This window comes from Halichoeres trimaculatus, unplaced genomic scaffold, assembly GCF_033239565.1.
Source record: "Halichoeres trimaculatus isolate MK-OKI-2021-1 unplaced genomic scaffold, fHalTri1.1 fHalTri1_scaffold_19, whole genome shotgun sequence".
NCBI classification, from domain to species: domain Eukaryota; kingdom Metazoa; phylum Chordata; class Actinopteri; order Labriformes; family Labridae; genus Halichoeres; species Halichoeres trimaculatus.
Genome location: NW_027437197.1, coordinates 14,019,726 through 14,156,199, shown reverse-complemented (window position 1 = coordinate 14,156,199; position 136,474 = coordinate 14,019,726). Strand labels below are relative to the sequence as shown.

General features: G+C 42.1%; 5 protein-coding genes across 9 annotated transcripts; 1 reads left to right on the top strand and 4 right to left on the bottom strand.

The window, feature by feature from the left end:
• Positions 1–9,986: 9,986 nt before the first annotated feature.
• mao (monoamine oxidase) lies at positions 9,987–35,733 on the bottom strand. Its single transcript, XM_074695225.1, has 15 exons — positions 35,613–35,733; positions 26,765–26,859; positions 26,303–26,440; positions 18,189–18,293; positions 18,012–18,103; positions 17,675–17,816; positions 16,362–16,511; positions 15,663–15,822; positions 15,479–15,575; positions 15,078–15,131; positions 14,941–14,998; positions 14,767–14,864; positions 14,441–14,552; positions 14,194–14,256; positions 9,987–14,095 (listed from the first exon to the last, which is right to left on the bottom strand). The coding sequence occupies exons 1-15, from the start codon at positions 35,662–35,664 to the stop codon at positions 13,940–13,942; spliced, it is 1,572 nt and encodes a 523-aa protein (XP_074551326.1). The 5' UTR covers positions 35,665–35,733; the 3' UTR covers positions 9,987–13,939.
• A 4,571-nt stretch (positions 35,734–40,304) lies between these two features.
• On the bottom strand, positions 40,305–60,196 carry ndp (norrin cystine knot growth factor NDP). 2 transcript variants are annotated; one of them, XM_074695139.1, is made up of 6 exons: positions 60,063–60,196; positions 59,878–59,944; positions 58,566–58,610; positions 58,339–58,411; positions 46,530–46,964; positions 40,305–41,467 (listed from the first exon to the last, which is right to left on the bottom strand). In XM_074695139.1, the coding sequence occupies exons 5-6, from the start codon at positions 46,728–46,730 to the stop codon at positions 41,243–41,245; spliced, it is 426 nt and encodes a 141-aa protein (XP_074551240.1). In that variant the 5' UTR covers positions 46,731–46,964; positions 58,339–58,411; positions 58,566–58,610; positions 59,878–59,944; positions 60,063–60,196; the 3' UTR covers positions 40,305–41,242. The 2 variants fall into 2 exon arrangements, with proteins under 2 accessions (XP_074551240.1, XP_074551239.1); XM_074695138.1 differs by lacking the exons at positions 58,339–58,411; positions 58,566–58,610; positions 59,878–59,944; positions 60,063–60,196 and adding an exon at positions 57,725–58,060.
• A 5,691-nt stretch (positions 60,197–65,887) lies between these two features.
• efhc2 (EF-hand domain (C-terminal) containing 2) lies at positions 65,888–73,156 on the bottom strand. Of its 3 annotated transcripts, none has more exons than XM_074695134.1 (15): positions 73,025–73,156; positions 72,510–72,698; positions 72,279–72,429; positions 71,906–72,129; positions 71,502–71,753; positions 70,661–70,768; positions 70,423–70,561; positions 69,564–69,729; positions 69,337–69,473; positions 68,740–68,936; positions 68,529–68,662; positions 68,211–68,408; positions 67,034–67,126; positions 66,826–66,925; positions 65,888–66,177 (listed from the first exon to the last, which is right to left on the bottom strand). In XM_074695134.1, the coding sequence occupies exons 1-15, from the start codon at positions 73,064–73,066 to the stop codon at positions 66,052–66,054; spliced, it is 2,256 nt and encodes a 751-aa protein (XP_074551235.1). In that variant the 5' UTR covers positions 73,067–73,156; the 3' UTR covers positions 65,888–66,051. The 3 variants fall into 3 exon arrangements, with proteins under 3 accessions (XP_074551235.1, XP_074551236.1, XP_074551237.1); XM_074695135.1 differs by having other exon boundaries at positions 69,564–69,726; XM_074695136.1 differs by lacking the exon at positions 68,211–68,408.
• Positions 73,157–73,726: 570 nt separating this feature from the next.
• Positions 73,727–76,637, bottom strand: fundc1 (FUN14 domain containing 1). The gene is made up of 5 exons (XM_074694862.1): positions 76,527–76,637; positions 75,642–75,801; positions 74,624–74,699; positions 74,381–74,509; positions 73,727–74,248 (listed from the first exon to the last, which is right to left on the bottom strand). The coding sequence occupies exons 1-5, from the start codon at positions 76,543–76,545 to the stop codon at positions 74,171–74,173; spliced, it is 462 nt and encodes a 153-aa protein (XP_074550963.1). The 5' UTR covers positions 76,546–76,637; the 3' UTR covers positions 73,727–74,170.
• Positions 76,638–77,651: 1,014 nt separating this feature from the next.
• kdm6a (lysine (K)-specific demethylase 6A) lies at positions 77,652–110,822 on the top strand. Of its 2 annotated transcripts, XM_074694253.1 has the most exons (30): positions 77,652–78,150; positions 78,292–78,355; positions 81,438–81,546; positions 81,931–81,980; positions 86,394–86,452; positions 89,109–89,229; positions 94,315–94,369; positions 94,756–94,790; positions 95,779–95,872; positions 98,746–98,872; positions 99,276–99,374; positions 99,668–99,887; positions 100,212–100,352; positions 101,083–101,175; positions 101,267–101,344; positions 102,072–102,179; positions 102,309–102,695; positions 102,792–103,663; positions 106,278–106,407; positions 106,504–106,609; positions 107,127–107,332; positions 107,824–107,876; positions 107,968–108,042; positions 108,140–108,288; positions 108,364–108,478; positions 108,651–108,838; positions 108,961–109,102; positions 109,329–109,455; positions 109,615–109,785; positions 109,889–110,822. In XM_074694253.1, the coding sequence occupies exons 1-30, from the start codon at positions 77,981–77,983 to the stop codon at positions 109,913–109,915; spliced, it is 4,371 nt and encodes a 1,456-aa protein (XP_074550354.1). In that variant the 5' UTR covers positions 77,652–77,980; the 3' UTR covers positions 109,916–110,822. The 2 variants fall into 2 exon arrangements, with proteins under 2 accessions (XP_074550354.1, XP_074550355.1); XM_074694254.1 differs by lacking the exons at positions 77,652–78,150; positions 78,292–78,355; positions 81,438–81,546; ... (1 more) ...; positions 86,394–86,452; positions 89,109–89,229 and adding an exon at positions 92,684–92,889.
• Positions 110,823–136,474: the final 25,652 nt, after the last annotated feature.

Here is a 136,474-nt window from a genome sequence, read left to right as displayed (position 1 = left end):
CCCCTGATTACATAACTTTAAACCTTAATTTAATGCCAAAAGATGAGTAAGATATAAATTCAGCACACAGAGACCTAAATAGTTTCTTTTCCAGACTGTAAACCAGTTGGTTTCTCCTGTGAAGTTTTAATATGAAGCTCTATGGGGGCTGATTCACTTTTGGAGACAGCCTCCAGTGGACACTCAAGGAACTGCAGTTATTTTCACTCTGCTGCTTGCATCAGAGTTATTGGAAGTCTCTCTCCTCCAGCACCTGACTGCTCACAGCAAAACTAAATCCGAGGATCAGGTCTGGAGAGAGACTCTTTGTTTTAAGAGCACCTGAACGCATCGTCTCATCTCACCTTCCTCGCCTCATCTCTGCACCCTCACCTCCTCTGCCCTCTCCTCTCTCCAGCTTCTCTGCTCTTTCTCTCTCGTCTCTTAGCTCTGACAGAGTGACTGATGTAGATCATTACCGGGGTCTGATGGGTCCCTATCAGATGAAATCCTCCTCAGTGCTCTGTCAGTGTCACTAATAAGACATTGAGAGGCTAATGGTCCAGCTCCTTCATTGGGTCTTTGTGAAACTTTAGAGTAAAAATAACCCGAAGACTGCATAATCCTGGTATTAATAACAATGTATTATGATGATTTCAGGACATGAATGTGTGTTAACTCTCTGAATTTACGTCTCACAGCAGACCACCTGCAGCAGGATTTCTTCAGACTCGTTTTCAGACCAGCAGTCATTCCACAAACATCAGCTCAGCTTGGTTTAAGATTAATGGTCGATTCTAGGGTTGTATCAGAGTCTGTTATCCTTCCTGTTCAGACACTCCTGCAGTGATCCCTCCATTAACTAGCCTGGATTGTTCTGCTTTTCTACTTTCAGCTCTCTGCATGGCACTATTTCAGCAAACTCCTTCAATAAAACAAAACGCTGTATGACTGGAGAGCTTTTTTGTCCTCCTTGGACCGAAGTGAAATGTCTAACAAGAGAGGATTCTGTAATCTATCGAGGATCTGGCAGTAAATCTCGCCCAGGTCCCACCAGCACAGAACAATAAGTTAGAAAGCCAATAGCAGCATGAGACAGGGGAGCTGTGAACACCTCGGGCTCAGATAGCTCCGTCCTCGCACGCTGATTCATCGAGGCTGTGCCGTTAAACTCAGGTGGGATGGAGAGAAGTGATGTCTGTGTTAACTTTAATATACTGCAAATTCAAAGTTCTTAAATAAAGACACTGATGATATATAATCAGGGATGACTTTATATTAAGACATCCTTCTTGGAGAAGACTCTGTAGTGGAAATCACTGCATGGGCTCAAAATACTCCATGGCTGCATCCACAAATGCATGTTTAACAAAGAAGAATCCAGATTTCAATATGATCCTGAAAGTGTGCCTACTTCTGTTTGGCCTCGGTGCAAACTATGAACCACAAAGCATGTTTTGAGATCAGCTAAGGAGACATATGTATGTGTGTACACAGTTTGAACCAACAGGAATTGGACTAAGTTGGAGAAATAAATAGTTTCCACTAAAAAACACATAGTTTTGGCCAGCTTGGTCACTTTTCTTCACCTCAGCGTCCAAGAAAAAGATTCTTACCCTCCCCAACCCTGTGAATGAGTCTGAAGTGGAACATTTAATGGTAGATTGCAGATGATTTTACAGCTGGAGGACAATGTGTGTGTGTGTGTTGAAGGGGTTATAGTCGTGGGTGGATGGTGGTAAGCAGTTGCCTAGGCCACAGCTCCAAGTCCCCAAGCCCCTACAACAATCCTGCCATCTGAATCCAATCCATCGTCTGACGGATTGGGAGGCAAATTGGCAGTGTCAGATTTCATATCGCAGCGAGCTGCAGCGAGGCCGGGAGCAGGGCTGCAGTCTAATAAAGAGAGGACAGAGTGTGTTAAGGTAGTGTGGAGTGGATGGGGGTGGGGGGAGCGGGGCATGTGTGTGCACTTGCATGCAGATGTTTCAACGCCCACCTGTAAAAAACCCCCAGCAAGCCCAGCACCATTAGGGCTGCCCGTCCAGCTGCTGCAGGCTGCAGTTATACAACCTTAGTGCATGCTGGGAAGCCGTCAGAGCCCGTAGCGTGGGATTGGAAAGTGGTCGCAGTGACTAAGCCTGGTGTGTCAATCTGGGATTGTACAAGCCTCTGGCTATCACAGCGCAGAGGGGGGTGATGAGAGCAGCATAAGTGCCATATGTCAACCAGCAGAACCAGCCCAGAGACAACATGAGTAACACCCGAGCAGGATTACTGTGACAGCACACATGCTGCATGTGCATGTTTGTGTGTGTGTGTGTGTGTGTGTGAAAGTGTGTGTGAAAACTGTTCACACACCAATTATAGAAACAAGGAGTGAGAATAAAAGGAAAGTGTTATTTCCTCAGTTCCCTACATTGATTTGGATAGTTGTTATCTGTCCTCTAGTGGCTGAATCAGTAACTGCAGGTGAAAGTTTCAGGCTGTGCTGTTGGGTTTTAAAAATTCAGCTGAATTTAACAATACTTTAACCCATTATTGGCAATGGAATAGTTAAATTATTTTACAACTGCTAAGCATTTTAATTACATGACGACTCTAACTCTAAAATCTGCTTGGTATAAAGATGGAGAGTGCAATTTCCTAACAGTTGACATCTCCTCTACCTGCATAATTATTGCACGTTTTTAATTTTAGCCCTTGCAGCTTGTTGAGGCTTTAAAGGTGCTCTAAGTAGTTTCTAAGGGATCTTATAAAAGTCTTCCTTCTTGGTATTTATTTGTTTTTTAATCTTTTCAAGGATTAGCACCTCAGTACGTCTCTGACCTTTTAAATATTTAAACTACCTCGCGGTCCCTGAGGTCTGCTGATCACTTTCACCTCGTGGTCCCAAAAAACCTGTTTAAAGACCCGAGGTGATCTAGCCTTTTACATGGTGGCTCCCAAATTGTGGAATGATCTGCCACTCAAAATAAAAACATCCCCCACCCTAACGACTTTTAAATTGCGTCTTAAAACTCACTTTTATTCCTTGGCTTTTAATTCAGCATGAGAGTTGTGTGATCCGTGTCTTTTTATGTATTTTATGCTCTTAACCCCTTTGTTTTTTTATGACTCTTATTTGTTTCTATGTGTATTATGCAGCACTTTGGTAAATTTAAATGTTTTTTTTTTTAATGTGCTGTATAAACAAAGTGGATTGGATTGGATTGGATAGGTATTTTCCCAATCATAATCCACACTTTAAAATGAGATTATCAGCGCCAACATACATCATTTTGAAATTGAATTGATTTATAGCAGGTCTAGGTGACTATGACAAAATCACGCCAGCTGATAAATTAGTAGTGAGAAAAAGGATCCGTGTTTTTATCTGATGAAAACAAGTCTGTGATTAATTTGACAGCCTTACTGTCAAAAAGGACAGGAGCAGAAGAAAGCTAAGCGGGAGAGTGATACAGCCTGAGCTAAAGGCTGAAAAGGCTAAGTTGTTTGTGATAATTTTCATTCCAACCCACATGCAGCAGATATTCTGCTCTGGTCTGTACAAACTTGAGAGTCTATCAGTAAAATAAAGAGCGATGTTAGCTCTGCTTGCTAGTTGACCACTAGTAGGACGTACCCATGATTCACTAACATTATGAACACGTCTCAGAGCACCAGGCTGTGAGTAGTGCTAAATGTAGCCAGCTTCTAAACTACGGTTTACACTGACAAAAAAGAGAAAAGAAAAGAAACAAAGAAAAGTAGAGTTAATTAAAGCTGCGAGCAGCGTTGAACGGGCCTTCGCCCTGTGTGCGCCAGTCGGAGTGTGTCGCAGCCGCCACATGTGCTTGCCCAATCCCTGCCAATAAGAGCATGTCCCAGCTGCCGCATGTCCAAGCTGCCGCATGAGCAGCGAATTGTGGCTCAGCCACCGCCACATTAGCTGCAAAATGTGGCTCAGCCGAGAGCCATAGGTTTAGGCACGTTCCAACGGAGCATCTTGTTAGTCGTACATTTAGATGCTGTGGAGTGATCCAGAGGCTTCATTGATGTCCAGTGAGTTTAGCTGTTTTATAAAGAACAAGCGTTGTGTAAAAAGATTCTTTCGATTTCACTAAGAAGCAGATACAGCTATAGCTGCGAAGCTTCTCCCATGTCATTAACACTGATAGCCTGCATGTGTTGAGAGGAGTTTGCCCTGTTCAAAGTCTTACACCTGCAACACAATGGGGTAAGGGTGTTTATGCAGTATAGCTGTTCTGGTAATTGAGAGAACACTTGTAAAACTCCTGGAAAAAACACCAGGATGCTACAACAGGGTCACAGATCATTTTGTTGTAAAGGAATGGAGGGTAGAATTTATGTTTAAATAAAGAAACAACTTTATGAAGTGCTATGTAGCACTAATGTAAGTGCAACCAGTGATGGAAATGCACTGAAGCTGTGACACAGAGCCTCTGTGTGCATGGGCTCACAAGGTGTATGAGGATCAAATCTTGGTACTGAATGGCAGTCAGTGTCCCTCTGGTGAGCACATGGAGGGGTATGCAGCCCTCTGACAAAAAATGTTAACCCACAGCATTTATGATTCACTGTCAAACAGGTTCTGCAAACAATGTTGCAGACAACAGAATGTCTCCACAGTGTTTCCATAACATTGCCTGCATGTCCCAGCTGCCGCATGAGCAACAAAATGTGGCTCAGCCAAAAGCCATAGGTCTAGGCATGAGAGTTGAGCCCAAAACTTATGATGCCCATAGCTTAAAGTAGCTGGACAGGCTGCAGATATGAGCCCCTGGGTGGCGCTATGGAGCATTAATATAAGTGCAACCAGTGATAGAAATGCACTGAGGCTTTGACACTGAACCTCTGTGTGCATTTTGGCCCTGATCCAACACTGTACTAGAGAACCATTAAGGTTTTAATGAAACAGTTAAAATGGTCAAGTTTGACCCTCATTTGTGGCCACACCCATTCACGTAGCAAAAATCCGTTTGGAACATATCAATGTCAGTGAATGTAGTATACACATGCCAAGTTTGGAGTTGATCTGATGAAAAACCAATGTATTGTTCCATTTCATCTGAGGCTAGAAATTGTCAAAATCCAATGTTTATGGCCAAATAGCGGACTTCCTGTTTGGAATTCACTATGGTCATTATATAGTTTTTTGTAGGCATTAGCATGATTATTATACCCACCAATTTTCAGGCCTGTAGCTCAATGTGGCCAGGGGGACAAAAATTTAGAGCCCCTTGGTGGCGCTATGGAGCATTAACTTTAATTTAAATAATGATAGAAATACAATCAGACTGTGACAGTGAACATGTGTGTGAATTTTTATCCTGTCCCAACATTGTTCAGAAGAGCTATTAAGATTTTTAAAAAGTTGCAAAATGGTCAAATTTGACGGTCATTTGTGGCCACGCCCACAAATATTATAACAATGTTTTAATACATTTTTATCTTTTATATGTGTTGTTCACACAGGCCAAGTTTGGCATTGATCGGATGAAAAACCAAGGAATTGTTCCATTTAGTCTGAGGCTAAAAATCGTCAAAATCCGATGTTTTTGGCCAAATTTCGAACTTCCTGTTCGGAATTGACTATGGTCATAATACAATTTTTTGAAGGTCTAGGCATGCTTGTTATGCCTACCAAATTTGAGGCCTGTAGCTCAAAGTAGTCGGGAAGCCAAAATTTTCAGCCCCTTGGTGGCGCTATGGAGCATTAATGTTAAGGCAACTAATGATAGAAATGGAATCAGGATCAGACAGTGAACACGTGTGTGAATTGTTGTCCTGATCAAACATTGTACAGGAAAGTTATTAAGATTTTCCTAAAGTGGCAAAATGGCCAACTTTGACGGACATTTGTGACCACGCCCAAAAATTTGAAAACAATCTTTTAATAACTTTTTGTCTTTAACATGTGTTGTTCACACAGGCCAAGTTTGGAGTTGATCTGAGAAAAAACCTAGGACTAGTTCGTTCAAATACGTACCCTATACATGTAATTTTTCCATTTTCAGGCCTTTGCCAGTAGGGGGCGCTGTACTTTTTTGAGAAAATAATTACATGGCTGTGTCCGTGACGCAACACTGAACATGTGTGTCCGTTTTGGTGTATATTGGAGAAAGTTGAGGAAATGCCGAACTTTGAGCCCATGTCGTAGCCACGCCCATCAAGATAAAAACAATCTTTTAATAACTTTTAATCCTCACTGTGGATTGTATACATATGCCAAGTTTGGAGTTGATAAGTCAAAAACCCTAGGACAAGTTCGTTCAAATACGTAGGCCAAAATCGCTAAATTTCGAAGTTTAGGTGCAAATAGCGAAGTTCGTGTTCAGAAATCACGCAACTCATAAGAGACTTTTTTGAACGTGTGGGCATGCTTGTGCTGTGTGCAAAATTTCAGGGCTGTAGCTCAATGTCGGCCTAGGGGCTGCAGTTTTAAGCCACTAGGGGGCGCTATGGAGCGTTCATTTTTGTGCAAGTTGCAGATTCATAAATTTTTTGGGGCATGTAATTTTTGGGTACACGTCTGTTCGCGTTTTCGCCAAGCGTCGGCGCGCAATTTGTGTTTAATGCGGCGGAAAGAAACATAAATAATAATCGCAAGGATTTCAATAGGGCTTACGCCCCTGGTTCCCAGGGCTCAGGCCCTAAATAGAAGATCTGATCTCATTTTCAGAACAAACACACACACCTTGTTAAGAGTCCCACAGCCTTTTTTAAGGTTTTGGCTTAATTAGTGTCTTTTGAAAGGTATTAAAGGGGTCAAGGGTGTTGTTTTGGCTCGGATGGTGGAGGAAGTGCCTTGTGTGCAGAGGTGATGGTGCTCGTCGAACAGGTAGTTCAGTGTTGTAGAGTCTCGACCTTTCTCTTTCTTGTGAAGGCAAAAAGCTTAAAAAATTATATATTTATATATATATATTTTTTTTACTTCCCAATTCTCTGATCTGCAAATAAAGAGTAAAAAGTAAAATATAGTTAATTATCATGAAAAAGGCTCTCCACATGGAGCACTTCACTCGATCTCAGAGCTTCAGACATCACTTCATTTTCAGCTTCCTGTCAGACAGAAATAAAACAGCCACTGGAGCACATTATCTCAATAAGACCATCTTTATGTTGCTCCTCTTTCATGATTCATATCGATTTTACAATTGTTGAATTTATGTGAACGACCCCGTGGTGAGGAGGAGCTCAGAGGAGAGATTAAATTAAATACAGATGAGATGAAAGAACATGGCAGCTCATCCCCGCAGAGCCCTGCAGAGGAGCTGGCATGGGGCCCTACACACACGCACGCACACACACTCGGACTGGAATGGTCTGATAGATAAAAGCTCCAGTGTGCAGACTTTGTGGTCTCATACGTGGAGTTAGATGTCCAGACTCTTCTGGCTCTTCTGGGCTCTTGCCAGACGTCTTTATGTTCCTCAGTTGATGCACACACGCACACACACTGAGAGGGCGCTGCAGGGCTGCTGTGAAAATTACACTAAATGTGAGTTTAATGTAAATCACTTAACCATCAGTATTCATAACCTTTGGCTGCCTCTTTCTGTTACGACCCATTTATGGCAATTTATCGCTCCAGATTCTCTTCCCCTGTGCTGTATATAGGATAAAACATCTCACTTAACACAGTGTGAGCTCAGATAAAGTAATTTCTTAGAAAAGGCCTCCATGCATTCTTGTGTGCTGTGTTTGATGCACAGGAGCACAGTCCCGTAAAGAGCTTTGTGGTCACTTCAGGATTAACCCTGCAGACTTTGACGACCCATGACATTCTTTTATGCAAGGGTGTAGAATTGCGTACAGTATGGACATGTCCACACCAATCTCAAAGGATGGTTGAAATGTCCTCACCAATATTAAGGTTGAAAAGGAAACAAATGCGCCTCATACGACACAAAAAGGGTTAAATCTTTTCCCACTTCGCCTCCCAAATAGATCTTTGAGATTGGTCTGGATGTTGGGCAAGACAAGAAAGGTGGGAAGCTTTTTCACCAAACAAAGTTTAAGGCACCAGCTAATAAATGCAAAACACAATTTCCGTTTCCTCACTCTCAATAGAATAGGTTAGAATAAGATAGAATAGAATAGAATAGAATAGAATAGAATAGAATAGAATAGAATAGAACTTCATTGTCATTGTAACAAGTACAACAAAATTGAAGTTACAGCAGCAATCAAGAAAACAAAAGTAAGAAAGTATCCACAGGGTTCAGGACTGAGCTTCTTCAGCAGTCTGTTCAGTCTCTGTCTCCTGGATCCTGTCTGCTCACAGCAGGAGAAGCTCTTCCAATGTGGCGTTGGTGTCTGATGTTAGCTTCGTTAGCCATGTCTGTGAATAGCGTGATGCTACTCTGCCTTCTGGTATTCCCTCTGTTGCTGGGTTAGCATGGCTAGCTCGTCAATCTTATTGGAGATAGATCTTAAGTTCCCAATAACGATGGATGGAAGGACAGGTCCATGTCATCACTTCTTAGCTCACACCTGAGAACCAGCACGTCGTCCTCACCTCCTTCTCCTCACCTTGTGGGAAATCATCAGGCCTTACACCTGTTAGCATTGGAATGCTTCAGGCTGCTAACAGCTGAGTTCACATGTAAACAATGCAGGCATGGTTACATGTAGGATCTCCAGACAAACACAGGAGAAAAAGTCGTAAAAATATCACTGAAGCCACAAAAAGTTTGGTGTCCATGACCAACAAATGAGCGATACAAAGTAATGATTCACTCCAAATACAAAGATGACGAAAAAGAGACGAAAAAAATTAGAAGAAACGGACAAAGAAGAGAGAGCTGCTGCAATAGGCAGCCATAGCCAACAGGGTGGCGCCTAGCAATAGCTACTGATTTGTTTCTTCCACTTTTCTCAGGTGACAGAAGAAGCAACAGAACTGTCCTGTTTGTCAGACAGCAGGTGATCTTGAATTAGGACATGGTGGTTTATTTCAAAATGGGAAAATGAAAAAAAAAACAAAAAAAAACAAAAAAAAAAACAAAAAAAAAAAACGAGGCACTCTTTGGTAGAGCTGTGAATTGTCTATACAAATACAAGAAGCAGGCAGATGTGTTTTGGGGCTGTTCTGGTGCTGGCTATGTCCCCACCAATGTTGAAATCAAACTTAAGCCACTGCTTTCATGCACTACTCAGAAGTAAAAGTTTGAAGTTTCCGGGACATTTTCATGACACCTTTCTCTCAGGATGAATCTTGGAAACTTCTGTTTGGGACTCTGTGACTTTACTCATGATTGTATTCCTGCAAAACATCATGAAACAGTCCCTGGTGTCCCTCTACGTCATTGCAATCATCTCACGTTGGTTGGGAGTTTAGTGTGCAGTCTGCTGGTTGTTGCTGTAGAGTTTCATGATAATTGTAATTACAAATATGGCAAAGATCCAGGGTGAAGGAAAGACAGGATGATGGAGAAGAGGACTGGGTGGTGTGAAGTGATGCAGAATGTGAGAACAAAAGGAGGAATGTTTGGAGAGGAGCTGCCCCCTGAAACTCAGCTGGAATCCTTCAAACGTGAGTGATTTCCAGAAACTCGTCTTTCCTGGAAACACCTCTGGATCCAAAAGTAAGGAGATGGAAAAAAACATGGTCGACTTGCTGTGACCTTTTCTGGCTGCAGATTCATAAAAGAGTGGAGAAGAAGTGGAGTTTGTGTCCATGTACAGATAATTTAGTTCTGTGTTTAAATCATGAGGCTGAAAATTGGCGAAGAGGATAGGTCTAAGTGGCATGGTGGTAGCAGGTAAAGCAAGCTAGTCATCTGTCTTCCTTGCATCACTTTTCCAGATCCTCCTCGAGGACCTCAGACTCCCTATATTTAACGTCACTGTTTTTTGAAGCTTATCAAACTACATCCTCTGCATAAAAGTGTATTCTGGGATCCCCAAAAGACACAATATCCTCCAAATAAATCTACACCATGTCCCAGAGCTGTACAGAATAACACACAGGAGCAGTTTATTACGAGTAAAAGATTTATTTCACATTTTATATTTTAAATATCACCAGCTTTGTTTGAGGAATCAAAGACATCAAAGAATCGGTCACAGGGAACAACACGCAGGCTCGGATACACAAAAGAGGGACCGGAACAGTCTCAGATCTGAAGATGAGTGAATAAATGGTTTCTCTTGCTGATTGTGAAGAAGGGCGGACTGAGTGTGCTGGCTTTGTTTGTTCACTGGAGTTAGAAAAACTGACCCTCCCAGAACTCTGAGAGTTGGTCAAACACAGAGTGACGATCAACAGAAAGAGGAAAACACACACAGAAGAGATGGAGAGACAAGCACTGCAAGCACAGCACAAAACACACACACACACAGGCACGCGCACACACACACACACACACACACAAACATACACACACACAGATAGTAGTGATAAGCACGTTGATCAGTCTAACAGTCTGAGCTCGATTATTCACAGCTGACATGGCATTTAAACACCTGCCTGCACCTGATTCAGGTTTACACCAAGAACGGTTTATTCAGATGATGTTCACCTGTGACGAGGCTGAGAGGGGCGTGAGGTCCAGAGCTGAAAGGGACCTCCAGCTTTTGGGGAGCTGCTTGATTGGAGGTTTCTGGAATGTGAGAATTTTGCTTCCAATATTTGTTATTTATGACTTTCAATGGAAGTTTTTGAATCTTAAAAAAAAAAAACAGCTTTAAAATTTCACTGATTAAGTGTTTAGAACAAAACAGTGATGTGTTTCTTCTGCCTCTGTGTCACTGTTGTAAAGTTAAACCAATCAGCTGATCCCAGCAGTCTGACCTCTGACCTCCGGTGCAGGCAGGGGGGGCAGTGAGTGTCAGAGAATCACACAGGCACTTGAGAGAAATGACGAAAACACCACGACTTCCATTAAGGCACGACAAATACCCATACACACACACACACACACACACACACACACACACACACACACACACACACACACACACACACACACACACACACACACACACACAGATCTTTGGGAGGAGGATTCCCTCAGTGAGCTGCACACACACTCATACCGAGTAACTCTCTGATTTTCTTCACCTCTGGGTTCAAACTTTTATTTCCATCTCGTTTCCAAGACTCCAAACAGAAAAAAAGGCATCAGGATGCTCCTTCAGTGTTTGCTCCACTGCACAAACTCAGCTGTTTTCATTCAACAAGATAAGCTTTTAAAATCTCTCTGCTGAAAGATTTGGGAAGATTATTTTCCTCTCTTTTTAATGAGTCAAGAAAAAATATTTACTTTCCCCGTACTGCAACAATTACAGATTTAATTGTCTTTATTCCCCGTAACTCAGCATAAGCAGGGGTTATAGATGATGACAGCAAACAGAAGTGCTAAAATATAACAAAACATGAACCTGATGTGCTTTTAGAATGTTAAAACAAACCAAAACGTCCTCACAGGAGCTTTACCCACCTCTTATTGAAAGTAAACACCAAAATTTATCTTCATTTTCTTGTTGTTGTGGTTTTAAATCTGATTTACCCAAAGATTAAGATTGCACTTCTTAAAAATGAGAATATTAAGTAGTCAGAGTCTTGACTACAATGCCCCTTTGCTCACTAGTTTGACCTCTATGTGCTCCTGTAGAAACATGATGGCAGCCTCCATGAAAGGCACCTGCTCCTCTGTTAGAATCTAATTAATTAAACAGGGAGATTTTTTAAAATTCAGGTGATAACTGATTTAACATTTTACGAATATTATTTTCTATTACAGTTTAATCTGTTTTGCTATATGTTGCTAAATTCTCTGCACTGTACCTTTAAATACAGTTATTTTGCAGTCTTGCATCAAACAGGTACAAAAAGCATGACCATCCTTGGTTTTGGTTAAAAATGGATCAAATAAAAATGCACTTAGAATCATGAACTGTTTCCATCTTACTCTGATCATCATAAAGCAACAGTTAAGTGTGATGAAAATACATTCAGGCTTTTCTGTGACATAAAAAATAACACACACACACACTTCCTTAAACATGTTAAGATTAAAAAGCTTCTAATTGTGTCAACAAATCTCAGCTCAAACAACGAGCTCCTCTTTCCTTTAAGGTGGAGGAGAAATATCTCTTCTGAACCCAGAAACGACTGTTTCCAGCTGACACTCGGCTGCTCGGGTGAGTAATATTTGGCACGAGGGCGGTGTTGAGGGATTAATTTAAAATAAACTACCGCAATGATTCGTATACATTGCCCACCTTGAGGCGAGTTTATGATTCATGGATTTATAAATAAAACTGAGTTGACTTCATGCGTTCGCACAAGTTGGAAATGTTTCCACTTAAATGAGAGATTTGAGAAAGTCCAGAGGCAGTGTGACTCTGGATTCATAATTATACAGAGAGAAAGCAGAGGAAGAAGAAGAGGTGTAGGAAGAGGGAGATTTCTGGTGGGTTCTAGATCAAATACAGATCATTTTTTTCTTTTCTTTTTTTTGTTTCTTAAATCTTTTATTTCCTGTTTGTTTCTTGTAAACTGAGGGACAATGGGAACAGGGATGGTGGTGGGGGGTGTAATACCAGCACTGCCCTACAGGGGGCACTAACTCATTACGGCATTTCAGGTCATCTTACCAGAACCCACTGTTTCATAAACCAGCGCTGTGATTTTGACCACTTAGAGAAGACTTTTCATGAGTAACTTCAGCTGCCAAATGACAAATAAAAAACGCAAAATTTGCACAAATAAAACTGAGAAAGTGGCTCACATTAGGGACTTGAACTTTGCACAAAGCTATCAGGTTGAGGTACCGAGTACAGCCTACGTGAACTTATCTTTTGCATTTCAGGTAAGTTTGAAGGAGTGCACTCACAAATGTTTGATGTTTGCATCAGAAGAGGACATTTTGTCAGGTTATTTAAGGGAAAAAAAAAAGAAGAAAATAGCAAGAAATTTTTGGAAGTTGATTCTTTCTTCACAGTCCCTCTTTGTCTCTTTGTGCAGTTTTTTTATATTCCTTTTTTACATCTTTTTACATCTTTCAAAAAAGAAAAATAACAGGGGAAGTAACTGAGTATCTAAGTTTTGCTGTGAGTTAATTTTTTTTTTTTAATAATAATATTTTAGTATTTTTATTTTATTTTTTTAACATTGGAGCCACTGAATCCAGCCTTAACCACACAGACACTTGATAAATAAAAAAGATGAGTCAATTGTTGGTTTGAGTTTTTAAGATTTGTTGACAAAAGGATGAAATGAAGCTTAAAATCCTAAAAGAAATCTAAAATCTTTGCTGCTGTTTCGTGATTTTGTGAAGGGTGATGACACAGCTCTGATTTTTTCCGATGTTTCACCGTGATTCATCAAACTGCTGCAGCTGCACAGCCAGAACAAATCAGCACCTAAAATCAGAGGTAATTAGACTCACTGCACTCACACACACACAAACACACAGACTCACAGATGCATGCTCACTGAAGCATGTGCACACACACACACTCACACACACATAGAAAGCACGACGAGTTATAAACTCACATATAATCAAGAACTTGAGTGTCATTGGCAATATCTGCAATATTAAGAGTTATAGATTTATATTTATAGATTTTCTCTGCTATAAGAATTCATTCTGTTTTTCCTCCTTCATTGGTTTCATAATCTGAATCTCAGATTAATGTAGATTAAAACTGTAGCTCCATCTTCGTCTCTCCTCCTGAACGTACATCTCTGAACCCTCAAACAGCCTGCGTCACTTCCTCTCTTTGTAAATCTCTTTCCCTCCCTTCCTGCACAGAGCGATGGTGCTTTAGTGTTGAGTGTGTGAGCTGAACAGTCTTTCTTACAGCTGGTTGTTTCTCAGTAAAACCTCCTATCACTCCAGTAGTTCCCTACTCAGGAGCTTCCACACTAAGAGGACACAGCATCTGTAGAGATGTTCCTCCAGGAGCAGAGGAGTGAGCAGACAGGTGAGGAGGTGTCGGTTTAACTCCGGGGGAGGAGCCCCTTCTTGTAGGCGAGTAGGCCGGCTACCGTGGCAGCGGACAGGACCGTGGAGACCCCAAGGAACTTGAAGAGACCTCCGACTGAAGGCAGGTTTCTCTCCCAGAAGGTGGTGTGGAAGGGGAGCCCTGGGACTTCCTGTCACCAGAGGAAAAGAACAAGAACAAGGCGTTTGAGCCACTGTCGTTTGACTTCTGAGTTTGATTTCATTTAAAATACTAAGCTTATTTTCTTACCACACTCTCAGGCTCTTTCTGCCAGATCTGACTTGGGGAGATTTTATTCATCGCGCACAAGATCTGCAACACAACATGAGGGTTCAGTTGATAAACTCCCTTTTATTTCATGTGATGTGCATTAGAAGAAAGAAAGTAGAAGATCTTCTTCTTCAAATGTGGATACAAAACTACTCTGAATTTGAAGGACATGCAAACTAATATGGACTGTGTTTATAATGTTTTTTAATCTGCATCTGCATCTGACCTCTCTGGCTGCTCTCTCTCCTGCCTGCACGGCTCCCTCCATGTACCCGCTCCACTCCGTCGCCGTCTCTGTTCCTGCAAAGAACAACTTGCCCACTGGCTCCCTTAGCACCCTGCACGCAGGACCAAAGAATAAAAGCTTTATTAGATTTTAACCTGACCTGCAGGTGAATGTGCTGTTAGACGTCTGCAGCACTGAGAATGATCTTGACATTTCTTCTGCATCATCGTGTTTCTACAGCCTTTAAACATCCATTCTCTGACTCTATTTCAAGAAAGCTAGATCCTTACCGAGCATTAAAAAGCATTATTTTTCATGTATCTCACCTGCCATACTGCGTGAGGATTCCTGGAGGGAAATATGCCGTGTAGCATCCTCCTGAATACTCCTCCTCACACCAGTTCTTCTCCTCATAATGCACCGGCTGAAACAGAAAACAGCTGTGTAAATAGCTGTGTATCTCAGCTGTATGTCTGTGTGTGAGTGTGTTACACACTCACATGCAGAGCCTCCTCGGTGCCCAGGACTCTGGAGTAGATTTCACAGATCCTCTTTTTCCTAAAGGAGACAGCAGAGTGTGTTAAAGCTGAGCTGCAGCAGAAAAAGAGATTTGATCGACTGTGTTTCATGCAGTTACCTCTCCTCTTTGCTCAGGCCCGACAGCTTCCTGCACTTACGGGAGAGGATGAACCTGCAGAGGGAGACGACAAACATCACCCAGGGAAGAATGTTGGACAATAAATGACAACATGCATATTTTGTGCACTTTCAGGTCTGTTTGCAGGAAAACTTGAATGCTGAAATCTTGTTGCTGTATTTCAGAGACAGACGGTCTCTTCAGCTCTGTGGCTTTGGTCCTTTCTTGTTGCAATATCTAATTCTTACTTTGCATGTCAATCTGACTTTTTTCGACCCCATCTCCAGTGTTTTCTTGTTTAGATCATGCAAAACAAGATCGTGCAAACAGTTTCATCTTCTTAGATCAGGATGTATTTGAAAAATGAAAGCTTTAGTTCTGCTTTCTGCAGTCATATTCACCCCATGATGGCAGGTACGCTCCCATCAGGCTTTGTGTCATCCAGCGTCAGACCGATAGGAGCTCCTTCCTCCTCGATCACCATGCTGCCGCAGTAACCTGAAGACAAACAGGTGTTCATTAAGGTTATATAACAGATCACTTATTTACAGATTTCAATTATATATCAGAGATTCTTTCTGTTACCTTTTTTCCTCCAGAAGTTTTCTCTGTAGTAAACCATGCACTTGATGACCGAGCCCATGGGGACACGGTGGATCAGCTGGTTCCTCAGGGGGGGCAGCTCAGGGTTAAAGTGGATCTTCAGGTTCAGACCCGGAGGGGTAGCCAGGATCACATATTTGGCCTTAAACAACAACCAAAACTGGTCAAAGAAAGCTGCATCTCACCACACAACCACAAGGTGGCAGCAGAGAACAATAATACCCACTGCAGAAGAGTTTCTGTGTGCATTGCAGGGGTTGTGCAAGATTCAGTTACACTTTATGAGCATAAAAACACAAATCTGTCTGCAATCATTTATACTGAAAGTCTGCTACAGTCCAAGAACATATTTAAGAATAATAACGAATAAATGCACAAAGCTTTAGAGGAATAGGGTTACATAAAGTGAGTGCATTATGCATGTAAAGTCTGTGCCTTGCAGACAAAGCCGTGAAAAAAAAAAACACTGCATGGCAGAAAGAATCTACCTTTTTTAAAAAAATACATGAAAGGTTAGGGAATCAGATCTTTGATAGTTTTACGTTTATAAGAAAAAACAGGGTGATATATGTTATTGTTATGTGATGGAGCAGAGGTATAAAGTGGCACATAAGAAGTGCATACACAGGTGTGTTTTCTTCCTGTGCTGGCACACTCATTCTGCCTCTTTGTTATTCTCACCATGTAGGTCTGCTTGTCCAGCGTCTCCACCACCACCATGTCCCCGCTCTGATCGATCCTGTAGACCGGAGACTGCAGCTTCACTCGATCTCCCAGCTCTTTGGCCATGGCCTCACTGATCTGACTGGAGCCGCCCACAAACTTCCGCTCCTGTAGGTGGACAGAGAGGAAAGAGTCAATCACAGAAAAAAAGGTGACAAGGGCTCTTTATGAGACTGTTTTCTGCTCTGCTTTTCAGGATGTTCTCAGTTAAATCTGGGGGAAATTGCTTCAATCTGGCCTGATCATACTCAGAGTCCAACTCCACCACACTAATAAAACCAGTGTTACACACCCAGGCTGATAAAATCTCCTGGTTTTACTGTTCAACCTCCATCTGACTTCTGTTTGCTTCTCTACTAATTTCTAACATCAGAAGTTAAAGGAAGAAATGTGTTTGTGAAGCTGCAGCTCCTGCCGAGGGGTGCAGAGCGAGAGGAAGTGCTGCCAAAGCTTGGATACACAAATTAAATAGTCAGTGACCTTTTCCATACGGTTAGTGTCAGCATCTCTCCCTTCTCGTCAATCAGAAACACATTGGGAGCGTCTCTCTGTGGCATTTGGACAAATTTGCCTGCAAGTGGACAGACATCAGGAGCTAAATCAAACCAGCCCTGATGGTAACTGGGTGAGCCTGTGTTTGTCTTTTTTGATTAAAAAACATTTATTTTCCAGAGGACACACGAGAGAAATACCACATGTGCATCCATGCTTCACTATTCCCTGTGACGATAAACTAGACTCACACCCCAGCAGCATGTCTGAAGCAGGAAGGTCACAAAAACAGGACAGAGTGTGTGTGTTTCCTTTCCCTTTCCTCAGCGGCCATGGCAACAGGAACACTCAGCTTTGGAAAGCCCTCCAAGAAAACAGCTTTTGTGTGGCTCATTATGATGCCGAGCTGACCGGCAGCAGACTGAAGGTAAACGTGTTAGGAGTGATTTCTGAGGGGTCTTTAATTGAGGCTTCTTGGAGAGCTCAGGTTTTGATTTTCTGCAGACAGACTCTCAGGAGGAGCTGGAACGGGATACTCAGGTTTTTGTTTGTGCTGCGAGTTCACTTAGGGACACTTAGGATGGAGGTTGGTTCATCTGATCCTCTAAAAGTGTGTCGAAGTTTAGAGCCTAAATAAAGATGCAGAATCAGAGAGTGTAAGAAGAGAGGTATAAAACCTCCAATGACTTAGGAAACAAAGATGCATCCTGCTAACTGAACTAGCACTCAGGATCCAGTTCAAGAAACCTGAGGTAGAAATCCAGAAGCTGCAGACATACCTGTCCTCCGTTGGAGGTGGAAAAGATCCTCATGGTTCCTCCGCACTGTTTGACGTACCAGAGGAACCAGAGAGCTGACACCTCGTGGGGTTCAGAGGTCACATTGACGTTGACAAACAGAGTGGCAAAGCGACGGACAGCGCTGGAATCAAGAAAGTGCACAAATAGTTAGACATGGTGACTCTGTATGCAGACGATACGCAGATTTATACATCTTTTAGATCAAGATGTCTCCTTAAGGATTCAACCTCAAATCATAACGTACATAGGCCCAAACAGTTTCCTTTCACTCTCCAAAGATAAGAGAAGGAATCAAAACCTCTCTTTTCTCTGTTACCTGGTCCAGCAGATTTTCTCCAAGAGCTGCAGCATCGTCATCTTATCCCACTCCTCAGCATGAGGAGCTCTCCAGGGAGCCTCTCGGGGAATCTGAAACATAAAAGTTTAGACTTTAAAATAACTGGTCACAAAGAAAGAGAAGGATAAAATGAAACAGGACTGATTCTTTCTCTACCTCCTGGCCCATCTCGTCCATTGTCCTGAACAGGTTGTTGAAGTCCAGCAAGACGAGAGGGTTCCACATGGGAGGGAAGGAGCCTTTGAACGGGTACGACTTCCCCTGTTGAAAAAAGCACATCATCACCATTACCATCTGATTCAGTGCCTTAAAAACACTAGAGTTCAAAGAAAAAAAAACAGAAAATTCATTTTGTCTCAAAGTCAAAAGCTTCAGACCTTGCAGGGACAGTCGGTGGAAAAAAGTGAAAATTTGCCCTCAGCTGACCTTTTTTCCAACCTGCAGTCTGCTGAGTCATATTGACTTTTGGTTTACTCTGAGTTTAGTTTGAAAGTGGAGTAACAGCCGTGTTTATTGACGTGTTATGAAACACTTTACGACTGATTTAAAGATCCAGAGTCATCATGGTGCGATAAGCTCGTCCACAATTCAAGGTCAGGAATAAAAACTCTCTGACAGCCGTGCGGATTAAAAGTTTGAAGCTTTCTCTCTGAGTGAACAAAGTGGGTTTATTTGTGTGTGTTGATGCAGAAATCTCAGCCGTTTGATTTGACGTGTAAATTTCTCCAGACTGATTCAATAGCTGCATCCACTGACAGATGAAGAAAACACGGACTATAAAAGTGGAGCGTCAAGCTGATTGCGGGTTTTCTGGCTTCAGATACACTTTAACTGCCTGGCTTAAAAAACATCCAAACTCTGATTTTATGTCTTCATAAACTTTACAAGGTTCCTCTGTTCACATTAAGTTTCACTAGACCATTATACAGACATACTTTTTTAACTTTAATTAGCCCTCTGTGCATGATAACCTTAAAACAGATTTGGTGGAAATTCAAAGAGGAGGTGGTTTCTAGTTCAAAAGGTTGAAGTGCAAAAAGCATGCTGGGAACAGGAAGAGAATATGCCACTATCAGCTGACGGTTCAGATAAGTACATCTACAGACAATCAAATGGTCATCATAGATAAAACGCTTTACTCTGATGACTCTCTACTTTTTTCATAAACCAGCTCCTATTTTTATGCTGTGTCTAATTTCACCAGTATCATACCTATCGTCATCTATGCTCGCTCTATGCTGTACTCTGGACTCTTTGTTGCTGCTCTCCCTGCTTTAGCGTTCCATGTATGGATATGTTATGAAAGAGAAAGAAGGTGTGCTCTTCCCACATCAGGTTTTAGTGTTCCACCACAGCTCGGGAAGAGCAGGCAGCTTCAAAAACAGAACCATACCCCCAAATATCAAATGCAGATAGGGATGGGTACCTTTCACATTTGAAATGATGTGGTACTGATGCCCAGTACCTGTCAATTGTTACCAGTACGCAATGGTACCAATCTAAACATGGTACCTTTTGATTTTTCATGAATTGGTACTTGGTACCTTTGACAGAATTCAGTCGGTAACTACAAAAATACCCCATTCGCTGCCCATCCCTTCATGCAAATGATTGATACTTTCGACAAGAGCAGTCTTGACCGAAAAGAAAGTCTCAATATGGAACTATAATCCCTAAAGGGGGGTTTTCTCAGGGCACTGTGAGCTGTTGGAGTGCTTTATTGCTTCCCTAACACAATCTTTCCCGAGATGAACGCTGAGTTATGAAGATGATACGTTTACGACAGCAATAAAATACTTCTGTGCAACTCTCTAGGAGTCACCACTTTTGTTGAACATCTTTGACCACAGACAGACAGACATCCTCCAGCAAAATCCCTGAAGTTGTAAGACTTGGTTGAAACTGCTGTTAAAAAGACACCTAAATCTCTTGTAACAGATTTCTTGCTGTTACAGGTCACCAGAAGATGGCAGTAGTGGTCAGTAATAGTATTTTAGTATCTGTTTTCATCAGAGCTGAGAGGCAGAAAAGGTCCTGTGTTTGTGATTGAGATCTCTCTGGAAGTCCTGCAGAGAGCCTAGCACACCAGAGGTCAGAGGGCTGAACACTGAGGTAAATCTGTGTATCATCTGCGTAACGGCAAATCAAAATACAGTGTTAACTGGAAACATCAACCAAGAGGAGCAGTTAAAGAGGAAATAAAGTGACACTAAATGTCAGAATTACTCAATCACTAAACTGACAGTAAGGGAGAATTCCTATTATTGCAGAGTTGATCACGTTTAACCCCAAACTCGACTCACACATACACACAGACAGATGATAGAGCGCCTCCCTAATGTACAGCATCAGGACCATCCGTTGCTGTGAAACAACAGGTCTGTCGTCATGGTGATGCTGCCCAAGTGAATACAGGGGGATAAAGAAGAGGAGGAGGAGGAAGCAGCATCTGTTTCCACATCAGTGAGCAATGATTCAGCTTCACTCAGACACAACTCAACGTGTCTGTAAGCATTTATTTCTGACTGGTGAGAGCAAGACCATCTTTCTAACAATCTCATTTCTTGATTCCAAGGATGTAAACCAAACTAAAGAAAGCATTCAAAGCATCAGAGTTCTTTTACAGCTCTTCAGTTCTTTCTTTATCAGAGGGTATCAATAAGACAGTAAAATATCATTACCCTAAAGATGCTTGCACAGGGATCCCCACTGTCTCTTGGTGCAAACAGTCAACACATCCACCCCGCTGCAGGCGTGATGGGACAATCCCGCACCTCCTCGATCTGAGATAAGGGTTCAGTATTTAATCAAAGTCTGTTTTTCCATCTCTGATAGTGATAGCTCATTAATAAATCCTGTGCTGAGAGCTGCAGCTGTCTGTTAGGCAGCAGTTTGCTGATAAGGGGAACCAGTGCCGGCCCTTTGGATTACAATCTGCCAAACAAAAGCTGATTAGCTACGCGGATTGCTTGAAAGCTAGCTCTAATTACACAACAGCTCGGCTCACAGGCTGCTTTACTTTTAGCTGCTGTCCTGTGTAGTAATGTAGACACTGCTGTAAAGTTTGATCAAAAGAGGATGCCTCCGATGTAAAATGTGTGCAGGGTTAGGGAAATGTTTCCTGCTGGTCTGCTGCATGGCGGTTAATCTGAAGATACTGAAACACACTGAAGTGAACTCTAGACATGAGTTGTATTCTGAGGAGATGCAAAGCTACAGGTTTGATTTAATCTGTAAGGCTGCAAACATTAAATGTTAAAATTAGAGGTTTAATTCGTCAAAAAGTAAAGGTGCATGAATTACTCAATTAAGACAACTTTTTACTACTGAGAGCCTCCTCTTTTTTAATCCTTCAAGTGTTACAGCACAAAACTAAAGCTACCTGTTGACTTTTAAAGCATACTGTTTCTCAAAAAGTCATGTTGACTGTACACCTTTAGTAACCACCTGTCCCTCCTATAAATGAGCCATAAAATGTAACGTTTTAATATAACTGCCGCAGATCATAACAGCAGCATATGTTGGTGATTTATGAGGCTGTATTTAGTTTGTAGTTTTTTATTAAGTTTGTGAAAGGATGAGAAGAAAGAACAGAGTGCTAGGCTGAAGGTTTCCATGTGATGAAGAGTGGTAAGAGTGTTGTGTGTGTGAGCAGAAACTTAAAGTCCATCTTGCCGCTCTTAGTACAGAAAATATAGGAGATTTTGTTTTGAAATATTAATGTAGATCAGATCTTCCTCTTTGAAACAATACTTTTCTTTATTCAAGACAACGTTGTACCCAAGCCGCAACCTCCGGTCAAAGAATATGCAACAGTGCAGAAGTGCTAAAATCTGCTATTTCTTGAGTGTCCACTTGAGGCTGGCTCTGGAAGTACCGGAAGTCACATACATACCAAGCCAAAAAAGATATTTTTTAAAGCAGAAATTAACCTATTTAAAGCCTGGTTCAAAAAACATCTTCTGTCTGAAGTAGTGCTGCACGATTATCGCAGTCGCAATCGCAATCCCAATGTCAGCACATGCAATAACGTAATCGCAAAAGAGGTGCAATTGTGCAATTATTTTAAAAAAGTGTAAAAAAATGAGCGTGTGTGTGTGAGTGTGTGTGTATGTGACTGAGTAAGAGAGCGAGCGTGAGATGACTAATCAGTCACTGTTTCAACTGGTCATGGTACGGCAGTTTAACCAGACACGATGGAGCACAAAGAAGTAAGTGAGGTGCTCAAGGCGAAAAGAAACTCTACCTCTGTTATTTGGTGTTATTTGGTTACCGGTTGAATGACACAGCAAAAAGATGTAATTTTCAAAACATGCAAAGCAAAAGTGGCATAAATGTGCTATTTTGGATACAAACAAAACAGTACTGTTGTGCTGTATATTGTTGTTTGTAAAAGGTAAGTTTGGATATTTTGAGAATTATTACACAATTAAAATTCTCAGTAATCCATCTCTGCTTTTCCATCATAACCAAGCAAGTCTGTAGACTCATGACACAACTTTTTTTATTAAATCGCAAGCACAATCGCAATCCCAATATTGTCCAACTAATCGCCAATCGCACCTTTTCCCCAAATTGTGCAGCATTAGTCTGAATTGTTAATTTACTATCAGCACACACTGTACGAGGGTGAATTTTGGCAGTTTAGAGGATATTAAGATTGCGAGCTCGCCTAATCAGAGGCACAGCTCAGGTCACGTGACTGACGGGCGCTCTATAGCTGTACACGAAGCCCTTGCCACTTCCAATATGGCCGTAATAGTCGATTTACTTCATTTTCCATTTCAGAAACAGACGAGTGACGTCAGGGAGTCTACGTCCATGTTTTATACAGTCTATGGTTTTACTTTATACATCGTGACGAGGTAATGTATTTATCAACAGTTATGTAGCACTGTTTATAAAAACATGACAAGCAAACTTTGTCAATTTGTAGTTGTTTAGAAGCCGGCTAAATATTTAGAGTTACACACAGCTCGGTGCTCTGAGACATGTCCGTAACTTGTAACATTTGTGAATCCTCCTTTTGTCCTTCCAGTGCTTATCTACCAAGCAGAGCTAACATAACCTCACTCTTTGTTTTACTGACAGACTCTCAAGTTTGATTAGACCACTGTAGAACAACTGCTGCATGTGGGTTGGAATGAATATTATCACTGACAGCTTGGCCCATGTTTTAGTCCCCAGATCATACTCCGTTTACTTCTGCCTCTCTGTCTTTTTCCTGTCTGACAGTAAAGCTCCAGTATCCCCCATTACTACAAAATTAATTAAAGAAATATTTTCAAGCAGAGAACATCACGGATCTCTCTTCTCACTGCCAAACTTTATCGGATTGTGATCAGGTATAAACCTAGAGGGGAGGCTTTTTGGAGATCACGAAGAAAGTCCCCACATTCCCTTTAAGTCTCAGAAGCAGCAGTCTCCAGTGCTTTGCCACAGCATTGCATCATTCAGTTGTCTTGTTATTCCCGAGTCGTCTCACCCTCAGCTGCGCTGCTGCCAGGTCCCTTTGTCTTTAATATTAATGCTGTTGTTGTCTCTCCTTCTGCTGATGAGGATCACATCACTTTATCATCCCTGACAGCTCCACTCTCACCTTGTAAAGTCTGATAAATTGAACAGTTGTTCCTTAATGCACCAAACGGTACACCAGCAGGGCTCACACCTAGCTCTGTACAGCTTCTTCCTCAATAAACACAGATTTTCAGGCTCTAATGGCATCAAACATTTAGTGGTGAGGCTTTAGAGAAACTTTAAGTAGGATGCAAATGTGAGAATCAGATATTTTGGCTGGATTAGGAGAAACGCTGACATGCACAGCAGAGAAAATATCAATTTCAGATAACTCTTTGGCTCTAAGTGTCTGTGCTAGAATAAAAATTCTGGCTGCATTTCTGTAGAGTCAGCTCTGGGACCAGTTACACCAGAAACAGAGCTGCTGTTATGAGCGCATGCACACACACACACAGAAACATAGTCAAAAACCCTGTCTGGCACTGATGGGGCTGAGCAGCTTTTGATGAGGCCCGCTGCCATGGAAACCAGCCAGGAAGCTACGAGATGCGCGTGTGTGTGTCTGTGCGTGACTCTGCACCGTGGAGTGGATCTTGCTGAGATAGTAGCTAAGGAGACAAACACACACACAAGCTCCCACTCTTCAGTATGTATGAGCTCACAGTTGCTCCTGTTCCTCCTTCAACAAACCAAAGATGTATTTTCTACGCAGCTGACATTTCACAGCGCTGCAGAAGTAGGTCGAGTCAATAGTGCATCAGTGCCAAGGACACGGTGGCGAGATGAGCGGCACGCTGACCACAGAGAAGTTCAGCACAGGATGTTCAAATGAGGGAAGAAATATTAAGAGAACCAGGAAGAAGAGCACATCCGGGTAGTGGTTCAGGATCAATAGCAGGTGTTTGAAAATTAAGAAATCTACTCCACAGGAAGCAGCTGTCAACATTGACTGTACACCTTTAATAACCACCTGCCCCTCCTATTAATGAGCCATAAAATGTAATGATTTAATATAACTGCCGCAGGTCGTAACAGCAGCATATGTTGGTGATTTATGAGGCTGTATTTAGATTGTAGATTTTTATTAAGTTTGTGAAACGATGAGAAGAAAGAACAGAGTGCTAGGCTGAAGGTTCCCATGTGATGAAGAGAAGGTGTGTTTGTGTGTGTGAGCAGAAACTCAAAGTCCTTCTCTTGAAGTAAGATTCAATGACTTGAAAGTATCTTTATCTGAGATAAGCTATCACATGCAGGACCCTTCAGGCCACATCAGGCTCTCCTGTGGTTTACAGCAGGGATAGCCTGAGCTGTGCATGTGGCAGTGAAGGTAAATCCAATCAGGTGGAGGAAACAAAACAGCGTTAAGAACAGCAGTGACCCGCGCTAAGCAGATACGCAGGAGAGTACAATAATAAGAAAGATCAGCCGTCCTTCTTTGTTTGCTTCTGTTTGTGCTTTCATCCACTCACAGAGAGACAAACCATGTTACAGGGAGCCTCAGGCTAAGATTAGCATCTCCAGTCGCTAATGCTGCAGAAGGAGAGAGGTGGCCTGCTGCTGCTGGGAGACATGCAGGGCGACACAGGAAGAGCACAGTGTTTGCTTTTCTACAGCAGAGTACATCCGGTTTTTCTGAAGGATGTAGAGGACGAAAATGAACACAGAAACTTCAGATAGTGAATAAACTTTTAACTGAACTTTCATGAGGTCATCTGTTTCAGCTTTTACTTCACAGCATGTGTGTAAGCTGTTTCTGACCAACTAGACTTTGGAGCAGTAAGTCACAGATTTAGCTGTCAGCAGATAACAGACACTTAATTAAGGATGGGAATCTAAAACTTTGTTCGTGTTGAGAATCAATGAGAAATGTTTCAATCCATCAATATCATTAGCCTTTGTGCGTAATGATTCCCTTATCAATTCCCTTATCGATTCAGGATTTTCAGCTTGAAGTTTTACTAAAGAACTGACTTCATACAGAAATATACATCACTCTCTCTCTCAGGAGATTCATATTCAGTACATCAAAATGGTATAAATCATTATATTTAACAAAATAACAAAATAGTGCAAGCTTAATGCTAACGTATACGGGAAACTGCATTGATATGCTAGCAGTTAGCATACATCAGTATAACTTTAGCTTCAGAATAGAATTTCAGGTTTCATCGCAGAAACACATCACATCAACTCTTTGTAAAAAATACTGAGAATTTCAAATGTCAAAAGCTAACAGGCAATTGAAAGACTCATGGCTGACTTCATAACTACGGAAAGCTTCCAAACAACTTAAACCATTGCCATTTCAAGACACTAGATGGCCTACTTGAATTATCAATATTTTACAAAACAGTACATCAACTTCACATTGTGTGCATTTTTTTACCTGTTTCTGTATAATTATGTCCAGAAATATCCAGACTCAGGGACCAGTTACATTTTATTAACTTACAGTATAAACTCAACTAAATGTTGACACAGAAAACCTGTAAAGCTACTTTTTGTACCAAGAAAATTCACAACAGGAATTGATAAGAGAATCAATAAAGAATCAGATCGATAAGCAGACACTTAATGGCTCCATCTGATGTCAGGAGATCACAAAAGAGGAGAATTTACAGACTGCAGATAACGGCTCTGACTAAAGATGTCCGAATAATCCTCAACCTGAACCAGAAAGCTTGTTGTCCTCCAAAAGCAGTTTGCAGATACTTCCAGGTGTTTGAAAGACCATCCACAGACCTGAGACCCACCTTAACATAGTGCACCAGGTTCTCCTCCTCATTGACTTTGTAGGTCTTGACGCCGTATTCTTTGGCCAATCTGAGGATGCGGTTCTGAGTTGGGCCGATGTAAGCTCCACCAAGATCGACCCACTTTGTCTCCTTATTCTGAAACAGGAACCAAAATCCAGATTAAGACATAAAATGCAAATGTAAATAAGATAAAATCAAGCATCAATGATAGAAAATCTCTTCCTTGGCAACTCAAAGAAGAGAGTGTCCAAAGAAGAGCAGCATTACATTACTGGAGAGAGGGGAAATTGAGAACTAATGTGCTGCCATGCTTGATTTATTACTTAAATTGCAGCGCATTCTCTTTGGATATCTTTGTTTGTAACCATAATTTATTTTTCTTTCTTTACCTGAATGCACATAAGTTCTATATGCACTTCAATATGAGAATAACAGAGTCAAACCCAGCTCCTGTCTTACCCGGACAGTGAAAGTTCGACCTCCGACCCGGTCCCTGGCCTCCAGCACCACAGGACTCAGTCCGTTGGCCTTCAGCAGCTTTGCTGCACATAGACCTGCAAACAGACGGCCAGACAGACAGAGGAGCAGAGGTGTGGTCAGATTTTACACATTTCTTTGACTAACACTAACTGTTTGTGATGATTGCCATGAGCAGAGGTATGATGATGCAGGTGAGGGGACCCTCTATTCTTTGGACAGGTTTCAGTGTGTCACACTGAAACTAGGGATACACCGATCCAATTTTTCTGGTCCTGATAAAGATACCTGGGCTTTGGGTATTGACTGATACCGATCCTGATCTGATAACAGTGATAAATAATAACCTGCATGCTCTACTGTGGGATAAGACTGGAAAAGTTAATATTTATTGAAGTGTTAAAATGTTTAACAGGAGTTTGGTTGAAAAAATGCTTCAGAATTTATGGTAAGACTATCTGATTGTAAAATTTTATACCTTGTAGACTAAATCATAGTTTAGCCCTAGCATTAATTTGGACCGATCCTATCCCACCAATACCTGATCCAGCTTTGAGGGGCTGGATCGGCACCAATACCTGATACCAGGATCGGATTGGTGCCGATCCCCAACTGAAATCAGTGTGTCACTGAGCAGTACTGAGGGCTTCAAACACCGTGCTTTTCTTTTCTCCCACAGATCTTTCTAGAAACAGGATCCAGCGAAGGATAATGTAACATTTGCCTTTTGAGTGTTTGAGTAGAGTTAATAAAAACAGACTTATAGGAAAAACAGAAGGGGCTGGGGGGTGGGGGTATGCATGCACTGCAGGGTGAGACTTCCTCATCATCCATCTGACCTCCTGATCATGTGATCATGTGAGGAAGCTCAGAGGTCAGAGTAGAGAGAAGAGCCTGACTTTCACTTCCACTGGCTGACCGACCCTGAGCTTTTCACACACACTGACCTCGGGCAATCCTCCCCATAACTGTGATTCAATAAGACGTAACGTAAATGCACTCAGGAGGAACAAATGTAGAGGATTAGAGAGGAGCGTATGGTTCAGCAGCTCTGCCCTCTGCCAGGGCTGCAGACCTCTAAGAGCACACAAGCCACACAGAGAGATAGAGATTCATCAAAGATAGACGGGACTTCATAACACTGAGCTCACATGGCCAAAAGTCTGTGGACAGCTGGATCACAACACAACTGTCACTTTAGGTGCATTTCCATACCTCAGGGATTTGATCAAATTAGACTGCAACATGTTTGCATAAAGATGTAATAGCTCTTCTGATTGGCTGCCAAGTTATGCAGGAAAAGGGTGAAGTAATTAACTGAATTAAGCGGTTACACCTCATTGATCAGAGTTTTTAAAGAAAAGACAAAAGCAAAAAGATCAGTCACTGTCTGATGATTGCTAAATGCTTCCTGATCAGCAGGACTCAGGTTGCATGTTTCTCGTCTTGAACCTATTCTATATGGTTTCAAATGGATCCAGTAAATCCTAACAAAGACAAAAGGAGAGTTTCATGCAGATAAATGAGCCCTCGAAACAGGACAAAGCATTTGTCATTGTTGCCACAGAGACAGAAACAATCTGCTGTGGAGTACTGAAAAGAACAAAACACCTGCACTGAAAGCAGGACGAGCAGCCCACAGAGCTGTGACAGCAGCAGGTACCACAGGTCTCCACCAGGTCTCCACCAGGTCTCCATCAGGTCTGATGAAAGCACGGTTTCTCTCACAATGTCCCCACATCTGTGCAAATGTTTTCTTGGCCTTCCTTCCAAATTCCCTTCATCCCTCTTCTTCCAGATCCCGCTAAGCTCTGCTGAAGCTGCTGAGGTTTATAGAAGTTTGCACATAGTTTGTCCTGCATTAGCCGACCCGCTGTACAAATACACCCAGCCAGACTCAGACTCTGAGGACGCATTAGCCCAGACTGGAGGAGGCTCACAAATCTTCCTCTGTTAAATTGATGCTATTACCTGCACTCAGCTCCAAAAGGTCAGTGTCTGTCTTCTCAAACAAAGAGTGTCTGTCTGCAGCTCCTGTTTACGCCCACAGCATCACTCGGGCTTTGATCACAGGGCTAGATTTCCTTAATACAGACATCATTTTATATAAAGGGCTGAACAAATATGACTAATGGATCAGCATAAAGTCATCATCACTTCAAAGCTGCTCTCTGTGCAAAGGAGACGAGGAATTAGCTGCACAGCTGGAAAAACCAACATGCTGAGACTGTTTCAGAACAAAGGGATGAACAGAAAGATTTAAGTCCAACTCATGCAGCTGTGAGAAAATGCATCCATGCTTGAGACAGGGAAGACTTTAAAGCATGATAAAAACAAAGTTAAGCATGGTGTTAAATGATATAGGATTGTTCTTTATGAATGCAACAGGCTGCAAAATAATCAACCAAAGAGAGGATCCCTGCAGAGACAGAGCACCTGCTGGGTTCTAAAGAGATATAACACTGCAAAAACTAAAAATAAACATATACACGCATAAACACACAGATTTCAGTTATTGTAGCAGATGAAGCATTTTTCTCTGTAAAAAATTTTTTCAGAGACCTTCACGGTTGCATTTCCCAGACACGTTCTGCAGCGTTTCAAACTTCAAGAATGCAGCAGGTTGACATGCAACACTACAGACTCAAGGTAACAGAAAAATAAAGGTCTGTATAACATTTCCTGTCCATCTCCGGGCTGTGAGAGTGTGCCCAAAGGGATTACATGATAAAAAAGGTCAGACCTACATAATCAAAGACACAGAGAGCAGATCTCCCCTCCTTCTCTCCTCCTCTCCTCCCTCTTGTGTTAATTCACCAAGAGACATGTCTGATATTCATCAAACACACAAATCCTCCCAGCTGGAGGAAAAGAGGGAGGAGAAATAAATGATGCTGCATAAATAAAGATGGGATGATTGGCTGATACAAAAGGGTGCAGGGTGCATGGAGGTGATTCTTAGCATCGGAAAAGCAGGAGTATTTCAGCTCTGCAAGAATTCAAGATGGAAGGAGGGCAGAACAAAGATGGCTCACTTGACGAGTCAAAAGTCATCTGCATTTTGTGTCAAGTAGGATAAAGATATCACTGATAGACTTTGATTTGAGTTCATATCTTTGAGCTACAGGTGCAGCTTTCACAGTGATGTCAGCAGACAGCTGGATCACGAGCTTGAACAGCACTATCATGGAATTTATTTTAGGTTTTACAAGATTTACATCTCAAAACAATCTCTTTATTTCTCTCATTCGTGTTTTAGAAAACCCTTACTTCAGCCTTGTCTGAAACACGCTGTCTCTTTGAGGCTCCCTGCTCTACAAACCCCCTTCTTTCTGATTGGGCAGCCCTCTGGAGGCCTGTCCAGGGCAGGTAAAGTGCAGACCTTGGTGTCTGAGGCCCACAGACAGAAAGATGTGAATCTGTAGAGGTTTGATAATCCACATGTTAAGTCTGAAGTTTCAGAGTTGTTGCTTTAAACCCTACAGCCCTCTTTCAGCTCTTCCTATCCCCCTCAGTAATTACATAACGACTGGAGACACTAAACATGCTGCAACATAATTCATAATACAAGGAAATAAAATTTATCTGCTCTTCTTCCCCCTTCATTCCCCACCCCTCTTCCTCTTCCTCCTCCCCCTGCAGCTCCTCCAGGCTCAGCCTGACCTAATTGTCCGCTCTCTGAGGTCTTAGAAATAAAGAATCAATAAATAAAAACAGCTGTGTGTTTGTTTAATGTTTCATTGGTTTCCAATTATCAGACTAATGTTATTTGCAAGCTGATGACCTGAAGGTATTTGATAGGATCGAGGTTCAAACACACACACACACACACACACACACACACACACACACACACACACACACACACACACACACACACACACACACAAACACAAACAGGGCTCTCCATCATCTGCCCTCTGTGCTGTAAACCAGAGAGGACAGACGTGGTTCACATGACAACAGTAATTGTAAAGATGGAGCCACTTGGCAGGAACAAACTCTATTTGTACACTCTGTGTGTACATATGTGTGTGTGTGTTCAGAAATCCCCCGCTGTTTCTGGACTGAGTCTCTGTTGTGCTTCAGTTTAATAAAACATGAAATTTACTGTCGTACAAATCTCCATCGCTCCAGATACAGGAGGAGGGTTTTTTATCTCAACACTCGGATATCAAATTTTACAGAATGTTCCTTTAATATCAAATTGCATCACTGATTATGGAGCAGCTGTGTCAGATTACATCCAGCTGTTTGAGGTTTGATGGAGTTTTTTTTTTAAAGCTTCATGACTTCTCTGAGACAAAACTGGACTTCTGTGCAGACAGACGAGTACGAGGAATATTTCACAAACACAAATGTTTCTCTGCTCGTCTGTCGTCTCAGAGGACTCAGCTTGATGTCCGGCTGCTAAACGCCGTCTGGTGTGACATTTTATCCTCTGAAATGTTCTCATCACAGGAACACAAACAAAAAATCCAATACCAGCTGAGTGAGGAGTGCAGCTCTTGAGTCAGGCTCTGAAAGGCGACAAATCGATCCACAGCTGCAATCACATTTTCCCCCCCGCCTTGTGTCCTCACGCAGAGACATGATGGGATGTTTAAGGGCGTCAGAAATATATTAAGGAAGGACTCCAGGATGATGGGACAAAGATGAAGGATGATGTAATGAACATCCTCACTTTATGATCCAACTTCATGCAAACACTGTCAAATAGCTCACAGAGAGATGCAACACAGTAAACATGAGGCATTTTCTGCAAAGCACCTGCCTCACACACCTCACTTCAAATATCACAGGTAAAGTAATGAGCTTTCCATCATGCATTAATTCATTAGCTGAGTGTATTTTTCCATAATCAGTGCCATCATGAGCTGAGATTACAGCTGCACACTTCTCATGACTTGATGCAGCACACGTGTTTGCACAGCTGAAACAGAGAGGAAGAGTTTTGTAGGATTGCAGCAACATCGAGCTCTCAGAGAGGGTTCATTTCAGAGCACTCAGATCAAGAGGAGAGTCCAGCTTCTCCTGGAAGACTGACAACAGATTGTGCAACAGGTGGACCTTACAGAAACAGAACAGAGGGCGTAAAGCATGCATGCAACCACTGTAAACAAAGCGCTCAAAACTCAAAAAAGGTATGTCTGAACTCAAGTTCAGGTCAGGATTATGGTCAGTTTATGACGCATGAACTGAAGAGATGCTCCAACATTCTTGAGCAACATTTTGGATTCTTTTCCTCTGACCCTCCTCCTCTGAGTTGTTTTGCAATGCAACTTTTCCAGAAACACAAGCCAGTTCCCTTCAATGTTAGCACAGAGGCATTTGACTCCAATAAATCATCTTATTGCCATTAAGACCCTCTCAAATCTGCAGCTGGAAGAAGCAATCTGTCTGCTGCAGCTAAAAGCCTGAGAGCCGAAAAATGAGACCCATGTTACGATAAATCTGAGCTCGACTGAAGAGAGCAGCAGTGTGGAGTGGCGCTTTGTGTTTCTGTAACATGATTTCAAAGTGTTTGTGCAAAAGAATAAACAACTGCAAGGTTTACACAGACCAGCCAACGTGTCCTCACAAGATCCCTGTCCTGAAAACACAAGTCCGTCTAAACCAGACACACTCAAACACTCCCAAACATCCCTCACACAGCTCGTCTCCCCCTCACCTCAGGGTGGCATTTACCGAACAAACAGTGAAAGGGCAGAGCAGCAGTGGGAGGTGTCCGGTCTCCTTTAATTATTGTTATGTATGTGTCCACATGGTTTGGTATTTACAGACTCATTATGAACATCAACATCTCTCCCTGGAATCAAATCAACCTGATGCTTGTTTCAAAAACTGCTCACTTATTTCTATTTTTTAGCATTTTTCATGCATTTGCAGAGACACGTTGCATGTAATGCTTCAAAATCACACTTTAAGCTCTTCTTGAGCATGTTTGCTCTGTCTCTGCTGCAGAAAAATTAACTTTTAATGTACTTTTCTACAAGCATTCTTACATTTGCACAAGATCAAAACACAAGCTATCCAACAACCCTTAAATACAGATATCAACAATTGAGAAATCTGGATGTATGTTGGTCTCCTCCATCTCTGGACTACTCCTGAGATGGAAACCTTCGACTTTTACAGCCCTAGAAATGTCAAAAAAGGTTCACTCTAGACCTACTTTTTGTGCATTTTTTATGCCTTTGCAGAGAAATGTGAGGACTCTTGCATGCAACGCTGCAAAAACAAACTTTAATCTCTTCCCCTGCATGTTTAAAGTGAATGCGTGCCATTCGTTTCTGCAAAACTTGATGAGAAAAAAGGGTTTAAACAAATCTCTCAGAATCTGTGCAAAAGAAGAAGCGTGCAGAGCTTACAGGCCTGCAGCCCAGCTCTTAAAATCCTCCTCTGTGCAGTTCATTGAGAGCGAATACAGCAGTCTGGATTGTGTCTGTGTGTTTCAGAGCTTCAGCCACCTCTACTTCCTTATTTACTCTCCCTATAAACACCAGTTTCCCTTTCTCTCATCCTGAATCCTTAAGGTTTGCGTCTCTGCTTCTGTCCTCCTTCCTCTCTCTGCCGGTTTGATTTCCCACATTCACAGCTGCTCCACAAAACAGGAAGAAGTGCTCCCCCTCCTCCTCCTCCTCCTCCCTGCCAGTTTGATAACAGGCTGTCACAAGTGTTTAATGTTTCCTCGAAAAGTGCTCCGCTGAGGGCCGCGGTGCTGCCGGTGGGCGGCAGGAAAATGACAATCACATTTGCAGGCAAACAGAGAAACACACGTGTGAGGAGGGGAGAGGAGGCTGAGGGAGAGGCTTCATCTGGCCTTTGATTGGACACTGATTGTTATATGTGGAGCTTATTGTGGGCCGGTAAAGGGCAGCGGTTCAAACAGATGGGGCAATTAAAGAAGCCATAAGAGGAGAGAGACACAGCCAGTGGGGGGCGATGTGCAGGATTTATTAGATTTACTCAGAGAGATGTGAAGTGACACCACCTGAGCTGCTGTATACTCTGATGGATGCGCAGTCAGGTGGAGGATTGACCTGTCAGACAGATGACACTCCAAACAGTCTGCAGACCGTGCTGGGCAGTCTTTAAGACATGACCTCATTCCTCCAGACATGTGCAACAAACTGCAGAACCTTGAGTCCACTTCAGACTGGTGCAACAATCCCACAGAGCCCAAATTAAGAGTGCAAGCCTGGTTCAAAGCAGTTTGTGACTCACACGCTTATTAAGAGGGGTGTGTTTTATGATGCCTGTGCTAAGATTAAATTAAGATTATAAAAAGGGTGAGACTTTGGAATATATTTGCATAACTAGTTGGATGACTGAGGTGGGGGACTGTGCAGGATGAGAAACCAGCCTTCACCTCTAACTCCGTGCCTCCTGACTACTTTGTTAGATTTGTGAAGTTGAAACACAATTTGGAGCTCAGAAAGCTGATTCCTGTAAAAAAAAAAAAAAAAAAAAAAAAAAAAAGCTGCCTTTTAATACCTGTCAATTGTTAGAGCACTACTAAAAGCTTTTGCATGGGATGAAAAAGCGTGAAACAGGAGTTTGATTTCTACCTTAACCTTTTCCATTTAAAGAAGTGCATCTAGCATGAAACATGTTAAAAAAAAACACCACAACACACATTATTTTTGCCTACTTTTGGTACAATTTGAACTGAATGTAACACAGATATTCCATTACTGAGCAAGTTCCTGCAAAATTGTACAATATCTCTTAAAAAAAAAAAAGTTAAGCCTCTTGCTCATCTTTATCATCTTCACTGAGATGAGAAAGTAGCACAAGAAAAATGCACAAATTAAGCTTTGATCTGAGGTTCTTTAAAAACTTTTTTGATCTCCAGTTTGAAATTTAGCAATATGATTGAAAGACACAATTATTAGACTCCTTACATTTGGGTTTGCACCTTCCTGGTGTAGATCTTGGATTATGAAGTGACATGTAACACCCCAATTCTGCTCTAGTGCTTTTACTTTGCTCACAATGTGACAATATCAACAACTTTCACACTTAAAGGCTTTTATAAATGCAAAAGTTAAGCACAAAAGGCTGCTGTAGCATTTAAGTCTATCATGTATCATAAAATACCAAGACTTGTTTGTATCTAAAAGCTGTCAAAAGAGTCCGATTCAGAGTCTGCAGCCCATCCTTCAGAGGAACAACCTCTTTCCAGGAACTACCCCCCTCATCCTCCAGAGTCCAGATAAAGTGTTGCTCGATCAGATTCTGCTTCCCATGAGAGAGAAAGTCTCCTTCCTTTTCTCACATGCTCCCTTGTTGTTATCTTATCGTTAGATGAATGTAAACCTTTCCATAATTAGCTTCTTGGCATGCAAACAAGCAACCTTTGCATCCTGCAGACAGCTGGACAGTGGAGTCCAAACCCACAGCGTGACATTCACTCTGATTCACACACACACATGGACAAACTGAAAGCACCTGAAATAAGCATGATCTCTGAGACACCCCCTCCCTTTCTCTTATGTAAGCCTGCCTGTGCTACGGCTGATTAGCTCTTGTTTAACCGGGGGGACAGCGGTGCACGCGGGGGAGAGGAAGAGGAGGGTCGGAGCAGAAGGAGAGGAAGAGGAGGAAGAGTCGGATTCAGAGGAATAAAAGTGTGTTTGATGGATCAGCTGACTGGAGATCAGCTGCAGCTCTTCAACAACACGAGCAGCTTCCGCGCAACAGTTGTCTGCCCACCTCACACACACGCGCATACACTCACAAGCATTACAGCCCTGCGCCATCATCCCTGCTCCACACACACTTTTGTGCGGCCAACACACCCCACAGAGACGCGGAAAGTTTGTACCTGATATCCCTCCGCCAACCACTATCACATCGTAGGTGTTGGGTGCAGTCATGGTGCAGTCTGCTCGGTCCACCGCTGAACGCAGAGCGCACGGAGGGGCGCATCTGTATTAAAAGCTCCGGGCAGGCCCCCTCCCTCCTGACTCCGCCCACTGAGGGAGCAGGAGCACTGGGAGGGTTAACGCGCGTGCACACACACACACACACACACACACACACACACACACACACACACACACACACACACACACACACACACACACACACACACACACACACACACACACACACACAAATTCTGACCCCCTCTACAGACAGAATAAAACTCGGACTTTGATTTTCCGCTCTTATCAAACAGCAGCTTTTATTGCCTGTGTTTTGACTTAAGTCAGCTTCTGTTAATCATTTATTCATGGTAGTACCATGGTTTTATTTTCAGGTGAAACTCTGAGGATACAAATGTTTTTGTTGAACACCTTCATTAAGAAGCTGATCTTTATTTTTCTGCTCCAGAAAGACTTAATTCTGTATTGAAGCGATTATAGTGAAAGAAACATCACTTTAATCAGAATTTATGCTCCAATTTAAGGAAAGAGTTTTGACATCTTATGGTGAAAAGTTTTATCTCTTGTCTTTACTATGTTTCATAATTAAAGTTAGAGACTGCAGAGAACCAGTGATGCTGCAGCAGTACTTTAAATACTGCATGCTGTTTGTGTGCTTCGGTTTCTGTTGCCCTCTTGTGGTCAGATTGTAGAAGACAGAGGCTGACGGCTCAGCAGAGGGGCAGAAGGAGAGGATCTGTAGAGGCAGAAGAGAGCCAAGGAATAAAAATGTCATGTAAAGGAATAAAAACAAAATGTGGAAAATTGAGAGAGAAAAATTTGAATATCAAGAATTTTCATCAACTTTTGTATTCTATTAAATTTTGCACAACTTTACTGGTCTCCTGACCTTTTTGTTTTTTTTCCTCACGACATTCAAAATCTAGTTTGTCTTTTTCACATATTTGTAATTTGCAACTAAACCTCTGGACAGCAAGACACATTGAAAGATAAGATACTGACACTCAAAGAAACAACAAAGCAACCAGAAAAGATGCAACACCCTAAAAAAGATACTATAAAGTAAAAAACACAGGTTTGATAATAATATCTACAAATGCAGAATGTGCAGATAAATGCTAAAATGCATAGACTAGATGAGCATAACTCATAACATTAAACTAGTTTCTAATGAAATTGATGAAAATATAATGTGTGTTATGCCTGTGAATGTTGTGTACTGTGTTTCCCCCTATAATTTCACCTATTATTCATATTTTTTTTTGACACATTTTTTTGTCATTGAATGCTGTTGCAGCTCAGTTTGCTGCAGACATTATTTTGGAAGCTCTCCAGAGCCAAAGCTTTCATACAGATTCATTTGCATTGCCTAAAATTTCAATTAAACCCAGAATAAGAAACTCCATCCAGTGTCCAATGAAAGTCTGTAACATTATCTGTTTGTAAAATGTGGATGAGTTTTTTTTTCCTTTCACAGACAAAGTGCTGCAGTGTGGGAGAAGAAGAAATGCAAACTTACAGGTGTGTTATCTCAACATGAGAGACCCCAAGCAGGTTAATCTGACCACCATTTAGTTTAATCCTAATCCTTGTTTGATCTAATTTATGTTATAAGCTACTAAAGTCCGGCACTGGAACATCCCCGACCTCCTGGAGCTGCAGAGCAGAGAGGAGGAGATGCAGGGAAGTGCAAGGGTTTATACACAGTGGTTATAAAAACAGGTTTTTAGATGCTTTTAATGATCTCTGGGTCCTTGTGTCTGAGTCCCCTCTTTACATATTATAACCCTGATGTGGCCCTGTCCACCTTGACGCTATAGCTTCCTAAATAAACTTTGAAAACCGTATGAGAGTTTGAGTGCTCTGATTTCACTTTGTAGGCAGAAAGTGTACCAAAGTGTCTCTCCAGCAGGGGGCAGCAGCAGCCTGAGTCTCCAAGAAGGGGTGAAACTTCAGGGAGTTTTTAGTTTTCTTAAAAATTAAAGCAGGACTATGAAAGTCTAAATTTAATGTAAATAACATGATGGGAAACATTTGATTTAGCTGCAGCTTAAAGATATGTGTTAGAATTTTAGATTTACAGAATTAATTTAAGTTGAAAGCAGTGGTTTGCAGGGTTTTAAAGGTGACTTATTGAATATGAGCTCCAAAAAGAAGTGTGTGTTTTCCAGTATTTTGTGAGCTTGTTTAGTGCAAAGTCTCTCACACACTCCTCTGCCTCTGTGTTTTAAACTCTCTCTCAGACAAGGGGACGACAAGCAGAGGGCCAGAGATGAGTCTCAGGAGACCAGACATGTCATCCGAAGCACGCTGTGAAGCCACAGAGAAATGTTTACAACATGATGGAGGACGAAGGAGAGATACAAACACTGCGAGGATATTTTAATGAGTTTTAATGAAGCAGTTTGCTGAATAAGAAGTATTTTAATGTCATGTGCTGGGGTCTGTGCTTGTGTGCTGTAAAAACTGAAATCTAAGTAAGTGTTATTAGCTTACTTTCAGTAAAATATGAGCCTAATTCTACTGACAAGCTTGGAAACATGTCTTATTCAAAGATATTTGTGTACAAAATTAGGTCCAAATTGCTTTTAACAAATAAAAAATGCCAATGGGGTAAAACAAATGTGCTCATCAAGTTTCGGGAAATTAGAATAATGTCTTAGAATAAGTGTTTCTCCTATCTTTAGCAGATTTTTTTTTCTTGTTACCAGCAGTTCAGAGCTCATTTGTTCAGAGTCTGTGAATATCTCAAAATAAGACATTTTTTCTGGAAAGGTCAGGTGAATGTAGCTTATATCACATCTAAAATAACATTTTTTTTTCTTTTTTCTTTCTTTCTTTCTTTCTTTCTTTTTTTTCCCTTTTTTTCCAGAAAATCAGACATTGACACTTGATAAGATTTTAGTTTTTTGCAGTGTGCCAGGATGATAGTTTCTGTAATCTATGATTTCAGTTCCCTTTTAGAGGCATACAGAGTTCACTCTATATCAGAAATCACCTACTGTCAGGATCCTCAAATATTTCCTCATATTTTGATTCATTATCAGACATTTTCATTTATTTGATATTCATTTATCAGATGTTTTCTCTTTTTCTTGATCTTATATTTGCATATAGTTTGGTTGAAGCTGTAAATATTTTGATTACTTAAAAAACTGAAGTCTGATGAAGTGTTTGCGGCTAATTTTTGGTAAAATTTGTCTTACCAGACTCAATATACATTAAAGGTCGAGGGAAATTGAATATATTGATATATAAATACACAAAAATAAAGCCTGACGTTTTGTAAATAAACAAATAAATACATAAATAAATAATACTAATCTGTCAGTGGGGTAAGAAAAAGTTCCCTGTAAAGTTTCTTAATACAAGAATTATTTTTGAATGCTTGAGACACTTTTCTTGAAGTATTAACATTTTTCGGGATTTAGGCTATAGGCTATCTGTCTTTTGATATCTTGAAATGAGACGTTTTTCTGGGCTTTTTATGTTAATGTTGCTCACATTAAGTCTAAAAAACAATTTTATTTATTATCTTATTAGATTTCCGGTGTTTTTTCTTGCAATTAAATAAATGCTTCATGATTCCCATCTTATCGATTCTCGTTCTCTAACCTCGGATGTTTTCATTTTTCTGTCACGTGTGTCGCTCCAACCACGTTCGCACCGGGCAGTCACATGACACAGGCAGCATTTCCTGCCGGAATTACCCCCCAGGTTGATGCAGCTCATCCCAAAGCTTGAGGAAGTTTTCAGGAGTCTTACACAAGTGTGAGTAAAGCTTCATTTGTGTTTTATCTCACGCATCCTGTCGTTAAATGAGTCCAGATTGACGTTTGTCCTTCAAATTCTTCTCTCAAGAGCCTCCTGGGTGCCTCCTCAGCTTATTCTCTATAAATCCTGAATAATAGCCTACTCCCTTCCAAACTTTCTGATTCCTTCTCTTTCCCATCAGCCCCCAACTTGCGTTGAGTTTCCTTATTCTTGATTACCTGAAATCTTCTAAAAGTATGAAAATATGTGTTTAGCTCTCACATCATCGACTCATTAATATTCTTCAGCTTCTTTGAAGCCAACCAGCTCATTAATCAAAGCCCCGTTCATATTTTCACAGCAAAGTGCGTGCTGACAGCTCGAACACAAACCAAGGTGGAGTCTAGAAAAATGTGGCGGCTGTCCACGTTTCACGTCTGGCGCTTTGATGGAATGTTAAACACACAGATGTGACTTAGCTCCGCAGTCAGACGTCTTTTGGCTCTGATTCTTTTGAAACACTAGGATGGTTATGATTAAAACGGAGATGAATTAATGTGATATAAGTATGCTGGTGTGAAGAGGGCCATAAAACACAGCGTGAGGCTCCCACACACCTGAACGACCAGCAACACGGAAACTGAACATCATAAAGATGTTTGAGAGTCTAAAGGCTCGATGGGGTCTCCTTCAAAAAAGCTCCACACTTTATTTCAGCTGTCTCCAAATAATCCTCCTTCTCTCTCTGTGTGTGAGCATGTGTGAGTGTAAGTGTGTGTGTGCTGATGAAGGAGACACACAGTGAAAGGAGACAGCTCAGAGACGCAGATTAATCTCCAGAGTCGCAGGAAAAATGTTTTTATTAAATTCACGTGTGAGGCAGCGGCTGGGCTGTCAGAGTTTGTCAGGATTGAACCATCCGCAGAGGTGTAGATTTTACTGCTTCACACACACCAAAGACAACTGCTGTTTGACTCTATAAATATGTGAGTGTGCGTGTTTTCAAAAACAAAGCTGTCAGATTACATACTTCAATGATCGTCTCAGGCAGATTCAGGTTTATTCTCTTTAACCAAAGGAACCACAGTGGGAAGATTTACAGGTGAGTTGTTCATTCCTTTATTCAGATAAACGACACAAACACAGACTGAATGAGGGAGTTATATTTTGCAGATATTATCCAGAGTGTGTGCAAACTGTTTGCAGGACTTTCAGACCGATGCAGAGTGCGTTGAAACATTGAACATGTCATCAGGACAGGCGGAAGCGGCAGAAGCTACGGTTTCACAGGGATTCACAGAGATTCACAGAGATAACACAGAAAACAATCACCGTTGGCCTCCAAACAGTCTTAAACCTCGGTCTCCTTTACAACCTCGTCTCATTCCTCCTCCGTCAGCCTCGCTCATGTTTTACACGCTGGGATCAGAGTCTGCAGGTAGCGTGTAAAACGTTATTAGGTGAGTAAACGTGGTGTGGATCCTCATTGTGTCCTTCTTCGTTGTAGGACGCTCTGAGGTGGTTTTTATGAAGCTGTAGCAGAAAGTGCTCACAGATACTTGTAAGGACCTCTGCGGTTTGTGAGCATGTGTGTTATGAGTTACAGAGGCCTGTAATGAGTGTCTCGGCTATGAGGGCCCCTGGGAGCAGCAGTTTGTGGTGTCTGGCCTGGTACTGAGAGTAGAAGGAGGGAGGGAGGGAGAAAGCTCCAAACTGTCTCTTCAGGAAAACAACAAGCAGGGCCCGGCTCGAGGCCAGAGGGATCTGCTTCTTTAGAGTCTCGAGGGAGAGGGAGGAGGAAGCTGCGTCCTGCTCAGCTGCACTCCTCACAGTTGCAGGCCAGGATGTATCTGTATGTGGCGGTGATGCGCATCCCGCTGGCGCAGCGCAGCCTCACCGCCTTCAGCTTGGAGGTGTGCGGCCGGCAGCAGGAGCAGGTGCTCTTGAAGGGCTGTTTGAGCACTGAGCTGAAGGAGATGAGGGGGTCGGAGCGCGTGGTGTGGCTGCAGTGACCCTCACAGCGAGCCAGGAGAACCATCTGAAACACAGAGAGGAAAATACAGAGTCACTCTTCCTTGAATCCTTTATTCGTATTTTTTTGTTCTGTTTTGGATCTGTTATGACCTTTACTGTTCAGGAAACAAGCCACAGTTTGATACACACACACACATACACACGTCCTGTGGCCTGATTAGTGTTGTGGTGTCCGGCTGACATTCCTCCGTGTGTCACCACATTCCTGTCGCTCCCTAAACAGACTCCTGTGTCATGTCCTCCTGTCAGCTGCTGTGTGTCGCCACCCGTGTTCCCACTTTGACAGAAGCCTGTCTGGGGCCACCACAGGGTGACACACACACACACACACACACGCATAAGCACACACACATGCACAGTGGAGTGTTGTCGCCACTTTAAGACCATTTGTCTTTGTACCGGCTGAAGATCAGGCTGTCAAATGATGACAGTCCCTCCTCTGACGCCTCTTCCTTTTCTCATTCATGATCAGGCGATCATAAAAAGTCATATCTATCACTTTATTCATTTTTAACCACCCTCTGAAAAGGGGAACACTTTCAGGCTGAAATAACAGTATCAAACAGTCTCTGTTCCTTGCAGAAGTTTCTCCCAAGGTTCCAAACAAACAAAGAGGCGATAGTTATTAAGTCTTGTAGAGCAGGAAGTTGATTTTGCAGAAACTTGAATTCACTCAAAGAAAGCCACCTTATTCTCCAGACAATTGTACGAGTCCCTGGGGAGTAGCAAGTCATTTGGTCCAAGTCTCAAGTTTTTCTGTTGTGAGCAAGTCAAGTCAGGTGGAGTCACAAATTTTATCAAGTCGAGTCAGGTCAAGTCACAAGGTTGTCGAGCCGAGTCACAGGTTTTATCTCAGGTTTATATGTTGAAGAGAGAAACCCTATCTCCCTAAAGTAAATGTCAAAAAATACCATGCAGATTAGTCCACAACTCTGCATGGATTAAACCATAATTTTTAATATTATAATGTAGGGATGCACGATATTGGATTTTTGCTGATATCCAATATGCCGATATATCGAAACCTCTTTTGGCCGATACCGATACCGATAATCACAAGTTTGTTTGTTTTTTTCACTGTAAAGAAAGCTAAGTCTATCCTGTAGTGGAATTTATATGTTACTCTTATTGTGACAGTCTTATTAGTCTAAGAAACACACATAAAACAAGACAAGAAACAGTTTTTACCATAAATAAGAAATGTATTGTTTTTTCAAACTCAAGACATTCAGTATTGAAATCCAGAAAAAAAATTCTTTGGATCATATGAACTTTAAATGTACAATGCATTTTTAAACATAACCAAGTTGCATTTGATTATTTTAGAGCTACTGTAACAACCTGGTGACAGACACAGAGCTCTGCAGTGCAAATAAATGAAGTGCTTCATTTTATTTAAGGAGCTTATTTTTCAGATGGTAAATAATAATAATCCTAACTGAATAGCACCTTATTGGCTGTGCCTATCAGCAGAAATTTTCATATCTGCCGATACCGATAAACGTGTTTTTAAGCTTTTATCAGCCGATACCGATATTGTGCCGATAATATTGTGCATCCCTAATAGATATTATTTATTTAGTCACATCAGCTACAGTAGCCTATATCAATGTTTGCAACAGTGGTGACTGAAATTGTTCGTCCTATTATGAGCAACAATGTTCAAAACAGTATCAACAAACATATGCACACACTCCTAATAGTGCACTATTAGACTATAAGCTAACATGTTAGCTTGTCTCACTTCCTTGGCTTCGTGTGCTGTCTTTGAATGGCAGATAAAGTTGGACGCTGTTTCCTCTTTGTTGTTTGTTTTAGCGTTGCGTATCTTGCATTGCGCGTCCCTCCTTTTTCCATTCGAGTGGAAGTACTTAAACGCAAACTGCTCAACTTTTGGAGCAGCAGAACTGGCTACAGGCTTGGGGGCAGTCGCCATTATTAGCTAACAACCGCACTGTGTTGTGTTGTGTGAGCCCATTGGTTGCTTGTGCGCTTGTGATATCACTACACGCCTGTCTCCAATCAAATCAATCAATAAAAGCATGAACCTATAGCATGGTGAAAATGCTACAAGTTTTCTGACTCTGCTTGTCTCAAGTTGAGTTTGTAGTTATTGTCTTTCAAGTCAAGTCGAGTCTCAAGTTTTTTACCCTCAAGTCGAGTTGAGTTGCAAGTCGTCAAATTTGCAACTTGAGGCAAGCCTCTATGACTCAAATCCAATTGTCTGTTATTCACTCTGACAAAGGTTTCTTCAAATCTCCACCACAACCAGAAATTCTTAAAAGAAGCTCTCAAACTTGCCAATGGAGAGCAGAGTCTGATCCAGGTGGACTCTGTGCTGAGTGAAACACAGAGAGGAGTAGAAACAGGCGCTCAGCTGGGAGTCCTTTTAGCTCTCAGTGAACTGTAGCAGAGAAGCAGACTCATGCTGAGAGTGTGTTCAGCCCTGAGCTGTGCAGAGCCCAGCAGAGCTGTGGTTTGGCCACCTGCTCGCTGCACTCAGAGTCAGAAAAGTAAAAAAAGACCAAAGAAGTGATCAGACACGCGAGCGGAACAACTGCAGGCTGCTCAACAAAAGAGGAGAGGGAGAGCTGACGGCCCTCTGCTCAGTAACAGTCACATGTTCGCTGTGATTAACACACACACAATCTGTGTGTGCACAAACTTTTCTGACACTTTAAAGAGGAGAAACGGGAGGATTCAGGGCAGCTCCTTTCTCTCTCTGCAGCTCATCTGACTCTGGAGCCGCAGCAAGGCGTCCGCCTCGGCCAAATCTGAGTCCCAGCTGAGGTGCAGAGTATGTCTGCAGCGTGGCCCCTGTCCAACACACACACACACTCACATACACACACACTCCAAAACAAACCAAGCGTGACTCGTCTAAATGACTGGGAGATGGAGATAAAGTGAGGTAAAGAGGAAAGGAGACGTTGGATTGGCTGAGCAGACGAGACTTTTAGGGAAATAGGGAAACACGAGTAGAGAAAGTGAAAAAGTGGGAGAGATAAACGACTTCTCGATTCTTGTCTGAGGGTTTTTTTTTTTCATCTGGGTGTGTTTGGTGGTTTGCTTTGGAAGAAATCATTTCCCTCATGTTTGAAAGACTTGAGTTCATTTGTCAGGTAGAGCGGCTCTGTTACCTTCAACAGCTCGTGGCCAGAACTGAGCGGGCGACCACAGAGAGGCAGGTTGGCTTACAGCGGGTTTTCATTCGTGAGTTAATGACAGGAAGAAAGAACCAGCTCCAAACTCCAGGTTCATCGAATCCAGAGCCTCTGAGATTTTTTGCACCAAAAAGCAATGCTACGAAAAAATGCATGTATTTTTCTTCAGATTTTCAGTTTCAGCATTATAGGCTCTGTAGACAGAGATGAGTCATAGTTTTGAGGCATTTCGGAGCAAATTCAGGAACTCATTTCTCAAAGGACCCCACCACCACCACCATCCCCCAGCAGTGTCTGTTTGTTTGAAGGAGAAAGATAAGATCTATACTACTTTTTAATGTCTGTACATTTAGTAATAAGAGGAGGGGTACGCTCAAGTCTTTCCCACTTAACTTAAGCTCATATTCCAGGAAGTCTGTGTTTAAAACTTGATGTGTCATGATATGAGCAGTTTATAAGGTACGTACTGATATTGAAATGATTTGAGTCAATACAACATTTAAATGAAAAAGAAAGATCTGCTTTCATTTTTACCTCTGCCAAGGAGGTTATGTTTTTGGAAGAGTTAGTCGGTTTGTTTGTCTGTGAACAACACAACTCAAAAACTAACCAATGCATCTTGATGAAATTTTCAGAAAATGTTCAAAATGAGATCAGAAAGAAGTGATTTAATTTTGGAGGTGATCTGGATCACTGTCTGAATCCAGGATTTTTTTTAAAGGATTCTTTATCATTGTGAGATAGGGCCGTTTTCATCATATGTGTATATAACTCCACCATAAATGGTCGGATTGCTTTGCAAAACAATACAAGACAAGGTCACCATAATTTCTGACACATGTAAAAGTATGATCCAGATCCTGGCAATATTCTGGATACTGAGATCCAGAATATGAAATATGTACTGGATCATCATAATGTTCAACAGTCTGGTAACAAATTATGGTACAAACCTGCAACTAACACCAAATTGTAGCAGACAGTCTGCTGAAAGGGAGTATAACATTAAAGTAGGACTTCAGTGTTGCGACACAACCACAGCATGCTTGGCGTAGGTCTGCACCCTTGAGTGATTTTCTAGTTGATAAATGAGATCTGGAGTTAAACTGTTTTTAGAGATTATCAATACTCTATAAGATCAATGCTCCAGGAAGTATTCTTCTGATTCAAGCTGCCCTGTCTGCAAATTTGACACCTAAATGTGCACCTTAATGCTTCAAAATGCTAAATTTGTTACTAGCACATCATCCGCTAAGTTCAACCTGGAAAGAAACCTGCAGCAACTTTTAATATCCTTATAAAAAAAATGAAACTGAACAGCAGACATCAGATCCATTAAGGTCAAAAATAATCTCTGCAGCTGTTGGACGTCAGAGGTGTTGTAAGAATGCCGATAATGCTTTTAGTACAGGCAAATCTGACATGATCAGAGAGCACATATCAAAAACAACAACTCAGGTATCTTAAACTAATGTCAAAGCAACATCAAGTGCAGGCTGCTGGCTGCTCATGCTGTTTTTTTCTCTTTCTTGTTCCAAACTGATTAAGTCGGAGCTGGCAGGTTAAAAGAAAAGTTTTGACACATTTTTTGTCCACATTTGGGAAACTCATCACAAAAGAATCTGGATCCTGAAAATGTTTGACATCTTCATGAGAAAAATCTCCAAAATGATTCAATGGTTATCAAAACGTTTGCAATTGATCTGCTTTTAATTGACTATTAGTTAATCTTTGATGGACTATTTGTTGAACTTTGATGGACTCAGATTCAGAAACAGAGAAATGATGATGATGAGAGGGATGAAAGGTGAAGACATTAAGGAACATTTTCAATATTTGAGAGGAGAAAAAGCTCTTGTGCAGAAACTCAAACAGAGCTCAGATATTTTAGCCGTGTCTCACCTTAGAGTTGCATTTATAGATGGGGTGTGTGATGGTCTCCACAAAGTGATGCCTCATGCAGCGCTCAGGATCAGAGTCCCCCAGGTGTGGGTGTGCATTATCGCTCGCCTTGTTGCTGCTGGCAGACTGGACCAGGCCCAGCAGGGGGCAGCATATCAGAACCAGCAGGAGGCCCGACGAGGGCCTGACAGAGAGCGACATGATGGGGACGGCCCGAGGCTCTGTCTCCCTCAGGAGAGTCCGAAACTTCCCCTCGCCTCTGTCTGTCCTCTTATTTTACCTCCTCCTTCAAGGTTTCTCTCTGAAATCTTCCCAAAGCTTTCACTTCTTCTTCTTTATTTGTTTCTGTCTCGTATTTCCAGCTGGAGGTCGTGGAGTTGTAGGGAGACAGGTTGTAGGAGGGTGTCTTCGTCGAGTCGCTCCATCCCCCACAGTCTGTAAGAAAAGGCAAACAGGAAAGCCTGAGTGGGAAAATGAAGTGATAAAGACCAGAAAAGAAACAATATTGTGTGTGTGGGCAGTGTGTTTTGTGTGTTAGTGATTATTCCACCCAACAGGAAGATCACACACGTCCCTGCAGACAGATTCTCGCAGACCAGTCTGCCAGTGTTCATGATCTGCTGTTTGATGTGTCCGTGTGTTTCTTCAAACCTGGCTGCCTACATCGTCTCCTTTATCCCTCAGTCGCCCCTGCACAGCTACCCACACACAACACACACACACACACACACACACACACACACACACACACACACACACACACACACACACACACACACACACACACACACACACACACACACACATACACACAACTCCCTGTGCTTTTATTACAGAGCAGAAACCTAAGCCATGCACAAACAGCCTGCAGCCGGGCCCTCTCCTCTCTGCAGGAACGACTTTTTCATTAAAACAAATCGCTCTCCCCACAAACCCCCTCATGAGTCTCAACCTTCTGCCAGTCCTGCTGCACACGCTCACATGTTTTCATCTTTCCTTCTCTTTTTCCAGCTCCGTAGCTTTATTGTCCTCCTGATAATTAGCTGCGTGTGAAGCAGGAGTGCATTGAGGCTGGGCAGGTTGGAGAACAGGCAATGTGTTGTGAATTAGAGACTGTGTTTAAGTGCGGATTGGGAGAAGGTAACGATCAGAGTTAAAGTTCAGGAGTTGTTTTTACATATAAAAACTGATGGAATTTATGCACTAAATCCACTTTGTGTTCAAGTGTTTGAAAATGCTCAGACTTTGTTAAGAACTTGAAGTTAAATCAGCGAAGGCTTGTTTAAAATGTTTTATCACCAGTCTCATGAAGCTACCTGGGGAGTGAAGGAGTGAATGCACAAGACTGACTTTGGCAGAAGCTGCTCCATTCAGCAGGAGAGTTTAGTAAAGTTGAAACAGAAATATTCTAGCATCCAACCTCATCCCTGCATGCCTCAGAAAGCAACAAGTCCAGAGAAACCCTCTCCATGCTTCTTCTGGATAAAACCTCCACCCTGAGTCCAGACTGTTCTTTTTCTGACTCAGGGAATCGTTTAACCTTTACATTCCTCCTGAGAGAAACCGAAGTATCATTTGACCTGTTCAAATAAATACTCCCTGAGATGTTTGGTTGGCCCATCGAGCATGTGCGGCAGGGTTTACATAGACCACGATTTAGTGTTCTCAGGACTGCAGGTGGTCTCATACAGCAAGGATACATCAGCACCCCCAGCACTGCCAGCTGTGGAAGAACCAGTGAATTAATGCAGACAAGTTCTACATCAGCTTTACTGATAGAGGCGTCCTGTGTGCAACACACTCAGACCAGGTGCTGCAGCAAGTATGCAAAGATATGACTCATGCAATAATCCCAAAATGTTCAAGTCAACCTCTTTAAGCGACTTCAAAGCAGGAACCAAAAAGAGCCCCCTGTATCTGCCCTCATGGAGTGTGTTGCTGCTTAATTAAACACACCCGCAGAACAACCTGCACCGCTTTGATGGAATAAGGCAAATGGGCTCCAGGTTTTCTGCACATTACTTAAGTATGTGGTACACAGTCATCATTTGGAATATGCCCCAAGTAAGGACATCATGAACTAGAATAACCAAAACAACATTTTAGAAGTTTAAAACGAGTGTCTTGTCTATAATCTGGCAGAGGTATCCCATCCACCACCAGACCCAAGAGACGTGTTAGAGTCCAAATAAGAAACTTCATCACAACTAAGATGGTCTTCATCAATGAAAAATGTGTTGTCCCTGAATTCGAGGAACTCCTGTGGTGCTGCATGTTCTAAATCAGAAGAACAGACATCCACATGGGAAAAGACACATGCAGCATCATCTGCTGTTGCAGATGTGCAAAAGCTGCAGTTCCTAAAGTGTCCACTTGAGGCTGTGTGCACAAACCAAGAATTTCTCATCAGAATTGAATTTCACCAAAATGCTTAAACTAAACCTGATAAGGTAAGTTTTTCATCCAGCTCTTATGGTTCAGTCCTCTATGATTGCACTCTTTAGTTTCCCCCGTGTCTCTGTCACACATGTTCATCAACCCTCTTTGCAACCATTCACCTCATACAGTGTTTTTGGATTTGTTTATTTATTTATTAATTTTATTTTTTTGGAATACATTTCTTTATATAAAATTTGAATCCCAGCTGTGACGAGACATACTAGCCAAAGAGGGAGGAAACACAGAGACTAAATACACACCGAGGCTTAAATAACACAGGTAAAACTAAAGAGTGCAATCAAAAAGGAGGGAAACGCACAGAAGAAACTAAACACAGATACAACAGGAAACAGAAGAAAACACAGAAACAAGCAACAAAACACAAACTACATTTGAGGAAAAGGAAATCAATGTCAGTTTACAGAACAAGAAGGGCAACACATGATGGCTAAGTGGATGATTAATGAACACTGTATGAAAACAGATGAATACGTAACCCTGCAAATGGTGACAGAAGAAAAACATCTCCACTATTTTCCCATAAATCACTAAACTTCCCCCAAAATGTGTTTCTGTAGCTCTTGGTGATTCCAATGGAGCAAAACAAACAACACATCGGCAGAGGTGATCCACCTTTAAACACAAGGACGAGCCAAATGTTGTCACTCTGGTCTGCAGCCAGCTCCGTCCTCTGATGAACGATTATCTCAGCTGGCTAGACGATCCCACAGAATAACCTCCTAATGTTGAGCAGAGAGATGATTCTCTATTGATTATCGTCTGCTTGTTATGCAGCCGACGAAGGCAGTCAGACTTTAACATCATTCTCATGCAAACAAGGACATTCCTCACTACAAGGTGACTACACATCTTAATCACGCCTCTCTGATGACTCATGCTCCAGCTTTGAATGCCAGTATCAATACATCGCAGCGATTGGCAGCTGGCTCAGATACCGGGGGCTTTTGGGATATTAAAAGGAGATGTTATCTGAGTGAGTGAGTTCATTACAGCTCTGAGTGTTTCACTGAGTGTGTGGTGCCTCGCTGCTTCTCCTGCACAGGAGGTTGAAAGGTTCAGATGGGAGGAGGGCAACAGTACCCTCATCTCATCCGAGCTGAACGATGCACAAACTCAAACAGACAGACAAGAACAGGCTACATCTTTCCTGGAACCTGTCCCATTGTCCAATCAAACTTCTGAAACCACTACAAAAACAATCCATGACTGAGCTCCATATTCAGTATCCTCTCCAAACTTCCTCCTTGTTTCTGCCTCCCTGACTTCGTCCTTCATCCTTGACTCGGATTAATTATTTGTTTCTTTCTGTTCCACTTCCTCTGTTTGATCTTCAGCGGTTCTCTTCGCAAGGAACATTGGATCAAAACTCTGCGTCACCTTGAGGGCTTTCTGATTTCAAACTGAAGAATAGATGAGGTTTGTTGGCAGCTGAGCTCTACAAAGCAAGAGTCAATCACTAAGAATTACTCATGAGGAGAATTTTCAGTAAACAGCTTCTCTTGTTGACGATCGTTGAATGAGCACTGCCAGGCCCAGCTCGGTCCAACGCGACTCCGACCAGACGGTCAGACTTTCCATTTGGCGAGGCGGTTCGAATTCCTGGAAGGCAAGGCCACCCTGTCCCCCGTTTCTCATTTATCTTAATCTGATCTGACATGTTGAGATAAGTTTTAGTTTGAGGTATGTGACCAGGTATGAATTGAATGAGATTGTGGCAACCGTACAAGAGTCCATGCTGTACGTTTGGTCGTCCTGAATTGACCATCCTGATGTCCATAACTGAATCATTAGAGCTCGTGTAAAGAGATGTTGCAGTGTGGTTAATTAAAAAAAAAAAAGATATTAGGATAAGCTGTCTTGTCTGAGAGTCTGGGGGTATCCATAAATGTGTCACGCAAGATGTTACACAAGATATTTCTTGTTTTTTTTGAGCATGTAGAGGTTGGACGCAGTAAAAAAAAAGCTCCTGCGGAAAGTTAAAAAGTCAATCCAAGAACTCAATATCTCAATATTTATCTAAACTCATATGGAGAAACTTATTTATAGAGACTTAATGTAAACAAATTGTATTCTGTTAGACTATAAATAGCACTAGCTGAACCCAGATGCTGCAAAAGCGTAGAATGTGAGCCAGGAATATCTGTTTTCTTTCCATCAAAACTCATATTGGCTGCTATGCTTACAAACTTGATTATGATGTAAACTGGATTCATATTCTGTTACTGTATTTCCAAATTAGGTAGAAATATAATGCAGCTGATATTCTGGATGAGAATACAACCTGTGAAACACAAAAAACAAACACACAAAGTAACTGAGGTGCCTGATGATGGAGGAAGCAATGTTTACGCGATCAGCTGGTTGGATAGCCGTGCTAAAGTCTTCTTGAACGGACAAACAGTTGATGCTAAATTTAAACTGAACCAAGCAGTGTTACATTAATTCCTTTCCTGCTTTGAAAGAATAAAAAAGTCCTAACAGCTCCTTTTGGCAGCTAGCTGAGTTCGTCAATTTGCTCCGCTTCTCCTCCTAATTTGGCAGAACGACTCAGAAATCTGAAGCATTCAGACTTCTCCTCTTAAAGTGATCAATGTGGAATTCCCGGTACTCAAAAACTAATTAGAGAGCCAAAGCTGGAGGCCCACAGGTGGATGAAATTATGGAAACATGTGCATTACATGTAACTACACATAATATTAGTGTGGACCAATCTCTACATCTGCATTCACCGCTTCATAAAACTTGTATCAAATGTCAGAGAGAAAATCACATTTTGTGGATTCAGCACCGCCAAGAGGTAGATCGTTCAAGAAGAAGTCTGCAGATACTCTGGAGCCAAACCTCAAAACCACAAAATAATCCCTCCTCACATACCCCCATCCCTCCGGCCTGAGGCTTTAGGACTTATGAGGAGATATGAGGTAGATATTCTGAGCTTCAAGAGACCAGATATTAAGATGTCTCTAAGAGGCGGTGGGAGAGAAGCCTCCAACAAGAACACACACGGGTGGAGTATGAGGGAGGTTTGATCCCGGAACACTGGGGATATGAGTGAAAAAACTCAAACAAATAAGGAAAAAAAGACCTAAGGGTAAGATAAAGAAGAGAAGCAATGACCTAAAATGTGTTTTAAAAGTGTCACCATGAATGCTCCTCACTGTTTCAGCCATATGGTGTGCAGAAAACTATTTCACGGTTCACGAAACCGCTTCAGTTCTGAGCAGCGGTTGGCGTTCAAAAATATCAGCTCTCCACTTTACTTCAGGGTTTTTGTTTTTACACAAGACACACACATGCACCACATGAAACTGTGTGAAAACAGTATGAAATCAGTTGCTGCAATTACAAACCACACACATCAGTGACTCCTCTTAACAAGAAAGAAGTAGACATGTCTGAAATCTGATTTAAGATGATTGGATCGACTTCTTTGAGTCAAATCAGTGAAATCCTTAAAGCAGGAGCCAAATCAAAAAGTTTATGTTTGTCATTAATAATAATTTGTAGGAATACATGTTTCTTATGTGATGACAGGGAAAGGTAATTTAAAACAGTTTTTATTTTTTTACATCCTTTTCTGTAGTTTTATTTTGAAATACCATGGGTAGTGTGTGCATGTGTGGACAATACAAGCAGAACCTTGATCAGAGTGGAGCGACACCATTCTCTGACCTCTGAGTTCAACAAGTAAACAGTTAAGGGACTGGAGCTGCTGTGGATTTAATCCTTTTGTTGATTGGTGGATGTCAATCTGGAGGACCTGAGCGTCAACACTCAATTTAATCAATAATACAACATTGTTTCTTTAAATCAACTCCATAAAAAAGGTGAATTATTCCAAGTAAGCAAAGTTTACTCGTATCTGATACTACGCGTCAAATCAAACTAATCTGCAGAGATGTTTCAACACATTTCACCTCTACCTGTTGACACTGTGGCAAAACATGTTCAGTCAAGCATTCTAAATCTAAAGAATACAAAATCGTGATAAAACTTGAGAGAAATTTGCTGAATATGGAAGTTTAGATTAACAGAGGAAGAGATTTGCAGATTTGGGAGTTTTAAAGTCTGAATTCTGGTTTCCCTGATCTTCAGAGGGACCCTCAGTTTTATCACCCGGGCCGATCAGTCAGCAGCTGAGTACACAGTTGTTGTTCAGGGAACGAGTTTGTCTAAGTGAAAACGACCTGTTAAATAGACTCCGCCGCCGCCACCACAAACTGAGAACAGGTGCATCAAAGAGCGGGGAGGGGGGACAGGTAGAGAGGGGGAATGTTTTCAGCCATCGTGAATGTCTGTGACGCCGCCTCACTGCTTCTCTCCAACTACATCATCATAACTGCACCCTCCTCCTCCTCCTCCTGCTCCCTCCATTGTTTCACCAGCTTTTAATAAACTAAAGGGCAGATTCCTGACTGCAGAGAGAGAGAGGGGACCCACAGACCTGTCCTCCACACACACACACACACACACACACACATCCACAGATTGGCATGCAGAGTGCCAAGCTCTTCCACTGTCTACTGACGCCAGCTCCTGAAACACACACACAAACTTCCTCACCCACACACACAGCTACCCTCCCCACACGCCAGCCTCCTAAAAGCTAAGCCCCTCACTAAATATATCTCCCCACAGTAAAGATAAGACAAACAGAGTGGATTTGAGAGCAGTGTTCGTCCAATCACAGGCAGCTGTGTGAGCTGGAGCTAAGCTTGTGTTAGCTTTACAGTTTGCAGAAACAATGGAGACGAAACGGGAAGACAGAGGGCAGAAATGTATAAATACACATATTTTTATATTTCTCACTATGGGTGGGGCTGTTCTGATGTTTGCTTTAAAAACAGGGTCAGGTCATGAAACAAGCACCCCAAATCCTGAGTCTGCCTTGATGGTGAAAACACAGAAACGTTTGAGAAGCTGCGGGCGAAAACCAAAGCATGAAACCAAATCAATCCTACTGAAGATGACTCGTAGGCCAGTTTGTTTTATCACACTGGTTCAGGTTATTCTGCGCAGCTCAGATCTGTCACATGTTCGTCTGGCAGGCCAGCGTTTAGGATCTCCTCGATGGCCCTGCAGTTTCGTGCGGAGCATCCATTTGTCAGAAGCACATTCCTTCGGCAGTGAGACATCGTGAACTGCCTATCTGAGCTTCAACACTGTCCAAATAAATACACTCACAAAGGGGCCCTGTGTGTGTGTGTGCGCGTGTGTGTATGTGTGTGAATATGAAACACAAAACCAACCGAGCGCCGCTCTGCCAGAGCATTGCTGTCTCTCTACACCTGGCTGAATGTGCGATCTTTCAAACACACCTCCCACTCCTCCTCCTCAGAATGTATAAACGGGATTTTTTGGTCTGTGCAGACGAAAGCACGGACGATATTTTCACCCAACAAACTGCTTCACGTCTGGTGTCGAGACTTGAAGAAAGAGGGCTCAATATCTTCCTTCCTCTTTTCTCATCATTTGTCAGACTGTCGCCCTCAGACACAGCCATTCTTTGCTGAAGTGGATTAGTTGACATGAGACGGTAGAAATAAAAGCCTCAGCTGTGTTACAGGTTAGGTTAAACAGTTAAAGCGTATGTCCTGTGTATAGACGCCACAGACCTCATCACATCGGTCTTTGGTTTGACTCTTGGCCTCGGCCTTTTTCCTGGACACCCTTCTCTGCTTTCCCCTCGTCACATTTCCCGCCTCTCTGTAGCTTTTTCATCTTAAAAAGGGTCAAAAGCCTAAAATATTAATCTTACAAAACCTGGACCTTACCACTGTGGTGTCATTTTCTGTTTTTGAAACAGGTAGTGCCCATAAATGGACAAGATACTGGAACTCTCAAGTAATGGTCTTATAAGTAATAACATGACAATTTGACATTTTTGGACATGTGCATCCGTTTCTTTCACTCTTTAAAATTTGATTGCAATAATTGATATTTAATTAAGCATTTTAGGATGAGCTGCATAAATGGCGAAAAGTCACATTTTCCTCCAGACGCTTGGCTAAATTTATGCAACAAGTCGGGGTGAGCTCACGGGTGAACACAGCTGATAAAAGTCAATAATTCAGAGTAGAGGCACTTTCACGTACATATATGAATTTCAAGCTAAAGACAAAGCTTCTCTCTTTTTTGCTCCCCTTAAATATTTTTTTACTCTCTCGTTGATGCTGCAGCACTGTAAAAAAGATAAAAACTCTCATTATGCATGCCGTCTTTGATGTCTTGCAAACTTTACAGGGTGGCTACCACAGCGTCCTTGTTAAAATATGACAGCAAAATATTAAAAGCTAGCTATTCTGATGTTTCTGGGAAGTATCAGGAGGGTATTCATAACATGCTCAATTATTTTCAGGTATAAAAGATAAAAGCTGTCTGTATTACTTTCATTATTTTTGTAAATCAGCAGTTTCCAATCCTTCTGTTGCCCCCTGTGTTTCATCTTTGCCTCTAAAACACTCAATCTAATCTTTGCGATGTGACGAGTTGATTTCCACTAGGTGGGATCTTCAAAATTTGTCATAAAGAGTCTGGATGTTGATGTCACGAAATTTAAGGAGTTAGAGTAAAATTTCTTTAAAATAAAGATTCTAGGAAAGGAAGATACCTGAAAACTTTCCTTAAGTACCCTAACACAGCACTTGTACGTGTTCACTTCCCACCTCTGCCTCTCACACGTCTCAGTTTCATTCCGTTTCCTCTATCCTCCACGTCCTCTCTGGCACTCTCTGTTCCTGCCTCTTTCTCAGATGTTCTTCCTCCCACTCAAACTTCTTCTTCTCCTCCTCTTCCCCTGTCTTATTATCCTCACTCACTTCATTTTTCATTTAAACACCTTCTCTGTGTCTCGTTCTCACACATGCACTGCCTCTCCTCCTCAGCTCTATAGAAGTGGTAGCTGGTCTCCGCTTCCTCCTCTCCTTCCTACCTACCACAGAGTCTATTATATCTGTCATCATCTCCTTCCAGTGTAAGCTAGGAGCCTCAGGGTCCAGCAGAGTGGGCCAAGTCAATCACACACTCAGACATGAACACACGCACCTGTAAAACACATATCCATACAATATGTGAGGTTATTCACACTGCGATTAACCTCATGCTCCAGCTCACACACATACACACACGTACACACTATGAGCTGTGTGAGTTCTCCGTCCTCCCTCGCTGTCAGTGCCTGATTAGCAAATCCAGCAGCGCCAACACAAACATGTTTCCTCCTATTACACATCTTGTCACGGTGCTTCCTAATCACAACCACTCGCTGGTTCTGGACACTCAGAGTACCTGCAGCAGAGGAGGAATGAGCACCTGAGATTTGAAGCCAGTTTGATTTTGACTTTGGCTCCTTCTGAAGTCACTTACATGAGCTTTAACTTCTCTGTATTTCTCTGAATGTGTGTGCTACAGTAAAACACACTGAATTATTATGGCTTTGCATCACGCATTGACTGTTTCACTCTGTGAATTTACACAAACTGTCATAGAAAGATCTCACACATTCCTGCACAGACAGTATGAAAATCTTCACTACAATCTTAAATAAAAATACATATTTCATTTATTTTAAGTCAGCTTCTTTTAGTCATGTGGACTACGGGCAAATTGTACTGCTAAAGTCTGCTTCTTCTGTTGTTTTTTAATATTTTATGGAAAAAGATGATTTTTTTGAATTGCTGTTGTCACACTAACTAGGTTTTCCTTCTGTCTAAATTCTTGCTTGTGTTGTATGTTGCTTTGGACAAAAGCGTCTGCTAAATGAAATGGTAGAACTGTAGAACCTAAATAACTGCAGATCTATACAGGGTAGCTTCATAATTAAGTCACATTTTCAAGCTTGTTGTCCTTGTTTGCTTCATTTAATCCAGATTAGCCATGCCACTCCTTTTTCTGCAAGTTATTCACAGTTTTGTCATTTTTTTTTGACCGCAGACTTTTTGATTTCTCATAGCTTGATCCTATTGCAAAATCTACAGATGACAAATCCTTATTTTATGCATAAAGACTGGTAGATTTAGCAAGATGCACATGAGCAACTGCCGTCCCTTGCAAAGTAAAATTCCAGCTCTTTTTTTTTTTTTTTTTAAGTGTAACAGCTTTCTTTGGTTAAAACTCAGCCCCTTTAACTTGTGTTTAGCAGAGCGGGCGTGCAGAAGTTGCAATCCTCACCGACTCCTGGTCTCGACATGATTTGAAGTATACCCACACGGTCTCTCTCTTTCAAGCTGCTTTATTCGAGTAAAAGCATAAAGTGCTGAAAGAATAATTCAAAAACATAACTTATCCTTCACCTGTCTCTGCATGGATTCTCTCTGTAATATTTTCAGACATTTGAAGTATCAATATTCTCATGTTAAGAGCACAAACAAGAACTTTTAATGGGCGTATTGGAGCATGATTTGGATTTTGTTTGAAGCAACAACTCTAAGCAAATTCAGAACATTCTTTCTCCATTTATCCTTCATTTGAGTCTGATGTTCATTTTTCTGGATACTGTTCCTACAAACTGTTTGGCACAATAACACCAAACTATGTTCCTACATGCACAATCCTTTACTGCTGTGAATTCTGTTCCTATTTCAGCTTCTCTTATATCAAAGCAAACATGTACAAGTTTTAACTGAATCCAGCATCTTTTACTGTATGTAAAGATCTAACTGTAGGTATTTTGTATCCATAAGGGATGAAGAAAGCAGGAGAGTCCTTTGTGTAGGTGGAGGTGAGCTTGCTCTTACCTTCAGCAGCAGGCGGACAGCAGATGTATCCAGAGAGAGTCTGAGATCCACACGCAACCCTGGATTTGTTGTCCAACTATTGTTTCCCACAGAGCTCCTCTCTCCTCCTGCTCCTACCTCTCCTCCTCTTTCTCTCTCACACACTGATTCTCTGAGCGCTCTTCTCTCCTCCCTCTGTCTCTCTCCTCTCTCCCTCCCTCTTCTCAGTCCCACTCTCACACTTTTCCTCTGACAGGGGAGAGACGGAGCCCGAGCAGGCTGGATGCTCTGCCTGTGAGGACGCTCGTCACATGTGGATCGTGACACAGCAGTCATATATCACACGCCCTTCCTCTTTCTCTTCTCTCTGTGTGACACACACACTCACCAGCTGACGCACTGACACGCTCCACAGCAGCAAATGGGAATTCCAGCCTCGGACAGCTCTGCTCGGCCCATCAGGAGCGAGCTGACCAAAAGCTGCAGCAGCTTTTACGAGGTCAGGGTTATAAAAGTGTTAGCAGATTTAGTTTATTTTAAAACAACTGGCCCCCCTGGCCTTCTTCACGCACTTACTCCTGCAGCGAGAGTAAGGGGGGAGGAAGAGGAGTTAAACTAGAGGTTGAATAACTCACCTCAGCAGTCGGCTATTAATGGGGACATCTGTGTTGGACGCAGAGTTAATGTTGGGGCTGGGGGATCCTCCACCTGCAAGGAGACAGAGACAGAATGTTTAAATGAGGTTTAAAGCAGGACAAACATTTTCATCTTCACTTTTCATGCAAATATTTAAAATCATAACCAAAAGAAGAGATCATTTCTGATAAGTACAGAAAACTGTGCAGAAAAAGCAAAAAATTACCACATTTTCAGTCCATGAATTCGTCCTTTTCATTCACTTTCTTGTCTTTGTGAAAAAAGAAAGCAAAAGCAGCAGAGTAAACATGTCACACAAATACAGACACTGTAAAGAGATAACAGACTCCGATGCATCACTGTGAATCTGAGATAAAAGCCATCATACCTTCTCCAAAGCTCCCAACACAACGTCTACAAACCATTGCATCGTATTACATCAGTCACTCTGCTGCTCCTGGAGTTATTTTTGGAATGTGAAAGGATCAGTGTGAGGGGAACACACCTGTGTTTGTTAACCTTGGCTTTATCTTTGCATATTTTGGGGACTTAATGACAAATACAGCAGGACGCTGCAGCCAGCAGTGGTGAAACAGGCAGAAATGGCTGTAGTATGACAACGTGATCAAAGTGCGTTCCTGTTTTTTCCTCAGGTTATCGTTCCGAGTGTCTGACAACATCACTGAAAGGATCCTTGCAGAGGTCACGCTTTTATGGAAAAGGATTTTAAACCAGAAACAGCTGTTACATCTCTCACAGCAAGGACACAGGAGTTGCTGTAGGAGAGTTTGTTTGCATCATTCTGGGACTTCTGCATCTTAAATGTGTAGCTCAGAAGTGTTTGCATCTGTACAGCATGCAGCAGTTGCAGATGTAGAGCAGCAACTCTTACTGCAGCAGCATCAGCACATGGTAATTTAAAAACATGTTGTACTTGAGAGTCATTTAGACCTCAAAACATACAAAAAAAGTTTCTGGTTCAGAGAAAAAAACAGGATTTTCCCCTGATTGTAGCAGCATGATATCAAAACTTGACACTGATTGTGATAATGTCATCCTTCTTTTGGATGTGCAAAGAATCAAGAGACAAATAAGTCACATCGTTTTGTGTCTAAGGACGAGGATGCATTCTTTCAACATGTTTCACTCAGACAGAGCGGAGGGGGATCGGGGTTTAGGTTCAACATGACAAACAAATGTATTTCTCATTGATGGATGGAATAAGAGCAGAGCGGTCAGACTGTGTGGGAATAACAGAGAGCCTCATGCCAAAGTAGGTGAAAAAGAATAACATGATCTGTGTGAGCATATGTTCACATGCTCACACACACACACAGATACATGTCCTGGTATGCAGAGTCCAAACTCTCAGGGGAAATAAGGAGAGCGAGCAGCACCACACTAAGTAGGGCTTAGTGGGTCAAAAGTTTAAGAAGCACAATTACCTGAAAGACCTCGACTGACCCCCAAATTTCTCACCTTCTGTTCCCTCACACACACACCCACACCCATATACACACACAGACACACACACACACCTTCGACAGAGGCGATTTACAGCCGGCAGCAGGAGAGGGTGAAAACGAATCCAGCACCAACAGGCTCCTGCAGAGACAGAGAGCGAGAGACTTCACATGAGCACAGTTTGTATTTTGATTACACTTTCAGGCGCTGTAAACGATCCCCGCTGCGAACAGTGTCGAGTTAAATGCTCATAACTCACCTGGACACGATGTGACCGCCTCTCCTCTGGCTCCGCTCAGCTCCAGTCCACATGAGAGGTGGTGACAGGCAGTGAATGGCTTCAGATAATGTATCATAATATCACATTAAGAGAATGTTCGCTGCAGCCAAATGTGAATCCCATATGCAGGGAGGGGAAGGAGGGGTGAGGAGAGGGGAGAACAGGGGAGAAGAGGGGATTCAGTGAGATGACAAACTGCTGTTAAAGCAGCTTTCTGACATCCTGTAAAAACTTTTGACTCTGCGCAGCATCGGTGGCTAAAAGAAGGGAAACAGAGGAAAGTGATGTTGTTGTAACGTGACAGCTGTCGACGGGGCTAGGCTGATTTTCAAGGTTAACTCTTCCTCCGTTTGTCAAAATATTAACCTGCACATTGATTTTAAAGCTGTGTTACAGCCTGGTTAGCATTTTGGATCCTTTAAAGCTCTAAAGCTGCAGCTCAGGTTGCATCCAAGTCAGCTGAAATAACACTAAGACAGGCACTAATACATGGGAAATAATACTTTTAAAAGGCAAAATACTACACCAGATAAATTTGTCTTTAAAAGAAGAATTATCTTTTTAGTTGAAGTACAAATTGCCTGTGATTGCATTAACATCACAGACTTGGACAAGTCTTAAAAAGAGGCTACACACCCCGTAAGAGGGAAAACAATTTGAGCATATTAACTAAATGTATGTGAAATAAAATTGGCTGGCTTTAAAAAAGGAAAATTAATCTCAAGTTAAAACATCCTTCTGACAAATTAAGTGCTAAGAGTCAGTTCTCCAAAAAAATAAAAAGGACTTTAATAAAATAAGTAAAGTTATCCCCCAATGGACCAAGAACAAGTCCAAGATATATTTTTCTAGAGTAACCAAATCCAGCGCCAGGAAACCCCGAGAAATCTATAAGCTAATGTGGCCGGACTGAAACGAGTGCAGAATAATCATTAGGTAGGTGATTTGCTTTAATGTGCAACAACTGCTGTTACAGTCATTTGAAAGGAGGAGGATTAGCTGCAAGTAGAGCAAGAAACTGTAACACGGGGACTCTTAAAAACAAGCACAAGCATAAAAACATGCAGCCAGCTAACAAGTTATAGGCATTATGAAAAATTAATGACTGCAAACGCTATCCTCAGATTTTTAACACAGGTGACATAACTTTATACAATCCAGTACAGCCAGACATAACATGAGGGATCATTTGAGTTGAGATGCAAATTAGAATCCTGACAGGGTGAGCAGGACTCAACGAGGCCAAGGGGAAAAGTGACAGATTGATTTGATGTTACGTTGTCTCCTGTTTTGAGGTTTGGTCTTGTCAGAATCAAGAATTTAACACAGCAAGCCTTCAATAAACTATATTACTCACTGTAGAAGCAGAGTCATCCTTGAATTCATCACAGAGATGTTTAGTAACACTGACTAAATGTCCCTGGAATAAAAAAAAGATGAATTTGCTTAAAGAAATAATAAATCTCAGACAAATTGTTTCTCAGCCAAACTTATGTACGACTCAAATCCCTCCTGAAGAGATGTGAGTCCAAATGAGTCATGGTTTGTTCCCTCTGATATGAAGGATGGCTTCACTAAATTTGTGAAGAGGTGAAAAGGATAAAGTGCTTGGATTAGAAAAACTGACACTGAAAATATATTTTGTGCTCCTTCCATGAATCTAACAGCTCTATAACCCTGATATAACTTCATGTTTTGCTCTTTTAGGTGTACTTACATACTTTACAGAATGTGACGTGGCCAATTGTTCCTCCCTGGATCAGGTCCCGCCTCGGCTGCAGGCGGTCCGACACTCCGTCCCCACCAGCTCCCCAAACAGGGATGTGACCGGACCCGACGTGACGTGAGTCATCTCCTCCATCTTTGGCAAACAGGATTAGCAGGGCAGGGTCACTTCACAGCTAGCTCACACCTGGCTCACACACTCCGGCCTGTGGGCGAGACGTCCGAACACACGCCACATTTATCTTTAGCCCTGACTGACATCAAAAGACTTAAAAGCTGTCTCCTGTAACCCAGAAAGAAGTCTATTTCAGTAAGTATTGTCTGTGAGCAACGTGAAGCCATGCTTCTCATTCATCTGGTTCAGTCTTCAATTGGAGGATTGATTTCCAGCCTTTTGCTAAGCTACATGAAAAAAATAGAAGGGGGCTATAATTTTGGGAGATTTATGCGGACCGGTGCTCAACAGAAAACCTGACGTGTCTGCCTTAGAAATGGTCTCCTCTGAGAGAAGGGAAAAGTCCCATAGTTGTAATTTACAGTCGGTGTAGAATAACTTTCTCTTTTCTTGAGCAGGTAAAGTAATGTCACAACCACTGCCAAAGACAACCAATGTTTGATGAGCATACCAGGTCTGGTTTCAGAGTTCAGGGGAGACACAGTCAGCCAGTACAAGTCCTCAGAATCACGGAATAATATCGAGTAAAACAACAATATCAAAGAGCCACTGCACCTCTCAGATGGTGCTGAGGACCACAGTGAAGCTAATGATTTTAACACAAACACACAGAGTCCTGTGCACGGTGTTGTTAGTGCAATCAGATCAGCTGGGAAAGAGAGGGATGAAATAGAGAACGTGAAAAATTCAGAGACAGAGATATTGGACAATGAGAGAGAGGCTAAGTGTTTCCCCATGTGCACCTGAGGCGGTGCCTGACCCTGTATGATGAAGCAGTGTCTAAGCCTCAGCCCCCCCTCATCGTGCCAATGCCCATAGGCACTGAAGAATCACTGGAATGAGGGAGAGCAGCCAAAAACAGTCTGCTAAACTCCCTCCTCTTTATAGAAGTGTCGTTACAGAAGGTCCCCAATTTGGCTCAGGCTGAGAACACTTAGCGGGGAGATCAATCTTTTTTTACGGCCCTTCTGGGACGCGGACAAGGTCCAACCAAGTCTGAAGTCTTCGTGTTAAAGAGCCAAGAACAGGTATGGAAGGAGACAGACTTCAGCAGTTTGTTTGGACAGTGAATACCTTTTTTAACAATTCTTTCTTGAGGGGCAAAATTGTAACCCAGAAACTGAAAACACCTCCAAAGATGGAAAAGTGATGCCAACAAGTGTGTGCAGAAATCACAGCTCTGCAGTAGAGCTTTCTGTTTGCTGCTGTTTATCATATGTTCACATGCCGAGATGTAAACATTTGTAAACCTTGCTCACCTGATGAGGCAAAATTGGCCTTCAAGATCAAGTAGCTTCTTTGATGCAGGGTAAGATCCTCTATTAATCAGGTTTTTACCATGCAAAATGTCTATTAGTATTGTTTGATGCACAACAGCAACCTTTCCTTTCTTCGTCTTTCAGCAGATGCATTTATTGTGCAGGCTCTTGTGCCAACACTGAGCAGGTTGCTGTTATATATTCATGCTGATGTATTTGGTGTGATGCAATAATCCGTTACAATCAGCAAATGCTGGTAATGATAAATGAAATACCTAGCGTTACTACTAAAAAAATTATGTTGGAATCAAATGATGCAGTTAGATATTTCAAGGATTTGTACACTATGAGGAGAATAACTAGAAGCTTATTCAGAGTGAACTTTAGGGCCAAAAGTTGGAGCTTTGGGGGAACCATTCTCTGGACACAGGTGCTCTTTGATTTGTGTGTCTGTACGCTTCCAGGTTTGAGGATTTGTTGTCAAGAGAAAAGAAAGGGAAGCCGCTAGTCAACAAAACTACCCCCCCCCCCCCCTGTTCTCAGATATCTGTTTAGACTTCATAGATTTGCCATGACTGCATCAGACTCACATTAAGCCCAGCACGCAGGTTCAGCAAAGTACACACAGACACAAGCTTGAATGTGAACACTGAGATCCTCCTAACCCCAGAGACGTTCCTGACCTTCCTGTGTATCAGCTTTTACTGTGCGGTGGTCTGTGAGCGGAGCAGCAGTAAAATGGAGCGATGGCAAAACAAGGGGAGCAGATTCCTTACAACAAGCCTCCATGTTCTGCTTCTGCCGAGAGAAATGAAACGAGAAAACATGCAACGAGGAGAAACGTCATCATGATAGTTAGAGTAAGTCTGCGTTTGATGCAAAGTTTGATCCATGTTTTTGGGCCAACTCTTTAATCTGTTACTCAGATGATTTAATCCATGTACCAGGATGTTTCATCTTTTGGTTGAGGCACTACAGGAGAGAAATGATGGGGCATGAGAAGGAGGATAAGGAGCAGTTGACAGGGAGCGAGGAGATGTCCATCTTTGTCCTGCCTCTCCGTCCTTTTCTGCCCCAGTTCCTGAAAAGACAGAAAAAGCCTCTCAGGAAGCTCCTCGCCACCAGTGACCGCAGTGACGTCACCCTTTGTGCTTGCAGTGAGAAACTATTGGAGCTAATATTTTAGTATGTGTGAAAGCAGACAGAGTGGACCTGATAATGCCGGCCGTGACGTAATGCACTGTTTCTGTGCTCAGTGTGAAGGTTGTGTGTGTATGAGTGTGAGTGAGTGTATGTTAGTTACACAGAGGAGACCGTGTGGTTGATTACCTAATGTTTGACTTATCCCCTTACCAGAATTTGCAACACAGGCTCTGATTACAGTGGGGCAGCAACCTGTACAACCTGTGCCTTTTTATAGTCAAACACTGCCGCACTCAGACACACGCACGCACACACACACACATGCACGCACACACACGCATAATAAGGATGTGTTTCTTAGTAAATTAGACCTCTGAGAGTTTACTTCTCATAGCTCTCCAAGCATTTAATCCGCTTAATCAGAGATTAATCAGAGATTAATCAGAGATTAATATGATCTACAACAATAAACCACAGATTCAACAAAAACTTCAGGACCACCAAACTTCCTGACAGAACTCTGGATTTCAATGGGCTGTGGTGGTTTTTTAGAGAGTGACGTAACAGTTGTTTTAAATTGAAGTATTAAATAATAACTTCCAATAACAACCTGAGCTTGTCAAATGCAAAAACAAGAACTTGAAGTGAACAAACTTTGTACACATTTGCCAAAGACAACATTTAAGATATAACAGCTTGTTAAGCAGAGATCTGGTTGATTAGAGCTTTCTGATTCAATCAAATCTGCAGATTGTTCTAATAAAATCAGATAAAATTAAGTAATCCAATCTTAGAATTTACTAGATGAAAACTTAAGTGTTCAAAACTTTCAAGAGGGATTGTGATTACTTTAATCACCAAAACAATCCAGATTACCTCTACACACACACACACACACACACACACACACACACACACACACACACACACACACATATATATATATATATTATATATATATATATATATATATATATATATATATATATATATATATATATATATATATATATATATATATATATATATATATATATATATATATATATATATATATATTCGAAGGACTGAATCCTTTTTTCCACAATATTTGGCTCTTTGATTCATAAATCATAGCAGAAATTATTACCCTCAAACACTGCAATGTTCAAACTCACAAATGGTGCTATTTCAAAATGTGTGTGTGTGTGCACATCAAAAATATGGTTCTGTTTCAACACCAGAGCCTCAAAGGGGTTCACACCAACTTAGGTAAATACACAAACACACACACACACACACACACACACACACACACACACACACACACACACACACACACACACACACACACACACAACACACACACACACACACACACACACACACAAACACACACACACACACACACACACACACATCAAAAAACATCTGTATTCAGAACTTTCCCACCCTACAACATCAGTTTTCCACTTTCAGTGGACTGTTCAAGCCTCAGTCTGAACAGACCATTACTGCCAAAATATTCCTGTTCAAGTAAACAAACTTTCAAATGATGCACACATGTCTCCTTCTGTAGTTCTACAAACCCCCACACTCAACAAAAACACAGATGCTAGTGAGCTGATGTATCATGTTCTTTATTGAGGAAGCGTGTGAGGTAAATGTGTCACCTCCCTCTGGTTGTCTAAGAGACAGCGGTTGTTGGATCAGCACTGATGGGGGGAGCGCCGAAGACGTCCTGCAGAAGTGAGGAGTAGTTGACGTTTTTCAGAGGAGCTTCTGCTTCGTTGGGCGGCATGTTTAAGACAAACTAGAAATGACAGAAGCACAGTGCTTAAGAAAACCTTAAATGATTTCCTCTTTTCACTGAGATAAGAGTATCTAAGCAGAGACTGAGCGGCTCACTTTGAAGCAGAAAGCCATGACAGCGTGAGGAAAATAAGCACTGTGTCAGATACACACACCCAAACACGCACACACACACATGCTCTCACTCTCTCTTTGTTGTCCTGCCATGTTGTATATCTCTGCTGTTCACCTGTTTCAGTTTAGACTGGGTTGTAGCAGAGCGTGCTTAAATCAGGCTAACAGGGGAAAGATACAAATACATGAGGAAGACAGAAAGACAAACAAAGCAGCTGCTTCCTCCCATTGACTACCTCTGACTGTGTCTGTGTGTGTCTGTGTGTGTGTGTCTGTGTTTTCGTGCCATATTGGTGCACATTTAATCGTCCTCTTCCCATTTTACTTGATTTGGTTTTTGGCTCCTGTCTCCTCTGAGTCATAGATTTCGGTAAAATGTGGATTGATTTTATATTTTAACTATTTGAAAATCTGTGCACACACAGACACAGTGAAGTCACAGTACTTTTCTGATTAACCCTCAGCTAATAAATTTTCATCTCTCCTCTTTCCTGCAGCTTTCACTCTTTGTGCTCCGGTTGTGCCTCTTTCTTACTTTCAAACTGTCTTCAGGCTTTATTGGAGGAGCCGGATTCTCGAACCAGTTAATACCTGCCAGGAAGGCGTTGTAGTCGATGTTATCCCCATCTGAAAACCTAAAGCACAAACACAACTAACAGGTAGAGAAACATTTCTGGGTGGAAACAGGGAGGTTATTAAAAGGATTCACTCTACTGGAACCTTAGATCTGGTGCATCTCTTACCTGCTGAGCAGATCTTCCAGCAGCTTTTCAGGAAAAGGGAGCTGAAAGGCCTTACAGATGGTCCTCATCTCTTTGGAGGGGAGATGACCTTCTCTGAAGACATCAGAGAAGCAAAGACATGGGCATAAAATGTAAGAACAAATGCTCAGAGGCATTAGAAGTCAAGCTGGGATTGTTGATAGACATTCAGGCTACCTGCCCGTGCTTAATGGGTTATTTGAAATCAACACAAAGGAAAATAAACATACTCCCAAAGCTGAGCTCACATCTAAATGAAAGCAGGCATGATTTTTTTTGTTTTGTTAAACTTGCATGGAATCATTTGTGTTTATTAATGATGGTTAAACTCCAACTACAAAAAAATCCTCAGTCCAGACACATCTGGTTCATAACATCAACCAGAAGAGTGCATGGACGAATTAATGCCCACTTCCTTCTCTGTGAACTGTGTCTGGATGAACTGTCCTGCAGCTCCCAGCTCCTCGAAGGCTGATCAGAGACCTGTTTTAAAACCTGTTAGCTTGGATCAGTACCAGAACTTCTAATGTGGACAGCAACAAATCATCACTCTGATTCAGCCCAAAATGAACAGCTTGGTAAAAAGATCAAATTCATTGCAAGACAAAAGTCAACTTTGAAAAGTTGTTCATCTACATCAAACAGTTCATACACTATTTCCAGGAGCTGAAGTTGTATGTTTGTGATTGTGTAGTGTGTGCATGTGTGTGTTGGTGTATGTGTGTTAATGTGTGAAACAGATGATGCCACAGTTGTTTTCCACGCTGATGTCAGACAGTCCAGAGGCCCATTCTTGTCATGCTGTCTTCATTACATGGCTGCTGATGAGTAGTCTCAGGCTAACAGCGAGTGTTAACATGTACACACTCGAGCAGAGAGATATAGACCCATGTGTGTGTGTCCTGTAGCCTGCAGAGCCAAATGCCATTCACGTCTTTAGGGTCCATCTGCTTCCAATGCTGCACTCTCACACTGCTGGAACTAATCTGCTCAGAGATATGGGGCCACCGGCTGCACGATTGATGTCTTGTTGTGACGCAGTGCCTGTGTGTGTGAGCGCGTGTGTTTCTGTCGCAACACTGTTTGGTCCAGAGTTAACATCTTTGTCTGTTTTTGCATGTTTTGTGTGTGTGTGTGTGTGTGTGTGTGTGAAGCCTACTTGTGTTTGTCCTGGTGTGTAAAGGCTCTGGCCATGGCAGGAAGATCATCAAAGGGCTTCTTCCTGAGAAAGTCCTGAGCTATGGCCAGCATCAGACCCACGTCTACCTCAGACTGCTGGACGGGCTCTGAGAAGTGTCGGCCCAGAACCAGGACTTCATGCTCTGATAGACTGCAGTCTAGACCACTCAGCAGGGTGCTGTAGTGTTAATAGGCATGTGATACACACACATGATCCGATATGTCTATAATTTATATCTTCAGTGACTTAATTTTGAGACTTTTGCACACTTTTCTCACTTTTGCTGCATTACTGTACCTGAATGATTCGTAGGGGATGAAGCCAGTGTTGCTGGGGTCACTGAGAGTGAGAAACTTCCAGATCTCGCTCTGTTTTTCCTCAGGAATTGATCGTAGCTGACTGATGATGTTTCCTACATTGGCTTTGGGGAACTGTCGACAAAAACACACAATTTTTAATCACTTTCTTCACTGCTGCACTGCTATCTCTCCTTCATTTCTCTCCTCACCTCCTCTGCATGTCTCTCCATGTAGTTGTAGGTGTATTCATCAGCATCCAGAAGCTGGAAGTTCCTGTTGTTGATGCAGAGGGTGGCCCCAACGTACAGATCTTGGGCAGTGAAGTACTCTGATTTCTCAGCCTTAAACACCTCCTGTCCTGGCTTCTTTACGCGGCCACGCTCCAGAAACTTACCGCCAAACCCACCTGAGAGTGAAAGTGTCTCATCATTAAACTTAGTTTGGCTTGTTCAAGTTTTTGTTCAAATCTTTTTATGCATGAATGTGGATGGCTGCTCCTGCTGCTCTGTTCTGTGTTCTTTAAATGGCTGGAGGGATCCTTTTATCAGACCCATGCTGTGAAACTATAATCTTTGGACATATGATTCAGTTTGAAATGTAGTAAACATGTCCAACAACAATTTACATGGATGGAAATTTCATCATCCATGACAAAAGTGGGCTTATTTGCTCACTGCCATCTGTTTCATCAGTTTTCAAAAGAGTCTGGAGACAGGAAATGTGAGGTTAATGTTTACTATAAGAGTCGTATATTTGTATCTTGAGTGTTGGAGTGGTTATGGCCGAACTTTGTTTTTCTTTTTTACCTGAGATGGGGCGCTCAAACACAGTGATGGAGTCATCGCTGAGGTAGAAAGAGATGAGGAATGTCCTGTCTCTGTCAACTGGATCGCTGGTCACCATCTTGGCTCGGAAACTCAGCACATGGCCATCAAAGCCACATCTGGGGGGAGGGACAGATACACATTTATACACACACACACTCAAAGATCAGTGTGTAATCTGAGTGGACTGTGTCTACAACCCATCTAACCTGTCTTTCTCCATTAATTTGCGGAAATCTTTCTGGGGGGGTTTAGGCACCAGGTTCAGGCAGAAGCCCAGAGAATCTTCCTCTGAGCCAAAGCCATTATAGGGAGGCACCATCCTGGGAGGCTTCGGGGCTGGGGGAGCTTGGAGGTGCACTGGAGTGAAGTCTTCTGAGGAGGGAAAAGAAGGAGAGGAAGCACACATTTGAAATGAAGGAGAGCTGGAATGATCAGAGGGCAGCAGATAATCCATCCATGCAGGATTCTGAGACCCTGGTCTGACTGTGACCCAAAGCTGACCTAAGGGTCAGACAGGACCCTTCATCACAGCTGTCCGTCACTGCGGGCCCTGCCTGGTTTACTACTGTGACTAATGCAGCCAGACCTAGAACTGACCCAGGGTGACAGACTTGTCCAGGACCAGCTTTGGTTTCTCCTGCTGAGGAGCGGTGTGCCTCTTGAGGTCCCTGGTGCCTCTAACTTTAGAGGAGAAATATTAGTGCTAGAGGGGCAGAGTAACTGATGTCAGATGAGTGGAGCTCTGCTCTGTAAGTGGTTCTTACATCCATACGCCAAGGGCTGACCACAAAAAACGAAAGTGTTATGTAATCTAAAGAAACCTTTTTCACATTTAAAATGATACAAACATTTGAGTTTTACAAGTTATTCACCCTGAGAGCAAACATATCATATGTACCATTCCTGTTAGGAACAAGTTCTGCATAAAGGTAGAATCTCTTGAAGGTGTTTACTGCCCCCATGTGCTCATATGAATGTACTGCAGTAAAAAGCACTGGGTAGAATATCTCTACGCCATTAAAAAGAAGTCAGTGTAACAGTAAATATATTGTTTCAGTGCAATACCTATGCCATATTTGGAGCGATAGTATTCTTTGGTGAAGCTATCACAGTCAGTTAAAAGCACTCTGCGGCCCCACACGTTCACCTCCGCTCCAACAGCCAGATCACAGTCTTTATAAAAGTCCTCCTGGACCGATCCGGTCTGCAAGACATAGAGGAGACAGAAAGGAGTGCAGTGGTTGTTAAGCTTCAGAAATGTGTTCAGGCTCTTAAACATCCAGCTCTATAAGGCAGGACATACTTTGAGGCTGTCCAGTATGAAGCGTGACCCTTGACTTGTGGAAGAAAGCACGTTGAGCACGGTGCGGTCTGTCACCTGTCCAGGCTGCTTCACTCGGGCGACTCCATCCTGCAGAGAAACCACACACCAGTAAATAACACAGGGAACTGAGGGGTGTAATGAGCGAGAACATTGAGGCAAACAGCTGGACAGAGAGATAACGTGGCCAAAAGGGTAGACACAGTGAGACAGAGACTAACCAAAAAGTGAAAGAGAAGAGAGGTGATAGATGTGGTGATTTCTAATGGATGGCTGATTATGGTCAACCTTTAGGACTGACATTTAGTAAAAGCATCAGAGCAAACTAGATTACTAGACTACACACACACACACACACACACACACACACACACACACACACACACACACACACACACACACACACACACACACACACACACACACACACACACACACACACACACACGGCCAGGCTGTCTTTCAGCATGAATTAGGCTTCAGTCAGTAAGTGGAGGAGAAAGCCAAAATGCTTGAGGGGGACAGGATGCTGCAGCAGGTCTGTCAGGCTGAATGAGGTCTGGGGGAGAGGAGGGATGCTGGGAGGAGGATGAAAAGTCATCCAACCAGAAAGAGAGGAACTGTCTATCCTTTTGGTTTACAACAACCATTATTATATGTAAAACACTGTATTAAATAAGGAAATTAAAACAACGGATTCATCTTCTAGCTTTTTAAACAAACTGATTGGTGTTCCGCAGGGGTTCTATGGCTTTATTTCATACCAGTATTAAGTGTTTCCACTGTTATTATTATAGTTTTTCATAATTTTTTAGTTTCTTACTTTGGGTAGTTTGCAGCGGCGTAGGAATTTGGGCACAGTAGTTCTCCCGGGTTTTCGAGAGATCACCTCCCGGATTTCGATGGTGTCGTCAGCTAGGTAGTAGTGCAGAACGAGCTCCCGGGGATCCCCGAATGTGCTCTTCGAGTCGTCCCATAGACAGAAGAAGCGCAGCACTTTGCGGTCATGATCCAGGAACTGCTTCAGTGTGTCATGCCTCTCATACGGTCTGAGAGGAGTCATACTCTTTTCAATCTGGATGAGGGGAAGAATTGAGTACAACCAAATAACATCATCACACATAGTTATGAGACATCACCAGAGCCAGAGAAAATGAAGTATATCATTGAAATCGTATGGGCAAATAAATGGTGAAAACAAAAACACAAGGGGTAACTGATTTTCACCTGCTCCCGCAGATTGCTATAGGGGTCCTCAGGCACAGTGGTGCTGTCATTTACATGAACCCCCAGTTTGGTGAGAAAGTTTCTTGTAAAAGAGTCACAGTCGGTCAGGATGAAAATGCGCGAGTGCAGCACCATCTGTTGGTTGACGTTGAAATGGAAAATGTTGTAGAACTGGTCATCATCAGGGGGAGGCAGGGGTATACGCTGGCGGCGAATAAAAGTTCCTGTCATGAGAAAAAAACAGCACCTACGGTCAGGTACAGATGTTAAGCTGCTCGTCACATCTTTCAACAACATAAGTTGTTGTATCACAAGACCAGAATGCAAAAGAAGAACAAGAAAAAATAGTTTAGTAAGTTTACATCACAGAGACCTTGAGGGATGCCACTGTTCTTGTGCTCCGGCTCCACCACCTGTATGGTATCATCCTCCATGTAGAAGTAGATTTTACACTTCCTGATACGGTGTGTCTCAGTTTGAGATTCAGTCACGGCTTCCTGGAAGTAGGCTTCAAAACACAGAGCCTGTAGGAGCAAAGGGCACGATGGAGATGAGGTTTGGCTTTTCGATACCTGTGTCATGGATCAATCTTAAGACCGTTTACCTGCTTGTCAAAAGCCAACCACGCAGGTAAATCACTGCCCTGCCCTCTGGGATACACAGAAAACGTTGGTTTGTTTTTCTGGCCATATAACGGCTCTCCTCCGATACCTGGCTTCTCTGATCCCACCAGCATGGGGACTCCATCAAAAGTATCCCAGTGTTGAGATTTATGAAACCTTTCCTTTCCCAGCTGAGGCACACAAGAGAGAATCTGTTATACTAGCTTTACACGCCTCTGATTGAAGTTTAACAAAATCCTGTTGTTGAAGCACAGAGTTTGACATTCAAAAACTGTGTATTCTAAATTACACGTCACTAAACAAAATCATTTGTAACTTTGAATATCCCTCCGGAGATTGATCACGTAAATTATATTGTGTTCATTGGAAAGAAATAATGGTAACCGTAATCTCATGTTACATGTGCAGGCAATTAGCTTCTTTCCACTTCGAACGTATCTAATGTAATCAACAGTTATCACATTTAACGTAAATTAAACACATAAGGGACTTATACCTGTCTGCTGGGAGAATTCCCGGGTAAAAAAGGTAAAGCCATATCTTAAATATCTAAAACTTGTTGGTTATTTTCTCTACAAAACTCCACAGGGCCCACCGGTCCGTGTTTGGTTACCATGGAAGCGGTACGTGAGTGGGCGGGCCCTAACAACTGACCTAATGGACGTACGGGACGTACGTATGTCTGGTCTTCCATCGATTTTTTTTACACTGGAAAAAGCTTGTTCAATTATAAAGTAACAATAATATAATTATTTTACTTTATTTTGATTTTTCTTTAAACCCTTTTCGTTTTGACAGTTTTTCTCTGACAAATACTTTACATTTGCATACTTGGGTTTTTATTCATAAAGATTATCAAGGTTATCATTGTGTCGTTCATTAGGAATTTCATGGGAACTGATTTTTATCCTTGGAATTTTTTTTTTAATCACATCAGTAAGTAAAAAAAATAAATTCTGGATGATGAATGCTTGATTTTGGTTGGGTTTTAAACTCAATTGAAGGCTTATCTTTTAAATCCAGGGGTATCAAAAATGATGTTTGAAGAAAGCCCGTAAATAAGATGTGGTGTTTTAAAAAAAGATAAGTTAAGGAATTTAAATATCAGAATTGTTTCATAACAATAGTGTAATAGAGAAATAAGAAACACATACACTTTTTTTCTTGTTTTTATTGGTTTGTCAAACGTACAGAGTAGATAGCCTTCAGTATCTAAAGCATCCGTTCAATGATAGTACCAACACACAAAAAAAGAGAGATGTAAGGGACGCTGATATACCCATACCCCATGTAGTTAGAGTGCTTGAAAGAAAGGCATAAAAATCTTCCCGCATCAAAGCTCTGGAGATGATCGAATCAGACATCTGGAATTGAGAAAAAACAACAACACTGGGACTACTGGGCTCCAACAGGCACTACCTGCCATGTGGAGGTAAATTTGAATCCACTTGTATTCCATTTGACTTATAAGTGCACATGCGCGCAGTATTAGTGCAAATTCTTTTGACCAGGTTCAAAAATCAAATAAGTAAAAAATAAATAAATTGCTTGCTGTTAAAAACACTACCAGCAATGATTTTTAAATGTCCCGATAGGTTTTCATTACATCCCAGAAATACAAACTCTTCTTATTTGGCAGATCCTAAGAGGCCAGGCCGAGCAGGAACCCTCCGATGAAACCACTTGTGACAACAATGTTTTTCTTCACAAACTCTGTGGTCTGAAGGGGGAGAAGAATTCAATATGTGGATCATTTACGGTATTCAGTGGAGCCAGTTCTCAATTCACAAAAAGATAAGTCAAGAAATACATTCTAAACAATACTCTAAAAGCAGGCAGGCAGTATCCTTACCTTTTCCATTAATGTGTTTAACTCTGGGCCTGCATTATCAGTGCCTTTCTTTAGCTGCGTTTTTGCTTTGTTGACGTCCTTCTCTACTCGCTTCCAGTCCACTTGGATGTACCCGCTGTTGTTAGCAATCTAGAAAGAGAGATGGGCAAATTCCTCAGATGAGAGGTTAATTCATGAATATTTTGCTATTCAGATTTGCGTTTTAGGTTCAGGAAACACTTGTGTTGTGTGATGCATCAGTACCTGTAACAACAGCAGACCTCCTCCCACTGATGTTGCAGCGACTTTCCCCACCTTCTGAAACAAGTATCCTGCACACCTAAAATTGATCAATTAAGAACATGAGGATGAATCCAAAATAAAAAAAGACACCTTCACACATTTCCCTTAGACTAGGATTTATTTAGAGCATGGCAAGACAATGTAACAGTAAAAATATTTTATTATCTTTTTTTATATAATTAATAGCGAAGCTGTTGCATTAATTTAGAAATCACATGGCAAATGGTGCAATCCTGCTGATGCAACATAATCACCAAATGGGCTCAAGTTTCAATTAGTCGGGGGGCTAAGGGGTGACTTTATACAACACAAAAGCTGACTTTCATTGCATTTTTCCATTGACAATGTCAGATTCTGCTGGAATTTAAAACGTATAAACTAGGTGACATTTTTTTACAATAAACCAAGGGTTGACATTTGATCATTTGTGGTTCTCTTGTCCTAATTATAGGATTTACATTTGAATATGTTGACATCTTGATCTCTTTTTGGAGGAGTCTAACGACAGTCTTGAGTAGATCAAGTGACCAAACTGGATTCAGCATGAAAGCTACAAAGTCAACCTTACCAAGAAGTTTGCTTCCTATACCTGAGCATTCTGTTTATAAAGAAGGAGTGACTTGCAAAGTCAGTAAAGCAAACCAAATAGCTTGCAATGAGACCAAACGTCTACAATTACATCATTTAAAAGCAGGGAATAAACAAGTTTCTTTCATTACTGATGGGAAATTAGATTTATAGAAGTTCAATTTAAGTATTGATATCAGAGGTATATATTCACCAAGTTATTTTAATTAGGCAAAATAGACATAAAGACAGCGTTTTTTTCAATCACATAGAGGGTTTAAGGACGTATGTGCACCAGATTGGCTAGATTAGGTAACATTGGGAATAATCCTTGTTCCTACGTGTGTTACACATTTGTTTGAATAAGGGGCACCCGAAGGCATCACAATGCATTTATATCAGGTGTATTTACCATCCACTCACTCCCCCTATGGCTATCTGCGAGGCCACAGAGTACTTCTCTGCTACAGGTCCAGACTTTTTCCCAAACAGTCGGTTCCACCATCTCTGTCGTTTGGCATATTCTGTCAGATCCACCACCTTGTCATAAATCTCCTCCTCCAGCTCTTTGGCTGCATGGAATAAAAAAAACAGACAATACAGGGTAACACCAGACACAAAATTTGAAAGCAGCAACGCAATAGCCCCGATTCAGTAAAAACTGTAACATAACCTTATACAGTCTACGGGGATAACACCACAGACTTCGTAAATGATGTCACATCGGAGAGCTCTGAGGTTTGCTATTTATCCTGCAATAACGTGATGTGGAAAGTACTCCACGTGAAATGGGTCTAAATCTGACAAGCGTGATGTCATATTAAGAAGAAACAAAGAAGACTGGCGTTCTCTGTGGCATGATGGACAAAACTTTCTTGTGGTTCAGGCCATCACAAAAACAACTGTCATTTGATGTATTGCTCAAAATAAATAGGTCACCACACACAGACAGAAGAATATATCAATTGATATGAAATCTAACAAGTCACACTAACAACCAAAATACTGGTTATAATAACAAAACCCGAAAGTTTAAAGAACGCCCTCCGGATTCTGGAAAGCGAATTATTCGGGGTGTACCTGAATGCAGCATTAGCATCACAAGTGAAGCTAAACGACAGTGGAAAAGTTAGCGCCTGAGCCCATCAGGGATTAAACCAAGAGAGAAATGAGTTCCGCGGACGAAACAGCGAAAAGTTTTTGTTAACAGTATACTACTAGTGTTTAGTTATGCTACGATAAGTCCGTGTCCCTGATTAAATCGAGGTACGTTTTCTTAGTAGGCCTGTCTGCTTACCCTTGTCGCGATTCGCCATTTTGGAGTGTCTGTCCTCAGCTGCCTGCACGTCTGGCGTCAATACGTAATTTGACGTTCGTATGAAAATTTAGACACACGGGGGCAGATCTTTCTGTGGAGCACTATCATTGAAAACATTAAGAAAATTATCTTAAGGTTACAACGCACGAACGAACAAAACCGTAGTAACGAATCAGTATAAAGTTTATTGTCTGTATGATTTTAAGTTTAACACGGATGTTAGGGGGTATTTTGTGCTGCATTTGTATGCGTGATGGAAACGGGCTTCCATTAAAAAGGCCCAACAGAGAACTTGCCAACTGTTTATCATGAGAAATATATGACATTTCAGGAGGCAGTGATGTAAAATATCTCTCCTGACAAGACGGTATTTCCAAATTTTGGACTCTGTCTGCAGTGTTTCTGGTGGGCTGAATCAAAGGCCTAGTAAACCTACAATTAGAGGAACCTGAAAAAATGCAATGTAACCAAACAAAGTTAGGTTTATACACATTCTTATTATATTTTATTTCTTCCCCTATCCCTTTTCTACCTTCATAGCACATTCTATATTTGTGGTGTTTCTATTGTATATTTATCTGACTTTATCTATCTTTTTACCTTTAACTGTATTGCATTGTGCAGAAAGTATTTCACTGCACAGTGAAACAAATTAATACATGGAATCTTTAGACTTGAAATTAAATGTCATCTATGATGAAAATTAACATTAAAATCCCTAGGTTGCAACTAAAATCAATATCTATATCTATCTATCTATCTATCTATCTATCTATCTATCTATCTATCTATCTATCTATCTATCTATCTATCTATCTATCTATTTCAAAACTACTGTAATTTGCAACGTTGCAACAAACATCCTTGACAGCCGCCCCCATAGACAAACTTGACAGCCGTTTTGACCAATATGCTGACTCAAAAGTCGGTTACGTAATCATAATATTCCGTGAGTAACCAATCACATTTATAGAGGAGGGTCTTCGAAGCCTGACTTGTGTGTGTGCGCGCGCGTGTACGTCCGCGTGTTCGCAACACATCAACTGGAGACACTCACGTGACCCTAAATAAGCGCAGCCGATTGGTCAAGTTGAGCGGAGGGCGTGTCGACGGTGGCGGCGTGCGTTTGCCTATGTGACACAATTACAACAACTTTGAGCCGATGGTTGGGGAAGTTTGCTATATTACCAAGTAACACCCCTTCCTTAAACCCAACATTACATCAACTTCATGTATAAATTGCCACTGGAATACACGCTGTGTTTCGATGTACAATGAAGAGTGTGGAAGGTAACTTGAGGGGATCATTTCCTTGAGGATTTGGCAAGAATTACGCTACGCCCCGTTTTAGTCCTGGATAGCTGTGCAACATTTTCGTTGTTTTTGCATTCTGCCGGAGTTGCTCGGTTCCGTCGATCTTCCCGTTCCTTTCCATGAAATCGTGCGGAGTGTCGCTCACAGCCGCTGCCTCTGCTGCTGCCCGGAGTCTCGGCGTTGCTGGTAATGACGAGGAGAAAATGGCGTCGGGAGCAGCGACTGAAATCGAAGAGGACTTTCCGAAGCTAACAGCGCAAGAAAAAGAAAGCCTGGTCGGAATTGACAGGTTAGACCGTCCGTTGTGATACACAGGCATATATGCTCATCAATACTTCGTTTATTTCTATTCTCAGAGTTTAAAACAACAAATATGTTCGCATGTGAGTAACACGGAACCGCCTGTGTGTTGTCTGTCCTCTACTTGCAGTTCACTGTTTGGATTTCATAGGCTTCAAGAAGATGGCGCCAGAACGAAGGCCTTGCTGTTAAAGGTATGTCACAGAATAGGATCACAGCCGCTTCAGTGGGTTATCTCCCCTGATTAGTGCATATCCCACCTGAAATAAGTAGTGCAGACCTCACAACACCTCTCTTACACAAGCCTCAGTTTCCCCAACTTTGAAGCTGAATCAGCTTGAAGGACCCCTGTGTTGTAGACGTTATTATTGCATGCAACGTTTGCACTGCCCTGCAGAATAAAACGTGTCAGTAGCTTTCTGCCATGGTTAACAACACTGAAACAGGCCCAAACTCACAGCTTCAGCGATGTGCAAAGAAACGAATCACATCCTAGCTAAATTCACCAGCTGTTCAAAGAAAATGCACAATGCTGCGTGCATTATTGGTTATATTGCTTCATATTTTAAAACAAAACCTGACCGCTACTGGCTTAATGGTCCTTGAGGAGGGACAGGCACATGTTTAGGAGATACATTCGTCTTACAGCTGCTGCTACTTCGCATTTACTGTGTACATGGTAACGATAGTACACACGTTAACACTACGCTACACGACTGCTTTGTGATTGACAAAGTATAATGATACAGCCCATGAGATGATAACTGTACACGTATCTTAAGCATAACGACAAGGAGAATTTAGTTTGCAGAAGTGTTGTTGTGCCGTCTAGTTCTTCCTGACGAACTGCTGCTAGAGTTTGGATTGTGCGTCAGCTCACTCTGTTAGCATGTTAGCGGCTAATTGTCCAGCGGTTTTCTTCCTCCTCTGCTTGCACACAAAGCTGAAACAATTTCCCTTGGTAGACATTATCGAGGTAGTTAAAGGCATACAATGAGCTAAGGGTTGCTGAATAATGCTTGTTTAACTTGGAACAACATGGAGGGGCAAATAGAAAATATCTTAACAGCAAACATTTGTTAGCTCACTAGTAGCAGGTGCTAAGCTAATGACCATTCGCGAAAACCCCTCATCACGACCAGTAATGCGATGGCCCAGGACGAGTCAGCCCAAAGAGTCGGCTGCCTAAAAAGAAAGACTATGACCGGCTTTTGTCCCCGGTAAAATATGTTTTAAAAGCAAGCATTAAATAAAGCTTATACATTATACAACACATAGAAACGTACAAACTACATGACCAACAACAAAGTGAGGTGCTTGCTTGCTAGACATGTGAGTAGCCTTTCTCTCAATAACCTTTGTGATCATGAAAATCACAAAAATACACAACTTTGACAATGTAAATCGTGTAATTTATCCAACATTACTTTGTTAATCAGACAAAATTATAATTTGGAGGCTTGGTATTTAGAATCATCTTTAATGTTTGTTAAATTCTACTCCATATGGTATAGACATGCATGTAAACGGTAAAGCATTCACTGAATACTCTTCATACACATTTTCATATAAATATCAAAACACATAAAGCATGCACATCACACATATGCTCTCACGTATATTAATCCCCTTGCCCATGCACATATAGACACACACACACACACACACACACACACACACACACACACACACACACACACACACACACACACACACACACCCTTAATGCTTAGATATGGACTTATGGAAGAGGTTTTCATTCTGCTTTTAAAAATGTTCAGCTTCCTGGGCCCCCCTCTCAGGTCCTCTTGCGTGGGTAGTCTGTCTACTTGGGGGCATTAATGCTGAGAGCAGCATCCCCTGCTTTGAGTTTGTTTGTGGGATGGTCTGAAGACTGGACACATTGGTAGTATGTAGCTGATAAGCATTTTTATACACTGAGTAACTTTTAGGACTTTTAGTGTTTTGAGCACAGGTATGAGAATTTTAAATTAGTTTTATTTGGACTGGAAACCAGTTGAAGGGATGTAGGAACTGGTGAGATGTGAACATAAGTTTTAGTGAGTATAAGAACTGTTGCTGCTGCGTTCTTAGATTGTTGAGTGGTTGAATATTGTTGAAGCTCGTGGATACTGCTGTCCAGTCCTCTCGACATCTTATCAGCCTCAACAGGCTCATCAAATAAACAACCTGACTAGGGGATCTAAATTTGTGATTTTGTATGTTACTGTAAATATGATTTTTTTTAGTAGATGAAATCTGTATTGTCAATAATCTTACATTTTCTATCTGGACTCCACTGTTTTTTTTTTTAAATGTGGGGCAGGGAGATGCTTATTAACCACAAGGCCCTGTTTAACCTGACACAGAGTCAGCACAACTGAAAATAATAAAACGTTGACCAGTTCTTGCACCAGTCCAGCACAGTTTTGCTGTCGGATTATGTGTGTGTAAGTGTATTGTTTAGTTTGCTGACTCACACTCTCTGTAGGGTGCTCTGGGAGACCTTAGCTAACCTCTGTGGCTCACATTATGAGTAGGAGAACAGCATGGCATTAGGCAAGCTCCTCTTAAATGTGTGTCACCCCATATCTTGTTTATTTTAGCAGTATGACAAGGAGATAGTAAGTGGATCCAGATGCTTTAATTAATGTAAATCTTGGGGTGAACTTGTAGAATTTGTAAATGTTAAACAAAGAACTCACAAAGAAATACAAAATATTTGCTTGTATCTTTTCCATTTCTCTTAACCAGTCATTTTTTTTTAAATCAGTGTTGGAAATATGTGTCATGGTGTGAATGCCGCATAGAAAAGCAATCTGCATGCAAGTTTATTCAAAGTTACAATGAGGAAGAAAAGAATCATTCCCTGTAAGCTAGTTTCCAAATTCTTGTGTAGCATTGCTAAGTCAAGCTAAGCATTGCAATGTGTCTGGTTCCAAGCCATGCCATCCAACACACACACATGGTCATCTCACTAATTATTTCTGTTGTTTCTATTGTGCTCTATCAGGAGTAATTTGTTTATCCGTTGTTTAAACAATGGCTTAAAAGGTCTATATATGGGCATCCAGCTGTTCCTATGCAAAACATCCTGAACGGCTGCAGAAAAACATTTCTGTTGAAGGCTAATAGTTACATGTGCATGATTCTGAGATCCTTCAAATTCTAAGCGTAAAGATTAGCATTTGTGTGCACATCTTGCAATTTGTTTAGGCTTTGTTTTCTTCATTACTGCTATGAAGAACCCTTTAACGCTACCGCTCTCCTGTGCAGGCTGTTAGCTGCTACGATGCTCTCATCCTGAAAGCGGAGGGCAAAGTGGACCCTGACATTTTCTGCCAGCTGGGACACTTCAACCTTGTGCTGGAAGAATATCCAAAAGGTGAGAAACTGCTAGTGTATGTGTTCAACCTGCAGCACATCAATATATATGGTCACAAATATTTTTATATATAACTTATTAGTTCTAATCACAAGATATATCTTCCAAAGTCAGCCAGCTTCAAACCTCAAGTTGAGGAGCATTTCTCAGTTGTGAGGTCAAATCTAAAGCTTTTGTTGGTTTGATTTCCAACACTAGTTTTTCAAACCCTGGCCTGCATATATCAGAACTGACAAAGGATCAAATGTTTACACATTTTGTGCTTTCTTGATTGAAATTGTCAAAATGTTGCTGCAATGAATTTATGAAGTGTTATCCAGACGCTGATTATTTTCTGTCTCTCCTTCTTTCTCACATTCCTTCATTCATTTCACCATTTCTCAGCATTATCTGCATACCAGAGGTACTTCAGTTTACAGTCAGACTACTGGAAGGTGAGTCTATTGTTGGTCTGTTTACTGAATATTTTACAGCTGCCACCCAGAAATCAGGGGTGTTTGTGAGTTAATAATTGAAATGACCACTGCAAGAAAGAGTTCTGTCAAGGCTTAAAAAAATTAGCATTATCATCATCATTCCTCTATCTGCCCTGAACCAGGGACCCATTTATGTCATATCCAGTAAATGTAAATACATCCTGTTGACACCTCGTAAGCTGTGTATCTGGGATGTAATAATGTGGTTTAATTTTATGTCCAATGTGCCAGAAAATGAAAACACATGGTTGTTGTAACATTTCGTCAGTGTTCTTGGAAAGCTGACTCTGTGGAATCTGTTGTGAAATGTGGACTGAATGAAAAGAGTGCTTCACACGCAGCATTACAGAGATGACGTGTGTTGTATCCCACAAACCCTACAGATACCATCTCATGACAATAAAGTCTATTTGAGTGATGGACTGTATTTTTGAGCTTCTTTCCTGGTTGTAGTAAGGGGATAATCAGATAAACACATCTGGCTGTGACTGTGATGATTTTACTTTAATGACAAACTTCAGCTCCAGGCCAGAGAGGAGTAGAGGTGGAGAATATATATAGAATATACTCGATGTGCATGGTTGTTGCATGTGAGATGTATAAAACTACTACATCATAACCATCGAGTACAAGTAGTCACATAAATGTTTTCACTAGTCTGAACTTATTTCTCTTTAGAGTTTTGCTCCTGTAGCCCTGTTTCCACCAAGCGGTTCGGTTTGTGCCGGCATGGCACGGCATGCATTTTATGACATTTCCACTGACTAATCCCGGCACAGATCCCCATATAACTGAAATGAGCCAGCCACACTTTTTGGGGTATCAAAGCTTGATTGCACTTTGTACACATGCCAATAACAAAGAAGGTCAGTTGCTGGATGTCTTCCATTATTACTCTCTGTTTGCTGCGTAGCGTTATTTTTATTCTTTCATTTTATTAGCGGGGTGCACTGTGTCGCGCTGCTATGACATCACTCTTTTACAATCTGATGCAGCTCTTTGCTTACACACCACCTACCAAGAGGGGACAAGGTTGGCTGTGGAAACACAAACAGAACCAGGCTTAACCAAGCCAACTCTTACCAAACCGTACTGATCTAAACCGGACTGTTTGGTGGAAAGGGGGCTTTTCACTCTCTGCTGCTCTGCTGGTGCTACTCTCACAGCAAGCACTGCACTCCCCCACCCATCCAGAAATACTCTCCGGCACATGCGTGTTTTTGTATCAAGAGAGGAGGGGGAAAAAGTTGCTTGCACGTCTCATCAGTTGCGGGTTGTGGGTTCTTGGGGCTTGTTTTCTAAAGTGTTGGTCCTTAATTGGGCTTGCTTTGCTGCCTGTATAATCCCTGCCTAATTCTCTCCTAGCTCTCTACAACGAGAAATGAACATGACATGTTCTTGAGTTTCACTTTTGTTTCTCTGCGCACTCTGCCCCTCCCCTGCTTGCCATTCAGTCATGACACTCGGCTATGCTCTGCTTTATGCATAGAGTTATTGGTGTTATTTTACAGCTGAATATCAAAATACTACAAGCTGCGATGTTATCAGAAAAAAAATAAGACAGAAGTCACTGAAGTCTTTTTAGCATGACCAACATTCAGGTAGCTGATTTATGGAAATGAAAGTTAATCATGCCAAATATAAAACAAAATCCTCTCCAACTTAAGTTCAGGTTAGGGCTGCACGGTATTGGAAAAAACTGACATTGCAATGTTTTGAGGGGTTGTGATATATTGCGATATATATTGCGATATTTAAAAAAAAGAATAATTTTCACTAGATGACTTGAATAGCTCTGTTTGGGAAGAATTTGGTTGACTCACAATGACACCATTGTATTCCTATAATACCGTTAAATCCAGGCTAAGGGGGTTTATCTGTGTGGGATGATGATGATTGAATGATGAAGATTGCTGTATATGAAAGGGATCCAGGAGGCCATGTCTCTGTACAAAATAGAATTTTGAGGTTTCAATTTCGGTTGCTTTTTTTTCCGTTTCTCCAATAAATGGGGAAAATGCAATAGTCCCATCACATGCGCGATGTGACTATTGCGCATGGGCATATTGTGATGGCGATGTTCAAACGATATATTGTGCAGGCCTAGTTCAGGTTATTTTCTATATATTTATAATATAATATAACATAATGTAATATAATATAATATAACATAATATATTGAGCCAGTGGTAAAAATCTAAATTAATTATTTAACTGGAACTGAAAATATGTAACTACGTAAAATTTGGTTTAAAATTGAAAGTTCACTTAACCTAATTTGGAATTCCCTCTTTTTGCATGCACATTTAAAAAATCCAAGTGAAGGGTCTGTTTAAATCAATATACTGGTTCATTTTATGCATCAAAGGGTTAAATTAATCATTTATATAGTGATTTAGAGAAGAAATCAAGAGTAAAGAGTATAAATTGTTTATTGGGATTTAGCCTAAAATTATCGAGCTATTGTTTTTTTGGCCATATCTTGCTGCCCTAAAGTGGAGTTTGAAATGAGGAGAACAAGAAACAGGTTCATTAGCTGCACTTTTCTTCAGATTGCTGTTAAGAAATTAATGAAGTGGTAAATTTGAGTTGGATGTAGCTGATGGGTTCTGGAATTGCTATTCAGCATATGTGTGCTGAAAAAACTACTCCAACTATATACAGAAATGCTTCAGGCACTAGAAGTCTTGTACTTGGCAGATCCTGCAGCTTTAAGAGAAGAGGCTTCTTTTTTTATGGTAACCAATGGCACAATTCACAACCTCATTCTGCCTGATGTGCATAAACCAACAGGGCTGTAAAGAGTGAACACTGCTGCATATGTTATATCCATAGCATCATACTATGTCACTGAAGCAGCTGTGGTCCAAGCAGTCACCATGTCCTCAGTCTCAGCTGTAACCAGCAGAGCCAGACAGCTGCAGCTGTGACCACAGCCAGTGGCGCTAAACTGCCAGAGCTCAGCCTTTTCAGAAGACGAGTGAATAATAAGTGTTTAATGTCGAGTGTCTCATCATCTCCTCTCTGTGTTATCTGACAGTGTTTCCATGAACGGGTGCTGATCCAGAACTGGACATCTCTGATGTTCTGTTTTTGTGGATTAGCTTCAGAAATCAAAATAGATATTATTAAAAGAGACAAAAGTTTTGCACCCTTTAACCACCCTTTAGACAGTCTACAGTTTGGCCTGTCGTCAGGATGTGAATTGTGTAATCAGCTGTGATCTGATGGCGTCCAACTCTCTGTGAGGATGAGGAGGTTGGTCGGTTTTGATGTTTCAGTGTTTGGAGTGGCCATTAACCAGAGGTGTTGAGAGCCCAACACTAATCAGATCTGACAGCTCTGGGCTCCTGAGGATTAGACGTCTCCTCAGCGGACGGAGGGGCTGAGGTCTTAACCTCTGCTGTATTGCAGTCTGGGGCAGCAGTGATGCAACGAGGCAGTTTGGCATCAGAAGTAGGAATAGACCAATTATCAACTGGGCCGATTATCGGGGCCGATATTTGGCATTTTGAGGCATATCTGCATCGGCCTTTTTTTAATCCAAGGGCTGATAAGAAACATATTTAAAACTGCATTATTGCGGCTCTGATGCAACCTCTCTGCTGTCTGCAGTCTCTACTCAGTCCCCAGCACTGTCCCACCCACAGTACTATCTGATTGGTTACAAGCAGAGCCATGGCCTTGGACAGCCAATTAGGAGTGCAGTTATTACAGTTGTTCCAGTTGCATTGAAACTTTGGAAAACTTTATTTACTGTAGAAAACTTTAGCTATTCATTTTTTAATGTTTTCATTTAACTTTATAAAACATGCTTCTGAGCCTGAGAGCTGTTTAATAAATAAATGCTTGAAGCCATTTGAATGCAGTTAAGTGTTGAAGTTTGTATTGTTCAAAATTTTGACACCAATATTGTTGCTTTGAATGCAAATTAATATCGGCTTCAAATCTGGATATCAGCCTCCTTGACAACAAATAACCGGTATCCGCCCTGGAAAATCCATATCGGTCTATCGCTAATCAGAAGGGACATTATGGACCTGAGTAATAAACTTGTGTGGCTGGAGGTGAATTTTTGGAACTATAAACATCTGAATGGATTTAAACATTCACGTTCTAACTGAAAATATTACTTAATGCTCAGTGAGTCAACCTGATATTCTGGGCCTCTTGTTCCTTTACCCCTGTTTCCACCAAACAGGCTCATGTCTTGTTTTTTGTGCTCAAATTGTTGCTCCCACTGCCTGCTTCTTATTCCTTGACCTGTATAAAAACTGTAACTTTTAAGATTATACTTTAAAGCCGTGAAGAAAGTCTTTAAATGCTTTTATCCCTCTGATTATAACAACTCCCAACTTTTCTCATTTCCAGAATGCTGCCTTTTTATATGGCCTTGGGATGGTTTACTTCCATTACAACGCATTTCATTGGTAAGTGCCAGCTCACTATACTTTTTAAGTCTTTAAGGGCTGTTAGGAAGTTTAGGTAAATGATCCAGAATCTGGAATAAATAGCAGTGAGGAAGCTTAGTTGGTTTGCTCTCTAATTGAGCTGTTTTACTCCCCCGTGTCCCTCACTGCTGCCCCTCCACCTCGGCCATGACCTTGTTGCACTGCCAAGTTTCTGTGTCCCCATTTCTAAGGCCTGGGAATGAATTCATGGGTGGGGGGGGCAAGGGGCAAGCTTGGCTCTCCAGGATGGATTACGTCACCTTGAGCTCAAGGCCTGAGGAATGCTGAGCTGTCAAAGCAAAGGCACTCTTGGCCGAAATATCTAGCTTGCACCTGCACGATTGAAGCATTGAAAACTACTTGTTTCTTTTCATCATCATAGAATCCATCAAGAATAGTCATCACCGTAAAAGAGAAAAATGTTTTACAAATTTTAACATCAAGTTTGAAAGTGTTGCACAAACTGCCCCATTTTCCAGACTTAATGTGCAGCCTTTTGCCGTCAGATGCCGTTTCATAAGAAGCGAGTATCTTTTGCTCATCGGTTGGCTGCAGACAGCCTTACGCTGTGTGTCACAACCGATTCTGCTCCCAAAGCATTTGCTGGGGATTCTGCCAGTGAGGGAGGGAGGGAGGAGGGACCAGATAAGCGAGGAGGAAGAGGCAGGGAGACAGGGAGGAGGGAACAGGGGGGCACTGAGTTCAGTGTGTGTGCGTTTGTGTGTGTGGGGCACCCAGTCGGCAGTGAGCTCAGAGCTCTGCTGTTTCAAACAGGAGAGGGGCTTCGTGCTGACAGGCCGTTGCCATTGTTGTCAATGCCACACAGTGAGTGGGTTCAATTGGAAACTGGTGTTTGTTTCTGCTTTTGATGTGCTCTTGTCTGTGTAGACTTCAGTTATTTTTAAACTGTTAAGAGATTATTGTTATCATCGCTAGCATGGCAGCAGTTTTTAAGTGTTTTGTGCCACATGCTCCTTTGTTTAATTACCTGATAAAGTTACAGACGCTGAAATGAGGTTCAAACCAACAACTCATCTACAGCCTTGGCTTTAATGTTATTACGTTTCGAGGTTTTTTAATCTACCAGATAAGGAAAATCTCGGCAGGCTAGTAATACAGACACTGACTATTGCTAGTTACATGATTGGCCAAGGAGTGCAACTATTCGCCAATGTTATCAACAAAACCAGTGACACAATAAAAGTAAAATTTGGAGAATAACATGTTCAAATATTTTCTTTGTTAGGCAGCTGCTCTGCAACCAAAGCATGCTGGATACATCACTTTTGGCCACAGTTGCAGTTGTTAGAGTTCTCTTTGGTGATAGAGGTTTAAATGATAGCCCACCTAGACCACAATGAGAGCACTTCCTTCCTCTAAGATTCAAACTTTCCCACAGTTATCAGAGCTAACTGCAAGGGAAGCACTTCTTGGCTTCATATTCAGAAGACAAAGTGGCAGCTGTCCTCTAGAGATACTCAGTCACAACGTGAATAAATGTCCAAACCTCTACATAATTACATGTAGAAATCCCTGAATCTGTCTGTAAACTGATCAGTATTCTCCATTCTAGAAAATAGCACAAGGTCTGCATGAGACCTGCTTCATAAAAGGATATCCAAACTGGTTCATGACACCCAGGTAGCTCCACCTCTGACAAGCCTCCAGGGAGCTGGCCAATCAGAGAGGAGGGAGTTTGTGGAGCAGGGAGCCTTAAAGAGACAGAAACTAAAAACAAAGCATTTCAGATAAAGATGCTGAAATAAGGGTTTTCTAAAACATCAGGATGAGAAAATAGAGATTGATTTTAAGCTGTAAATCATGTACCAAAGCGACAGAATAAAGATTAAAAGAAAAACAATATCTCTTCTTTACATGTAGCCTTATAGCTGCAGACTGTAAATGAGTGACAGCTGGTCGTTAAAGAACAGGATGTCAATTCTTCCTGTTAAACTTTTAAGCACATGATAGCATTGTAATAAGCTCCTCATCTTAAAAGCCCTGTAAAGAGACCTCAGGGATCTTGAGCTATGAATTAGTGATCCATCCAGACAGGCAAGCTTAAACTAGCCACAGCAGTGTGTTGTTGAATAAAATTGCAATCTGGACAACATATTAAGCTGAAAGAAGTGGTCCATCACACAATGGGACCAGGCTTCTTTTTGCCAAGCCTGCTGACCTCACCTACTTGATTTGCATATTGAGACTCACCCATGGTTTACACATAATTTAAATCATGAAAGCTTCATCATACAGCTGTTAATGCAAGCGCCCCATGATGAGATTTTCCGATCCAAGTAAGTCTCCAGATTGAGATTACATCTTGATTCCGGGTCTGAACAGGCTCAGAGACACCTGTGCTGAAATATCCCAAGTGAAAATGCTACTTCATCCGTAGATCTAAGAATGTGCAGTCTCATAAAAGGAAACTGCTCACTCATGGCTTTCTTCAGATTGAACAGCTTGACTTGAGTAGTATGTAAAGCAGGTGTTGCAAATAAAAGCTCACATGATGTAAGTTTTTCATAAGCTGTGTAAGACTGGAGAGGGATTTGTTTACACAAGGATGTCCCGATAAAGGGGGCAACAGTATCCTGAATTTCTAATAAAAATGTTCTGTTTGTGTCTCTTTCAGGGCAATCAAGGCATTCCAGGAGGTGCTTTACATCGACCCCAGTTTTTCAAGAGCTAAAGAGATTCACCTGAGACTGGGACTCATGTTCAAAGTCAACACAGACTACGAGTCAAGCTTAAAGGTAAACCTGGTGGATGGACTTGACTTGAACAAGCAGTGATATTTGGTCTATTGGTGAATTTTAGTTCCAGTTAGAATGAGATAACACTTAACAGGAGAGCCAGGGTATTATAATTTTAGGGGCCGTTTACACTACAACAGGTTTAGGGTGAAACACAAATGTGTTGTGTTTACATGGAAACAAAGTTTTATTAGCTGACCTTAAACGCAAATTTTTGAAAACGACCTCCAGAGTGGAATTTTTCTGAAATGCTGTCGACACCGTTGCTGTGTAAACAGTAAGGCGGCTTTTTCAGTGGAAACACTGACATGACTCCGCTTTGCGCAAGTGCATACAACAGTACAACAGTACTGTTGTTATGATCATCGCAGACTACCATGTTGTACTTGTGTTGCTGAATCTGCTGACCGTCTTTCAACAAAATGTGCATCTGTTGCTCCACTTCTGCTCTTAGCATTCACCAATACACCAGATGATCGGTTCAACTCTGCTTCAGTGGAGATTTACCAAGAGTGGCTTCTGGGCAGGACAGTTATGGCGCCAACTATAGGCTTGGCATGCTTCAACAGCGTTTTCAGTCCCTCAGCATTTCTGTGTGAACGCAGATTTTTTTATCGCTGTGTTTTAGGGTTTTCGGATAAAACGTTGTGTGAGCTCATCAAAATCAGAAGTAAGGCTGCTAATGGAGTAATAATTACGCCCGGTCCGTCCATCCAGTGGGTGATGGCAACATGGACCCTGTGGAATCATTTTTCATTCACACTGCTCCGTATTGTACTCCTGATGTGCAGTCAGAGTAGACGTGCCCTCCCTCGCCCCCAGATTAACAAAGGCTGCTGGATCATCTGTCCCGTCTGTCGGTACTAAAGCCCGTCTCCTGTCTGACACCTGCGAGCCTACATGTCCAGACTGTAACGAGGGGCTTTCTGACTGGAGCCTATGGATCTGTTGTTGTCTGGCAGTCCTGGTTCCCTTCAGGGCCAGACTGAGACCTGATCCTAGGCTTTGTCTTACTCCAGACATTATGTCACTGGAGTTCTTAGAATTTATTTCAATGCATAGTCATTCTTCACAGCATTGCTTTGCATTGAAACACAGAGGCTTAATGTAGGAAGTACAGGATCCTGATGATTTTCTGTTTCATTAAAGGAGTTTGTCCTCGTTATTTAATAATGTGCTTTAAATCTGCACTGTTTCAATGAGCTGTTTAACAGATGTGATATTTATCACATCTTCATTATGTTGAGAATTTTCCCAAATTAAATCTTCTGCACTGAAACATTTTAATTTGGTATCATCTGGGGAATGATGCCCTTTTGTATTCATCTTGATGTCTTGATTCTCGAGCTGCTGGATTCTGCAGCTCAGCAGGCTGCACGTGCTGCACGTCCTCTTTCTGTCTTGGCTACACCCCTCCCTCTTCAGCCTGGCTCTCTGCCAGAATATCACACACACAAACACACACATCTCACACACATGGCTGCCCCAGTTATCTTCAGGGAGGGGCCGCTGAACGTCTGAAGGAGCAGCAGAGATTGAATAAAGGTAGGAGAGTGAAAGATGAGAGAGGGGATACACAGGAAATGGTCAGAAAAGACTGCAGATGATGATGATGATGATGATGATGATGATGATGATGATGATGATGATGAGTGTGGGGAGGAAGAGGATGTGGGGATTTAAATGAAGGATGCAGGCTTTATGGAGCCTCCTTTTTATTCTCTCAAAGCAGATGGAGAAAGAGATTGAAGTAAAGGAGAGATAACTGCACAGTTTCCTGATTAGGGTACAGACGTTTTAAGATCAACTCAATCATTTAGCCGCAATGAGCCGGACTCCCACACTAACTTCATTCTGGTAATAGCGTCTTTTTTTTTGCAAATGAGAGGAGCAGAAATATGGATTTCAATAAGACTGGGTGATAAAGGATCTCCATGAGAATTGTTAGTCATTTAACAATTACAAGGACAAAATTTTGAGGTTTTATCTGTCCATGTTGGGTGAATATATCCAGTTAGTAGGGCTGAACAATTTATCATTTTCAGATGGAAATCGCAATTTTAGACAATGCAATTTTGAGATCGCCAAAGCAGCAATTTTTTGCAGCGCTCCTGACTGACTCAGGATCTGTTGTGTCAAGTAGTATACACATACACAATCATTCCTCGAATGATTCGAGGTACTCGATTCCAAAAAATACTAGAGTAATTTTCTCCGCCCCGAGGAATCGTTTAATTTTAAAAAAGATCAAAGAGTGGTACTTCAAATAGAGCTGAGGCCATATAAAGAGAGTTTTCAGCCCCCTCAAGCTACCTCTTATACAAAATAGCAACGAGCAACAAGTCTAGCTTCTTTTCTGGAATCTGGAGACTAATGGGTCATTCTACGAAACGGGGGCCATTTGGGTCCGCAACATATGATGAGATGTACAAGGCACAAAAAATGTGTCAAAGTGTGTTTACAAATTTTGGAGCTACCAAAGCAAGTGCTCTTATTGACATGCTGTATCAGAAAATTCTATTTCTTTAAGAGAAAAATTTTCATTTGAAAAATAACAGCTCTTTAACTAAACAAAAATGTATTTCATCTGAATACTCGATTAATCGATGGGATTTTCAGTAGAATACTCGAATACTAAAATATTCGATAGCTCCAGCCCTAATCTATATGTTAAAAGTGCTGGTAAGCAGGTCAACAACACAAAGCCTTTTTTCAGGAGTAGAAATTGATGAAAACAGATTATTTATCATCACTATTGATGATTGAAAAACCGTGAATTGCAATATCTACCAGAAAATATAGATCTTTTCCTAAAATCGTTCAGCCCTACATGTGAATATCCCAAAGTTCGATTTGAAGAAAATCGTGACCAGAAATGAAATCACAATATCTGCCAGAAAAATTGCAATTCAATATTTTCTTAAAATCGTTTAGCCCTACCAGTTAGTCTTAATTTTTGTCAGTCTTTAAAGTACAAGTCCACTTAATGTAAAGCAGAGTCTACCTGTGTGTAGAGCGTGTTTTTTGATCAATCTGTACTTAAGGGTCAAATTGTTGAGTGCAGAGTGTGGCTAACGTTAGCAGAGCTGGCTCCAGCAGCCTTCAGTCCTGCTGCAAATTTTACTTATCTGCACCTTTATAAATGTGGCTATAAGCTGCCTTTCTTTACTAACCCTGTACATAGTCTTTCCCTCACTCAGCAGACACCTACAGTCACTGCCAGAGACAGGAGAAATCTGTGACTGAGCCGCTTTTATTTGTAAGGTGATAAGTTTGCTGCCTCTGTGGAGCTGGGAAGGGTGTGTGTGCGTGTGTCTGTCTGTGTGTGTGTGCTGCCTGTCCCAGCTTTGAGGTATTGTGTATCATCTCTCTGCACTCTCCACTGCAGCCGTCTGCTGAATAGTAATCAGTGACACCAGGAGAGGAGAGGGGGAAGGAGGGGGAGAGAAAGAGTAAGAATGATAGCATAGAGACGGAGAGAGAGGAGGGAGAGAGGAAGGCGAGACATGCGAAGAGGGAGTGGAATACTGAGCTGACAATCGTGCTGCATTATCTGCCTGGTTGGAGGAGCAAGTGTGAAAGAGAAGGAAGGGAAAGAGACGAAGGGAGAGACCTTCAGGAGGATGCAGAGGGCTTCTAAGAGGAGTGTCAGCCATCTAGGTAACACATATATTCTCTTAACATTACGCTCTTGATGAGTGTGTCTGATAGCTCTGCTTAAAAAGACTTTATTCTGGGCTCTGTGAGTGTGTGTGTGTGTGTGTGTGTGGGCGCACGTGTGAGTGTGTGACGCTCCGGCGGCCCCTGGGTGAACCACACAGAGACACATCCAGCTGGTCGCTTCTTGATTTTATCTGTCTGACATTGACCGGCTGCTGCAAGGCTGCTCGTCCGCTTTAAGTGTGTTTGTGGTTGCAGCTCCTTTTTTTCCCGTCCCAAAGCTCCAGATGGTTGAAAGTGATATATTTTCCTCTTCCTCTTTTTCCTCTAAGAAATCCTCTGCCAGAGGAGCAGCAGCAGCACAGCCTGTTCTGTCTCTGTGTGTGTGTGTGTGTGTGTGTGTGTGTGTGTGTGTGTATGTGTGTGTGTGCTTCGTTCTCATGTGCAGTTCCTGGTTCCAGCAGGATTTCACATGCAGTTTTTTCTGACCCAGATAAGAGACACTGCCGGCTCCTTTTTGAAATGCATGCAGCTGTGTGTGTTTGACTGCATGGTAGCGTGGTGCAACACTACCTGTCACCTTGAAGCCTCCTATAGCTGCTGGAGTGCTGCTTGTGCACATTTACAGAATCAGGCATCTTTGCTGGATTGTAACATCTTCACTCTTCATTTTTTCTGCACATTTCTGGCTCACTACACATGGCTCCTGCACAGTTCAGGTTTATTATAAATTTGACCAACCATACAAGCATTTGAGGAAGCCCAAAGGGGACATTGGTCAACCAGGTGATGTAGCTATTTGACGTGCTAAAGGGCCAATCACTTCATTGACCCTGATGGAGATATTGGCTTGTAGTGTGCCACGCCTTGGCAAGCCTCTGCACACATCTTACATATTCTTCTGATCAGATATTGGTTTGGGATGCACTTATAACCCCTGTTGTCTTATTTAGAGGGGTTAGTGTTTTCGTTGTAGAGGAGGAAGGATGAGTTTGGAACAGGACGTGTGGGTCATACTCTCCGGTTATCAGTGGCCTCTCATCTTCCGGTCAGAAGGGTTCATTCATGCTTTGTTGAGAGTCTCTTGGAGCGTCAGTGCAGCAGACTGGATGGGAGAGAAAAAGAACTTCTTTTCTTCACCTTTATAACTCTGCAATGGCAATAAACGGTGGTGATCAAGTAGTATTGTCAAATGCTTTGGCAAAAAGAAGAAAGCTGGAGATTTCTACTTTAGGTCTGTTCAAACTAAATCATGCAAAAAAAACAACATAGCCATTCTGGAGTTAAATGCTTAAAGACTTATGAGGAATCCAGAGTTTTGTTTTAGGATCATAAATGGTGAAGGTAAACATGTGTATACATCCTGTGTTCCTGTGATTGTTTAAAATTCACATTTATTGATGTCATTTCTTTTTTTCTCTGCAGCATTTTCAGCTGGCTTTGATCGACTCCAACCTCTGCACTTTGTCCAAAGCTGAAAGTAAGTATTTTTCTATTCCTCGACAGAATAACCAGAGCCTCTGTGCTGCTGCTGTGTAATATTATATTAGATTAGACGGAGCAGCCTGTCAGTGACAGATAGCACATATTAAAAGGCCACAGGAATATTTCTACAGAGCAGCTCCTTCCCCTCTGCTGCTGTCTCTCTGCTGACTCTGAATAAGACCACGGTTGCCTTGGAGACTGCTCATGGAGGGAGAGCTCACACATGCACACTGTGATTTCAGATTACATGTCCATGTGCATTTACACCAGTCCCCCCCTACTCACCCATCTGTGCTGCATACAACCTGTAACAAACAGTATGAGTAAAGATTTGATTTCTTCTGCTGTAATAATTTTTGTCATCTCTGCTTGTGTCCACAGTTCAGTTCCACATCGCTCATTTGTATGAGATCCAGGTGAGCAACGAATCACAATTTTTGTCTCCAGCAATTTAAACCTTTCCCCTCTGATTTTTATAATTATTTGAATACTCTGAATCTGAGTCTCAGACTTACTAGAAGCTGTAGCACACAGGACAGGGTCAACCTGCAACAGAATTTCTCTTGATGTCTGACATAAAAATTCTTTGCACAAGCTGTGCACCGAAGTTTCTTATCTGAAGTCTCTCTGTGTATTTTTGATCAGAGCGAGGCGTTTAGGAGAGATTAAAGATGTGAAACTGATTTCTGTGACACTCCATTGTGTCACTTTTTGTTGTCTGTCTCCAGGACAGTCATTAGTCTGAGCAGGAAGGAACCACTAAGAGCTTCTCTCATTTATGTTCCCCGGGTGTCGGTGTTTACCCGGAGGTGTCGTTATTGTGTGCAGACAGGAAGAGTTGAGGAGCAAGCAGTGTGTGGGTGTGTGTGCATAGGTGTGTGTGGCGCTATAGGGGGTGGGTTGGGATGCAATTGAGCCAATAAGAGAATATTTTAGCTCCAGATGGGGTTCAGACCCAAGGTCAAGAAGGTCGCAGAGTTAAAACAAACAGCAGACCGAGAAGCTCAGGTTTCCCCAGAGCGCGTAGACTTCAGTGCAGTGGACACACACACACATGCAACCGTAGACACACACTAAAAGCTGCCAGACGTGTTGAGTCTGGCCTGTCCTCCTCCACGCTGACTCTCCCCCGTGTGTGTGTGTGTGTGTGTGTGTGTGTGTGTGTGTGTGTGTGTGTGTGTGTGTGTGTGTGTGTGTGTGTGTGTGTGTGTGTGTGTGTGTGTGTGTGTGTGTGTGTGTGTGTGTGTGTCCTTGTGTGTGTACCACTGGCTGGTCATTATGAGTGTGAGGAGGTCTTAAGACTCTTTGTGTCTGTCCAGTTGTAACCATAAAACGCAGTGACCCTCCTGTCTGGCTTTAACAACCCCTCTGTCTCCCTCGTGCTCTCCTTCGTTCTGTCCTCAGAAGAAATACAGAGCGGCAAAAGAAGCGTATGAAAGTCTGCTGCAGTCTGAGAATCTTCCTGCACAGGTGAAGGCCACCACACTGCAACAACTGGGTGAGTGTCCCTTTTTTTTATAACAGACTGATGGCTAAAGGTCTCCTTTATGTTTGGTTGGCTGTAACCATGCATTGTACAGGAGGAAAAAGTGATTACATTTTGGAGGTGATCGGATCGCTGTCTGGATCCAGAATTTTTTGAAAGGATTCTTTATTGTTGTGAGATAGGGCTGTTATCACCATTTGTGTATATAATTTCTCGATAAATGATTGCTTTGACAAGGTCACAATAATTTCTGACAAATGCACGATCCAGATCCTGGCAATATTCTGGATACTGAGATCCAGAATATGAAATATGTACTGGGTCATCATTGTTTTTAACACTGTCGGGTAACAAATTATCATACAAACCTGCAACTAACACCAGATTGTAGCAGACAGTCTGCTGAAAGGGAGTATAACATTTAAGTAAGACTTAAGTGTTGCGTGACAATCACAGTATGCTTGGTCGAGGTCTGCACTTTCTGAGTGCTTTTCTAGTTACACGTTTCTGGGTTTGATTCTTCCTGATTTTCAAGTTTCTGTTGAGTGTGTGTCATTCTCTCTCCCTCCCTTCCCCCGCCCTCAGTGTAGACACACGTGCACTCAGATGCAAAACTGTGTTTGAATGAGTGTGTTTGCAGTTAAAGCACTATCTAGAAATGTAAGGAGCTTGACTTCAGACATTGCAGGTTTATTGCCCCTCCTCTGTTTTCTAGTAGATGCTGGTGCAGCCTAAATGTTTGCAAGGCCTGTTTGAGAAAGTACAGACCCAGAGAGAGTATAAAGATGTCAGGAGTAGGGATCTAATGATTATAGATTTTGACTGTGTGATTATTTTCTGTAATAATCACTATTTTACTATTATCATGGTTACTATGCATTAATTCCAGGGTTGACATGAAGGTAAATTTGCTTAGAAGCAAATCAAGTTTACCAGCCCCAGCTCTTTAACCACTGGTCCAGGAACATTACTTTTGATTTGAAAAATGTGTATAATACTTGTATGTTAATGTTGCACTGTAGCTCTTAACCCTTGAACACCGGAGCCTCAAAATGCCTGCCTGCAAGTTTTTCTTTGTTTTGTCTATAAAACGGTCAAAAAAATGCCCCGTGAGTCAATGCTTTGGCCAATTTTTCCGTAATACATTGAACTTTCAATATCTTGAGTTATTTCCAATTTACTGCATGTTAAATGAGACTAAAACGGTTAAAATGAAGAAAAACACAGAAACAGAAATGGATTTCAGTGGTTCAGTGAAGGAAAAATCACTTCAATCAAACATCGGTAATACATTTTTCAGGATGAACTTAGAGGAAGGAGAGAGCAATGGAGCTGTCTGCCTGTGCCTTTCATACATTACACGTGGGGCTGACACCTGGCTGGAGCGCAGAGTCAACTGGCCCGAAGCGTGCATTCGGTCAAGCAGACCAGTTGTAGTGTAGAGCCCTGCTAAGTTGATGTAGATTACATGTCTTGATCATCACAGCACTTTAAGCAGCTGCACCGCCAGTTGTTTGTTTTTGTTCTGTGCAGGTTGTGCCGAACAAAAATGTGCCAGCATAATGTTCGTTTTTGTAAGTAAGGACAGAAATACGATGTAGCAGAGCCTAACTGTGACGTATTAAATCAAGGTTAATGGTAAAATCGATTAATCATTGCATCTCAAGTCAGGAGCATGGAAAGAAGTTAGGCATGCCACTGATGGCACACTTTCTTTTGACAGAGCTGCTTCAACACCCCTCTAAGAGTTCCTGTAAACAAAACTCAAGGGAGAAATTTACAGCAAAAATACAGCAAGTTTGAGTTGTTAAATATGGAGTTTGTCAGCACGTTGTGCTTTATACATAACCTGACACGCCAGACGGACAGTTTCATATATCCGCCACGGAATTATGTCACAAGTCCATCTGGGTAGCAGCTCTTCCGATTTGTTTTCAGAGGCGGGACTTAAAAAAAAATCCGCAGCTGGTGATTGGACGACCGTTCTGATTAACACATTCACCACGGACCAATCCACATCAAGCCACGGTATGACGTAGCTTATGTGAGAAACAATACATGAACAACAACTACTGAATCACGAGAAACAGCTGTGAAAAGGTGTTAGACAACAGCTTCCGTTTTTATAAATTTAACTTAAGAATCAAAGGAACGCTGACAAGTACAAAAGTCTGCTGACGTCATGTCTGCTCCCACAGCTCCCATCTCTCTTCCCTGATTGGGCCGGTTAGAATTTAGCCAAGTGAAATCTATGGTTATTGGAGCCTGGCAAGATGGACCTGCAGGAGTTCAGAAACTGAATCAGGCAGGTCCGTCTGCTCTGCAAGGTTACTTTATGCAATGATTTTGTCTGAAAAGTTAAGACTCTTTGCTCCTTAAAGGTTTTAACTTTATGTTTGTGTGATATAGGCGCTGAGGTGTTCACTGTTTTAAGAAATGTTTCCGTGCAAACACAGAGACTTCCATTATGTAGGCAGCAGCAACCCCCCACCTGCTCCCCTAGTCGTAAAAACCTTTCCCAGTCCATCTTGCTAAGGTTGACTTAGTGACCTGCAGAGCTTCACACAGGTGTGTAAGAGAGGAACCAGGGAAGTGTGTGTGTTCATGGGAGTTGCCTGGTGCTGAGCAAAGAGCTCTTGTGAGACCTTTTGAACTGTGTATGTGTGCAAAGTGAAACCCCTCCCCCTCTTCATATGCATCTTCCTCCCCTTCCTTTCTGCAGCTTCTGAACCCATTTGTTTATGAGTCAATTTGCACATCACTGTGATTTGTTTTGCATTCAGGTACTCTGCTCTACCTGTCTGTGCTGTACCACAAAACACTTCTCAGTCCCTGTGTTCGTGGTGATCTTATGTTTTCCCTCTGATCTTTTTGTGCTCCTGCAGGCTGGATGCATCACACAGTGGAGCAGCTTGGGGATAAAGGCACCAAGGATAGCTATGCCATCCAGTGTCTGCAGAAGTCTCTAGAAGCAGACCCTAACTCCGGCCAGTCCTGGTACTTCCTCGGCAGGTAAGACAAACTGAAGTGTGAGAGTGTGTGAGTGTTCTGCATGGCTGACCTCTGACCACACAGAGCATTAGATGTGCTGATTGGACTGTTTGTCTTAGCTATGTGGATTAACAAGATGAGCTTTTTTTGCTATTTGTAATAAACACTTGGGTGTAATGGGAGCAGGTGCTTGAATTCTTGCCGTTGAAATTGTTTCTGCCTGAGAGCAGATGAGACGTCTGAATGCACAGGCATCAGAGCAGAAAACATACAACCCTCCCTCAGGGTCCATGCTGTCCCCCAAGGTGTTGGCTTGGCTCATTTTGTGGTGAAGTCACCTGCCCTTTTATTTAACCAGTTAAAGGTCGCTTTAAAATATTTGAAATAATGTTTGTTTCTTTGTCCATCACCTTCTTTCCTCCAGGTGCTACTCCAGTATTGGTAAGGTGCAGGATGCCTTCATTTCTTACCGTCAATCCATCGACAAGTCGGAGGCCAGTGCTGACACCTGGTGCTCCATAGGGTAAGGACTGATCAAGTGCTTTCTTACGTTGAGAAAGGCAGAGACATCTAAATTCAGGAAGAAATTGGATGAAATGGTTCATCTGTAGCTCTTAACACATCTCCTGAAGCTACCTGAATGTGTGAAAGAGGTGTTGGTGGGCTGTGGGAGATAAAGAATGAATCCACACATAATTAAATCTTTGGGAGATAGTAGGGTGGGGGAGTCCTCAGGGAGTCACTGGGATTGCTCAGATAAGATGTGAAACTAAATCCTGGAACATGTTAAGAGAGTAACCTTGTCTCTGTCTCCAGGGTTCTCTACCAGCAGCAGAACCAGCCTATGGACGCTCTGCAGGCCTACATCTGTGCTGTTCAGCTGGACCACAGCCACGCCGCCGCCTGGATGGACCTGGGAACCCTATACGAGTCCTGTGGGCAACCACACGACGCCATCAAGTGCTACATCAATGCTACACGCAGTAAGGCCTGCCTCAACACGGCGGCGCTCACACAACGCATCAAACTGCTGCAGGTAGGTCTGCTTTTACCTCACAATTCACTCATTTGTTTGATATTGTGGAGTATTTTGGTGTTTGTGTAGTTCAGTGCTGTGTTTGATGCCAAAGCAGTCAGCTTTTTAAAACACGCTTCCTCTCATTTTAAGTTGTGAGCACTGAGATATGAATGATAATTCATATTAAAGTGTCTGAACACATTTTCCTCACTTGTAATTGTAAAGCATTTCTTCACGACATCAAACATTTCCTTTAATACTTTGTAAACCTGAAAAAACACCACTTTTATGTAGTCTCTGTGGTACCTCTCTAAAGTTTGTGTTTCACACGATTTCTCCTAGGCTCAGTTGTGTAACCTACAGCCAGGTAGTCTGCAGAATAAGAGTAAAATGCTTCCTAGTATTGAGGAGGCGTGGAGCCTTCCCATTCCTGCTGAGCTCACGTCCAGGCAGGGGGCCCTGAACACAGCACAGACACAGCAGGTGAGATCCAGCTCGTACTACAGAGTCCTGACTCTGGGAAACCACTTAATCCATCAAATATATCAGGACTGTGTACGCTGAAGCCTTACTATCATACTTATACGTTTTGTCCAATGTCGTATAACACTCCGCATTGAAGAATAGCTTCACAGTTCCTGTCTGACATATAAAAAACTGAAGGAAATACAGAGTCACAATCTCAAGATGATATATAATGTGACAATTCTTACACAATTTGTTGAATCTGAATCAGTCTTAAAACTAGGAGATGGATCTTTGACCTTAGATGTGAATAAAGGCCCATCATTAGCAACATATCAGTTTCATTCTGCATTCTTATTATAGCAAGTCTGATTTAATTTTGATGTTAGATTTGATCAAACTAATGTAATAGCTGAGACTTTGTCAGTGATTTGAATAGGTTATCTGCATGTCCTTAAAGCCCTTCAATAATGCAACACTGCATTGCATTATTCCACATCTCAATCACAGCATGAATACTCTGATTATCACCTTAATCCACATCTGCCAGTTCGATTAAGGTGGAAAAGCTGTCCGTAATTAGAGTATTATCCAACATTTTATAATATATCAGATTCTTGTGCATGTTGATGTAGCATCAAGTGTTTTCTCAAGTGCTGATGAAAACAGTAGTTTACTTAAAGAAGAACGGTTCTGTTGTCAATTTCAATCCATCATTTCCTCACTCACTGCATCTCTGTCCCTTCAGGCTTGTAAGGGGGAGGCTAGCCAGACCACCAGTAACCACACAGACCCACAGGCCAGTCCTGCCAAGAAGAAACGCACTGCCAGCCCAGTGAAGGTACACCTAAGAACATTAATGTTAAAGTGTGACTGTGCTGAATGACTAAGAAGATGAGAGTGATAAAACCACGGTTCTGTCTTCCTCATAGGGTGCTGCAGACTCATGGGTAAACAGCCCAAATCAGCAGCAGATCCCCAGCTGGTACTTAACGCCACAGAAGCTTCAGGTAGAAAACACCTTTTCAAAAGACTCTCTGTCTTATCAAGTATTATAAAATACAGTTGGTGATAAATGTCAGACGGAATCAAGCTCTCTACAAAAGCATGCATTTGTTTTGCAAGAAAGCACTTTGGTTAGGTTGAGGATTTAATGGCATTGTGCTTGTTCCTGCTCCAAACAGTCGTTATTTAATGAACCTCTAAATGTCAGCTGTTAGTTGATCTCTGTCCTGAGGCAGTTTGGGATCCATCTCATCCAAAGCCTGAAGTTATAATGCCACAAATGAAAGTACACATGTATCCTCTGAAGCTGTATGGTAGTTAAAGGAGATGCTGGATGATTTTTAAGTCTTCTGTCTGAACTTTGGCCAAATTTGATAAGAAGTTAGCTAACACAAGGCTCTATGTTTGGGCAGTGGTTGGGGCTAGCTTATTATATTCATGCTTTGGGGTATTTTATGCTCTTATTTGTTCCAAGAAAAATGTAAGAATGATGAATGATTCCCCAACTGGGTATTGTGGTTCATGGTTTTCATTTTTTCCTCATGTTCTAAGAATCATCGTGACTTCTGATCAATGTCTGAAAATAATAGATGTGTCATGAAATGCCTGAAATATTTAGATAATTTAGTTTTTGTGCAGAACTATCTGAAGCTGTAGTTCAGCTGCAGACTAATGTGCATCATGTTTTAAATATGTGAGCTGCTTAATGAATGAAACTCTGTTAACATGCAGCATCTGGATCACCTGAGGAGCAACCGAGCAAACCTCAAGCCCTCCCAGGTGCAGGTGCTGGAGCAGCTGGAGAACCAGTTCTCTCTCATGCAGCAGCATCAGCAGCAGGTACAAATGCACACCTGTGATAACAAACTGATTTTATGTAGACTGTAACTCAGCCTGTTTATTTTAAAGTATTTTGTTTTTGTGCGTTTGTGTTTGGTTTGAATCTCCCTGCTCCTCACTTCCTGTCAGATGAGGCAGCAGGCAGCAGTAGGAGGTCAGCCGCGGCCCAGCCTTCCCAACGGTCCTTTGGCTGAGCCCTCCCTCAACCCTGCAAGCCTCAACCGCACCTCCCCCCTCAACCACACAGCCATCAGGCCCCCGTGTGTCACCCAGCCCACAGCCAACGGATCCTGTTCTTCAAGTCCCTCAGCGGGGCTGCCGGGACACCTGGACAAGAATCACACCCTGGGACTAGGAGGTGGCGGCGCGAGCAACGGAAACGTGCCTTACCCGCAGCAGAACTCTCTACCTCACAACTGCACAGCCGCCAGTCACCCCAGCACCAGCAGCACTACCAGCAGTCCCAGTCACACAGACGAGACCTGGAGGAGCCAACAACGCAACACTAACACTCAGGTACCACACCAATCACCTGGAGAAGACAAAGACAATATTATTACTATTTTATCCTCTATTTTTCTGAGTGTGTTTTCTTCTCCACTCTGTCGACAGGGGCTTCAAAAAGGTCCAGGTTCACATTCGGCAGGTCCCAATGGAGAACCTCCTTTCTCTTCCTCCTCCTCCTCCCCTCACACCATGTTCTCTTCCTCTGGCATTCTGAATCAGGTCGGACATTCCTCTGGGCCCTGCACTGCCTCCTCCTCTGCCTCCTCCTTATCCCCCACCTCCCCTCAGTCCACGCCCAACCACCTGTCCTCACCCCCCCACTCCGCTACTACCTCAGGGGTCCACACCAAAGACGCCACGCCTTCAGGGGGCAACAGCAGCAGCAACGGTGGAGCCGCTGCTTTGCCATCAGGTCCGGAGGCCACTGTCAGGCATTCAGCAGGGACACCTTTAAGTCCTGGCTCCGCCCCCGCGCAGGGATTGACTAATCACGTCCAGCCGCGGGTGACGGACAGCGCTGCTGGCCTGTCTCAGCCCAGCTCTCCTGCCCCTGGCGTGCTCACTTCAGACAATCCTCAGCTCTCAGCCTTGCTAAAGGGAAAAGCCAATGCGACCAGTAACGACGACAACAATAACTACAGTAACCACGGAGGCTCTTCTTCAGAGAAGATCAACAATGTCCACCCGGGTCTCCATGGCGCCACCAAGACGCCATCAGAGCCCACAGGGGCTGTCAGTACGCCGTCTCCGTGCTCTGCAGACCCTCACACCACTAACAGCCTCTCCTGCCTTAACAGCCCGTCCAGCACCAACAGTCAGGGGCCCACCGTCAACGGGAAGGGCCCTGAGGACTCCCAGAGCCCGATGAAGGTTGAGCCTTCAGAAGGAGCGCCGAAACACAGCGTCCCTGCTGGTCTGTCGCCCTGGTCCTCAGTGTCCATCTACCCCAGCTCCAGTGAGGTGCTCAAAGCCTGCAGGTAAGAACAAACAGACTTTGAGGTTCATTCCCTTTACCAAGATATCTTTTTGTTTTGTTTGTTGAGTGTTCTGTTTTGTAACTTTGAGGTCAACCAGGAGAAGGTCTGGTAACATACAGAAACAGAGTTTTAGTGGACAGACTTTGAGCATCCAGCAAAAGACTGTCTGTGGTTGTGGTTTTGTTGCAGAATTGAATTTGATTTATGTTTCAGAATATGAAATGTGTTAGTTCATTGATGATTTTGGATCACTATCTGTATGCTGGTTACCTTCATCGTTCCCACATTTGGAAAAGATCTCTCTTTGTCTCAGAATAAATCCTAACTCACAGAAGATGTCAGACACAGATCCAAGTGCAGCCCTCAGTATCTGACGGTTAAACTTTGTTTTTTAATTGGGGTCTGACAAAACTCTTTTTTTTTTTTTTCTTTTTTTTTTTTTTTTACCTCACAAAGGAACGTCATGATAGACTGTGGTTAGAGCCTAGTCAGCAAAACAGTCAGCTGATCATTTGCTTGTTTTATTTTAGGGCCATTAAGATAGCTATTTTTGAGGTTTTGACTACTGGTTGAGATTGGAAGTGAAGTGAGAGATGTTGCTCTGGGATATTTATGACGAGCATTCCTTTTATTTTTGTTACTTGAATTACCAATCAAGCAAGAAAACATCTGGATCATGATCAAGAATTGAGAAAAAAAATCATCATGGTTTTGGTAGATGAAGGTTGACCTGCATGCTGTGTGCACATTATACTTTGCTACTCTGCTTTGTGTCAGAAACGTATTATTTTAGTTTACTGACAGCTAATGATCTGGAAATCTTGCTTTTTAAAAAAGTTTTCAGTTCAATTTGGTTCAAACAACTGATTTCTGTTTTAAAGGCAGGGTTCGTACAGGTCCTTGAAATCCTTGAAAATGCTTATTTTTTCATGTTGTGTTTTCAAGGTTTGAAAAGTACTTGATTTTCTATTGGGGTGCTTGAGAATGCTTGAATTTATAATCGTATATAACTACTCAGCCTCCTAATTCAACAGATCGATCCAATAGAGAGAAATAAAATAAAATTGTGGCGGAAAAAAAACGTTCCATCTGTTGGGCTCGCGGGTGTAACATAACTGGTCTGTTTATATTTGCGTTGTGACGTCTCCCCCATGAGGATTGTTCCTTAAACAACATGCCGGGAGGCATGACCGTTGACTGGAGAAAGAAAAATACAAATTTTGGATTAAACGTAGCGCAAATCCCCGTGCAGCATACTGCAATGTATGTAAAAAGGAGATTGCAGTGGAAGCTATGGGCGAGTCGGCACACGCCAGCCACATGAAAGGTACCCTGTCAGCCCTACACGTTAATTAGCCAATTAGCCTGCTACCTGTTGAAGCTAACCAACTTTTTATGCTACATGCGAGGCATGAGTGATGAAGGAAGTGTCCCATTTAACTTAAAGGTAGTGTTGCCTGCGGGTGTTTGCCGGGGCAGGTTATAAAATAACTGCGGTCGGGCGGTGACAAGTTTTGTCTACAAATACCGGGTCGTGCCTGGTCTGAGCATACGGCCGCGGCGGAGTGGGAGGCTCGCCCTGTACATACGAAGGAACGAAACGGCGTTTCTCATTGAGACCCGGCACAGACGAACAACAGTCATGTGATAACCTGCCCCGAGCATCAAACCATAAAGGTTAGATGGCTCGTTCGTGCTAAAGCCGCGCTACCGGCTTGGTTTATTATAAGCGTCTGAGATGTGGCTATCTAACTCATTGTTTGAGAATAATAAAAACCATAGAATTCGATACAAAAAGTAGGGCTGGGTTAAAAAAAAATCGATTCTCAAAATTAAAAACGATCCTCATTTTCAAAATTTGACATCGATTCATAAAGTCCAAGGATCGATCTTTTAATTAGATTTGTTCAGATTAATTCTGAGGGTCTGAACTGGAGAGTCTGAGAGTCTTCAGACTGATCCACTGAGCTGTCAGCTGCTTCATTAACATACACTGTGTTGGGAAGGGTGCGTTTAATTTGTTCTCCCAGTCTGCCCTGTTTGTGGACCATCTACTGTGGAGGGATGTTGTTTTCACAAAGGAGGGAGCTGCATTAAAAAAATTGTTGTAATATAATAAATTTAATATAAATCCTCATAATGCTCCTAATACTCTTAGTTTCAAAGATAATGATACCAGTTTCGTCAGCAAGTGATGAGAATCAGTTCTTTGAGAAGTAGTAAAAAGACAAGAATCAGGAAAAAAAAATGCTGTTTTTTTTTGTAAATGCGAGTCCTCTCTGTGAAGTTGTGAACAAATGTGCTGTTAAACACAAAACAATGAAATTGCCATTTTGTGTGCACATCAATTTCTTAACATTATGAAATTATCAACTGCTCACAGTACTTGAAAAGTTTGAAAATTGACCTTGAAGTTCCTTGAAAAGTACTTGAATTTAACCATGAAAAATCTGTATGAACCCTGTAAAGGGCTTCTCCAAACTTTTGAGTTCCCCATTTTGTTAAGTGCTATCCAAAATAAAAATATAACAACAGTGTGAGTGTTTTGCTGATGGTTGTGTTTAAGCTCAGTGAAATGATGTGTGAAGCTTCATGAACTCTGACTTCTTTTTAGGAACCTGGGGAAGAACGGCCTGTCGACTAGCAGCATCATCCTGGACAAGTGTCCCCCTCCTCGTCCCCCTCGCCCTCCCTCTCCTCCGCTGCCAAAGGACAAACTGAACCCCCCCACGCCCAGTATTTACGTATGAACACAGTCACACACCGTAAACAGGAGAGTTTGAAATGTTGTGTTTGTGGCTGTAGCTCTCAAAGTTTCCTCCTCTGTCTCTGACCTGCAGCTAGAAAACAAGAGAGACGCCTTCTACCCTCCTCTGCATCAGTTCTGCACCAACCCTTCCAACCCAGTCACCGTCATCAGAGGACTGGCTGGAGCTCTGAAACTAGGTACGAGGCTGTCACACATGCGTGCAGAACATAAACTGAATGTGTGTGAGAACGGCTGTGAGCGTGTGCAGCAGGATGTTTCCGTCTGCTCCAGCCTCACATGGCTCTGTGGGTGTGTCTCTGTGATCATGACAGGCAGTGTGTGAGTGTGTGTTTGGATGACTTTGACATGTGTGACAACAGCACCACCTGCAAGTGAGAAGTGTTACTGCATGTGTTTGCTGGAGAGGAAAACAAGGAGGTTTATGCCAACAAGTTTCAAACACCTGCTCTTCAAACACTTTGGCTTATGATCTCATTATGCAGGGTTTGAGTGTCATAGACTATTATTTTATTGGTTTGTGAAGGATTTATTTTTGTGAAATTAGATTTAAGGACAAATTGACTATCCTATCTTTCTGCCTTTCCAACCAAAGTATCTCATTGTGATCGCTCTTATGAAGACAGTTAAATAGCCAACTTCTTTCATACCTTTTGAAATAAACTATAAAATGTCTTCCTCCTCCTCTACATGTAGATCTGGGCCTGTTTTCTACTAAGACGCTGGTGGAGGCCAACCCGGACCACATGGTGGAGGTGCGGACTCAGCTGGCTCAGCCCACGGATGAGAACTGGGACCTGAGCGGCAGTAGGAAGATGTGGCGCTGTGAGAGCAGCCGCTCACACACCACCATCATCAAATACGCTCAGTACCAGGCCTCGTCCTTCCAGGAGTCTCTGAGGGTCAGTGGGATCACACACACACGCACATAAACACGGCTGATTTGTGCAGATGCAGAAGAGCTGAATTAGTTTATCTGCCACTAAATCATAATCCTCTGTATGATCCTGTATCTGTTTCATAATCCATTTTTGTCAGAGATGTCAGAGATTGATTTCTAGTCATAAAATTTGACTTTTCCAGATTTCCTTCTGTCTAACTCATATTTGAGTCTTTTAGCTTTGAGTATCTGCTGAAATCAATCCCTGATGTAAAGATTCAAACATGCACCAGACAGCTTTAATTCTGAGAAACTCAAAGCCAATCCAGTTTAAATAATAAATGCCAATTGTTCCTGCAGTGCACGGAGACAGAATCTCATTTTCCAAGAAGTTCCTCTATCTTTTAATTTTTTGTCTGAGTAGAAGAAACAAACTCTTTGCTTTGTCTCTTTGTGGTAGAACTTTTTAGACTTCTTACAAAAGTTTAAATTTATTGTTTTCTGTTGCGATAGGAGGAGAACGAGAAGAAGAAGGAGATGGAAACTGAAGCAGGTTCATCCGACAGGTGAGTTCTAGTCTTTTCTCTGAGATCAGCTCGCAGTGTTTGCCTTCATATCTCTTGACCAACTTTATCTTCCTGCATCTTTCTCTCTCAGTATGCTGCGGCGCAGGAAAGGCTCTTTCAAACACATCAAATTTGGCACCAACATTGACCTCTCTGATGAAAAGAAGTGAGTGATTGAATGAACATATCACTTTCTGATTTCTTATCAGTATATATTTTGTTCTTATTGAGTCTGATGATAACCTCTGTGTCCTTCCTCTCAGGTGGAAACAGCAGCTCCAGGAGCTCTCCAAACTTCCAGCTTTTTCTCGAGTGGTGTCAGCGGGTAACCTGCTGAGCCACGTGGGTCACACCATCCTGGGTATGAACACAGTGCAGCTCTACATGAAAGTGCCAGGGAGCCGGACCCCAGGTTTGTAAAAACTCAGACAATTATGTCCTCTGCTGTTTATCTCTCCTTGTTTCTAACTCATTTTTTATCTTGAAGGTCACCAAGAGAACAACAACTTCTGCTCGGTGAATATCAACATCGGTCCTGGTGACTGTGAGTGGTTTGCTGTGCCTGAATCATACTGGGGCGTCATCAATGACTTCTGTGAAAAGTAAGGCTCCAAACGTGATCATTTTTGCTCAGCAGTTTGACTCTGAAATTATCCTTCTATCTATATTTTATACAAAATGACGAAAGCTAGCAAAACTGGACACAGTTTAGCTAGAAGAAATCAGCTAGTTCATTGAATTGACAATAACTGGTGAGCATGTTTTCTATCTCAGGAACAACATCAACTTCCTAATGGGCTCCTGGTGGCCAAACCTGGAGGATCTGTATGAGACCAATGTGCCTGTCTACCGGTTCATCCAGCGCCCGGGAGACCTGGTGTGGCTCAACACAGGAACAATCCACTGGGTCCAGGCCATCGGCTGGTGCAACAACATCGCGTGGAACGTCGGCCCTCTCACAGGTAAGAACCGAACAGAGTCTCTGCAGGTTAAAGCTTTATGATGGGGAGCCTGATCCTCAGCTGGTTTATAGAAACTGATGTAGAAATGTGAAATAAGTGTGTATCTTTTCTTTTGTTGTCAGCATATCAGTACAAGCTGGCAGTGGAGCGTTACGAGTGGAACAAGCTGCAGAGCGTCAAATCCATCGTTCCCATGATCCACCTCTCCTGGAACATGGCCAGGAACATCAAAGTGTCTGACCACAAGCTCTTTGAGATGATCAAGTGAGGACTCGCTGCTACTCTATGACAGTTTGGTGTGTTCTTCCCCATTTGAACTATCCTCACTGGTGTGCGTTTGTGTGTGTGTGTGTGTGTGTGTGTGTGTGTGTGTGTGTGTGTGTGTGTGTGTGTGTGTGTGTGTGTGTGTGTGTGTGTGTGTGTGTGTGTGTGTGTGTGTGTGTGTGTGTGTGTGTGTGTGTGTGTGTGTGTGTGTGTGTGTGTGTGTCAGGTATTGTTTGTTAAGGACTCTGAAGCAGTGTCAGATGCAACGAGAGCTCCTCCTGAATGCTGGGAAAGAGCTGGTATGGCATGGACGGACGCAGAACGAGCCGGCACATTACTGCAGCATCTGTGAGGTAAGAGCACAAAATAAAACCTCCAGTGTTTCCACCTGAGAGCTGAGCTTCTGTTGGTTTGCAGTTTTGTTTTTTCACTTGAACGTTCGCTGAAGTCAGAACTGAGAGATGAAACCTGACACTGACTCTGTGGTGCCTTTCTGTGTTTTCGCTGCACAGGTGGAAGTGTTCAACCTGCTGTTCGTCACCAGCGAGAGCAACAGCAGAAAAACATACGTGGTGCACTGTCAGGACTGTGCACGCAGGGCGAGCTCCAACCTGGACAACTTTGTGGTGCTAGAGCAGTACAGGATCGAGGACCTGATGCAGGTTTACGACCAGTTCATACTCGTAAGTGTCTCATTTTCCTTTACCAAACAATACTTACAGTGCCTATCTTCCATTTACATCATTTTTGTACCATTTTCTTGATGTGCTTCGTCTCCTCCCACAGGCGAGCCCCCTGCCCTCCTCCTCGTGATGCTCTCACTATTAAACTGAGGACTTTGAACCACAATCTGAACTCTCTGGAATCTTTTCCTTCTTTTCTGATATTCAGGAAGTGAGCCGGCGGTCTTCAAATGGCGCTCTGTAGCTCTCCTATAAGGCAGCTGGGTGAAAGCTGTGTGTCTATGCAACCTGCCTGGAGCGGTGTGCCCCCCCCTTTCAAAATGAACTCTACAGGGAGGGGGAGGCAGCTCCTCCTCCTCCTCCTTCTTCATCATGACCAGACTGTTCTCCTGCTGGCTCAGAAAAACACACAATCCCACAGAAAAATGATGAATTAAAGTTTTGTACATATTCTGTTTTCACACAAAGACTACTGACTTTTCCTTTTTTTTTCTTTGAGACAACACAAGAGCTTTGCCCCCCTCCCTCAATGAGAAGTGTTTAGCATAGCTGTTCTTTTTATATGTGAGATAGACGCCTCCTCCTCTTCCTCCTCTTCTTCCTCCTCCTCTTCCCCCTCAGTCAGGAAAAAGCAGATGTTTTGTTTAAAGTTGAGTGACACTTTCTCCCCCTCCTCTCTGAAATCCTTTCTTTTGCTGGAGCTTTGATGAGTTACTTTTGGAAACAGGAGGAGATATTTGTAGACAAACAGCCACGTCACAGAGAAAAAGGGTTGCACACAGACAAAAGAGTGAACTTTAATTTGTGTTTCTTTTTTTATTTGATGTAAATTTACACTATTTATAAATGCATATTTATTGCTTGAGAATATTTGTTGATGGAATGCTGTAATTTTTCCAGAGTACCTGCCATTAAATTTGAAGGAGCCTTGTGATTTTAAGCAACGGCTCTTCCTACGTTTTCTATATAAATAAACTGCTTAGTAAGCGTTGTACAGAGACCTTACTGGAAATAGGTTTATTGTTTGAAGGATGTTTTATGAGTCAATAAACAAAAACTGTCTTTATTTACATCTACAGCTCCATTCAACTTTTTGAAACTTTGTTTCTCAGCTGCTCTGCACTCCCGCAAGTCTGAGGTGTGAAGGTAGAAGGAAGTTCAAAGCAAGCAAATGGACTGGGTGATGGTATTCATATCATGCAACAAGCGTTTGACAGGTGGGAAATTATGCACACTGAGACAGCCTCGTACTCCTTTCCTCACCTGTGGCTTTCTTCACTCTTCAGCTTATGTGGCAAATTAGTCCAGTTTGACACATTTGCTATATAAAGGCAAGGCAGTTAAAAGTCATAGCAAAATCATAGCAAAAGAAAACAGTTAAAAAGCAGATGAATTTTTTTTTTTTTTTTTTTTAAAGGTTTAAACAGATTAGACATAAAGACCAGTATATATGGTGTCAGATTCTGGTCAAAACATTACTTTGTGACCTCTGCTTCAGGGAAACTCTCCCACATTAAAGGATGCACCAGACCACAACCCTGAAGAGTTGTGTTCCTAGAGTTTACTCTGAGTTTTTAGGAGTGCAAATGAGACAGGAGTGATATGATTCCTGGAACTCTTCATACTTCAGATAAGACATTTTCACAAAAGTAGACTGGCTGCTTCATTTTTGAAAGGTGTTGCAATCTTATGTGTGAAGCTCAACCATCATACAGCTTTATTTCAGTAGTCTTAAAACGTATTGAAAGAAATTCTCTAAATATTTTACTTTTATTCCTCAAATCATAAGAAAAATGTAAAGTACATCCTCGTATACAGACTAGAAATTTAATCTTTTTCTAGCCTCCTTCCCTACATCCATGTCCTGTTATCTGAGGTTGGGTTATGGTTGCAGCAGGTTGACCCAGACCTCCCTCTCTCTCCTCCTGGGGGACTTTACTACCAGATGGGACCCATAATCCCTCCAGTGAACTCTCGGTCTACCCTGTGGTCTCCTACCGGAGGGTCCTAATCAGATTAACTGTGTTTATACACCCAAGTGGGGTGAGCAAACAAATTCAATTTATCTGGATAACCCACTGAGGGGTGAATCGTGGCCATGAAGTCCTGACCTGGTGTGCTGTGAGGTGGAGATGCCATAGGTCAGACTTCAGCTCATCCAGTGACTGAGGTTTGGAGAGATCAAGTCAACGGCACCTCTGCATACGTTAGTTCCTCAGATGAACTACCAGTCTGAAACATCGAGAGGCGTCCCTAGGCGGAAGTTGTTCGAAAGTCTGCAGGTAGTTGAGCTGCAGCAGCTAATCGAAGAGTATCTGATTGATGATGACACAAAATCACCTCTATGTGAATTAACAGCCTGGATGAGCTCTCCTGGAGCTTTAATCTGCAGGTCGACACAGAAAGGGTCTGCACAGAGTGATTTAAAAAGAACTACAGGATTGATGGATTGATTTCAAAGTGACTCATGAAGGCATCAAAAGGAGGGACAGGAGGCAGATTGAGACTTCATTTCAGCGTGTCTTTGTGTTTAGTTGTTAAAAATGAATGTTTCACTGCCACAGTGTGTTTTGGAGTTAATATTAGAGGCAGTGTGTTCACATTCACAGACACACCTCAGCGTCTCTGCCTTCTTTCTGGTGTTTAACAGAACTTTCTGTGCAACCTGTTTTTCTGCACATTGATCCTGAATTTGCAGTGATTTAAGTCCCTCAGTCAGCTTCCCCGCTTCATAACAAAGACATGATGCCTCATTAAATGTGCACACGGGGCGTCCAGTTTACCCACTCCTGCAGGGAGCAGGTTTTATCTGAATGAAGTCGGCCAGCAGAGAATCATGGGTAGAAAATAATGAATCAGAACAAAGCAGCTGAGGAATCAAAAGGTTTTTCTGATGTTTCATGAAGGTTTGCATGTGTGTGTGTGAGATCCTCCTCTGTGGGCTCTCTGTGCTGTGAGGTAATTAAGCGGTTTGGGATCCTAAAAAAAAACCTGCTGGTGTCTGATTTACAGGACATGAAAAGAGGAAGCTGGACAAGCGTCGGTTTGTAAAAGAGGAACAGAGAATTTTTCTTTCCCCACTGATGGATAGATGGAAACGCTCCACAACCAACATGAGGTTATCTTTTACTGATTTCATCTGTTCGGGTTTTTATTTACAGACAGGATGTAACTTACTTTATGTGTTATTTTAGTCTGAGGATTATTTCTGAATTATCAGGGAACAGAAATCACTTAATGAATTAAAGCATGTTTGGTCAAGTTAGAAAAATCTGATCTTTATTTTGATTTTCTGTTTTCTTCAGATAACGATGGATATCATCCTTGTCTTTGTCCTTTGGCTGAATAGCAGACCCAGATGATGCGTTTTTGTTTTTTTCTCAACAGCATTCAAACCTGTCGTCTTCTTGTTTCCAAAGTGTTGGGCTCACAGAGATGTGTTTTATTATAATATTTATCTCTGCATGTGTGAAGAGTGTTTTCCATTAAAGCTGTTAATGCATCACTTCCATCACTCAGCACAGCAGGAGGAGAGCTGAGCCCTGCTCGCTGTGACACCTGAGTTTTACTCCACTTTAAAAGAGCAGACTGTGCCTTAAATTAAGCCTGTTTGATAGTTTTTAAAAACTATTTCTTAGTGTAACATTCTAGCAGATTGGTATCTGAGCTGGACCAGCACAGGATCACATTTAGAGCTGAGAGAGCTGGTTTTCTGACTGAGACACATCAGTGCCCAGCATCAATAAACCGTGAAACCATCATGAAAAGCATTTCTTTTGAACACTGCTTTAGTTCCTTTGCACCATGTGAATGAATCCACACCTGGGAACATTCCCCAACAGGTAAGTTAGTTTCTCTGGTTTCCTAAGATGTCTAAATCCAGCTGTTTGTAAACAATACATTTACAGGAATTTCAGCAACAACATTTTCTTGTAATTACAACAGAATATATTTTATGTTCATTAACATGAAAACATCACATCCTCTTCTGTTTCGAGGATTTAATGCTGTTTGTTTCCTTGTCTGACAGCTCAAAGATTCAAGAAGCGGACCTTTCTCCACACCTTTAAATACACAAAGGTCAACAGGTGCGTCTCTGATCATCTCATGCAGTGTGACTTAGGTCTGCTTCCTAACTGGTAAAAAGTTGTAAATAAATTTCTGAACTGGAGATGATTTCTGCACAGGACATTTTTGCATCATTTTACAAAGTTGCAGTCTGCATGTTCAAATAAGTTGTGGAGGTCATTGTCTTTATTCTGAACATATAAAGGTTTTTACAGCTACTCAACTTCTATCCTAGGAACTAGGACACAAGAAGAGGAGAGAAGGAAAGGGGATGAGATGTAAGATTTTTCCCTATTTCTTCTTTGTCTCCTTTTTTACTGTTTTCCCCTTCTTCCTATTCTTGGCATTTTTTTTTTTGCCTTCCTCCCCTTGTTCTTTTCTTCTTTGATTTCTTTTTCTTCTTTTTCTTTATCTTCTTGTTCTTCTCCTGAAACTGGGCCTTGTTGTCTGATTTCTTTTCCTTCCTCTTCTTCTTCCTAGTCTTCTCTTTAGTCTGTTTGGTTGTCTTCTTGAACTGTCTTCTTTTTTGTTTCTTTTTCTTCTTTTTGGTCTTTGTGTTGTCCTCTTGTCACCATATTCTCTTGTTTCTTTCATGTCATCCTTTATGTCCTGCTCTTCTTTGTCTGCTCCTTCTTCCTTTGTCTCTTCAAGTCTTTATCTGTCCTCTTCTTTGTCTTCTGTTTGTTTCCATCTCAGCCAGTCACCTTTTAAAACATCTTTCTCTTTCTTCTTCACATTTTGTTTTTATTTTTTCTCGTCACCACCCCTCTTTCTTTTCTTTTTCTTTTCCACCTATTCTGTGAGTTTGAACAGCAGTTTGCATCCCAACCCCTCCTCTCCTTCTTCTCCTTGGTCATAACCCAGTATCCGTTTCCTTCCTCAAGCTTTGTATCTACTCTCTGGTTTGCTTGTCAAATTCTTTCCGTTGTCTATTAATGTGTCACAATTTGTGCCTTTTGTCTCTTCATTTATGCTCGATATTAAGGTTGAACTTTCTCAGTGACCTCCTGTTTCTGCTCCGTTAGAGAGGATAGGAGAGATCCAATATGGCTGCACAACATGTCTGATTCCTCGCAGTCCTCTTCTGATACATCCTCAGATCCCATTTTTAAAGGGTTGTGCGAGAGTGTGTGTGTGTGTGTGTTTGTGTGTGTGTGTGTGTGTGTGTGTGTGTGTGTGTGTGTGTGTGTGTGTGTGTGTGTGTGTGTGTGTGTGTGTGTGTGTGTGTGTGTGTGTGTGTTGAGTTGCAGCTTTTTTGAACCTCTGAGCTCTTGCTGCTTCCCTTTTGTGCAAAAAGACGCAAAAATCCCCAAAAAGCCCGGCTCCTGTATGTGTGGTCTGAGTTTGTGTGACAACCTTTTGCATGAACACTCAGTCCCTGGGTGTGAAGTGGATGAATAATGGGGTTATAATGAGACTACTTCTGTTCCTTTATGGAGCCAGCAGCAGCAGCAGGAAACAATGAGCGCCTCACCTGAACCTTTCCTCCAAACTTTTGAAGCTGCTCACTGAGGGACGTTGATTGTGCTCTCTGGCTGACACTCATTGTGTTTCTGTGATGGAGGGAGCTGTAAGTGTGGGATCACTCAGGTGGAGCAGGGTCGGCTTGACAGATGTTTCATTACCTCAACCACAGGTGGCTCCATCGGCCTGTCGGACTGACAACCACTTCAACCAACAGGTCTTTAATTTATTCATGATGCCTTTTCAGGTTTCAGGTTTTAAGAAAGTCTGCTGGCAGGTAATGTTTCCCTTTTTTTGAGTTTCCACTTAGCTTTAAAGTGCGGAGGAAGAGGGTGACATTTAGAGGAATATAAACGCTGCAGCAGAGACACAGCCTCCTATAAACTCAGTTTGTTTTTCTACCTGTTGTGGTGAGACTGAACTGTGTAAGAATTTATTCACAAGATTTCAGTTTTCATCAAAAATCTGTTGATCAACTGTATCCAGATCCACAGACCTGCTCATTCTTTCTCCTCTCAGCTCACTGCTGTTACATAGAAATCCGTGATCAGGATGATCAAACTCTGAAACATCAGCAGTCATACACCTCAGAGCCATGGTCAAACAGAAAACAGCCTCCGTGTTTCCTTACAGACCGATCAGAAATCTGACAAACAGCCAGTTTATCCTGGAGCCAGTAGATGTCACTGTAGTTTTGAAGGAGATGGAAACACACTTCTTGTGTGTAACACACACTGACACACACACTGACAACATTAAAGAGGATCAGAGCTGTCCTTAAATCCTGAAGGTGTATTCCAGATGTGTTAGTCACCCTGTGAGTCAGTCTCTTTCTTCCCTTCCTGTTTGTTTTCACTCTTTAAAGAAGTGACTCAGACTGAAGTTTGACAGAGAAAACATGTGAAAGTATTTTAGAACAGGAAGTGGATGTACAGTTGGGCAGAAATTATATTTCTTGGACTGCGGATGGAGAGCTTTCAGCAGCCGGGGAGGAAATGACAGTTGTTTGTGGAAGTGTTGGTTTGAGAGGAATGTGTGTGAGCCGAGCGTGGACTACTGTTAAGACAGAAATCCAAATATCTACAGAGTGACGGGGCAGAGAGCGGCAAGCAGGGTGGTTTTTGTGACACTATGTCTGAACAGACTTTTTAGTCCTCAGCTTTGTTTTTATGTGTGATGACTAAACCAGAAAACATCAGAGTGCAGCCAGCTGCTTCAACAACACCTCAAACACTCCTTGGGACCATTTCCCCCATTGGGGATAAAACTGAAAGGTGTTTTCCTACAGTCATGGTCATATCACAGCTCAAAAAAGAGGCTCTCAACACAATTCACATAGTTTTGTTGTTGTTGTTGTTATTCTTTATTTTTTGAATAAAACAAACTATCACAGAAACATACTCATAAATATATAACTATGGCAACAAATATTGGAAATTTTATTAGAACGAAGGGCCAGTATTAATAATTACTTGAATAAAGTTGTGAAATGAAGATGAATTTCCGAGAACTTTACTTAACATTAATGAAGTTTTGTGCTTCGGCAGTGCATTTCTTTCCAGTGATCTTGTCATACTCACCTATTATGTTTATTTTTAAAGTTTACACCCACAATTCCTCTTAGTTTTCACTATTCAAAGAGAAAGAAAGCATTTATTTCATTTTACTTTTTTTTTTTTTACTTTTTAAAAGCTAAACTTTTCTTTTAAAGGTAAAGTAGCCAACATTAAAAGCACAGATTTACCCTTTAATTTTACACCTAAAGCAGATCAACTGCAGCTCATCCCCTGTTTTGTTTTTAAGTGATGTTTTTTTTTTATCAGTTTGTCCTCTGCACAACTCAAGTTTTAGAATTTAATTGAAAAGAAATTGTAATATTATGTTACAAAATAACAGATTTTACAGCTGCATTTTTGATAAATAAAAACAAAAAAGCATTTAAATCATCGAGATTAATGTTTTAGATTTGAACCTGCTGCAGCTACATACAGTATATCTCAATGGCTCCCCTTGTATAGATGTTCCTCCATGCTGCTAACACCGTTGACTGACCACATTCAGCCTCTCTGCTCTTATTTATAGAGCGCAGAAATAAAACGCTCTGACTCAGCGTGGACTCACCGGAGGGTCGTGTGCATCTCGCGGGCCGCTGTTGACCCGCGCGCAGCGGGATGTCTTCACGAATAAACCACCACAACTCTTTCAACTCTTTCTGACCCCACTCACTGAGAGACATGTAAACACAGAACAACGACGGAAAAAGCCGAAAGTTGGCGAAGATTCAGAAACGACCCTCTGGCAAACATCCAACAACAAGGCACGTGTAAAAAACTTCCCTCAATGACTGTTAGCAAAATAATGACTAACATCCTCTGGAGGGTTCTTGACTTTTTTTTCTTTGAAAGAAAATGAAATAAAATCAAAACAGGAAGAAAAATGGAAAATAACAGCCTAAACATCTCGCACTTAAACCATGATTCACCTGTTCTGGTTTCACCTTGGGTGTTTAAAGCTCCTGTGAAGACTTCCGGTCACAGAACACACTAAATATCGAATAAACAAGATTACTTTTCAATTAAATGTAAAGAAATATGTGAAGAAATTAAAATTAATGCAATGAAAAAATCCTCAAACTTGTTTATTTTGAAACAATAATTACCTACAATTAAAGTCATACTTAAATGAACAGCTGTGGAATAAAGGGCACATAAAGCATCCACCTGACTAACCAGGTTTGAGCTGCAGGTCATTGTCCTGCTGTCAGACCAGAGTGGACAGACTCTATTAACTCTCTCTGTTCCTCAGAAATCCTCCTCCGTGCCAAAATCCTGCTCTCAGCCCAAAGTCCCAGATTCCTCTCGGATGAGTCTGAGCGTTTGGAGCCGTGACTCACAGGAAGCTTCGGGTTAAACTTGATTGGAGTCTTGTGATTTCACACACACACACACACACACACACACACACACACACACACACACACACACACACACACTTCTATGTGTGTGTGTTTGTGTGTGTGTCAAGTTGAAGCACTTCTTATGAAGAATCACCTCCTGTTGAAGTGTTTGGAGGTGAGAGCAGAGTTGGAGGCGGAGATGATGGACACTTAAACTTCTCTCTGAACTCTGAGGTGGTAGATGAAGACACACTTCCGTTTGCTTTTGGTAAAAACTGAAGAAAGAGGGTGAAACAGCCTCTTTCTGTGAGGCAGGAACTCTACAGCCAGTATGAACTTTTAGTACCAATCTCCCAAGTCTCTTTCCAGGTTTTCTCCAGTTAGCTCAGAAGTTTCTCCATTTTTTCCTTTGGTACCTTGAGTCGCCTTTTGCTCTGTGAACTCTGCATCATAAAGGCGTCCTGTAAGACTCTATCTTCATTTTTTTGGTTGTGTTTTTGTCTTTCTTGAAGCATACAAACAAATCAGCAGATCAGCTTGCAGCAAACAGAGGAGCAGTTTGTGATGTCTCCATGAAATTGTGCCAAACAAGGAACAAAGTTCAATTGGCAGCGGTTGATCGATTTTATACTTTTTCCAGGCTTGATAAAGTCATTTTTGTGTCTTACTTTACCAAACCGTTTAATTATGCTTCATTTCTGTTTCTAAGGCTGCCTTTCTGCTCAGATAATGCACTTTAGATTGCTTTATTTCTTGTTTTGCTTGACCACCTGAGGTAGCATTATTGTTGTACAATTTCTAGGACATCAGGTCAACACTGAGGCAACAAGATGAGTTAATTTTGCAGCTTTCATAGACAACTGAATATCATATCATAGATTTTGTGTCAGTGATGTTAATATTTGAAGTGTTTGTCAGTCAGCTTTAATTTCAAGGGAATGTTTTCAATGCAAAATTCATATTCATTCTTGCTCTCATCTGGTAGATTTAAACCTGAAGGGATTCTGGCAGTTTGGAGGCTTTTTCCTGTCACTTTAACCCAACCGGTCCTCAGACTGGTGAATTAATTTCACAGGCTTGTCACTCGAGCATGCGGCAGATATCACTTACATTTCATATCATGCCCCTGACAAACTTCCTGTTTCATCTATTTATTTATTTTTTGTAAATTATTAGTACATGAGGTCGAATAAGTGGGTGTTGAGTTCATCTCTGAATCATGCTTTAAAAATGTTCAGGAGGAAATTATTCAGCTGCTCACTCTGCTGCTGCGGTGCGAGACATAATGGCACTGTGCTCATATTTATAGAATTAACATTAGATAATCGTCCTTTCACAGAGATGAAATGCCTCATTCTGACGTTACTGAATCATAATTCAGCTGAAACATGATGGACAGGATCTTTGTTGGTTTGATGGATGATGGAGAAAATCAGCTCTGACAGCTTTTTGAGTCATCTGTGTTGAAAAAAAGCCCCTATAGATAAATAAATCATTCAAAAGTGGATTACCAGAACAGGCTGTTGATATTTGTCACAGTGCTGCAGTGACACAGTTAAACAGGAATCATCGTGTGTGCATTTATCAAACAGTTTTTAGTGTGGTCTGTAGCTGAATAATACCTGAGACAATGCTCACACAGGCAGGAAATATTAAAATCATCAACAACAAAAATCTAGTAAGAGCATTTTAAATCAAGTTAAATAGCTGTCTCTGTGAAGTCTGTTTCTCTGGTTGGTGAGGGCCACATGGGGGCAGTGTCCACAAATCCTGTCAGCTCATCTTCCCTCATGAAGTCTTCCCCTCCTCTTCCCTCCTCTCACAGATCTGTCCCTATGAGCTGTGAAATGATCCTCTTATAGCAGAAGAATCTGTACATGGTGCTCTGAAGAAAAAAAAAAAGCAGATGGCAAACACAACTGGCACTCTGGGCACGAGTCCAGGGTCTTTAGATTCTTTCCTGTGCTGCGTTTGAGTCAGAGTGACTCTTCTGACAGTCATCCATCAGCACAGAGACCGGTCGTACAGCAGTCTGATGGCTCATGGTGCTAATTCGAAACAGTCGCCCTGATTAGTCACAATTTAATGCAGTGAATATACAGAGCAGGATAAACTGGGGTAAAGGTCACACTCTGAATAACAAAGCTGAGTTCAGATGATAGGGTTAAAAAGACAGAGAAATGTTCCTTCTGACCCGACAGGTGCTGCTTCACCTGGACTCTGCGGGAAACTCCACTGCAACATGGACCATGTTCAGTGTCACCTGAAGCTCTGTTTTGATCTAGAGCCATTAAATGCAGGGTGCCTATGTTTCACCACTGACTGTCTACATGTGAAGGTAAATTCATAACAGGGCAGAGCCTTTTTAGGTTTGTATCTTAGAGACTAAAAAGTAGTGTTTCTGAAGACACAGCATGATTGTCGTGTTGCTGAAGGATGCTGGTTGTCACATGCACTAATTTTTTGATCAATCACATTCATGAGAAATGGGTTAAACACCCAAAAACAACATGCACAAGCTGCTTGAACTCCATATAAACAGATTTTGAATGATTAAGAGGATGCTGATTAGCATTTGTCAGCTCTGTCTGCAAGACGAGACCCTTGGAAAACTCTATGAAGCCCCATTTCTATCAAGAGGTCTGGTATGGATCAGTACAGTTTGGCACAGGTTGGATTGGTGGAGCCTGATCCTATCTGCATTTCCAAAGCCAACTGTGCCCTTCTTGGTAGGCGGCAGATTTGCTAGATGCCTATAGCTACGAAAGCTAGTAAATAGCGTAATGGCATAGCAGCACGAGGATGAGCGTGTACCCCGCTGATAAATCCAACAAAGAAGAAAAACTGTACAGCTTTGGTGTGGTTATGTATAGTTCTTTAATACCCCTCTCGCACATAAGTGACGACTCTTTCGACCAATCAATGGACTGTGGTGTTTCTACCTCCACCTTCTGGGGTTTGATCTGTGAATGTGTGTGTCCCCAACAAAATGATACCAAAAAGTGGGACGGTACAGGTCAGTAATTTGGGGACCTGTCCCAGTTTTAGTCAAAGGAAATGCCACAAAATGCGTGACAAACCAAGGCAAACTGAACTGAACCACTTTGTGGACACAGGTTGGTTTTTACCCCTGCATTAGTTCTTGACATAGAGGATATTAAAGGTCTGACTCTTTCTTGATTCTGATTGGTCATTGAGGAAGATGAGGCATCAAAACACTCCAATGAAGTCATTAGCCCCTTTTCTACCAAGCAGTCTGGTTTAGGCCAGTACGACTTGGTAAGGGTGGTCCTGTTTGTGTTTCCACAGCCAACTGTGCCCCCTTGTGGTAGGTGGCATGTAAGCCGGACGCCGACAGCCGAGTCAGCTACATAATAGTGTGACGCCATAGCAGCGCAACATAGTGTACTCTGCTAATAAATCCAACGAAGAAGAAAACTCGCCGCAACAAACAAAGAGTAACAATAGAAGACATCCAGCATTTTGTCCTCTTTGTGATTGGCATGTAGCTCTCTGTACAACGTGCAATCAAGCTTTGTTTCAGAGAAGACTGTGGGCCACCAGGGGAAATGCAGCCACTGTGGCATGGTAAGTGACGATTCTTTCGAAAAACCAGCAGTTTCTAGTGTTGTTGCTCCACCTTCCGAGATCAGATTGGTTTAGTCTGGCACCCCTATGGAAGGGTGCCAAAAAGTGCGTCTTGGTTATTTGGGGGTCTGTCCCGAGATGGAAGTGAAAGCGCTGTAATATGCATGCCGTGCTGAGACGAAGCGAACTGAACCACTTGGTGGAAACGGGCCTTAAGACTTGAGTTGCACATCTCTGGTTTCTTAGAGTGCTTACTGAGACCAAACTTTGATGACTTATATTTAAATCATTTCTCTTCTTCCAGAGCCTGAGGTTTCTGGGCCTGAAGTCTTCATTTTTAACAGTGCTGCAGGCCCATGTTTTAGATTGAGTCAAGCTCCATTCTGTTAGAGGAGATCTTCTAAGTGTATGTGTGTGTGTATGACTTGCAGATACAGGAAAGGCAGCTGAATGTGGGGTTGTGTTACTTCCTTTTCCAAACATACCACAATATTTGGTCATCTGAAGTGGCTCTAACAGTCATCAGATAATCTGTGCGAGCAGGACAGCCCGGTGCTTTCCGTCTCCTCCTGCTCCATAAGTCACTGGGCCTTGACTAACCAGCAGCTCTGGATGACAGATGTTGTTTGGAGGTCGAGCGGCCGGCTGCGGCTCTGACCTGCTGTTGTCCCAGTGCAGAGTGACGCAGGTATTGCACAACATTTTCCTTGGTTATGAGTGTGTGACATCACTGCGCGCTGTTTCCCAGTTCCCCTGACGCGCGAGTCGCTCTCTAACGATCAAACTGTTATGTGTAAACACCGCAAACAACTCAAAGAGCATGCATACACACACACACATGCACACACATGTGTACACACAACCTCAGGTCCTGCCGTATCCACCTGTCGTACATGACGTCACACCTGAGTCAGGTGAATGCATGCATGCATGTGGTGTGTGTGTGTGTGTGTGAGTGTGTGTGCAAGCTGCTGCGGGCTGTTTGCATAACCAGCACAGCAGCACACCTTGGTCACAAGATAAACTTTCCACTGTGTCAGAGAAAAGACCTCTGCTTTGCACTTGAGTAGGCAGGGAGTGGTCTACTTCAGGGAGCAGGTAGCACAGACAGGTGTCAGGTCGGACTCTGAAGCTCTTTGCTATGAAGGAGAGGGTTAGGATGAATGAAAGGGCCAAGGACTGAAAAAAAATATTTAGACCTGCTTTGGAAGCAGGATGCAGAGCACACAAGAAGCCCAGAATCCTCATAGCCCCACTTCCACCAAGCAGTCCAGTATGAACCAGTACAGTTTGGTATGGGTTGGCTTGGTAAAGCCTGATCCGGTCTGATAACCGCGTCAGCTACGTTATAGCATGACAGCATGGCAGCCAACACAGTGTACCCTGCTAATAAGATCTATACCGCTGTCACACAGGAAGTGATTCTTTCGACCAGTTTTTCTACCTGCACCTTGCGGTCTTGGACTGATATGTCTGGCATCCCGACAGAACTGTACCAAAGAGAGTAATGGGTTTAGTCAAAGTAAACGCCACAAAATGCGTTCCATACCAAAAGGAACCGAACTAAACCGCTTTGTGAAAACGGGGCTGAAAAAATTGTTGCTAAAAACTGAAATTTTTATGTGTTAGACCTTGATAATCATGCTGTTTGCATAAAAGCTGAATAAAAAACTTCCAGACTCTTTAAAGAAGAAACCTCTCTTCTGAGCCTGTAAAGATCGCCTTTGATTTGTATAAAAATATGATTTCCGAGACATGGAAAGATGTACAAATATACAACATCTCCAAGAGCATCTTCTTTAAATCTTTCCATTCAGAAATAAACCCTTTGAATAAAATCTGCACCATATTTGCCGGAAGAATGCAGTGAAGTAAAAAGAAATCAATGACATGAATGCAAAATTTATTAGAAGCACATTTTTGAACGTTCTGCAGATTCTTTCTAAGACTCTCTTTTTGCACTTTCTGACTTTCTTCACTTTTTATGACCCCAAACTGCACCAAAATGTTCCCAGACTCAGATCTTGCACCCTGATTGTCTACATTTGTAGCAGAGGTACATTAATCTGCGTGGACTCGGCTTGGGATGCAGACAGTCATGGGTTTGAGATCCAAACAGAGTAGGGAAACAAGGTTAGGGAGGTCACTTCCTGCAATGTCTTATTTCCGCTGAACCCAACAAAGAGTCAGAATGTGACATGTTCCACATCTGTATGATCCTGTTTGAGCTTATGTGTGAATCATGATCAGCGCCTCATGTGGAGACTTTTGTTTCAAAGCTGAAGAAAGTTTTTTTTTAACTATAAAAACAATGTTATGGAGGCTTAAACTTCACTGTGAAGGTCTCAGAGTTTTTATAGACGCTCATCACGACATCACTGTCATTCCCTGCTCCCGTCTGACGCACGTCTTATTAATACGCCCTGGCTGGTAAATGTTCTCAGTGGAGGGTGTGTTGGTTTACAGTGAGGTGTGGTCAGGAGCATTGTTGGTGCGTTGCTTTCTTAAGGTCAGGACCAACACATGAGTGTGTTTTTTTTTCTGCTGCTCCAGGCTAAACACAGTCTGCTGCCCTTCAAATGCCAAACAGAATGCAAACAGTAGAGAGCAACGCACGAGTCAACAATACAAAGTATGTGTGACGCAATAAGATGGGTTAACAGATCCATTGACAAATAATGCTCCAGAGCAACTTCAATAATCAGGAGTGGAGTGATTCGCAGATATTTCATACATTTAAAGGGGCTGTGAGAAGTTTGAAAGTGATCTTGAAAAAACTCCCTTCTAGATATATGCCTGATCGTAATCAGGTATAGGTTATTTTTAATTGCTACTTCTTGGCTTCCAGTTCGGGTTGAGCAGGACCAGATTGATCTACAACACTCTAGGTCTCTATGACAACACCAAGCCGGCTGACAAAGTTTAGGGATGAGAAGAGAGATCTGTGTTTTTCTCAGCTAAAAACAACTTCTGTGATTAATTTCGTAGTGATGGTGGATACAGGAGTTGAACTGTCAGACAGAAAAAGGACAGAAGAGCAGAAGAAAGCTAAACAGGAGAGTGATACAGCCCGAGCTAAAGGCTAATTAGCCTTTAGCTCCGGCTGTCTCTCTCTTTAACACAGGGGCTAAACTGTTAGTGATAATGTTCACTCCAACCCACATGCAGCAGTTATTCTGCAGTGATCTGTTCAAACTTGAGAGTCTATCAATAAAATGAAGAGTGAGGTTACGTTAGCTCTGCTTGGTAGCTAACTAACGTTACACATTACAGACATGTCTTAGAGCACCGGTCTGCCAGCTGTGCTAAATATAAACAGCTACTAAAGTACTTACAAACTGACAGTGTTTACTTGTTGTCACGTTAGCCTACAGATACGTTGGAGCACGAGGTTGACATATAGCCGGCTAGTACAACGTCTGCTTGATGTCACGTTTCAAACCGTAGTTCTACATAACTGTCCTGATAAATACCTTACCTCAGCGTGTTGTTCAAAAAAAAAATTGTTTTGATCGGATCTCCATTTAATTCCAAAACAGACACACACTTTTCTGAAAGTAATTTACGACAGTGTGCTATTTCTCAGTACCTGTGCTTAGGTAGAACTGGATAGCGAAAGAACAGATACTGACGAGAGGCAAGAAGAGATAACATTGTGACGCAACGTTGGATGATTGTTGCATTTGGGGAATGTCCCCACAGCAGCGATGGGTACGAGTTATCAACACTAAACACCCGTACTCACGCTATATCTCCTGTTAAATGTTTTAATAGACGCTGACCTGCAGCTCACCTGCCCCGGAGACGCTAACTGGGGACCTGCTGTTAGCTTAAGCGATTTAACAGAGACCCATCTGTCCTTCTCTATGAATGATCATCAGGCCAGACTGCAGCGTCTAAATATAGAGCCAACAAATTAAATTCAAATGAGTCACATGTCGATGACTGAGACGAGTGACTTATTGCTTCAGTCGGTCAGCGAGCCGGGACTCACTTCTTCCACTCTCAATCCCTCAACTGTTAGTAAAAGAAGAAGGAAGTCAGTGGTTTTAGGGGGGGAGTGAAAGGAAGATGGAAGGAGGGAGGGAGGAGAGGGGAGGCTAAATCAGTTGGCCGAGGAGAGGAAGCTCGGTCATATCCAGGAGGAAGTGTGAGTCAGGCCTTGTACATTCTTGGAGGCTGATTCAGCTCTGCAACGGAAGTGGGAAACGCTTACTGCTGAGCTTTAACACCGGGAAGGAAGAGCCTGGTGTGGAGCGGTGTAACCGTTCAGAGAGTCCCTCAGAGAAAAAACATGAAACAAGCGCAGTGACAGGTGAGCTGGAGCCTGAAACGACTTGGAGAAGAAGAAGAGGTGCCGAGGAGCAGGGGGTTAGGGTGTAGCGATTTGGGTCTTCCTCTTTTTTTCTCCGGTCCCCAGAAATCTCCTCTTCCTTCTCCCTCTTCGGTCACTGCTCAGATTTCACAGCTCCAGCCATGTCAACTTAACCCTTTCATATCCAGGGACATAGAGGAACACTGGTATTAGTTTTACTTGAGGAAAGCAGACGTGATCAGAGTGAAGCGTGACACAGAAAAAAGCTAAATAACTTCATCTTGTTACCAAATCAATTTTAGTTATCTCTTGAGTTAAAAATCAAAGTAATAACTGATAACACCAAAGCTATAATGTCCTTTTTGAGCTTTTAATTCTGCCTGTGAGATTATTTATGATGCTTCTTTAAGCAGGAAGTTACCATATTTGGAAAGGAGAAGAGGGGTTATCAAATGCCAACTGTGGCAACAGACTTGTAGTGTGTTAGCTGTTTCTCATGTCTGTGTCAAGTGCTGTCTCATACTGCAAACCACTGTTTCATGTGCAAATAAAAATCAAGAAGCTGTTTTGAATGTAATTTAATGGGATTTTAATGTGTGAGTAATCAGCCTTTTACAACACAAGTGATCATAACCGTGTGTGTTTTTGATCAATGATATTTATCATGAGTTATATAGTAGATCACACATCTCTTCACCCTGCTCGGTGAAGAATTGATCCCAGTAACAATAATGAAGCCAGGATGTTATGATATTAGATAGTTTGTGATTGTAATAATTGATTTTTTCATTCAGTTGAGTTCAGGTTAAAATGTGACTTCAACATGTATAAATAAAACTTTTCACACAAAAGTGTAAAAACTTATTACTTGTGTTTTTACAAAGTTAAGCCTTTCACTATGAAGGCTAACCCAACATTCGGGCTAGTGAGATAAATTTTAACAGCACCTGAAGGAAGAAAAGGTAAGCTTTAGGGCATCTAGGGTGTTATGGTAATGCATAGAAATCGATGTGCAATTATTGATGCAAGCAGTTCTCATTAACATAACTCCTCTATCATTTTTCAGCGGGAGAAAAAAATTCTTGGAAGAAGAGATGAGCTTAAAGGGTTCCTACAGCATCCTACAGTTGCTACCAATGTCACTTCTTTGTAGTCCCTGTGTTTGTTTCCTGTTTCATTTTGTAGCTATGACCTACATCTTAGCTAAAAGAGAGAATCGGTGACATCATGGTGGCCATGTGGGAGTAGGGGGAGGAGGGTGCAGTTGTTGGAGGATATTCTCACCCGTTTACCCCCCCCCACCCGGACAGTTTGTCCCACCCAGACTCTCATGGTCACTGCCTCCATCCTCGTGATAAAAACTCCAGCTTATCACCAGTTTCCATTCAGCTTCTTATGTAACGTCAGAGCGAGGGAGGAAGTGCTGTCCGCTGTGAATGAAGAATGCTTCTGTCTGTGTGTGTGTGTGTGTGTGTGTGTGTGTGTGTGTGTGTGTGTGTGTGTGTGTGTGTGTGTGTGTGTGTGTGTGTGTGTGTGTGTGTGTGTGTGTGTGTGTGTGTGTGTGTGTGTGTGGGGCAGAGGAAGACACCGCGTGGAGTGGAACAGGTTGCCACATGAGAGTAAACCGACAAACATGTAGGACAGTGGAAAAAGTGTGCTCAGCTGATTAATGCACAAACACACACACACACACACACACACACACACACATGCACACACACACACACATGCACACACACACACACACACACACACACACACATGCACACACAGATCAAGCTGTTCTCACACTTCTTACGCACACATCACTCTCACACCGTCTCACACACCGCCATGTTGTATTGTACGCTTGTTGCTAGGAGACAAACTAATTCCAAACCTCTTGAAACAGGGACTCACTCCTCGTCTGAGCCAGAAAAGGGGAGAGAGGAGAAGTGGAGGAGAGGGGCAGAGCAGCATTCACAAACCCACAGACTCATCCGTCTCCGGTGGCTGAATAAAAACACGTTAAATGCCGATACACATCAAACATCCAGCTCCTCCTCACGCCATGTGACGCAGCGACTTAAAGCAGGAACATGAGAGTGACAGCTCAGGCCAAAAAGACTTTTAGGATTCAAAGTGGAAAATTTAATTGTGATGTGTTGGAGTTTAAAAGCCCAACAGAGCCACTGAGAGTCCTCCAAGAGAAACCTAAAGGGACTGGATCTGAAAGTCCTCGTGTACAGGTACAGAACCCTTTACGAGGACTGGAGATGTTTAAAAGACAGCATAGAAGTAGAATTTTATTCACTTTTACCAATTCAGCTGCTGTAAAACACAACGCTACATAACTCTTGATACCTCATGGCTTCTCTTGGTTTGTGATGCAGGGAATACACCAGATTTGTCTCCAGTTCGGCCACACTCTGATGTGTGTTGACTGCAGGCTATCTTGAGGAGTTCCCTGGATTCCCACCCCCATGATGATCCTCTCCTGGTTCACTTTGGGCTGTAAAACCTCAAACCTGTTGATCCCTGGCCTGTTGTTCTAGTCAAAATAATTACAGTCCGGTTTTTGACATGCTTTGTTTTATTTTGAAAGTCACTGGCTCTTTTTGGGTAGCTTCTGTGAACAACTCTCTGTCTTGTTTAATTTACCCTACAGAAGTTATGTGTCACAGCTCCGGCATCCGACAAGAATTGGGAGGCTTTTGTATCTGCTGCGACCTGCTGGAGCAGGGACACAGCCCAAACGTAGCCAAGAGGATCCAGGGTGAGTTGACAAACTGACTTTGATAGAAACCTATCAGATGCGCTGACGTCACAGAGCTGGACCGGAGACCCATGTGGTGTAATTTGGTCGTGAGCAGTCGTTCTCTGTGCCCAGTGAACGTTTTTGTACATGGGTTGCAAACTGAGCCTTTCAGCATAACAGATGTGTCTTACATGAAGTAGTTTTTGTGTTTGTTGAACTCATGAAAAAGACCTTTGCGAGCAATTACTTAAAAAAAAAAAATCAGCAGAATGTGTCATACAAACCAGCAGTCAGGTGCCTCTAATGTCATTACCAAAGTAAATGGAGGCCCCAGCATTCTTCAGCTCACAGAACAAATAGAGCAGAGACACTTCCGCCCTCTCGTCACGTGCTCCTCATTTCCATCGTGCCATCTCTGCCGTTCTTCATCCAAACCATCCTTGCATTGTGAAATCCTGAGGATCTCATTTCACATCCTTCCCCTTGGCGTTGCTCGTCACATGCCACGGTGGCGTGAGGTCAGCCGCCTGTCTGTCCATCAGTCTGACATGACCGGGAATGTGCTGCTTGCTTTTTCTGCCGCGTCAGGGTTTTCCCGTCGATCAGCTGCAGCGGGACAATCTCGTGCTTGTCACAGGGTTTCTGTCTGCGCAAGGAGCTTAAGTTAGACGCTGACGTGAGTGCAGACATAAAGACTGTGACCGGCTCTTCACCTTTGACCTCTGGTCGTAACAGAAATACCTCAGGGTCACATAGCGCAGTCACTCTGTGTGTCACCTGCAGGATAAAAGAGACTATTTTTAGGACGGTATCAGAGAGCTGAGGTTGACACAGTCACTGGCACACATGAGTGACTTCTTCCACCTCGGCTGCGGAGGTAGTAGAGAGTGTGTGTGACACGAGTAGAAACATGATACATACCTATGAAAAAATGGCAAAGATTGCAGATATGCAGATTGTACAAAGTTTACATTCTGAATTATTCTGCAGGCATAAAATGGAACAACTGAACGACATCTCTGAGGACCTGTCGTCTTTCTGTGTGACGTCATGAAGGCGTATCGCAGACTTTCATTAAAAGTAGACATAACCACGCTGACATCAGCCCTCGATTCATCCAAGCGTCATGTTTTGGCCTTTAAAGTTTGGAGTTTTCATATACGGAAGAAAGTGAAACTTACTCGTAAACTCATCAGAAGTGAAACTGGCAAAACTTTCCATGTGTCTTTTTGAGGTCCAATGAGCAGACATGTCTGGTTTCTTTGGTTTTGACTGTGTTCGTCTCATGTTTGCTGCAGGACATGCATAGGGGTAGATCGGAGATCATCAGAATACCTTCACACCAAACTATGTGGTAATCCCTCCTCTGCCCACTGTGATGACTCAGCAGCTTTAGTAAAAGATTATGAAGCATCAACATGTTTGGATTTGCCGCTCTCACCATCAGTTTAGCTTCTTATGAAATGTGGTTAAACCAAAGAACAGACGGACCTCAGTGTGACTTCTTCATCTTCAGGATCATCTTTCAAGGGGTGTTGAGTCACCAGATTGGATTTAAGGTTTTACAGAACAGTCGTGACTCAGAGTGCGTCATACAGTATCAAATAGTTTCTTGTTCAGCTCTGGCAGCGGTCGTCTCTGGACATGTTGGATCCACCATGCGGATGTGGTCGGTCATGTTTGTTTACCTCCATGCTTTGTTTTTTTTCAATCTGTGTCAGGAAGAGAGGGATGGAGGTGGAGCAGAATTCATATTACAGAAGAGATGCAAACAGTGCCGTTCAAAGTGATGCTTTTTCATGTTTGATGAGATTGGATCTTGAGAGCCCTGACAGTTAAAAACTTCATCCATAGATTTTTTTGTTTTTTAGTCATCTTCCTAACCCGATCTCCAAAAGGTTTGACTGTGGCAGGATAAACTAAGCCCACAGCCATATGCTCCAAAAATGCCTTGCTGTTAGCACCAGTGTTTGTGAATTAAACATTTTTAGTCATGAGGTTCATTTGCATACTTAAGGGACGGTTTTGCCTCAAATGAATGCCTGATGGCCCATTAAATATGTGCAAACAACACAGGAACACAGTGACACAGTTTGCTCTGCAGCCCAGTTTGTGTAGCAGTTAACCCTTTGTGTGTGATTTCACTCATTAGTTTCACCTGTGTGTCCTCACACACCTGTATTAGTGTCTCAAAGAAGAGATCAGCTCATATAGGATCTATAGCTGGTAGTCTTCTCTGCAGAGAGGTGCCAAAAACAAACCTGGCTCTCCTGTCCAGGCTGCAACATGTGAACCAAAGTTACGTCATTAAAAATCAAGTTTGGAGATTCTGTTCTGAGAAAATGAAGTGGACTTTGTGTCTCCTCACTAAAGATAGAAGTCAGTGACTCTCAAGTAGCTGCCTTACATCCTGTCAAGTCTTGCATTTGCAGAAAGTTAATGTAATGAATTAAGAAAGCATGAACATCGGGTTCAGATGATGGGCCAGATCTTGGGAACATTTGGAGACAAAAAATTAAAATCTTTGTGACTTAACTGATCTATTTTTAACCCTCTGTCGGTCAGTGTACGTCCTGTCCCCTCCTGGACTAAAGAAAAAACTCTTTGTCCACTTTTGTGAGCTTTAAATGAAGCAGACTTCAGCCCTGTCTGTAACATTTAAAGTAAATGAACCCTTTCAGCTCTGCAGACTCTGGTTTTATTACTGACAGGGAAACATGAGAGCAGATCTCTGTTTGCTAATCTCCTAACCTTGCGTTTGAATCTATTCAACTAAAAAAGCAGAACCTGAATGAGACTCTGTGGCATTGGGAGCTACTTTGCTGAAATAAGTTGACATTCAAAGGAAACTGCGCTCTTAAAAATCTAAGAGCACAGTGAGAAATGTTTCTGGAGCGGCTCCTGTTTCATTTGCGCTCGCAGTGACTCAGAAACCTTGAGGGACGGGACACAGTCAGAGAAAGGACTGTGCTTTTAACAGTGATGAGTGAAGGGTCGCTGGTTCATTCTGCAAACGGGAACACCTGAGAAAAACACTTTACCTTCAGTCTGTGCCGTCCGTTTTCTCCTTAACATGAAGTAGAGCTCTGGATCACCAGAAACCCTGAAGGTACAGCTGGAGAAAATCCCACATGGAGCAGCTTTGAAGGAGACACCCGGGTTTATTTTCTGTTCATTATTTACCAGCTATCTCATCTGTCAAAATTTCATCTCAGTGTTCAGGAAAGATGATATCATGATCTCAAAAATGTATCTGTAGACCCCTTTATTATCCCATATTACACCCCAACTCATCCCCTAAAAGGTTTTCCCATGCTTTTTTCACATGAACAGGGATGAATCCAAAAGTTCCAAAGTTTAATTCCTGTGTCCCCTACCAAAGAATCACGGGAGAGATGAAACAAGATTTCTTAAAGAGGCGTGAGACGTTTTTTTCTTCCAAAGCTTCAGATGAAGTGACGTCTTTTTGAGATGGCGGCTGTCTCTTTATGAAGAAAAGAAAATCTACAGTAAAGAGGATGACATAAATAACTGATCATGAATATCTCTATTCTATCTTTGCTACTGAACTATGAATGATCATTTTGTTGTTCAAGAATTGACCTAAACAGTTATAAAAACCTGGTACTGATCCTCTGTAATTTTGATTTTATGAGGGTTGTGTTCGGTTTTTTGTGCTTTAAACTCAAATCAAAAACTCCAGATGATCAGTTTCAGAAATATACTCAGTGATTGTTTTCAGTACCGTCTTTTCTCTCTCATCAAACTCCAGTGATGTGAGGTATCAGTCTGAGCCGTTACAGCATCCAATCAGTGAGTGATATCCCATTTGGGGGCGCATCTCTCGGTGAAAAGACTTCCACAAAGCCTGCTCTCCTGTCTCTTCTGAGCACAGTTAGCACTCGGGGCACCATTCAGTGTGGCTACTTCCAGTAAACACATTGGAATAAATCCTTCAGATTATTGTTTAACACTTATTTCTCATTGGCCTATGTTTCAGAGGGTTATTTTATTTTGGATAGGTGTGTTTAAAGAGCTGCTGGACATTTTCTCAGGGGAGAGTTTTATTCATTAAGATTTACTTCTTTCATTTGTTGATATGAAACACTTCATAGGACTGACACCTCACCTGGAAATGACTGCTGCCTTCTGAGCTGCTATTTCAACATTTTGCTTAAACACATGGATGCAGAAATCCCCATTTAGGTAGCATCGTGAGTTGAAATCCTACAAACTTATGTTTTATTTATTTGATTTTTTTTTTTTATTCCATTCTATCTTCTTCAGTGGTAAATAATTGGTACAGTAATCCATGTAACATTCTCTATCTGCTCACTGAGACCTCAAGGATCTGGAAGTCATTTTTTGTCTCAGCCAGTTTGTTCAGACACCAGTGGTAACCTTTGGTTGTTAATCCTCCTCTGTAACTTGACAAACACACGTACTTTCTTTTTCCAAGCTGTGTGCCCACCCCTTCGTACGTTTTACACCTTATCAGGACAGTCCTGAGTGTGGGCGCTGATCTGATGTCTGTGGCGGTCAGAGGTCATGAGTTGATTTTTGTTTCTCATGTTCAGGTCTGATGGTGCTGGAGCTCTCCCAGAGGTCACTCAGATGATTCTTTACCTCCGTGACGCAGATCACAGCATCACTCTGTGTTTGTAGCTCCGAGGTGAGAGCGGCTGATGACATCACTACTGTTACCTCCACAAACAGCACCTTCACCTCCCTCCATCAGAGTGTTTGTGAAACATGACGACAGATGGCTCCCTCTCACCTTCTTTCTTCACACTTTTCATCGTGTCCTCACTCCTTTTTTTTATCATTATTTCCTCTTACTGTTCTGTTGTTTTTCACTCTGACTGTGCACACAGACCTCGCACGGCACATGTCATCAACGACTCTGTCAAAGCAACAATAACCCGCCTACACAAACACACACACACACACTCCTCCTAGTAAGGACCATCACCAGCCAATCACATTGTTGGGACTCTCACAGTGTGTCCTGATGGATTCACTCAACTCCAGACAAAAAAACACAGAAAGGACAAACTTTAGAGCGTGAGTCCTGAAACAGGTATAATCTTTTCTGATCACAACCATGAGTCCATTATGGATGCAAATTAAAATTGAACACCAGGATTTCATGTTTTTATCCTGTACAGACACATTCATCACATAACCCTTACTCTTTGTGAGATAAAGTCAATTTTATCACGGCTTTTTGTTTTAGAAAGCAGCAATAAACTTCTTTCTGACACAGATTATTAGATATAAAAGTCTGATCCGAATTGGATTGAATTGAATTGAATTTGAATTTATTTGGAGAAACTTGTCTTGGAGGACAGGGTTAGGGAGTGCAGCACATGGGAAGTATCATCTATGATGTCGGTGGCCTGTCGAATAATAGACTGGTCATACATGTCCTGGGGGTCAGGGGGTGGCGGCTGCCCTATAACCTTCCCTGCTGCCTTAACCAAGTTGGATATTTGAGATTTATGTATAACTGTCAGATTGTCAAACCAATTGGTTATCCCAAAGCGCAGGACTGACTCAGTAGTCGTTCTGTAGAAGATCGTCATAATGTTTTTGCTAACTCAAAATATTCTCAGACGTCGCAAGAAGCGAAGGCGCTGATGAATCCATGAGCAATGGAATGTTAGACTCTAACCCTCAAATGTGCCAAAAATACACATTTATAAATACAAACGTAAAAATAAAAACAGCAGTAATCCTCTGAAGTCCATCACGAGGGAGTTAGTATGAGTTTTATGAATCAGCTGGGAAAAATCCTATTTAGAATCCAACGGAAGGAAATGTGATTCACTCTAAACTTCTATAAATGTGAAAAGTGCCACATGTGTTATTTATTTATTTTTTTATTTTGGGATGATTTTAAATTTGTAAAAACTCAGAGGAAGAAAGATTCATGTTCACAACCTCTGAAGCGCCTCATCGTATGCAGAAAACAACAAATTTCCCAACTGAGTCATGCTCGTGATATTCTGTGTTTTAGAAGTTTTGGTGAGTTTGAAGCTGAGATTTTAAAAGAGGGTACCTGTCTCATCTGAAACTTTTTTTTTTTTTTACCTACAACATATTTTCAGCCCATCTGTGAACACAGAGGAGTCGATATGAAGCTTTTAACTTGATATCTTACAAACTACCATTTTTTATTTTTTTATGGTTTCTCTCTTTGTGTTTCCCAGGGGCATTATTTACCAAAGAGAATCACTTTGTTCTGCTTTACGCAGATCTCAGCTTATGTGCTGCAGATTTTGATGTTTGGAGCTTCTGGACAGGCAGGAGGGAAAGAAACACAAAGACTAAAAGATATTAATTTCTTACATCAAATGTTTGAGTCCATTATATTTTATCTGATTCTTTCTTGCATAAGCTCTCATTCTCTTCTTCATTTAACACCTTTCCTGTTCATCAGCTAAAACTTTGCTTTAAGATGATCAAGTTTATTCTGCGCATCGATGAAGATGATTTCTTTTCCTTAAGTGGTTTTAAATTAAGTTGATTCATCCAATGAACTTTTGTCTCTTTTTGTTGTCACCAAGTGGGGACGTCCTTGTGTTTCTTTCACCATGCTTTTCAATATTTTACAAACACTCTGAATATGACAAATATTTTTTACCTTCAGGAGTGAAAGTGTTTCAGATGATGCCAGAAGCCATCCTGCTAAGATATGGTGTCATGAATTGTTTGACTTTTCCTGCTGTGCACTCAAGATGGGATGTTAAATATCCAGAAGAGACAGTGGTGGTTTGTGTAAAGTAAAGGTGTGTGTTTTTGTCCTGGACTTGTGTGCACATTTTCCCAAAGGGGACATATTCAAGTTTCCTTCTCTGACATGCTAAAGAATAATCCTAAAACCACTCAGGTGGAGAGGAACAGCTTCTATCATCAGGGGACCTGACGATGCTGGAGTGTTTAATACGACGTCTGCAGTCCTCCTGCTAAGACAGAGCCATGAAATGTTTGTTAGCGCTGCACACTGAGGACAGGATGCCAAAGATCTGCTGAAGGCATTGATGCTTTTTATGAAGTTTGCGTATAATCCCAGGTGTGTGTTTCTGTGAGTGTGTGTGTGTGTTGGCTGAGACAGTTCTGTCACGCTAATAAGGAGCCGGTCTGACAGCCGTCTGACATCCTCCTGACAGACAACGAGCCAGCTTTGTGCTGAGTTACTAGAATATTCCTGGCATCTCCAGCTCAGGGTTAACTCCAGGGACACAGAGGCAACACTCGATCAATTCAGATTCTGCACTTTCCAGATTTCCTGCCTTTAAATGTGATATTCAGCTTGACAAACGACAGTCACTCACTCAGTAGTATTTAGGTGAAATATTTTCTTTTTATTGAATCATCAGGGTCAGGTATGTGAGGCACATTGACTGAGGACATGAATGCTTACCTGTCTGGACGGTTTATATAACAGGAGGCTTATATTGCTAGCCAGAAACCCAGCAGACAATGTAGCTGTAGAATTGAACCACACAGAAATCTACATTGTATGCCAGGTTCAGGACAGAGCAAAGGTTCATTTCTTTGAATACGCAGCGGTTCAGACTCTTCTCCCGGCAAAATCAATGTTTGCAACATATCTCAG

What these genes read in the sequence shown, in the direction of transcription:
- mao (XM_074695225.1), bottom strand. Translation starts at nt 35,664, where the DNA reads ATGACTGCACCCAACACCTACGATGTGATAGTGGTTGGCGGAGGGATA. An exon ending in GGTTGGCGGAGGGATATCAG is followed by an intron (nt 26,860 to 35,612) that starts GTACAAACTTTC and finishes GTCTGTTTGCAG; the next exon opens with GTCTATGTGCAGCAAAGCTG. An exon ending in GGCCTGAGCAAAGAGGAGAG is followed by an intron (nt 14,999 to 15,077) that starts GTAACTGCATGA and finishes TGTCTCCTTTAG; the next exon opens with GAAAAAGAGGATCTGTGAAA.
- ndp (XM_074695139.1), bottom strand. Translation starts at nt 46,730, where the DNA reads ATGTCGCTCTCTGTCAGGCCCTCGTCGGGCCTCCTGCTGGTTCTGATA. An exon ending in TCTATAAATGCAACTCTAAG is followed by an intron (nt 41,468 to 46,529) that starts GTGAGACACGGC and finishes TCTGTGTTTCAG; the next exon opens with ATGGTTCTCCTGGCTCGCTG.
- efhc2 (XM_074695134.1), bottom strand. Translation starts at nt 73,066, where the DNA reads ATGGCTTTACCTTTTTTACCCGGGAATTCTCCCAGCAGACAG. An exon ending in ATAGCAATCTGCGGGAGCAG is followed by an intron (nt 71,754 to 71,905) that starts GTGAAAATCAGT and finishes CCCCTCATCCAG; the next exon opens with ATTGAAAAGAGTATGACTCC. An exon ending in CTGGAAGATCTGCTCAGCAG is followed by an intron (nt 66,926 to 67,033) that starts GTAAGAGATGCA and finishes TTTGTGCTTTAG; the next exon opens with GTTTTCAGATGGGGATAACA.
- fundc1 (XM_074694862.1), bottom strand. An exon ending in ATAGGGGGAGTGAGTGGATG is followed by an intron (nt 74,700 to 75,641) that starts GTAAATACACCT and finishes GATCAATTTTAG; the next exon opens with GTGTGCAGGATACTTGTTTC. An exon ending in TAAACACATTAATGGAAAAG is followed by an intron (nt 74,249 to 74,380) that starts GTAAGGATACTG and finishes CTCCCCCTTCAG; the next exon opens with ACCACAGAGTTTGTGAAGAA.
- kdm6a (XM_074694253.1), top strand. Translation starts at nt 77,981, where the DNA reads ATGAAATCGTGCGGAGTGTCGCTCACAGCCGCTGCCTCTGCTGCTGCC. An exon ending in TACAGTCAGACTACTGGAAG is followed by an intron (nt 81,981 to 86,393) that starts GTGAGTCTATTG and finishes TCTCATTTCCAG; the next exon opens with AATGCTGCCTTTTTATATGG. An exon ending in GCCAGGGAGCCGGACCCCAG is followed by an intron (nt 108,289 to 108,363) that starts GTTTGTAAAAAC and finishes TTTATCTTGAAG; the next exon opens with GTCACCAAGAGAACAACAAC.